Source organism: Scyliorhinus canicula, chromosome 10 (genome assembly GCF_902713615.1).
Source record: "Scyliorhinus canicula chromosome 10, sScyCan1.1, whole genome shotgun sequence".
Taxonomy (NCBI): Eukaryota; Metazoa; Chordata; class Chondrichthyes; order Carcharhiniformes; family Scyliorhinidae; genus Scyliorhinus; species Scyliorhinus canicula.
Genome location: NC_052155.1, coordinates 169,862,519 through 170,000,009, shown reverse-complemented (window position 1 = coordinate 170,000,009; position 137,491 = coordinate 169,862,519). Strand labels below are relative to the sequence as shown.

At 47.4% G+C, this 137,491-nt stretch overlaps 1 protein-coding gene and 1 long non-coding RNA gene across 3 annotated transcripts; one reads left to right on the top strand and one right to left on the bottom strand.

Annotated features, from left to right (window-relative positions):
- The first annotated feature begins 75,339 nt into the window (after positions 1 to 75,339).
- Positions 75,340 to 104,488, top strand: LOC119972767 (polyadenylate-binding protein 1). Of its 2 annotated transcripts, none has more exons than XM_038810107.1 (15): positions 75,340 to 75,988; positions 81,682 to 81,875; positions 84,278 to 84,393; positions 84,836 to 84,975; positions 86,820 to 86,914; positions 87,447 to 87,584; positions 91,877 to 91,972; positions 92,545 to 92,817; positions 92,989 to 93,079; positions 93,204 to 93,317; positions 95,212 to 95,354; positions 96,369 to 96,453; positions 99,851 to 99,981; positions 101,244 to 101,339; positions 104,066 to 104,488. In XM_038810107.1, the coding sequence occupies exons 1-14, from the start codon at positions 75,796 to 75,798 to the stop codon at positions 101,328 to 101,330; spliced, it is 1,896 nt and encodes a 631-aa protein (XP_038666035.1). In that variant the 5' UTR covers positions 75,340 to 75,795; the 3' UTR covers positions 101,331 to 101,339; positions 104,066 to 104,488. The 2 variants fall into 2 exon arrangements, with proteins under 2 accessions (XP_038666035.1, XP_038666036.1); XM_038810108.1 differs by having other exon boundaries at positions 75,796 to 75,988; positions 95,221 to 95,354.
- LOC119972769 lies at positions 80,351 to 137,240 on the bottom strand. The gene is made up of 2 exons (XR_005462151.1): positions 136,747 to 137,240; positions 80,351 to 80,584 (listed from the first exon to the last, which is right to left on the bottom strand). It is a non-coding gene; the product is annotated as an uncharacterized LOC119972769 (long non-coding RNA).
- Positions 137,241 to 137,491: the final 251 nt, after the last annotated feature.

The window sequence follows — 137,491 nt, the reverse complement described above, 5'->3', positions numbered from 1 at the left end:
AATATATTGCCGTTCCCTCTGGCACTGGGTCAAAATCCTGGAACTCCCTAACTGCACTGTGGGTGTACCTGTACCTTGGGGACTGCAGCGGTTCAAGAAGGCAGCTCACCACCACCTGAAGGGTAATGAGGGATGGGCAATGCTGGCCTAACCAGCAGCACGGTAGCATTGTGGATAGCACAATGGCTTCACAGCTCCAGGGTCCCAGGTTCGATTCCGGCTTGGGTCACTGTCTGTGCGGAGTCTGCACATCCTCCCCCTGTGTGCGTGGGTTTCCTCCGGGTGCTCCAGTTTCCTCCCACAGTCCAAAGATGTGCAGGTTAGGTGGATTGGCCATGATAAATTGCCTTTAGTGTCCAAAATTGCACTTAGTGTTGGGTGGGGTTACTGGGTTATGGGGATAGGGTGGAGGTGTTGACCTTGGGTAGGGTGCTCTTTCCAAGAGCCGGTGCAGACTGGATGGGCCGAATGGCCTCCTTCTGCACTGTAAATTCTATGATATCATAACACGCATCCCAGAAATGAATTTTTAAAAACATTGCCAATTTGCTTCTGTATTTTGTGGCTTTACACAAAAGCAATTAATCCTGTTGCCATTTTGATTGACTTACCTATTTGTGCAATCTTCTGCCCTCATTATACATGTGTGTTTGTATATATAATAGAATGTGCTACCTTATCGGCTGATACGGACTTGAAAAATTAAACTTTCTCTCTCCACAGATGCTACCAGGCCTCTCTCCACAGATGCTACCAGGCCTAAGTTTATCCAATGTATTCTGTTTTTATTTCAGATATCCAGCATCCTCCGTATTGTGATTTTATCCACCCATTCCTAATTTTTTGAAAGAGTAATGGTTTGGAGCAGTATGTGGTATCCTAGACAAACATCTGCCTATTGTAGCCGCGCTGCTTTGCCCTGTCTCAACACATTTCCGTTTTGGGATACTTTGGGCATTGGTGAAGCCTGTACAATTTGAATTCTTCCAGCTTTAGCTGAAACTAGTTGAAATGGATTTGAACCCTATGCTGTTGCAACAATCTGAGCATTTGCAAGATGTTTTAGATCTGACCAAGTTTAGGGCCTTTATGTTGGTAGAAGATCTGTCTGGGTATGAGTTACCACTCCATGGTTTGGCAAGCTAATGTTTGAAACTATGGATATTCTGTTTCGGATCTCTACATTTGCTCTTAAACCTATACTTTTTTTTTTAAAATTTAGATTACCCAATTATTTTTTCCAATTAAGGGGCAATTTAGCGTGGCCAATCCACCTACTCTGTACATTTTTGGGTTGTGGGGGCGAAACCCACGCAGACACGGGGAGAATGTGCAAACTCCACACAGACAGTGACCCAGAGCCGGGATCGAACCTGGGACCTCAGCGCCGTGAGGCGGTTGTGCTAACCACTTGGCCACCGTGCTGCCCTCTTAAACCTATACTTGAATGACTACAGAAAACGAGGGTAGCATGCTGCTAATGCAGAGGTCAGCATCATTGGGCTCTGCAACTTGGGACATAAGTTAGCCCATTACAATTATCCACATGTGTTCTTGTCCAGCGCATTCTCAGATGGGCTACTTTGGATATATTTTATCCTTTTTTTTGGGAGAGCAAGTGATTGCAATATCTCTAGAAAGAAATTAATTACACTGGTTGAATTACATCTTGTGTATTGATGACTATGGAATGGTATTTGTATGTTGTGGGCAGATAAGTGAGGAGTACAGGAAAATCCACATTGAGAATGGAATTCACTACCTAAACATACTGGCAAAGGCAGTACTTGCATTTTGGAAGCAATCTTTCTTCTAGGGACATTTGTTCAGGACCCTTTCCAAAGCCGCTTCCTCATGGCTTTTTTCATGACCTCTTTGGCTGCTTACCTCCTTTTGTTTCTGTCTCTATCTCTGTCTGTCTGTACTGAATGGGCACTTAAGGGGCAATTTAGCATAGCCAATCCACCTAACCTGCAAATCAGAGGAAATGGAGTACCTGAAGGAAACCCATGTAGACACTGGGAGAATGTAAAGCCTCTGCACAGGCAGCCCCCGAAGGCCAGAATTGACCCTTTGAAAGACCGTCCTAATCATGCAATGTTTTTCACCGTGGCAGTGCAACTGATGCCAGTGTGTTTCAATTGTAAATGTAAGTAAAGATCAGCTGAATTGGTGAACTGCTATCCCACAACTGCTGAAATCACCTGCTCGAAAACAACTTGCACTTGGGTAGAGCATCTTGTGCAGAAGAGGAGGCAAGACCCAGAAGGAAACCACGCCAACCAATGAGGAAGTTTGGACATGGGTGGGTTTAAATGAGATGGAGGTGTGAAAGGATGCAGTGCCGAGGCATTTGCGGTTGTGGCTGCCAATGTTTGGAATGGGGGGGGGGGGGGGGGAGAGAAAGAGTGGTGGTGTGGATAATTGATGGTTTTGTTGAATGGTCCAATTGGATCTAATGTGTGACAAAACCGGTGTGCATTAGATACACTCCTTGAACATGAGAGGGGGGGGGGGGGGGGGGGGAAGAGACCAAGGTGAGAGAAAAGTTGTCCTGGAACAGCAACGTAAAGGTGGAGATATGGTAGTGATTAAATTGATAGTTGCAAAAGTTTGTTTGAAGATTATGTTGAAAATGGCATGGAATTTTTCCAAGGATAGATGCAGAAGAATTAACTTGCAAAGGGTTAAGCCAGAAAGTGTAGAGACTGGGGATGAGCATGGTACCAGGGTCGGGCTGGCTAAAAGGAAGGGTAAACTGGGGGAGGTCAAACTCAGTGAGACTGGTGGTCTGGAGTGCATCTGCTTCAATGCACAGAGTATACCAGGTAAGACAGATGAACTTAAAAGCCTTGATTCACGTGCGGAACTTGGATGTGGTTGCTGTAACAGACTTGGTTAAAAAAGGGACAGGACTGGCGGCTAAATATTCCAGGATGTAGGTGTTTTAGGCGAGGAAGGTAAAAGAGGTGGGGTAGTTGCAATACTGGTTAGGGAACATATTTCAGCTGTACAGAGGGAGGACGCCATGGAAAAAACAAGTAACGAGGCACTATGGGTCGAGCTCAGAAACAGGAAGGGGGCAGTCACTGATGGGGGTGTACATCAGGCCTCCCAATAGCCCGCGGGAAGTTGAGGAGCAGATACGTAAGCAGATTCTGGATCGATATAGAAATAATAGGGTTGTTGTAGTAGGAGACTTTAATTTTCCTCATACTGACTGGAAATCCCTTGGCTAAGGGGCTTCAACTGCTTCACTGGGCAGGGAATTCAATAGATTCACAACCCTTTGGGTGAAGAAGTTCCTTCTAAACTCAGTCCTAAATCTACTTCCCCTTATTTTGAGGCTATGCCCCCTTGTTCTGCTTTCACCCACTAGTGGAAACTACCTCCCCACATCTATCCTATCGATTCCCTTCATAATTTAATGTGTTTCCAGAAGATCCCCCGCATCCTTCTAAATTCCAATGAGTACAGTCCTGGTCTACTCAACCTCTCCTCGTAATCCAACTTCCTCAACTCTGGGATTAACCTAGTGAACCTCTGCACACCCTCCAGTGCCAGTACGTCATTTCTCGGGTAAGGAGACCAAAACTGAACAGAATACTCCAGGTGTGGCCTCACTAACACCTTACATAGTCGCAGCATAACATCCCTAGCCTTAAACTCCATCTCTCTAGCAATGAAGGACAAAACTCCATTTGCCTTATTAATCACCTGTAAACCAACTTTTTGCGACTCATGCACGAGGACACCCATGTCCCTCTGCACAGCAGCATGTTTTAATATTTTATCATTTAAATGAAAATCTCTTGCTGTTATTCCCACCAAAATGGATAACCTCATATTTGTCAACATTCGATCTGCCAGACCCTAGCCCATTCACTAAAACTTTTCAACTACCTCTGCAGACTTCCAGTATCCTCTGCACTTTTTGCTTTACCACTCATCTTAGTGTTATCTGCAAATGGTCCCCAACTCCAAATTATGTAAATTGTGAACAATTGTGGGCCCAACACTGATCGCTGAAGGACATCACTAGCTACTGATTGCCAACCAGAGAAACACCCATTAATCCTCACTCTTTGCTTTCTATTAATTAACCATTCCTCTATCCATGCTACTACTTTACCCTTCACTGCATGCATCATTTATCTTGTGCAGCAACCTTTTGTGTGGCACCTTGTCAAAAGCTTTCTGGAAATCCCGATATACCACATCCATTGGCTCCCCGTTCCTACCGCACTGGTAATGTCCTCATGGGACAATTTCCATCCAGATGCCTCGCTATTTCTTCCTTGATAGATTCCAGCATCTTCCCTACTAACAAAGTTAAGCTCACTGGCCTATAATTACCCGCTTTCTGCCTACCTCCTTTTTTAAACAGTGGTGTCACGTTTGCTAATTTCCAATCTGCCGGGACCACCTAGTCTAGTGATTTTTTGTAAATTATCACTAGTGCATTTGCAATTTCCCTAGCCATCTCTTTTAGCACTCTGGGATGCATTCCATCAGTGCCAGGAGACTTGTCTACCTTTAGCCCCATTAGCTTGACCATCACTACCTCCTTCGTGATAACAATCGTCTCATAGCATCATTTCCATCAGTCACTGGCATGTTATTTGTGTCTTCCACTGTGAAGACCGACCCAAAAAACCTGTTCCTCAGCCATTTCCTCATCTCCCATTATTAAATCTCCCTTCTCATCCTCTGAAGGACCAATATTTACCGTTGCCACTTTTTTATTTTATTTTATATATTTGTAGAAAAAAACTTTTACTATCTTTTTGAGCAAGTTTACTCTTATCTAACTTGCTCTTCTTTATAGCTTTTTTAGTAGCTTTCTGGTGCCCCCTGAATATTACCCAATACTCTAGTCTCCCACTAACCTTTGCCACTTTGTGTGCTTTTTCCTTCAATTTGATACTCTCCCTTATTTCCTTGGATTTTTTTCTATAAATTTAGAGTACCCAATTAATTTTTTCCAATTAAGTAGCAATTTACCGTGGCCAATCCACCTACCCTGCACAGCTTTAGGGTGTAAGGGAAAAACCCATGCAAACACGGGGGGAATGTGCAAACTCCAGAGAAGGAGATTGGTAAAGAGAAATGGAGGGCCCCTACAGGCAGAAACAGGGAATGCATAATAAGGGGCAAAGACATGGCTGAGCAATTGAATACATACTTTGGTTCTGTCTTCACAAACGAGGACACAAAACAAATCCCAGAAATGTTGGAGAATTAAAGGTTTAGTGAGAGGGAAGAACTGAGGGGGATCAACGTTAGCAGAGAAATGGTGTTGGGAAAACTGATGGGATTGAAGACGGATAAATCCCGACGGATAAATGGCTAGCGAGAAAGCAGGGAATTATAGACCAGTACGCCTAACATCGGCAGTGGAGAAAATGCTTGAATCAATTATCAAGGACTATATAGTGGAACATTTAGAAGGCGGTGGTAGGATCAGTCAGTCAGCGTGGATTTATGAAGTGAAAAACATACTTGACAAATCTGTTGGAATTCTTTGAAGATGTAACCAGTACAGTTGACAAGGAGGAGCCAGTCGATGTGGTATATTCAGACTTTCAGAAGGCGTTTGACATAAGAGATTATTGTGCAAAATTAAAGTGCATGGGAATGAAAGAAATGTATTGAGGTGGATAGAAAACTGGTTGGCAGAGAGGAAACAAAGAGTAGGGATTAATGGGTCCTTTTCAAATTGGCAGCCAGTAACTAGTGGGGCACCACAGGGATGCCAGCTTCTCACAATAGATAATGATTTGGATGAGGGAACAAAACGTAACATCTTAAAGTTTGCAGATGATACCAAATTAGGTGGGAGGGTGAACTGTGACGAGGATGCAGGCATCCTACAGCATGATCTGGACATGTTGGGTGAGTGCGCTAATCAATGGCAGATGCAGTATAATTTGGATAAGTGTGAGGTTAATCACTTTGGAAGCAAAAACAGGAAGACATGTTACTACCTGAATTGTTGTAAATTGGGAGAGGGGAGTGTGCACCTGGACCTGGGTGCCCTTGTGCAAAAGTCATTGAAGGTAAGCATGCAGGTGCAGCAGGTGTTAAAGAAGGCTCATGGTATGTTGGCTTTCATTGCGAGAGGTTTTGAGTATAGAAGCAGGGATGTGTTGCTGCAATTGTACAGGGCCTTGGTGAGGCCACACCTGGAGTATTGTGTGCAGTTTTGGTCTCCTTCTCCGAGGAAGGATATTCTTGCACTCAAGGGAGTGCAACGAAGGTTTACCAGACTGATTCCAGGGATGGCGGGATTGTCATGAGGAGAGATTGAGTAGGTTTGGATTGTTCTCGCTGGAGTTCAAAAGAATGAAGGGGGATCTCATAGAGACTTATAAAAGTCTAACAGGACTAGACTGGGTAGATGCAGGGAAGATGTTACCAATGATGGGTGTGTCCAGAACCAGCAGTCACAGTCTGAGGATTCAGGGTAAACCATTTCGGACAGAGATAAGGAGACATTTCTTCACACAAGAATGGTGAGTCTGTGGAATTCATTACCATGGGAAGTAGTTGATGCTAAAACTTTGAATATATTCAAGAGGTGGCTGATATAGCACTTGGGGAGAATGGGGTCAAAGGATATGGGTAGAAAGCAGAATTAGACTAATGAGTTGGATGATCAGCCATGATCGTGATGAAGTGCGGAGCAGGCTCAAAGGGCCAGAAGGCGGACTCCTGCTCCTATCTTCTGTGTATATGTATGTATCCACATGGACAGTGACCCAGAGTTGAGATCGAACCTGGGATCTCAGTGCTGTGAGGCAGCAGAACTAACCACTGTGCCACCGTGCTGCCCTTTTTTTTTTAAAGAGTACCCAATTTCCTTAGATATCCAACATTTGATTTTACCACTTTCTACCATCCTTCCTTTTTAAATTGAGTGCCCAATTCAGTTTTTCCAATTGAGGGGCAATTTAGCATGGACAATCCACCTACCCTGCACATCTTTGGGTTGTGGGGGCAAACCCACGCAGACACTGGGAGAATGTGCAAACCCCACACGGACAGTGACCCAGAGCCGGGATTGAACCTGGGGCCTCAGCACCGTCAGACTGCAGTGCTAAGCCACTGTGCTGCTACCGTCCTTCCTTTTTGTTGGTATAAATGTTTGCTGAGCACTGTGAAAAACCATTTGGATGATTAAGGTATAGTCGCGACCATTCACGTGGAATAGATCAATGCCAACCTTGGACAACGGAGAGGTCTCTAGGTCATGTGGTTGGAGCGTCTCCTTGCTCTGCACTGGTTGGAACCTCTGACAGGTTTCACAGTTCAGGACCATGTCCGTGATGTCCTGGTAAATGCCGGGCCAGTAGACAGTTCGCTGGGCCCTGCGTCTGTACTTTTCTATGCCCAGGTGCAGCTGCAGCACCATGCTCTGGAGATGTAGCAGGATGGCTATCCTGTCCAGCTTGAGCAGGATGCCGTCGATCAGCATCAGGTCGTCCTTGATATTGTAGAATCGAGGGCATTGCCCTTTCTGCCAGCCATTACTGAGGTTGTGGATGACTCGCTGCAACAGGTGATCGTTGGCCGTCTCTTCTCGGATGAGAACGATCTTCTCATCTGTTGCCGGGAGAGTGCTTGCACACAGTTGTACCTGCGGTTCGATGAGCTGGATGATCTCCAGTGGGTCACTGGATGAGTTGACGGAGCGGGACAATGCATCGGCGATGATTAGGTCCTTGCCAGGTGTGTTCACCAAATTGAGGTCATATCTCCGGAGTTTGAGCAGAATTCTCTGCAAACGAGGTGTCATATCGTTCAAGTCCTTTTGGATGATGTGGACCAGAGGCCTATGATCCATCTCAACAATAAATGTTGGCAAGCCGTAGACATAATCATGAAATTTGAGTATGCTGGTGAGTAGACCTGGACACTCTTTCTCAATCTGCGCATATCTGCTCTCAGTGAGTGTCATTGCCCATGACGCGTATGCTACTGGTACCCAGGATGACGTGTCATCTCTTTGAAGAAACACTGCCCCAATGCCATCCTGGCACGCATCTGTGGATATCTTGGCCCCTCGGTCTGGGTCAAAGAATGCAAGGATGGGTGCAGTGGTGAGCTTGGCTTTCAGCTCCAGCCACTCTCTTCGGTGCTCCGCCTTTCACTCAAAGGCGGCTGATTTTCTTTCATCAGGATGCATTGGGCCGGGGTGTGTGTGGCCAAATTCGGGATGAACTTGCCAAGGAAATTGACCATTCCCAGGAAGCACAGTTTTGTCGCCTTGTCCTCAGGGACTTTCATTGCCTCGATGGCTTTAATTTTGTCTGTGTCTGGGCGTACACGTGTTGCGAAATCTGATCGACCAGGAACTTCATCGTGGGTGTCCCAGAACAGTACTTGGACCTGTTTAGCTTGAGGCCGTGTTCATGTGTGCGTCTGAATATTTTCTTGAGTCGAAACACACGTTCCTCTGGGGCTGTGGACCAGATTATGATATCGTCAACATAGACACAAACCCCTTCTGTTCCCTCCATCATCTGTTCCATGATGCAATGGAAAATCTCTGATGCCGAGATGATGCCAAATGGCATTCGGTTGTAGCAGAATCTGCCAAAAGGCGTGTTGAAGGTGCAGAGCCTTCTGCTGGATTGTTCAAGTTGGATTTGCCAAAATCCTTGGGATGCGTCCAATTTTGTGAAGAAGCGCGCGTGTGCCATCTCACTCGTGATTTTGTCCCCCTTCGGGATGGGGTAATGTTCCCGCATAATGTTTTTGTTTAGATCCTTGGGGTCAATGCAGATGCGTAGGTCCCCCGAAGGCTTCTTTACGCACATCATTGAGCTGACCCAGTCGGTTGGTTCAGTGACCTTTGGAAATGATGCCTTTTTGTTGTAGACTGGAGAGCTCTGCCTTCAGGCGCTCTCTCAGTGGAGCAGGGACTTGTCGTGGTGCGTGGACCACTGGCTTGGCATCAGGCCACAATAGAATCTTGTACTCGTACGGCAGCATGCCTATCCTGCTAAATATATCTGGGTACTGGGTTAGGATGTCGTCGACGCTGGCCTGAAGATCCGAATGGGACGGCGTTGTGGTGTAGACCCTTTGAATGAGGTTCAGTTGCTTGCAGGCGTGCGCACCTAGCAGGGACGCCCTGTCTAGTTTAACAATCTCTAAGCGTAAGCTTGCTTGTGTGTGTTGGCTGGACACTTGCAGAACCCCAGTGCCTTGATTGCATTTTCATTGTAGTCCAGGAGTTTGCAGGCAGCTGGAAGGATTATGGGAGCTTCTTGATTCTCTTGAAGTCCACCTGCGAAATCAGGTTGGCGGAGGCACCTGTGTCCAGTTTGAATTGGATGGGGCAGTGGTTGACCTTCATCACTGCATGCCATTCATCCTCGGAATCCACGGCCAGGATTGATTGGACTTGCGATGTGTCGGTGTGGCATATTAGTACTTCGTAATAATGTCCACTCAGTAAGTGTTGTCCCGGTATTCATCATCTGGATCCATCGCACTGCCTGGATCAGAGTCATGCATTCGGTGTTGCCACACTTCTGATGCTCTGCTGTCGGAATTGGGATGCTGGCTCCTGACTGGAGGTGCAGATCTGCACAGGGCTGCGTAGTGGTTTAGTTTCCCACAGTTTAAACAGCGTTTGCCTCTTGCAGGGCAGTTTTTTAAATAATGAGCGGTGCTGCAGTTCGCACACGTCATGACGCTCAGTGCCTCGTTGTGCATGCGCGGTGCGGTTCTCTGATGTCTGCACCTGCGCAGTGAGGTTTTCGGCCACTTCATGTTCCCGATCGCATTGCGCATGCGTCGAGCCCCGGGAAGAGCATGTGAAATGGCCGCTTTCGTCAATGTGGAGGCGCTGCATCTGGGAGATGGCCTGAACACTCTCAACCTCGTGGAGGCTTGTTTTTCACTTTCTGCCGTTTTGTACTGTGAATAACGATTTTTAAAGTGCTCATGCACAGTACACGTTTCAAACGCGACTGGCAGGGTCATGTGCTTGATTTTCAACAATTGCTCTCGGAGAGGATCAGAGTGGACTCCAAAAACGATTTGGTCCCTGATCATGGAGTCAGTGATATCACCGAAGTTGCAGGATTATGCTAGCAGTTTACGGTTAGTTAGATAGGAGTTGACGGCTTTGTCTTTACCTTGCATCCTCTGCTTGAAGACGTAGCGCTCTAAGGTTTTGTTGATGTCCACCTCGCAGTGGCTGTTGAATTTGTCCAGGATGGTTTGGTACTTTGTTTTGTCCTGTCTTTCGGAAAAGTGAAAGGAGTTGAAGATCTCTATCGCATGGTCACCCGCAGTGGTGAGTAGAAGAGCTATCTTCCGAGCATCGGTCGCACCATTGAGGTCGGATGCTGCAACGTATAGTTGCAATTTCTGCTTGAATGATCGCAAGTTGGCACTAAGATTGCCGGTGGTACTGAGCTGATGAGGAGCCTGAATCTTGTCCTTTGTGCCTGGTTGTCACGGATCTTGTTGAGTTGAACTAAATAGATTGAACAGTCACTCCTGGTATCATGTTGTGTTATGCTGCTTCAGATTACACAGGCTGCTACTTGATGCAGTCTTAACTAAAGGATGCTCCAGACTCTGAAATGAGTTCAACGTGTTGATTGAACTATTAACACAGTTCTCAAATGAGTTTGTCTCTCTGCCAATCTAACTGTAGTAACTCAGTCTAACTGTACCAGCTTGCTCTAAGCCACGTGCTGGGGTGTGATGCTGCTGATCAACCCTGTCTAACTCTCTCTAGATGTCTGGCTGTGGAAAGAGGCAGGGTGTGAGTGCCTCATCCCTTTTATAGTGTTTATTTTTTTTTTAAATTTAGAGTACCCAATTCATTTTTTCCAATTAAGGGGCAATTTAACGTGTTCAATCCACCTACCTTGCACATCTTTGGGTTGTGGGGGTGAAACCCACGCAAACACGGGGAGAATGTGCAAATTCCACACGGACAGTGACCCAGAGCCGGGATCGAACCTGGGACCTCGGCGCCGTGAGACTGCAGTGCTACCACTGAGCCACCGTGCTGCCCCTTTTATAGTGTTTATGTCATGCCCCCATGTGGTGATGCCACCTCTGAGTGTCCTGACTGCCCATTGGTTGTGTCCTATTCTGAGTGTTCATTGGTTGTATGTTTGCATATCATGACAGCATGCTTGCCCTCATAGGTTGGGGTATCAAGTATAAAAGCATGAACAGAACCATCAGGAGCATAAAGACACAGTGATCTGGACGTGCAGGTCCACAGATCCTTAAAAGTGGCAGCACAGGTGGAAATGGTGGTGAAGAAAGCATATAGCTTGTTGCCTTCATAGGATGGGGTAGTGAGTACAAAAGCACAGAAATTATGTTACAATTATATAGAACGTTGGTTAGGCCACATTTGGAATACAGTGTCCAATTCTGGTCACTGCACTACGAGAAGGACGTGGAGGCTTTGGAGAGAGTACAGAAAAGGTTTACCAGGATGTTGCCTGGTATGGAGGGTATTAGCTGTGAGGCGAGATTGAATAAACTGGGATTGTTCTCCCTAGAGAGATGGAGGCTGAGGGGGCGACCTGATAGAAGTTTATAAAATTATTAGCGGTATAGATAGGGTGAACAGTTGGAGGCTTTTTCCCAGGGCAGAAATGACAATTACAAGGGGGCACAGGTTCAAGGTGAGGGGGGGAAAAGGTTCAGTGGAGATGTGTGGGGGAAGTTTTTTCACACAGAGGGCGGTAGTGGCCTGGAATGCACTGCAAAGTGAGGTGGTTGAGGCAGATACATTAGCGACCTTTAAGACTCATCTAGATAGGCACGTGAACAGCCGGGGTATAGAAGGATACAGGCGGTTGATTCAGATAGGACACGTGATCAGCGCAGGCTTGGAGGGCCGAAGGGCCTGTTCCTGTGCTGTATTGTTCTTCGTTCTTTGACTGATAAAATGAAGGGATCTAAGGTGGCCTTATCATGCGGAGCAGATGTTAAGATGACCAATGCATATGTGTTTATGTGCAGGATGAGATTTGAGGAGAATGACCAATCCTGAAATAAGAAGCGCAGCTTGGATGGAGATAATGGAACGTGGGAGGAGGGTATCTATGGGGCGGAAGATCAGATTATGCTCTGATGTGACCCCCTTGCCTCCCCTCTATTATTTAAGCCAACATGGAAATAATATTCTTTCACAACAATTTCCCAATTATGTGAGCGGAACGATTATTTAGGTGAAGTACCAGAAGGATGCTGTTTCATAATATCAGCCTTCAGGAGAGGTGAAGAAAAGCATTTCCCCATAATTTTTAGCCTTTTGTTTCTGAAATCTATAAGGAAGCACCTTAACTTTTGAATGTAAATGCTAAAGATCAAATAAGGCAAGTTTTTTTAAACGTATAATTGGCCTTGGGTATAATTGTTGAAAGCTATTGTCTTTGGAAGGAATAGGGCTGCTCTAAGGAAAGCTTCTGTTTGAAGTTAGAATATCTTTTGACATCTTAGAATTTGTCATTTCTTTTTTTTAAATGTAAACTAATTTGCCTATATTTTAAAATCTGCAGTTGGGTGCCTACAGAAAACACAGGCAGCAAATGCTGCTTGCAACTATGTAGCATTTCTAATGTAGAATGTAATGTGCTTTCCTCTTTAAGTTTGCTGCATTTCTTAATATACTTTTTCAGAAGAAAGCACCAGCCTTACTTTACAATAATCTTATCCATCTGGCTCTTGAAAATTTCAACTGGTGCCACATTTTGGGGCGAGAGTCCCAGATGTCCTCTAGCCTAATGTGTCAGGGTTTAAGGACCATTGCATCCATCATTCTATTGACTTCACATTCCTTAAACAGTGCAATGAGCTAGTTAATTAGCAAAGAAGCGGAATATCTAAATGAGGGATTACTAACAGACTGGAATGAAAAATGTGTGCTAAATACGAATCTTTCACACATCCCAGCTGACGCCGCAGGACAAGTACAATTAGTTAATTGTGTACTGTCCTGGCTGAACTCAGCCCTTGGCTCAAATGGGGTGACATCCTTTCTCTCAACAGCCTGTGTTAGCCTTCAAGAGAAGGTCTGATGACAGCCTTCACTGAATACACAATGACATTCTACAGTGAGCTTCCTCTTAACAGCTCACAGAAGAAGGAAGCAATAACCGACTTGACAGTCGATTTATTTCTTGTTAAGTTTATTGATTTATTTCACCCTTCTATTTCAAACACTAAAAAAATTATGAATAACCTATTTTAAAAATGATTGGTACGTTGACAAAATTGGAGGGCTTGGTCATTCGCACATGGAGCGGATGGCTGCAAGTGGAAAATAATGGCTAATTTATTGAAAGAAATGATTCACTTGTACAAATTAAACAGCGATCAAGTCAGCTGAAATGTGTTTATTATATGATGTGGGCTGCCAGTGAGATTTAGTTGGCAGCTGATTTGAGCAGTGGGATAGTAATGTTGGGCTTGGCTGAGCTCTGGCCAGCAATTGGTGTTGACCCTCCCAGCATGGGCGCAATGATATTGCCACGCACTGCATTTCATTTTCCACAGTAAAATCCGGTCTCCGTTAGTATTTTGAAAGAGAAGTTCTCCAACATTTCTTCAGAGAAATTCAATGCATTCACACGGAATTTCTTGTCCCTTCAAGCGAGAAAGAATGGGAAACCGTATCATGCCGCCCGTGACCTCAGGATAATCCGTCCTACTTTACAGCCAATTAAGTACTTTTGAAGTGTAATTGTGATCCGGAGAGTATCTTCTCCTGCCCACATATCTACTTAAATTAATGCCATGACTCGGGGATCCTGAGAATGGAACCTTGTTCCGTAAACCAGTGACTAAACTATAACCCATTCCATCAGGTAAATTCTTTATGGAATGTTAACTGAATAAGCACTCTACTGAGATCAGGTACACGCTTTGAAATCAATAGCTGGCTTATTTACGTTATAAAATGTGAAATAGCAGTGTACAGTTTGACACAATGCAACCTCTGTTCATGAGATATAACTTGTTCTTTAAACATTGTGGAAGACAGAAGATCTCAATCCTTTCGAGGCTAAGCTGGTCCAGGCTACAAAGACGCAGGTAGTATTTACCTGAGTAACCACCAAATAGAAGCATTGTGGCTCTAAGCCTGGATTCAAGTCCCTCTCTAGGACTTATGGAAAAGAGCGTTCGTGGTTTGGTTCAACAGGATGACTTTCAAATACTTCTCCCCTCTTCCCCAACGGGGAAAATGTATGTGAAGGAACGGAGCAAACAATTTTCTCAAAATGCATAGGAAAGGTAAATGACTGCAGTGATTCAAGAAAACTGCTCACTACCGCCGACTCGAGGGCAATGAGGGATGGGAAATAAATGTTGGACTTGTCAGTGTTGCATATGTCCCATGAACAAGAAAAGGATAATAGAATTGTAGATACTATGGGCGCAATCCCCCCCCCCCCCCCCCCCCCCCCCCCGCCGGCCATGCCGGGTGGGAGAATCACGGGGGCGTCGGGCGATTCCCGCCACGCTGCCCCGGCACCTGCACGCAATTCTCCCACCCCCCCCCCCTCCAAACCGGCGCACAGATTTACGGCAGGCCACTCGGAGAATCTCTGCTCGCCGTTTGTAACTGGCGAGCGGCGATCCTCCAGCCCGGATGGGCCGAGCGGCCTGCCAAATACGACGGGTTCACGCCAGCGCCAACCACACCTGGTCGCTGCCGGCGTGAACAGCGCGCGAACGCTGTGGGGGCGGCCTGTGGGGGGGAGGGAGGATCGAGCACTGGGGGGGCACTCAGAAGGGGTCTGGCGCATGATTAGTGCCCACCGATCAGCAGGCCGGCGTCTCTGAAGGACGCACTCCTTTCCTCCGCCGCACCGCAACTCCTCCATTTCTTGCGGGGAGGACTGCAACAGCGCATGCATGGGTGACGTCATTTACGCGGCGCTGGCCGCGTAATGTACGCGTCGCCATGGCCCGGTGTGCGTAAATGACGCGGCACCGCTCCTAGCCCCCCGGGGGGGGAGAATAGGGGGCGAGGAGCGGCCTCCGACGCTGGAGTGAAACATTCCGGTTTTCACTCTGGCGTTATTCTCCCGTTGGGAGAATCCCGCCCCAGATCTCTCATAGAATCCCTACAGTGCAAAGGAGACCATTCGGCCCATCGAGTGCATCAACCCTCTGAAAGAGCACCCTACCCACTCCCCCACCCTATCCCTGTAACCCCACCTAACTTGCACTTCTTTGGACTCCAAAGAGTAATTTATCGTGGCCAATCCATCTAACATGAATGTCGTTCGACTGTGAGGGAAAACTGGAACACCCAGAGTAAACCCGCGCAGACAAGGGGAAAGCAGACACACTCTACACAGACAGTCACCCAAGGCTGGAATCGAACCTGAGTCCCTGGCGCTGTGAGACAGTAGTGCTCACCATTGCGCACCATGCCACCCTCTCCCATGGCATTTAAATTTTACACAATCGATGGGGCGGCACGATGGTACAGTGATTAGCACTACTGCCTCACAGCGCTGAGGACCCGGGTTCAGACCGGGCCCCGGGTCACAGTCCATGTGGCGTTTTCATGTTTTCCCCGTGTCTGCGCGGGTCTCATCCCCACAACCCAAAAGCTGTGCAGGGAATTGGGGAAAAAGGAATTGGGTACTCAAAATTTATTTTAAAGAAAAAAAAATCTTGCCCAATCGTTATACATTAGTACTGAGCAAATGCAATCCATTATATAATATAAAAACAGAAAATGTTGGAAATACTCAGCAGGCCTGGCAGTGTCGCTAATATGTTGTTTTTTTCATATTTCCAGCACCCGCCGTACTTTGCTCTTGTAAAAGCAAATTTGTTGGTGGCCTGAGATGCTGAGCAATGAATGTAACCAGTCCAGTGAATAGATTCATCATATTTTCATCATTCACCCCTTTTTAAGCCACAACAACACGGCTGTCCTGTGCAAAGTTCAAGTGTGGTGACCCCATCCCTTTGGGAGACATAAGTTTCACCCTCGCAAACTGACAAGGGCTGGATACGTTTGAAAAAAACAAACCCCTGCGTCGACAAAAATCCATGTCGAGGCATTTTTGCCACAGCCCTTAACACCTTCGCAAAATCTAGAAGTGGTGCCAATGGTACGTCTTTCGCTCCACTTTCAGTAACAACGTTCATTTGCTTGGATGGTAAATTTACGTTAGTCTTAATGTCATAAGGGCAAAGAAAATAGCTCCTGAGAGGCAAGGTACAATACTCAGCCAGTGCTGAAGCAACTAAACGCAACCAGGACAGCAGTATGGGAACTCTAACCGTTTTATTAGGGAGACACTGGGCTGGATTCTCCTCTTCCCAGCCGTGTGTTTCTCCGCAGCGCCGTTTGCTGGCAGCTTGATTCTATCTTCCCTCCGCTGGTCAAAAGTGTAATGATATGTATAATCTAAGGAGAGTAAAGAATTAACAAGATGATGTTCATGTATATCAACACTAGATGGCATCACTGAGTAGTCTTATAAAAGGCCGCATCTCTAAGCATCCTGGGAGAACTGTTGGAGAAGGATAGTATGAGGTTGAGTTACAGTGCAGTTGTATTAGTGAGAGATAATTAATTACTGTAACGTAGATTCAGTACTATTATTTTGTTAGCTGTTACTCAGTAGAATGTGCAAGCCATTTCAAGTAGTGTAAAAGAAACTAGCTTTGGTTTGAATATATAGCTCTATGTTCTTTGTAAACAATATGACTTTGGCTATCTTGGAGAACAGTACAAGGAACACGATAAATGGGATTTCCCATTGAAACCACCATCGTCAAGAAACCCACAGCGCAGCCAGTGGGAAAGGTGAATCCCGACGATGGAGAATTCCGGCCACTATGCCGCTTTCCCAATCCGGAAAAACAAACCTGTTTGGGAGGTGCCAGAGTGAACAATACCTGAGGAGGAGTCAGCTGTCTTCAGATCATGAGGCAGAAAAGTTAGACCAACAAAATGGACAAATGCGCAAGAAAATGTAAATACCGTAAGTTGGTCCGTTGAGCTTTTCGATCTTCCAGTGGTAACGCTATGGTGCAGTTTGCTGAAACAAGCATTGCTGCAGATTGGGAGAGCTGGAGGTGCAGATGGTGAGGAATTCATTTCAATTTGGGCAGCACGATGGCGCAATGGTTAGCACTGCTGCCTACGGCACTGAGGACCCGGGTTCAATCCCAGCCCCGGGTCACTGTCCGTGTGGAGTTTGCACATTCTTCCCTTGTCTGCGTGGGTTTCACCACCAGAACCCAAAGGTCTGCAGGTTAGGTGGATTGGCCAGACTAAATAGCCCCTTAATTGGAAAAAAATAATTGGGTACTCTAAATTTAAAAACAAAAGCTGTCTGTGTGTGTTTTGGTGGGCTGATGTGAATAAAAATGAATGTGATAATCAAATACTCGACATTATTTGAACTCTAACGTTTTTTGAGCAAGGAAATATGTAAAAGTCAGCCAGGACAGTTACTTATTCAAGATAAAATTTGCTTTCTGTCACATGCAGCTCTCTATTTAAACATGAGCTCCTACTTTATTTTGTTCTTGATAGTGACCTCCTGAGCTGATAGAATGTATGTAATGCTGACTTATGGTTTCCAAATGATCCTCAATTGCTTGCAGACATTAAAGTTCTTTGTTTTTCTGGCTTATTCCTCCAACCCCTATCCTTTCCTGGTATTCCTTAATTGGAAAAAAATAATTGGGTACTGTAATTTTTAAAGGAATTCATTTCAATTGTTGACTTCTGCTGAAACCTCATGCTCTAGATTGTAAAATTAAAGAAAGTGCAACTGTAATATCTATTATCGTAAAATAATAACCTAGTCAATGTCTAATCTCAGCATACTTGTGCTTTCCAAAGGAAAATAATTGAAATCTTCATTAAAGTTGTATTTTCTTTCTGTTGACTGTACCTTGGTTTAAGCCATTATTAGAATTGTAGTATCTGGGGGCAGCACGGTGGAGCAGTGGGTTAGCCCTGCTGCCTCATGGCGCCGAGGGCCCGGGTTCGATCCCGGCTCTGGGTCACTGTCCGTGTGGAGTTTGCACATTCTCCCCGTGTTTGCGTGGGTTTGACCCCCCACAACCCAAAAATATGCAGGCTAGGTGGATTGGCCGCACTAAATTGCCCCTTAATTGGAAAAAATGAATTGGGTACTCTAAATTAAAAAAAAAAAGAATTGTAGTACCTTATGGTACAATGGGAGGCCATTTGGCCCATTGAACTTTTGCCAGCTTTTTGCAAGAGCTATCCAGCTCTGATCACCAAATGTTCAGAAGGATGTGGGATTCCTTGAGAGCGTGCAAAGGAATGGTTTCAGGGATGAAGGATTTTAACTACAAGGTTAGGTAGGGAGGCTGGGATTCTCCTTGGAGCAAGGGAGATTGAGGGGAGAATTGATAGAGGTGTACAAGATTATGACAGGTCCAAGTCATTTGGGGGGGGGGGGGGGGGGGGGGGGGTTGGGAGAGTTAGGGGGAGGGGGACTGTATGTGTTAATGGTGACTATGGGAGATTCCTGATTCCTTTTGGTTATTTGTTTATGTTAACATGCAGTCTAATGTTTGGGGGTTTGGTGGGAGGATGGGATCATTGTTATTGATATGGGGATTGACATTGCATTCGTTACTGATTATTGTTTATTGTTGGGTGTAAATGTGCGTGAAAATGTGAAAAAGGAGAATAAAAATATTTTTTTGAAAAATATTAGGCGCATATACGTTGACTAACACCACCGGCATCCCCTCAAACACCCCACTCACTATCACATACCTCCCCCCCCCCCCCCCCCCCCGGGTCCCACATTTCCTTGGCCCCCACAGACCCCGTCTTTTTGTTCAACAAAATGGCCACCCCCTAGGGCAGCACGGTGGCGCAGTGGTTAGCATTGCTGCCTCACGGTGCTGAGGTCCTAGGTTCGATTCCGGCTCTGGGTCACTGTCCGTGTGAGTTTGCACATCCGCCCCCTGTCTGCGTGGGTTTCGCCCCCACAATCCAAAGATGTGCAGGGATTGGCCATGCTAAATTGCCCCTTAATTGGAAAAAAATGACCAATGGCCAATCCTCCACGACTTTGAATCAAATCCTGAGTGAAATAGTTGTCCCTCCCTCGACCTAACCTGATCCTTCACCCGAACGTGCAAACGGCCCCTTATCCGCCTGAATAGCCCTCAGCCGGCTACCCTACCCGGCAGGCCCCACCACCCACACCCATGACCTTAAAGGAAAAACACCGAAACTCACAAATCCCTCGCCCACCGTAGGATCTACTCCTTCGCCACGAACTTGTGCAACCGCACAATCACCGTCCGCAGTGGTCCCCCACTACTGGCTTCTGCCTTAAGGACCTGTGGGCCTGGTCCACCTCTGGGGCCTTGTCCAGCACCCTCTCCTCCACCAACCCGGCCAGTATCCTGGACACATATTTTGTGGCCCCCGTTCCTTCTACACGCTCTGGCAGACCCGCAATTTGTGGGTTCTGCCACCTGGACCTGTTCTCCTGCTCATCGACCTTCACTCTCAGTGAAACCCCCAGGACCCCCACCTCTGCCTCCAGACATGATCCGATCACTCTGGTCAGACACCACCTTCTCCATCTCATGTATCTTCGCCCTTTGTGTCTTAAGGCACTTCTCTACCTCGTCCATTGGTCTTCGCACATCATCCTAATTTGGGGCATAAACAGTAACCGGAACCACCGGCATCCCCTCAAACTTCCCGCTAACCACCACATACCTTCCTCCCCAAATCGACCACAATGTTCCACACCTCAAATGCTACCTTCTTATTGATCCTACCAACTGTTCTGGCTTGAGACAATTCACACCTCTTTAACCTGTGATTATCCCTCTCCCTGGATCTGTAATGATTTGATTACCTGCAAATGCTCGCATTCCAAGCATTGTCCAACATCTCTGACTTTGTCTATATAAATGTTTCTGGAACATACCTCTCCATTCACCTGAGGAAGGAGCTGCGCTCCGAAAGCTGGTGTTGGAAACAAACCTGTTGGACTGTAACCTGGTGTTGTAAGACTTCTTACTGTACCTTCTTATTGACCAACACCGCCACTCTCCTCGTCTTCATATGCAGCCCCGAGTGGAAAGCGTCCCTTCCTCAGCCTCATCTGATCCCCTAACTTCAAGTGCGTCTGCTGCAGAAACATCACGTCCGCCTTCAGACTCCACAGGCGCGTGAACACACGCTACCGTTTAACTGGCCCATTCAACCCTTGGACGTTCCATGTGACTCACCCTCCGGCGAGTCAAAATAAAACTCTTTCCTCGGATGAGTCACCCACAAGCAGGCAGGGTACAAAACCCAACCTTCACTCCCTTCTTGAAGAGGGCAGCCTTTACCTGGTTTAACCCGGCTCTCCTCGTCACCAACTCCGCACCCAGGCCCTGGTGGACTCGCAGCTCACTCCCTTCACAGGTGCACCTCCTGGTCTGCCTCGCCCACTCCAAAATCTTTTCCTTGTCCAAGAAACAATGCAGCCGCACCACCACCGGCCGATGTGCCCGATCCACCCTGAGGCCCCTCCCACATCAACTGCTCCAATATCCTCACCACATACTTCGTGGCGTCTGCCTCAATACCCTTGGGCATCCCAACTATCCTCAAATTCTGTCGCCTGGAGCAATTCTCCAGGTCCTCCAGCTTCTCTCACAGCCTCTTCTGGCTGTCCACCACCATCCCCAACTTCGCTGCCAGCGAGGCCATTCACTCCTCATGTTCCCCCACCGCCTCCTCCACCTTCTGAATCGCCAGGCCCTGAGTCTCCAGCCTCTGCCTCACTTTCTCAATCATCTCTCTGAGCGGCTCCACCACCTCAGCCGGGTCCTCTGAGGCCTCCTTCCTCTGCTGCTGTAACTTATTATTTTAAAACTCCACCAGTTGCTCCGTCGACCACTGGGCGGGCAGCGCTGCCCCCTTTGCCCTCCGCCATCTTAACCCCGTGGTGCACCACGAAATCTGCCCTGCTTCAGCTGTTCTCTCTTTCTCGCAGCACTTCTCGTTCTCTGATCCACACACCGATCTAACCAAAGGAGTATTAATTCCCTGGGCACTCACACACCTTTCATTCACAAAAAGACTCCCCAAATGGGGAAAGACCAACAAAATCCACCGTGAGCAGGAGCCACCAAATGTGCGACCACTCACTCCATGGCTGCCATCGGAAGTCAACTCCGAAGCTTCCAAATTCGACGCTAATTCTTTCTTTTTCTGCTGCCTGGTCCGATACCTGTTAGACATCCCCTTGACATGGGGCACTTAATCTATCGATAAAAACAAACTTGAGCCAGAATTTCCTCCACAAATCGGGTGAAAAAGGGCTTAAATAAAGTACATGCCGCCACCAGAAGTCATCAGGAATGGGAGATTTATGGTGGCTTCCGGTGATGGCCATGGAATGAGTGGTTGCACACAGGGCAGCTCCGGCTAGAAGGCTTTGGTTTGGGCATATTATACCCGTTAGTAGGGTAGCTCTGGCAGGAAAGTGGTGAGAAGGTGTGGGGGGAGAGGTTCTCCCCAAGATTGGCATGCCTACTGTGTACCAGACCTGGAAAAAACAGTTAGAGACCTGGCTAAGGAATTGGAGAGGATCTGTAGCGCAGCAACAGTGGCGAGAATGGCGGAGGGAGAAGGGTTGTCGCTAGTGGGAAAGGCCCAGGTAGAGCAGTTGATGGCCTTCATTAAAGAGGAATTTCGCCGGCATAGGTAGGAAATGCATGGCGACTGGTCAAAGGCCACTCAGGGATCAGTAGCTCCTCTGCGAGGACCAATGGACCAGGTAGAGAAGAGCCGTAAGACACAAAAGGCGACGATACGTGAGGTGGAGAAGGTAACTAGTCACCAAGTTCCGCACGCATGAGGACGGCGTCAACCGGGGTCTCGGGTACATGTAACCCCCACCATACTGCCCGGGTTTGCAGAATCCCACTAACTGTTCTGGCTTGACACAATTCACACCACGAATACCTGTGATTATCAATCACTCCACTCACACTGTTTGTACCTGTAAAAACTAGTTTACCTGTAAAGACTCACATTACAACCATTCTTCACATTCCAATCTGTAATTATCTTGCAATTATGTCTCTGCCTATATGTGTTGTGATGTGGAGATACCGCCGTTGGACTGGAGTGGGCACAGTAAGGAGTATTACGACACCAAGTTAAAGTCCAACAGGTTTATTTAGAATCACGAGCTTTTGGAAGGTAGCTCCTTCATCAGGTGGATACCAACATTACACGTGAGAACACCACCCACCAGGTACGTGGGACATATTTGTGCAACTTGCCCAACGTTGTCTACCTCATACGCTGCAGGAAAGGATGTCACAAGGCGTGGTACTTTGGCGAGACCATGCAGACGCCGCGACAACGGATGAATGGACATCGCGCAACCATCACCAGGCAGGAATGTTCACTTCCAGTCAGAGAACACTTCAGCAGTCAAGGGCATTCAGCCTCTGATCTTTGGGTAAGCGTTCTCCAAGGCGGCCTTCAGGACGCGCCACAACACAGAATCGCCGAGCAGAAACTGATAGCTGAGTTTCGCACGCATGAGTGCGGCCTCAACCAGGACCTTGGATTCCTGTCGCATTACATTCACCCCCCACCATCTGGCCTGGGCTTACAAAATCCTACCAACTGTCCTGGCTTGAGACAATTCACACCTCTTTAACCTGGGGCTACCCCTCTCTCCAGTCGCACCGTCTGGACCTGTAAAGACTTCATTCCCTGCAAAGACTCGCATTCAAAGTATCATCTTGCATAATTGGCTTTGTCTATATATATGCTGTGTTTGTGAACCTGCCTCCACTTCACTTAATAATGGAGCAGCGCTCCAAAAGCTTGTTATTTCAAATAAACCTGTTGGACTTTAACCTGATGTTGTGAGACCTCTTACTGCGCCCACCCCAGTCCAGCACCCACATCTCCACATCTTGAGGGTGGGATAGGAGGTACTCAGTGACGCTGGAGGAGGAGTTGTTGAAGGAGAGACAGAGGCTCCAAATGGAGTTTGGGTTACTATGGACAGGGAAGGAGGTGGAGTAGTTGAATTAGGTCAGAGGGGGCAGTTTATGAGCACAGGACTAAGGCAAGTAGGATGCTGGCCCATCAGTTGAGGAAGCAGGCAGCAGCAAGGGAGATATGTAGAGTGAGGGATGAAGGGGGTAAGGTGGTGATGGACCCTGAGAGGGTGACGTTCAGGCCTTCTATAGGAGGTTTTGAGTCGGACCTCCCGAGGGGGGATGAGGCGGTTCCTGGATGGGTTGGAGTTTCCCAAGGGGCGGGTGCATGCCCTGGAGGCCCTGATTGGGCTGTGGGAATTGATAGATGGCACGGGGGCGATGCAGGCTGGAAAGACTCTGGATACGGACAGGTTCCCAGTGGAGTTTTATAAGAAGTTTGGGGTGGAGCTGGGCCACTGCTGGTGAGGGTACATAATGAGGTGAGGGAAAGGAGGGAACTCCCCTTTACTTTGTCACAGGCTTTTATCTCCCTGATTCTTAAAAAGGATAAGGACCCATAGCAGTGTGGGACATACCGCCCGATATCGTTGTTGAACGTCGATGCCAGGCTGTTGGCGAAGGTGCTTGCGTCGCGGGTTGAGGATTGCATGCCGGGGTTGACTGGGGAGGATCAGACAGGTATTGTGAAAGGAAGGCAGTAGTCGGCGAATGTGCGGAGGTCACTCAACGTGATTATGATGCCCTCGAGGTAGGGCAAGAGGTAGTGGTGTCGATGGATACGGAGAAGTCCTTTGATCGGGTGGAGAGGGCTGTGTTCAAGGTGTTGGGGAGTTTGGGGTTCAGACAGGGGTTTGTGGATTAGGTCAGGTTGCTGTATCAGGCATGGTGGCGAATGTGTGGACAAACCGCAGGAAGTAATTGAGTCCAAAACATTGTATGGTTTCAAGAAGCAGTTAGATGTAACACTTAGAGCGAAGGAGATCAAAGGATACGGGGGAAAGTGGGATTAGGCTATTGAGTTGGATGATCATCCATGATCATAATGAATAGCGGAGCGGGCTTGAAGGGCCGAATGGCCTCCACCTGCTCCGATTTTTTCTCTGTTTCTATGTCCGACTGCAAAGGTGGACCTGGTTTTATTTTGCCACTGTTTTTGATACAGGTCTATTGGAGATAGTGTTTTGAAAGGGTTTCTTTTAATCCCATTAACAGAAAAAAGACATCTACTGCAACCCATAATAACAGTGACAAGGAGAATAGCCCCAAATTGTCATGCAGTGAATTGTGCCCCAGCTGTGCCAGTTAAGCATCATACCCATAGCTACAAAACAGAAGGAAGAAAACAGTATCCCAAGAACCCCAGAACTAAAGGGGAAATCGACTAATACGCAAAGCGCAAATTAAACTCTCCTCCAGGCCCAGGCTTGAACAGATAGCCGTAATATAACTACGGAATGAAAAGGAGAGGGCCGGGCACCACCCAGCATTAAGTCTGGTCAAATAAATCTCAGTCCTCAACAGGGTAACACGCAGTCCGCCTGGGCCTGAAAAAGGAAAGAGCACTAACCAAAAACAAAATTAGCTCTCACAGCGGCGGGACCTTCCTCAAACATAGCGAGGACAGGCCCAGCCCTATCAAGACAAACCCTCCACCCCTTCCTCTAGCTCTGCACTTCTTTCCCCCTGCGAGATACATTAGGTTAAAGATACTTCGCAAAATGATCAATTCAACATTCAGCTTAACATGATCTAAACTTATTAAATCAGGATAACAAGCGGTGTAGGGCATCACACCCGAATGATTCACTTCGCTGCAAGCAAATACATTGACAACATCAACAGACAACACCATGATTATCAGGGAGCGAAGCCCAGGATAACAACTGAGATGCGAGGCAGTTATCAGGATGAAGACTTCTCCACCGGCACACAAAGAAAGCAGGAACAAAGGCGGTGGGCATTTTTCAGGATCTTCCAAGGACACCAACGATCAAAACCTGATTGCTTACAACATGCCATCTCACCCCAACCCAGGTGACCAACAACCCAGGCTGCACCAGGAGGGGGGGATGACTCCGCGGGCTCAGCCATCCACAAACCCCTCGACCAAAATCAAGGCCAGGATAACATAGGACCAGGGGCCGGAAGGCCAACCCAACCCCAGGCCTCGAAGACAGTATTAAATGTGCTCCCTCAAACCATCAATGACAGTGCTCTCTCAGATACAAGAACCTCCTTTTAGGGGCTGGTTTAGCACAGTGGGCTAAAGAGCTGGTTTGTAATGTAGAACAAGGCCAGCAGCCCGGGTTCGATTCCGTACCGGCCTCCCCGAACAGGCGCCGGAATGTGGTGACTAGGGGCTTTTCACAGTAACTTCATTGAAGCCTACTTGTGACAATAAGTGATTATTATTATTGTGCCTCCAATGCCTCCATAAAACGCTTTGCGACTCTCAAAATTGGACTATGGTGACCTGCACCGCAGAGCCGAGATATTCAGACGGATCAAGATCATCGTTCGCAGGCTTCATAGGCTGAAACACACTGCACTATCAGGGAGAAAGCAGCTGAACCACTAATGAGAAGGCCCCAACCTAACTCCTTCCAGCCGCCGCAAATCAACGAGGATTTAAGCATTTTGTCTCCATTCGCTAGTGCTGAAATATTGACCAACAAGCCATGGGACATGGTGAAAACCATGTATACCAAGAAAATACATAAAAGAAATGTGAAACGGGTTAACAGGCGAGGACAGCCAGAGCTCACAAAAACGCAGTCTTTCCCACGCCCACATCACATGCATGTGTGAATATTAATGGCACCAGGAGCAGACTTTCTCCTGCAGAACAGATTCTTCTGGACAAAGGAGGGCATAGAACATAAATAGAACATTGAACAGTACAGCACAGTACAGGCCCTTCAGCCCACAAAATTGTGCCGACCATTTATCCTAATCTAAGATCAACCTAACCTACACCCCTTCAATTTACTGCTGTCCATGTGCCTGTCTAAGAGTCAGTTAATACACTGCCAACAAATCATATAAAGGGGTACTCGGGAAGTCTCCTGAGCTCCTGCATGGCTGGTCCAACCATTGATGCCGATTGCTGGCAGGCTAATCTAGGATTGCCTCATCTAATTGGATGTATTCCTGGAGATTTCATGACATGACCTCCAGTCTCTTTCCCGTTGGTCACGGGACATGTCCACCTTTGTGGTGCACCACATCCCAATACTCGGGGACAAGCACAGCACCAGGGAGAGGGATTGGAGTTGGTGGCTAGGGAACTGGGTTCGCGGCGGGGACAGAAGACAATGCATAATGGAACCGAACATTGTGTTCATCTGTTCTAATCTTGCTGCCTTTATTCAGACCGGGTACTCTCCTTGTTCTATTGTCACATCCCCTATCTGCCTGTCACTCCAAACTGATCCCTCTAATTGCTGATGCATTGTTCCCATTGTCTGTTTCTGAGTTCGCCTAAACATCTTCCCCAATTGAGAATTTAAAAAAATTGACACAGGGTATGAAGACTTAAATCAGAAGGTGAAGATTTTTTTTTTAAAAACAAACTAAGAATAATCATGAATTACAAATTACTGTTAATCCACCATTTCTTTCATCGTGGTTCAATTTACTTTTGCTACGTTTGGAATCATGCCACTTTCCCTTTAACCTAAGGCCACAGGAAAGACAATTGACAATCATTTGTTCGTCAACCCTCATGTGTAATGGAACAGACTCGCATCAATACAAAAAGCAAAATGCTGCAGATGCTGCAAGTCTGAAACACAAACAGAAAATGGTGGCAATGTTCAGCAAATCTGGCAGCATCTGTGCAGAGAGACAGAATATACATTTCGGGTCTATAACCTTTCATCAGAACTGGGGAAAGTTTGAAATGTGATAGGTTCTGAGACAGTGGGAAGAGAAACAAAAGAGAAGCAGCAAAATGAAGGAGCTGGTCATCGACTTCACAGAATCACAGAAAAATACAGTGTAGAAAAGTCCCTTCGGCCCATCGAATCGGCACCGCTGCATGAAAGGCACCTGATCTTGCAATCCTAATCCCATTTGCCAGCATTTGGCCCATATCCTTGAATGTTATGACGTGCCAACTACTCATCCGTGTACTTTTTAAAGGCTGTGAGGTAACCCGCCTCCACCACTCTCCCAGGCAGTGCATTCAAGACCGTCGCCACCCTCTGGGTAAAAACTTTTTTCCTCAAATCCCTCCAGAGTCTCCCACCCCTCACCTTAAACCTCTGTCTCCTCGTAACCGAGCATTCAACTAAGGGGAACAGCTGTTCCCTATCCACGGTAGCATTGTGGATAGCACAATCGCTTCACAGCTCCAGGGTCCCAGGTTTGATTCCGGCTTGGGTCACTGACTGTGCGGAGTCTGCACATCCTCCCCGTGTGTGCGTGGGTTTCCTCCGGGTGCTCCAGTTTCCTCCCACAGTCCAAAGATGTGCAGGTTAGGTGGATTGGCCATGATAAATTGCCCTTAGTGTCCAAAATTGCCCTTAGTGTTGGGTGGGGTTACTGGGTTATGGGGTTACTGGGTTATGGGGATAGGGTGGAGGTGTTAACCTTGGGTAGGGTGCTCATTCCAGGAGCCGGTGCAGACTTGATGGGCCGAATGGCCTCCTTCTGCACTGTAAATTCTATGTATAACCCTGTACCCCTCGATCAGGTCGTCCCTCAGTCTTCTCTGCTCCAGTGAAAACAACCCAAGCCTATCCAACCACTCTTCATAATTAAAATGTTCCATCCCAGGCAACATCCTGGTGAAACACCTCTGCGCCCCCTCCAGTTCAATCACATCCTTCCTATAATGTGGCGACCAGAACTGCACACAGTACTCCAGAGGTGGCCTCGCCAAGGTTCTATATCAGGAAGAGAAGTATCGTACACAGCCCTGTCTGCATCAATGATGCCGAGGTGGAGATGGCTGACAGCTTCAAATTCCTAGGTGTGCACATCACCAGCAATCCACCCACGTCAACAGTACAACCAAGAAACCACAACAGCGCCTATACTTCCTCAGGTAATTGAGGAAATTCGGCATGCCTACATTGAGTCGTACCAATTTTTACAGATGCACCATAGAAAGCATCCTATCTGGCTGTATCACAGCCTGGTATGGCAACTGCTCGGCCCAAGACCGTAAGAAACTACAGAGAGTTGTGAACACAGCCCCCCAGTCCATCACACAAACCCGCCTCCCATCCATTGACCTGTCTCCACCTCCCGCTGCCTTGGGAAAGCGGGCAGCACAATCAAAGACCCCTCCCACCCGGGTTAATCTCTCTTCCAACTTCTTCCATCGAGCAGGATATACAAAAGTCTGAGAACACACACTAACAGATTCAAAAACAGCTTCTTCTTCCCTGCTGTTACCAGACTCTTATGGACTGAACTGATCTCTTCACACATCTTCTCTACTGAGTAGTACTACACCCCCTTTACTTCACCCGATGCCTGTGCCTCTGTATTTGCTTTAAAAAAAAATTTAGAGTACCCAATTCCAATTAAGGGGCAATTTAGCATGTTCAATCCACCTACCTTGCACAGGAGCAGAAAAATGTCTCGAGGCTCACGTATCGCAGATCCGAGAGATTGAGAGGATGATGTTGGATCACAGTGATCGGGTGGTGGCACTGGAGGCGGAGGTGGGGCTCTTAGAAGACCTTTGCAAGGCGTTGAGAGCAAAGGTGGAGGAGCAGGAAAACAGGCCGCGAAGGGAGAACCTGCGAATAGTCAGCCTGCCTGAGGGAGTGGAAGGTGCCAGTGCCACGAGGTACGTTTCGAGTGTGCTGGCGTGGTTGGTAGTGGAGGGTGGCTGGACAAGGCCCCTGAGGTGGGCAGAGCACACAGTTCTCTGAGGCAGAAGCCAAGAGCTGGGTCGTTACTCTGATGAAGGGTTGTTCTTTTTTCTGTTGGGTCGACAAAGGTTAGCAGGGGTGAAAAGTTTGTAAGGGGACAGCTATCTCTCCAACCCCCCCCCCCCCCACCCTCTCCCCCCTCCCCAACCCCCCTCACCCCCCCCCCCACCCCCACCTTCTCTCCCTCCCCGCCCCCCCGCCCCCACCCCCCACCCCGGCAGCCTGTGGCTGTGTTTATTATTTTTGTTTGTCTTTGGGGAGGTGCCCTGTGGTCTTCGTTTGGGTGGGGGAGAGGGGACCGCGGGGTGCATTCTTCACAGAACAGGTGAAGGTGGAGGAGGGGTGGGTCAGTAGGAGGAGCCTTTGGGCAGGAGTTGCCACTGGCAGGTAATGCTGGTGAACGGAAGTGAGGTGGGGGGGTAAAATCTGAGAGAGATGGCGGTGGGGGGAGAGGGGGGGGTTGGCGGGGATGTGACATGGCGAGGTTGGAGAAAAAACATAGTCGGGGCGGAGAAAGGAGCCATCTTGGATGGGCCAGGTGCAGGGTGAAATTAGCTGGGGTACAACCAAAAGGGGAGGAAGGCGGATGGTAGAGGGGAATGGAGGCGTAAGCCCCCAGTAAGACTGATAACATGAACGCGCGAGGGCTCGATGGACCGGTGAAAATATCTCGGGTCTTGGCACACCTTAGGAGCTTAGGTGGTCTTTCTGCAAGAGACGCACCTCCACGTGAAGGACCAGGTTAGGCGAGGGGAGGGGTGGGTGGGTCAGGTTTTCCGCTCGGGATTTGAATCAAACGGGGTTTGTAAGTGAGAAGGAAGAGTCGGAGTCTTTGCTGGTGATATTTGGGATATTGGAGAAGCCGGAGCTGACGGAGGGGAGGAAGGCCGATGTTGGGGCCTTCGCCTCTCTGATTGCCTGGCGAAGAATGTTTTTGGAGTGACGGTCAGCAATGCCACCGGGGGTAGCAGCCTGGCTGGGTGACCTGTATGACTTTCTTCGGCTGGAAAAAAAACCTCAAATATGAATTAAGGGGTTCAGTGGAGGGCACTGAGGCGGGCTGGGCGATGTTCGTGGCCGTGTTTGAGGAGTTGAGAGGGGGTGGGGAAGAAAGGGGAGGGTGAAAAAGAGGAAAAATCGGTACAAACTGTACAGTTATGCGTTCGGAAGTTCGCTCCCTGGATTGTTTAAGTTTTGTAATCTTTTCTATAAGTTTGGAATAAAATACATTTTCTTAAAAATGTAGCTCGGAGTCAATTTTATCTGAGAGCTCCCCTGTGGAGGGCATCAGAGAAGCTGAAACACTGTACGTTATTTTTTCTGCAGCACACTTCACCCTGCTTCTTATCTGCCATATCCACGTGATATCTGAACACCACAGCACAGCAGAGATCAGTGGAATAAACCTTTTGGCCACTAGAGGCAGGCACGATCCACCAGAAGACAGCCAACAATTTGCCTTGCCACTTATCATAAAGTAAACAAAAGGATTCAGTCACGATGCCGTCCAGGGGTTTGCCTTGGGCACACTATCATGCGGCGCATTGTGCTACCAACTACCCAGCGATTAAAGACTCATTTACAGAACATGATTTTTAAAAATCATAGGAAAATTTGTTTTTTAATTTTTAAAGTTGAAAATACTTTTTCATTACTTTTGAATGTTCAAATCAGTTAAAGAGTCTACTTGCTTTTCAACTGGCTCCGGAATCCATTACTTAAACCACTTTGCCTGTCTACCTATCTCCTCTCTTTTAAGCCATAGCTTAAAACTTATCTCTTTGACCAAACTTTGAGCACCTGCCCTAATATCTCATCAAATGTGTAAAAAGTTGTCTTATTTGGACCACTGCTGGGAAGTGCCACAGGACGTCTTTACTGTTTTAAAGGTGCTATATCAGTACAAGTTACTAGTTTACATGCTGACACCCTGGTTAAGAACAAGAAATTCAGCACAGCACAGAAATTGAACTAAAGATCTTTTTAGTCTGTGGGACTCAAGTATCTGCTGGATAAACTCACTGAAAAAGGTCTGCGCAAATCAGTTTCATTTCAGATTTTCTTTTAAAAGCTGCTGTAAGATTTATTCAATTACAGTATTGTACTGTGTGCCTTAAAATGCAAAAGAGCAATGATTTTTATTTGCGTACGTGCAATCTATTATTAATTAGCATGTTCTAATTGATTGCCATTTTATGATCAGGAGATTCTTCTTTGATTAACGCGGATGCATTCTTTTTTGGCAACTGTTATGTATCAGAGAATATCTCGGCTGGTGAAGTGTCACGTGATCTGTAGCGACCTCAGCAGTGAGTGTTTGCGCGGGTTTCAGTTCTCCATCTTAGATTGTACGGGGAACATCCCTCACAAAACCTCTCATCGTGTTTGTAAGGATCCAGGAGTGTGTGGCACCTCCAAATCTTTCCTCTTTGTGGCAAACTCAAAGATATAACAGAAAGAGATAACTGGCGATGAGGATTGAGGCGAGGAAACAATTTGTTTTTTAAAAAATCGCCGACAAATTCAGTGCAAACAACGTCGTGCGAGCAAACCAAGAGTCTCAGGACCGGACTCTCACATACTTTGGGTGAAGCAAGCCACCGATTTTGAGGGTTTCAAACAAGAGAAATAACAGAGCACAACCGTGAGTAAGAAGGACTACAGTTTGCAAACATGCTTGCCGTTGAAGTGGGTAAAGTCTGGGCTGCAGAGACCGCGCACGTGGTGAAGTTAAACGGGCTGCGAGAAGGGGGATTCTGAAGTCTTCTGATTCTTTACAGGCCACAACTCGGGGAAGAAACCAAACCACAGTAAAGAAAAAAACTCTAAGCTGCATCGTGGATAAGGTGATCGCTTATGCCAAACATCCAAAAGAATCGGAAGGGAGGAAGTTGCTTGAAGTATAGACCATCCAGAGGAGCAAAGGAACAGAGTGGCTCGTTCAGCCCCTCAAGCCTGCTCCACCATTCAATGAGATCATGGCTGATCTGTGGTTAATTCCATAATGGGCATCCCTTAACACCTTTACTTAACAAACATTTATCTATCTCAGATTTTTAAAAAATAAATTTAGAGAACCAATTCATTTTTTACAATTAAGGGGCAATTTAGCGTGGCCAATCCACCTACCCTGCACATCTTTGTGCTGTGGGGGCGAAACCCACGCAGACACGGGGAGAATGTGCAAACTCTACGCGGACAGTGACACGGGATCGAACCTGGGACCTCGGCGCTGTGAGGCAGCAGGGCTAACCCACTGCACCACCGTGCTGCACCTCAGATTTAAAATTAACGACTGATCTGTCATCAATGGCCGTTTGTGGGAGGGAGTTCCAAACCTCTCCCACTCTTTGTGTGTAGAGGTACTTCCTAACATCTCTCCTGAATGGTCTGGACCTAATTTTTAGACGATGCCCCGGGTTCTAGAATCTCCAACCAGTGGAAACAGTTTGTCTTTATCTGCCCTGTTTTTTCCTGTTAATATCTTGAAGACCAATCACCCCTTAACTTTCTAAATTCTGGAGAAACCAGGCTTAATTTGTATACTCTCTCCTCAAATCGTAGCCCCTGAAGTCCAGGTATCATTCTTGTAAACCCATGTTGCACTCTCTCCAAGGCCAAAATATCCTTCCTAAGTTCCTGCTCACAATATTCCAAGTGGGGTCTAACAAGGGTTTTGTAAAGCTGCAGAATAACTTCTGTGTCCTTATACTCCAATCCTCTGGATATAAAAGCCAGCTTTCCATTAGCTTTTTAAAATTACTTCCTGCACTTGTTTGTGGCATTTTAAAGATCTACGCACCTTAACTCTCGGGTCTCTTTGGATATACACTTAGTTTAGCCTGCAAGGCTGGTTTAGCACAGTGAGCTAAACAGCTGGCTTGTAATGCAGATCAAGGCAGCAGCGTGGGTTCAATTCCCGTGATGGTCTCCCTGAACAGGCGGCGGAATGTAGCGACTAGGGGCTTTTCACAGTAACTTCATTGAAGCCTACTCGTGACAATAAGCGATTTTCATTTCTACTTCTCAAGATTTGCAACTTCTGATTGCATTCTATTATCTTGGCTATCTCCTGCCTAAGAGTAAATCAAATGTAGCTCTCAGCTTCCTCTTCAGTAGTAGTAAAGCTGGAGAACTCTGAGTAGTCGCATGTGTGGTATTGTGATGCTTAGAATCATCGAATCCCTAAAGTTCAGAAAGAGGCCATTCAGCCTAGCGAGTCAGCACTGACCCTCCGAAGGAGCAGCCCACTCAGGTCCAAGGCCCCGCCCTATCCTTGTGACCTCACCTAACCTTTTTGGACACTAAGGGGCAATTTAGCATGGCCAATCCATCTAATCTGCACATCAATGGACTGTTGGAGGAAACCGGAGCACCGGGAGGGAAACCACGCAGAAAGGGAGAAAGCACAAATTCCACCCGGGTCCCTGACGCAGTGAGGCAGCAGTGCTGACCAGTGTGCCACTGTGCTACCCAAGATACGCCGTAAAAAAATGATTTAGGTAGCACTGTAATTAACCTTTGGTCTTTGGAGGCGTTCAGTGTATGCTTCAAGGACTGGATAAACCTTTTGGCTAAACCATTTGTGGATGGGTGCTAAGGTGCTGATTTTATGTGTTGGCTATCACTCATCTTTGCATAATCCTCAAAATCCTGAGCAGTGAACTGTGGACCGTAGTCACTCACGATTTGTTCTGGTTTTCCCAATCTGGCCAAAATCTCATTGTGCTTTTTGATGGTTTGTTCCGCAGTTGTTGATTTCATTAGGACCACCTCAGACCACATGGAGTGTAGGTCTATGCCAACCATGAAGCATGTGCCTCTCGTATAGATCAGCAAAGTCAATGTGCAGACGCTGCCATGGCATTTTAGCCACTCCCATGGACGCAATGGGGACAGCGCAGTGCGTTCCTTACCCGTGCGTATGACTGGTACAGTGTTGCTTTGTCCTCTATCTGGGCATCGATTTCTCGTCACCAAATGTAGCTCCATGCAAGTTCTCGGACTATACCTGGGTGTCCTTCCTGTAACTGTTGCAATAATCATTGTTGCAAGTTTGGGGGAATTGTTATCCTCATCCCTCACAACAGTTATCCGTCCTGTACTGTTAACTCAGGTTTTCTGGAGACAAACGGCTTTAATTCAGGATGCGTTCCCGCCATCCTTCCTTTACCTTCACCATCACAGGTTCATTTCTGGTATGCCGTTGGACTTGAGCCGCAGTCATTGAACGTGTTCTATCTGCGCACAACAAAAGATATTTTCACTACCGAGAGGTATCTGACCAGCAGCCAAAGGCAAATGTGATAATGCACCAGAATTGGTCTGGCTCCCTGACTGATGGTATTTGATCTCAGAGGAATGTGCAGATAATATAAAAGACCATCGCTGAAGTCTGCTTGCTGCCTACATCGGAATACCTTTCCGTGGCCCAGAAATAGCTGTTAAGGGCCTCTGGTCCATCAGCAATGCAAAATGATGACCATAGAGGTATTGGTGACATTTTCTCAGACCAAAAATAATACTCAGTGCCTCCTTCTCCAACTGGGCGTACTTCAATTCAGCACTTGTTAAGGTATGCAATGCAAAACCTAGTGGCCTTTCTTCCCCTAAAGGTAGTATGTGAGACACCACCACTCCAACACCGTACGGTGAAGCATCACAGGCAAGTTGTAATGATATCTTCGAGTTGAAATGTACCAACACTTCTGATTTCTTCAGTGCTTGGTTAGCTGATTGATATGCTTTTTCGCACTCTGGTGTCCATTGCCATGCTTGTTTTACACATAACAAAGTATGTAACGGTTTATGTAGCATTGTTGGATTTGGGACAAATTTCCCATAGTAGTTAATTAACCCTATTAATGATCTTAACTGTTACATTTGGTGGTCATGTGGTCTCCATAATCGCCTCTATCTTCCTAGGTGCCTAGCTATCGGTCCCATGGCCTAAATATTGGATTGATGTTTAATAAAAGTCACACTTCTCTTTCCTTATACAAGGACCTGTGATACATCGATCTTGCTGAACTTCTGTCTTCCTGCTCGGCCAGCAAACAAATCCTCAATCAATGGTAGCAGTTATTGATCAATGCATAGAACCAGATCGCTTGTTGTTTTAAAATCTCCGCAGATGCGAATAGTTCCATCCTGCTTCATTACAGGCACAAAAGAGGTTTCCCTGTTGCTAGTATTGATGAGCTCTAAGACTCCTGTATCGACATGTCTCATGAGTTCAGATTCTACCTTTGGGTGTATAGCATAGAGTACTCCTCTAGCCTTGAGACTCTTAGGCTGGCTGCATTGCTTGATCTTTAACAACACCTGTAAACCTTTCATGGACCCCAGTGTGTCCTCAAATACACTGCTGTATTTCCCTAGGATGCTCTGTAAACCTGTTTTAGAATCAACTAAACTGTTCACAGCACTCCAGTTCAATCTTATTTTCTCAAGCCAAGGGCAGCCAAAGAGAGCTGGAAAATTTCCTCAGACTGCATAGAGGGCCAGCTCTGTAGTTTGCCCACTTAATAAATAATAATCACTTATTGTCACAAGTAGGCATCAATGAAGTTACTGTGAAAACCCCCTAGTCGCCACATTTCAGCGCCTGTTCGGGAAGGCCGGTACAGGAACTGAACCCCCGCTGCTGGCCTTGTTCTGCATTACAAGCCAGCTGTTTAGCCCACTGTGCTAAACCAGCCCACTTAACTCTACTTTGACTAAAGGGGCAGGACATGGCGCAGTGGTTAGCACTGGGGTTGCGGCGTTGAGGACCCGGGTTCGAATCCTGGCCCTGGGTCACTGTCCGTGTGGAGTTTGCACATTCGCCCCGTGTCTGCATAGGTTTCACCCCCACAACCCAAAGATGTGCAGGTTAGGTGGATTGGCCACGCTACATTGCCCCTTAATTGGGAAAAAAAATAATTGGGTACTCCAAACTTAATTTTTTAAAAACTCTACTTTGACTATGATGCATCCTCCTGGAGGCAGTATTTCCTTGGAGTAGGTCCTCAGGCCTCCTTAGCAACAAGCTCCATTGAAACAGCTATATCTTTTTTTAATATAAATTTAGAGTACCCAATTAATTTTTCCCAATTAAGGGCCAGGACCAGGATCGAACCTGGGACCTTGATGTCATGAGGTAGCAGTGCTACCCAGTGCGCCACTTTGCTGCCCTCTATTTGTATTCTTTGGCTAGTAACATTTCAAGGTAGTCATGCCAAGGTATTATCCCATCTCTCTCGCTCTCTTCAGGTACTATGCCCCAAGTAGATTATGGCACCGTGCTGCCCTGAAACAGCTATATCTAATGCTGTTTTCAGACTGAGAGTGTGCTACATCAATAATCTCCTCTGTCTAGCCTCATTTCTCAACCACACACCAAGTAGTCTATAATTGTACCATCTAGTGAGTCACCAAATGCACCGAACTCCAAGAGTTTAGGGTCACAACAAACTGCTTATATTTACCCCTTCCAGCTGATTTCTTCGGTGAAATCAAAACCTCTCCATGATAATTAATGGCTTTGGAGCATGAATATTTGAACCAACTCTTGTTAAGTTTTAATCACTGGGTTTCTCGGGCTCGACCAAACTTCTGAGTCAATGAAAAGGTTTTACTTCCTTTAGTATTTAGGAATGCAGTGACCTTAATATCTTCTGAAATCCCATTGGCTAGGATATAACAGTGGAATCCTTCTGCGTATGATTTCCAGCTTTCTGAGTCTTCTTCAAGTGAGCACGTCATGCCAAATTTTCCTGCCATTTTTTCAGCAATACCAGAATGCCCTCACAACGTTCCTTATATTAATGGTCTATTTAATAATGATGAATAAGCCAAATGTAGCAGCTTGCTATGTCAGAATATTTTATTTGCCTCACTAGGGGCTGTTTAGCACAGGGCTAAATCGCTGGCTTTGAAAGCAGACCAAGCAGGCCAGCAGCACGGTTCAATTCCTGTAACAGCCTCCTCGAACAGGCGCCGGAATGTGGCGACTAGGGGCTTTTCACAGTAACTTCATTGAAGCCTACTCGTGACAATAAGCGATTTTCATTTCATTTCATTTCTACCTCCGTGACTTACTCTGCTGCATGTGGCGAGCTCTGCAGTCTGAATTCTTTGGGGTGCCAATTTAAATTTAAGAAATGGACCTTTCCTTTGTAAATTTGTGCCCAACAACCTTACCAATCTGATGCGAGGTGCAACCGCTGACCTGTCTCAACGTCGACCGTCGAAAGTTTCAATTTTCTTTTTCACTTTGGAAAATAATTCCTTTCTGATCCGTTCCTCATCACCAGTTTTCTTTTTCTCCTTTCTGTGCATTGTATTTGGTGGATAAAAGAATGTAATGCTGAAGCACATGGGTTGAACGCAATAGTCAACAGAGGTTTATTAGGTGGTCGTGAACTGTACAAAGGCTTGGGCAAAAGCCTGCAAAGCAGATGATGACAACACAAACTATCACGTGACTAAACTCTTAAAGGGACCATGCAACAACATAACAACAACTCACATATATAACACTACCATTGGTGAATTGATTGGTGAATCCTGAAGGGAGATCAAATATCATGCATGGGAGGCAGTGGAGCGCAGGGGTGGGGAATAAGGTGTCCAGAAAGAGGAGAAGGACCAGAGCCCATCATTTCTCACCATGGCCCCTCCAGGAGGGGAAGTTGGATGATCAGCAATTTAATGTGAAAAGAAACAGGAAGTGCATCTCATGGACCAGGTGAGATCAGCGAAGGCATGAGGAGAGATAAGAGAGAAGCTGAAGAGAGATGTGAGTTCAGGGAATATGGCGTTAAATGAAGTTTGGCCAGGTGGGCCAGTGGACGGGAGGGACGTGGCAGAGGTAACTGATCAGATGGTCTCCATCTTGGTGATAAATAATTCTACAAGCTCAATGCACATGTTCGAAGTGAGGGTGGAGGAGAGCAGGCTAAGGAATTAACACGATGGTTTGCAGTAGAAAAAATAAGTCAGGGGTTATCCTTGCATTCCAGGATAATCTTGGAATTGTGAGCAGTTTTTCAGATGACAGTAGGATCTGATAGTGTTTTAAGTGGCGGTGAATGGCTAAACCAGTTTTCCACCATATCTTTCCAAATCTGCGAGTCTTGGATTTAAGGGAGCGGAGAAGAGGGTCATATCTGGGTGAATAGCCACGTAAGAAAGAATATTGGTTTGTTGAGGACTAGGAAATCAACGGTGGAGGTCAGGGCACGTTGAATAAATCAATAACTGCAGAAATGTTGAAGCGAACGGAAGGCCAAAGGCTGGCGATTTGGGATTTTGAAAGTGCACTTGCAAGTGAATTGGTAGATAGATTTTCCAGGGATGGATACAGCAGGAGGTAGTGTTGGACATGAAAGGGGGATGTGGGCGGTGAGTGAAAGAAGAAAGTGATCAGAGATGGCCTGATCCCTGATTGGAGCAGTGAGACCACAAGAGATAGCAAGGTCCTGGGCTGACCGTGAATGTGGGTTAGGGATTTACATGGAGGGACAGGTTTAGGGCGGATAAGAAGTCGCTGAACCCAGAGGAGAGAGAGAATTCTAGTCCAAATCTTCCAGTGCCTGAATGGTCGCCGACTGGAGATATATGTCAGGATTTTGTGGAACTCCTGATGAACGGAATGTGAGAAATGCCTGGGAAGTTTCAACTTCTGATGGCCAATTCTCGTCTTTTCGGGGACCCTCCATGAATGTCTCCGACTCTGACTTCGAGTCAGAAACTTCGGACCGTTCTGATGTACTTACCTGAATAAAGACAAAGGTAAAGTAACCACAGCCACAGGTTGTTTTCCCCTTTGAGGGGGAGAGCTGATGGTGGTGATTTACCTGAGGATCATCACAGGTTAGGTGGAGGATTGGCCATGCTAAATTGCCCCACAGTGCCCAAAAAGGTTTGGTGGGGTTCCTGGGTTACGGGGATAGGGTGGGCCCTGACCCGAGGTAGGGTGCTCTTTCAAGGTGTCGGGGTGCAGACTCAATGGGCTGAATGACCTCCTTCTGCACAGTAGGAATTCTATGATTCCATGACCTCAGGCGAGGGGCAAGGTTGAGAAGACAGGGCCTTCAGCCTCAACCACTACGGGAACTAAACCTACCCTGCCGGCCTCACTCTGCATCACAAACCAGCTGTCTAGCCAATTCAGCTAAACTGACTAATTACCCAGGAAATGTCAAACAGAAAACCTAGTCTATATCCTGGTCACCTCCAGAACTGCAATAAAAAACATTTATTAAAAAAAACTCCAGAACTGCCCCCCCCCCCCCCCCTCCCCCCTCCCAATACCTATACTGACACCTGACTGCCCTCGAAGCCCACCAACTACCCCCTTGGTCCTTGACCACACCCGCAACGTGACACAGCCTGACTATCCCCCCCACCACCAATGAACTAACCTCTGATCCCATTGGCTACACCTTGGCCCCCCTCGACCCGACCCAAATAACACTTTCGGCCACGCTACACCACTGACTACCTGACTACTCCGCCGATCAGACCTGACTAACTCCGCCACCCAACTACTAGCCCCTTGACTACCGCTCAACCATCTGATTATGAACCAAACCAACTGACTCCCCCAGATCCACCCACCACCTCACCCACCCCACCCGTTTTCCCACTTACCTCACCCACCCTACTCACTCGCCCACCCTATTAGGGGCTGGTTTAGCACACTGGGCTAAATAGCTGGCTTTTAAAGCAGACCAAGGCAGGCCAGCAGCACGGTTCAATTCCCGTACCAGTCTCCCTGAACAAGCACCAGAATGTGGCGACTAGGGGCTTTTCACAGTAACTACATTTGAAGCCTACTTGTGACAATAAGCGATTTTCAATTCAAGTCCCAAAGACGTGCTGTTAGGTGAATTGGACATTCTGAATTCGCCCTCTGTGTACCCGAACAGGCGCCAGAATGTGGTGACTAGGGGCTTTTCACAGTAATTTCATTTGAAGCCTACTTGTGACAATAAGCGATTTTCATTGCATTTCATTTAATTTCATTCACTCATTCATCCACTTGAACATTCACTAAAATTTAAAAGGGGTCTTTAAACGTATCATGGTGGCAGCTAGTTCCATATAAAGTGTTCAGTTTCCCCCCCCCCCCCTCCCCCGATCTCTGCTGCTTTTTGTCAGACATGTGTGCATGATAAGCAAATATGCACAGTAAGATTGCTGCCGTGGTGACACATTTGCAAACAGCACAGTCATTGCCTCACATAAGCTGATACACAGATGGAGTTTTAGTTCTACAAATCTGGAGCATGTCTCTTTCCACCAGTTCTTGATCACCTTGTGCACCTTTTCTTTACCTATATCAGCCTTCACAAAGGGAGCGCATTTATGCCAACTACTAAGAGTTTTTTGAGAGCCGGATACACATGTCAACATCTGCTGATAAAAGCACAGAGCTCCCTTAGATTTGCTTCTGCTCCTACCAGATCCTTACAGTTATAGAAGCAATTCTGGCCGCTGCATCAAGGCCTCGGCCCAACCATCCTCAGCTGCTTCATCAATGATCTTCCTTCCGTCATAAGGTCAGATGTGGGGATGTTTGCTGATGACTGCACAATGTTCAGCACCATCCATGACTCCGCAGATACTGAAACAGCCATGTCCAAATACAGCAAGACCTGGACAATAGCCAGGCTTGGGCTGAAAAGTGCCACACAATTGCCAGGCAGTGACCATCTCCAACAAGGGAAAACCTAACCATCGCCCCTTGACATTCAATGGAATTCTATCACTGAATCCAACTGAACTGGACTAGCCATATGAATACTTTTGAGTACAAGAGCAGGCCAGAGGTAAGGAATCCTGTGGCGAGTAACTAACCTCCTGATTCCTCAAAGTTTCTCCACCATCTACAAGGCACAAGTCAGGAGTGTGATGGAATACTCATCTTGCCTGGATGAGTGCAGCTCCAACAAATTGTGGCAGTGGTCACAATTTACCCATGTGAATTAAATTGGAGGTGGACAGTGTGCAAATCCGGCACTCCCACCTCATTACCACGATTGTAGAGTGGGCCAAAGCAGGCTCCACATTGCTGCCTTCCACTTTGTGGTTGTCGGGTGGTTCTACGCTCAGCAGGGGGCCGAACAGCATTGTGTTGGGAGCACATGTTGCAGCCCACCTGCTCTTCTTAAAGGCTGCCAATCACTCTTAAAGGAAAGCTGCAGCGAGTAAAGTTACTGAAATTTTAAACATGGAAAATAAAGTAAAAGGGGAGAGAGAGAGGGTTGCAGGCAATGGATGTGGTGCTGGAAGCATTAATGGTGGAGGTGGACAGGAGAGATGCCATGCTTCCACAGGTGACCAATGAGACCCTCAAGCATTACCTTCCAAAGAGAGTGGGAGCAGTGCCAAGGAAGGTCAAGGTCTACAGTAGGACACCGCCCCCCCCCCCTCCCCCATCAGTACCCAGGTGCCTCGGGGATGCTAAGAATCCTATCAGGAGACTGCATTCCAAATGAAAGTTAAAGGACCCTAAAAGAGTCCCCTTGCAGAATCCCAGCCGCCCCCCCACAACGTCAGATTAGCCCTCTGGCTTTATGGGAAAAGGGCATGCTCTCTGAGCTTGCAACTAAATATTGAGGGACTATCAGCTGACAAGCAGAGTTGCGTGTCTTGACACCCAACACTCCAGTGACATCATTTGCCTTCAAGAGACCCATATTGGAACCAAAGAAGCAAGTCGCTATTACATCAAAGACTTTGACCTGCTGTCCCCTCGTGCTAAACACGGCCGTGCCACCTATGTCCGATCTGACATTGCTGAGACAGCCACTCTGCCATCGGCCACATTCTGTAACTCAATTCAGGTCAGTGGTTTCCATATTGCGAACCAAGCCTCCAAGTGCCAGCTGGGAACAGCAAGTCCTGCCAATGCTGCCCCATCCAGCTACCTATGTGGAAGATTTCAACAGTTACCACCAGGGCTGGAGTTACTCAACACTGATTGTGAACGCAATTCGTGGCGGGGGATTCCAGAAGTGGCCACAACTTGATAAATGACCCTCAAGCAATGAGGAATATTCTATTCAGCCAGATGGGGTTGAAATTATTCCCATGACCTATACTGGGTGGGTTCTCTTGATGGTTGCCTAGTCCTGAACAACTTCCCACATACTCAACACAGGCCGTTGTTCATTCACATTGGCCTTTGCCTTCCAGTTATCAAAGGGGCAAAGAAGATGAAAAAGGAACTTCTGTAAAGCAGCTTGGCCAAAATACAGTGAGACCTTGGACCTCGTCATTGTAATTATATTCATAATATGCCTGTGGAATAATCATTTGAGCACTTTTGTGCTATCAACCCATCTACATCCCATGCTTTGATGCAGGAAGTGCAGCACTCCAAAGGAGAGATGTCCTGATCCCCCAAGAGGCCCAGAGGGTGAGCTACAGGGCAGCCAGAACCGCATGGGATGAAGTGGCACCAGCCATGGGCTCGGGAAGCGTGACCAGGATAGGCCTCCAGTGCCTCAGGTACGTCAATGACCAACACCAGGCCGCACGTGTGAGTTACCGACCCTCCCCCACCCCCGAACCCTTGTTTCAAACCCCAACCCTCCCTTCACACCCCCCACCCCCCCCCAAGACCATGAACCCACACACGAGGTTAATGATGCCCTCTCTGTGTCCCCGCAGGAGAAGCTCTCCCACACCATCGGGAGAGGGACCAGGTTGGCAACGGTGCGGCGGACATAAGAATCCTCACCCACTTCGAGGAATAGGCCCTGGGAATGAGGGGGATGGTTGAGGACAGAGCGGTCACCAACGCGGAGGGCGGTGGACGCCACAGGGTGAGGACCCACTGGGCCCCACCCGGAGGATCTGTCAAATGTGAGTTGTTTTTTTTTTTTTTAAATAATTTTTATTCAAGTTTTTCAATAACAAATTTTCTCCCCACAATTTAAAACAAACAAGGCGTGTTTCCACACCAACCTCCAGAAAAGAACTCACCCCCCCAAAATAAATAATAACAAAAAACCAACAGCAATACAAGAAAGAAGAAAATAACAACATAGCAAACCCACCGCCACAAAAACAAACCCCCGAACCATCCCCAAACCCCCCCCCGCCCCCCCGCCCCCAAGTTGCTGCTGAGACCGACCACGCTCTAACCCTTCGCCAGGAAGTCGAGTAAGGGCTGCCACCGCCGAAATAACCCCTGTACCGACCCCCTCAGGGCAAACTTCATCCTCTCCAACTTGATGAACCCAGCCATGTCGTTGACCCAGGCCTCCGAACAAATGTGAGTTGTTAATGCCATACAGACTGACCCATCTCATTGCGGGATGGGGGGGGGGGGGGGGGGGCACGGTAGCACAGTGGTTAGCACTGTTTCTTCACAGCTCCAGGATCAATTCCCCGCTGGGTAACTGTTTGTGTGGAGTCTGCACGTTCTCCCCGTGCCTGCGTGGGTTTCCTCCGGGTGCTCCGGTTTCCTCCCACAAGTCCCGAAAGACGTGCTTGTTAGGTAATTTGGACATTCTGAATTCTCCCTTTGTGTACCCGAACAGGCGCCAGATGTGGCGACTAGGGGATTTTCACAGAAACCGCATTGCAGTGTGACAATGAAGATTAGTATTATTATGATCTTACACTTGTCCAAGTCAAATTTTAAAAACCCTCACCACCAGCAGTATGACGCCTCTGGCGTTTTGTTCCGCGATGCGGCCCGACCACCAATCCAATGCCCCATTCCCCCAGACACATGCCCACATGCTCCATGGCCCGCCCACCCATGAAGATCCACTTGGGATCTGTGAAGTGCTCACATAACCATGATTGCCAATTCCCGATTAGCAATAGTCTTCAGCCACAAGGCTAGAGGCTTCTGCGGTCAGTGGGAGCTATGGGTGGTCCGTGGGGCAGACAGGCAGGGACTAGGGTTGCCCCTGGAATGGGTACACACGTTCCAGGGGTTGGCATGGAGGACTAGCTCATGGCTGACCACCACCCTCCCAGCAAAGCCTTCTCCCCATCCCTGATTGCCCCAGGCCCCTATGGCACTCCACCCCCAACCTGGGCTGCACACCCCAGTTGCCCCCAACCCCACTCTGAGCACATGGGCAGCAATCCTGTGAGCGAAGATGGCTACTCACCTCCTCGGGTCCCTGCAGCAGGCCTTCCACCAGGTTCACGTTTTTCAAAGCGAGTACTAATCGGCGCCAGCGTGACCACTTGCTGGGAAGGCCGATGGATCACGGGAGGCTGTTAAATATCGTGTGGCTCCCGTTAATTATGTAGAAATTGGGCTTATGTGGTGGTTATTGGTATCTCGCCAGCCTACGGCAGAACGTCGGCAGAACTTTGGTGTCAGCGTTTAGGAATGAGATGGGTCTGTATGACCCGCACTCCATCGGGTCTTTGTCCTTTTTAGGGATCAGTGATATTGAGGCCTGTGCCAGTGTGGGTGGCCGGGTCCCTCTCGATAGTGAGTCGTTGAACATTTCTCGTCGGTGCGGGGCCGGTGCTGTTACAATTTTTTATAGAAATCTGGAATCCGTACTGCCTTCCCTGACTGCATGGATTTGATACCTCCCCGAGTCCCAGTGATGCTTCCAGTCCCTGTAGTTTATCCTCCCCCACGACTGGTATCCCCAGCCCATCGAGGAACCGTTTCATCTTTGAGTTACACATTCATCTTGTGTGACGCTGCAACTAGCTTGCCTCTCCTATCCTTTATCTGTGATATTTCTTTTTTTAAAATAAATTTTGAGTACCCAATTCATTTTTTCCAATTAAGGGGCAATTTAGCGTGGCCGATCCACCTATCTGCACATCTTTGGGTTGTGGGGGGTGAAACCCACGCAAACACGGGGAGGGGAGAATGTGCAAACTCCACACAGTCGGTGACCCAGAGCCGGGATCGAACCTGGGACCTCGGCGCCATGAACAGCAGTGCTAACCACTGCGTCGCCGTGCTGGCCCCACCTGTGCTATTTCCCTCGTGGCAGCCTGCTTTCTCAGCCAGTGTGCCAGTAAGCGGCTGGCCTCATTCCCAGGCTCATAAAAGGTCCCTCATGTCTGATGGAGCTGGTACACTGCTTTCCCGGTGGACAGTATGTCAAACTCCATTTGTAATTTTTTCCTCTCCTCCAGTAGCTCCACGGTCAGGGTCATGGAATACTGTCGGTCCACCTCCAATATGGAGTCTGCCAGCTGCTGCCTAGCCGCCCTCTCCTTCCTGTCCCTGAATGCCTTAAGCGCAATTATTTCCCCCTTATCACTGTCTTTAGTGCCTTCAGAATGTGGAGGGTGAGACCTCACCATTCTGGTTGCAGTATACGTACCCGTCAATGGCTTGTGAAATTTTTTCAATGAATACCTTAGCGGCAGGGAGGGCTGTGTCCAGCCTCTATGGAGGGCACTGTCACCAACCTCACATCCACGTAGCGTGGAGCATGGTCAGAGATGACTATTGCGGAGTATACCGCCCCTACCACCCCTGGAAGCACCAATTTTCCCACAACAAAAAAATCATTTTGGGTGAAGACTTTATGGACCTGGGAGAAGGAGAACTCCCTCTCCCTCGGGTGTGTGAGCCTCTATGGGTCCACTTCCCCCATCTGTTCCGTAAAGGCGCTCAGTTCTCTCACTTTGGTTGATTTTTTCCCTGCTTTGGGGTTGGATTTGTTCGCACATGGGCCCTGACAACAGTTGAGGTCTCCCCCCCACGATGAGTCAGTGGGAGTCTAGGCCGGGGGTTTCTGTCATGGTCTTTTTGATAAAGTCTGTGTCATCCCAGTTAGGGGCATAATCACCAGCACCACTGGTGCCCCTTCCAGGACATCACTGACCATTACATACCGTCCCCCCGGGTCCATCACTGTCCTCATTGTGGTAAATGTGGTCCTCTTATTGAATAGAATGGTCACCCCACTAGCCCTCGTCCTGCAGCACACTTGGTACGTCTCTCCTATCCAACTCCCTCAGTCTGTCCTCTCCCTCAGGTATATCTCTTGGAGGAAGACAATGTTGGCCCTCAGGCTTTCCAGGTGGGCGGAGACTCTGGATCTTTTCACTGGGCCGTTAAGTCCCCTGATGTTCCAGCTTACTATCCTGGATGGGAGGTTTCTGCCCTGCCCCTCCTGCAGCGTCAACCATATTCACTATGTGGACGTGCCCGCACTCTGGGGTTTCCCTTTGTTTGGGGGCCATCCAAGATGGCCACCATTGAATTCTTTGTTCCAGCTGTCCCCATGTGTGACCTGTTGTAACCAGCATTCTACCCTCCCCCCCGCCCCCTCCACCCACCTAATCCCCGATCCCCCCTCTGAGCCCCTTTGCTCCCGCTGCTCCCCTTCCCCTGGCCCCTTTGGGTTTCTCACCCACTACCTTCCCCCCCTTACCTCCCCCCCCCCCTTTCCTGTCCTTCCCCACCCCCTTCCCTCAACCTAGTGTCATGCTCCCCCTTTCCGCCAGGCGCTCCCTCCCTTTCGGGAGCTGTGCCGCGACCCCCACTCTTACTTCCCCTTACCAGTGTGTTCGCCATCATGGTGGCTCCCACCCTGAGAGCGACTCTCCCACCCATTCTGTTCTATACCACCTCCCACCTCTCTCCTCGGAGCCTTTTGCCTTCTTCCTCCCCGCCGTCCAGGATGCGTCTTCGCTAGTAAATAAAGGAACATTCTCATTGTCAATGGTCCATGCATGTCCATTACTGTTGCTGTTTTCCCAACAGGGCCTTGCAGGTAAACCCATCTGCCTCGCCCGGCATGGTGCAATAGTGTTCCCTATTTAAGTAGGTCATCCAGAGTCTTGCTGGGTACAGCATCCCAAACCGTACCTTGCTCCTGAATTGAGCTGCCTTGGCTCCATTGAACTTGGCCCACGCTTGGCCAGGTTGGCTCCAATGTCTTCATGAACGTGGATCGTATGCCCTTCCCACTTGCAGAACCGCATGTTCCTTGCCCAGTTCAAGATCCATTCCTTGTCCTGGAATCAGTGGAACTTTGGCAATAATTGCCTGGGGTGGTTCCCCTGTCTTGGGCCTCTGCCGGGGTGACCTGTGGGGGTTGTCCACCTCCAGGGACTTGGATAAGTTTTCTCCCTGACCAGCTTTCCTAGCATTTGTACCACATAGTCCGTTGGGTTCACACCCCCCATGCCCTGCTGCAGCCCAACAATCCTAAGGTTCTGGCAGTGAAACCTGTTTTCCTGGTCTTCCACCTTCCCTTTGAGCGCTCCCTGGGCCACCACACCACCCACCTCGCCACCTCTGCTTTGGGTGAAATGATCCACTCACTCTGGTCTGAGGCCACCTTCTCTAGTTCCTGCACCGCCGCCTCCTGCGTCTCCAGTCCCCGTTCCGTCCTCCCCCGCGCCTCCTTGAAGGGGGCCAAGGCATCTGCTACCGTCTACTTCACCTGTCGCCATGAAGTCCTCCTTAATGAAGTCCCTAAGTTTTCGGAGTTCTCGTGTCAGGAGGTCCATCCACCTGTTGGTGGGAGGGCTGGAAGTTGCATCGGTGACTCCACTCAATCCACCATGTCCTGCTTTGCTTCGCCCCTCATGTCTGTGGCATCAACCTTCCTCTCCTAGCTCTTACTGTTTTTGTTGACCTTTCGGCCCCTTTGCTGGTTAGAGGTCATTTCTTCAGATGCTTCATGTTTCAGGGTGAAGGTGGGGTGGGGGGGGGGGGGGGGGGGGGGGGTTTGCTTAGTGATCGATTTTCGGGTCAAAAGTACCTAGGTTGGAGCCTCTAGGGGGACAGCCACTTTTCACGCGACTGCTCAGCACATCCCCCCACCTGAAGTGTAGATAGATTCTTGATAAGCAAAGGGGTGAAAGGTTATTGGAGGTAGGCAGTGGTGTTGATGTTGAAATCAGATCAGCCATGATCTTATTCAAAGGTGGTGCATGCTTGAAGGACCGAGTGGACTATTCCTGTTCCAAATTCATATGTTTGCCTGATGAGCATCTGCGACCAGTTTGAACTGGCCTTGGCAGTCAAAGGAAATCATGGCAAGAGCCAGGCTGATTTCTACGGAAACTGAGCCGACCAATCATTTGTCCTCATCGCCATCCGGACTGCCTTAAGGTGCTGGGACATGATTTGGAGAGGCCAGGGCGTGCACTAAAAAGTGGAATGAGAACATGGCTGTAGTAAAACAAAGACTGGGCATGTGGGAGCGTCACACCCTCTCCATTGCTGGCAGGTAACTTGTCATCGGCGGTGAGGTGCTCTCAGTGTTGCTCTATGTGGCACAGGGCTGACCCACACCCCACTGCTGCACTGAGGATGTCAACTGAGACATTTTCTGCTTTATCTGGAGAGGGAAAACGGACCCAGTCTGCGGCAAAAAGATGGACAAACCTCAAAAGGGGAAAGAAATGTGCCACATGTCGCCCTCATTCTGATGACCACCTTTGTGTGTGCTACTGGTTCAAGGTGTGCATAGACCCATGGTACTCAAACACCAAGAATCATTAGAGGCTGAGATTTTATCTGTCCCTGAATTCGCAAAGGACTGGGCTGGCCATATTGCCCAATCTGGCTCCATTACTTGCTTACAAACTATTCATCTCTAATGTCTTCCAGTTTCGATAGATCATTGACCTCAAACTGTTTCTCGGGGGATGACCCAACAGGCTAATTGTTTCCCAGCACTTTGTGTTTCTATTTCAGATTTCCAGCATTTAGTGTTTTGCTTTTGTATTACAGTGACAGGCCATTCAATAGAATCAGAAACAGGATTGTGTCCTTTTCCTTTAACCTGTTAATCCTGTTTGACTACTTATAGAGCATTCACTGTCAATTACAAGAGTTCTCATGGATTCACCGAGAGAGTTACAGATGATATTGATCTGCACAGATTAACCTAAAACAGAGTTTTCAGATCAAGGTAAACCATCCTGAGAATGGTAGACTCTCGTTGATCCCTTTGTTAGCTTGACTTGACCTGTAACATTAAATCGATTTCTCTCTTCACACCCAACCTGAGTATTTGCAGCACTCTCTGTTTATTGTCCATATTTCCAGCATCTGAAGTATTATACCTTTAACTGATGAGAATGCTCTCTTGGTGGGCCTCTCATCCTCCACTCTCTGCAACCTACAGCTCACTAGCCTGTATTCCATTTTTTTCCATGGATCTATTTTTCCCTCATTGCCCCCCCCCCCCCCCCCCCCTCCACCCACCCTTCCCCCCACCTGATCCCACTTAGGCCATCTGTTCCCTGTTCCCTTTTGACACACTGCCTTTTGCCTTTTGCCTTTTGACACTGCTTACCTTTGTTCAGCCATTAACACATTCTCATCTCTCTATGTGTCACTATCAGCACCCTTCTTAGCCTTAATCACCGTAAATGAAGAGGTAGGTTTCAGAAACACATATATAGACAAATCAAAGATACAAGACGATGCTTTGAATGCGAGCATTTGCAGGTAATTACGTCTTTACAGATCCAGAGAGAGGGGTAACCCCAGGTTAAAGAGGTGTGAATTGTCTCAAGCCAGGGACCAGGGCCGGCTCAAGGCACCGGCAACTCGGGCAGTCGCCCGGGGCGCCATGTGCTAGGGGGCGCCAGAGACTCGGGTCCCGCGCATGCGCAGTTGGGCCGGTGCCAACCAGCGCATGCGCGGTGGCCGCCCTCCCCCGCGGTGGCCGCCCTCCCCCAGGGCGGCCCCCCTCGGTCCGCTCCCCCCGCCCCCCCGGGTCCGCCCCCCCGCACCCCCCTTCTCGGGTCCGCCCCCCCCCTCGGGTCCGCCCCCCCTCGTGTCCACCCCCCTGGGGTCCGCCCCCCCGCCCCGCTCCTCGCCCCCCCCCCCCTCGCCCCCCCCCCCTCCCCCAAGGGCGCCGAAGTTCAGCTTGCCCGGGGCGCCAGCAACCCTAGGGCCGGCGCTGCCAGGGACCTATCTCTTCATTCACCTGAGGAAGGAGCAGTACTCTGAAAGCTAGTGTTTGCAACAAACATGTTGGACTTTAACCTGGTGTTGTAAGACTTCTTACTGAGCTCACCCCAGTCCAACGGCGGTATCTCCATATCATGGCTACCATCGACAGCCTTAATCACCACCATTTACATTCGCATTGTCCTTCTGTCCATGACATCTTTGTCAATCTCCACCTATCACTGGCCCTCTGTCCAGCCCCACTGCTCCACGCCCCCTCCCCACAACAGTATGAATCTGACCCTATTTCCAGTTCCCTCCAGCTTTAACAAAGAGTCACCAGACTCAAAATATTAGCTCCCTTCTCTCTCCACGGATGCTGTCTGACCTGCTGAGATTGTCCCGTATTTACTTTTTTTGTGCCTGTATTCCATCCTGGATGAAATCCTGCTCACTGGTGACTCCAATCCTGCTAAGTTACATCTGCTTCCAATTCTTCAATGTCTCCACGTTCAAATTCCAACCCTTATATCTAAGCAAGTTTATAGATTGGCCTCTGTGTAAAGCTGCTCCAGCTTTATAACTGCACCAAACTCTCTGGGAGAGAAATTAATTTGTGTAGCGCCAGTTCCAGCATCATTACCCTGGAGCCTCCTGCAGGTCTACCCTTGCCCCACTCTTACTTCTTATCCACATGCTGTCCCTCAGCTAAAGCATCCAAAAGCACAAATAGATTCCTTTTGATACCAGCGACCTCAACCTCGCCACCATCTCTCTTGAACCTTCCACTACCCGCAAAATTGTCACATTGATGGCCAGTACTAGATGACCTGAATTTACAAATTTGTAAATTTAATTCAGGTTAGCACAGTTGCTTCACAACTCCAGGATCCCAGGTTTGATTCCCGGCTTGGGTCACTGTCTGTGTGGAGTCTGCACGTTCTCCCCGTGTCTGCGTGGGATTCCTCCGGGTGCTCCGGTTTCCTCCCACAGTCCAAAGATGTGCAGGTTAGGTGGATTGGCCATGATAAACTGCCCTTAGTTACAAAAAGGTTAGGTGGGGTTACTGGGTTACAGGGAATAGGGTGGAGGCATGGGCAGTCGGGTGCTCTTTCCACGAGCCAGTGCAGGCTCAATGGCTTCCTTCTGCACTGTAAATTCTATGATACTATGAATTCTATGACAGAAATTTCCTCCAGCTGACCGAAGCTGCTGACTTCGGCCCCCACCACAAACTCTTCACTCCTGGCCACTGACACTGACCCTCTCCCTGGCAAGTGTCTGAAGCTGAACCAGACAATTCGCAACCCAGGGTCGTATTTGAGCCGCAGATGAGCTGTTCACCACATAGCCGCTCCGTCGCCTAAACCACCTAATTCCACCTCCGGTAACATCGCCCAACTCAACCCTGTCTCGAGTCTTCAGCTGTTGAAACTCACATCCATCATTCCTTTGTTACCTCTAGACTTTTAAAAAATATATTCCATTTTTACAAACACTACAACGCACCCTCAAAACTGATACAGTACTGGTACAATGCCAGGTGGAAAGCAACACGGTTGGTTCAGTGAACCCCAGGCCAGCATTTATTGCCCATACCTTTCCTTTTTTGTCATATTCATTTTTTTTTATAAATTTAGATTACCCAATTATTTTTTCCAATTAAGGGGCAATTTAGCGTGGCCAATCCACCTACTCTGCACATTTTTGGGTTGTGGGGGCGAAACTCACGCAGACACGGGGAGAATGTGCAAACTCCACACGGACAGTGACCCAGAGCCGGGATCGAACCTGGGACCTCAGCGCCGTGAGGCGGTTGTGCTAACCACTAGGCCACCGTGCTGCCCCTTTTGTCATATTCATAAACAATTACAAAAAATGCTGAGTTTGAAGTTACAAGTGATCAGCAGAAGAAAAAACTACCCCTATATCTACCGACCAACCCCCTCCCCACTCCAAGAAATCTTTTCCCAATGATACAAACAAAACAAAGAAAAAGCAAATAACTTAAATTCTATATCCCAAATCCTAACAGTGTCGGGATCTTTGAAAAAGGAGACAAACGGTTGCCATCTCAGGTAGGATCTCTCAACAGAACACCTAATAGTTAATTTAATTTTCTCCAAATGCAAAAAGGACATTAAATCCCCTAACCAGAGGCAGGAGGCAGATCGGGAGACCTCCAACCAAGCAGTATCTGCCTCCGGGCTGTCAATGAGGCAAAGGCGATAACGTCCGCCTCTACTCCAGAGTGAATAGCCGGAGAGACTGAAACGCCAAATATGGACATCAGCGGGCATGGCTGTAAATCTAATCAGAGAATAATAGACCTAGTGTTAAAAAAGGAAGCCCAGGAGACTTCTGGTGGCGGCATGTAGGGAATAGTCACAAAGGAGGTCGCTCCCACCAGGGTACTTTATTTTTGGCCCGTTACACCCAATATTTGAGGGTTATTTGGCAACGAGGAAAAGTTCCAAACAAGAGAAATACCCAGAAAGTCAAAGGCAAGGAAGCCAGCAAATAAAGATTTGTCGACGATTCAGAAGCTTCTTGAGGCTCTTCTGCTGAGAAAATGGCGGAGGCTGCTACCACGACTATGGCCACTCCACTGATAGTCCAGATGCTTACAGGCATCTTGGCAACTGAATTTTAAAAACACCGGTGGGTAGACTGCCGCCGCCGACCTCCACAAATCAATAGAGGAGGCCCTGGCTCCCATTTGGTCGGCATTGGCGAACACTGATGAGACGGTAACGCGCATTGGGTGGCGACACAGGGTGTGGAGGTGACTCTTTTGAGGCAGAGCGATCAGATTATGTCCATGGAAGACGCGATGTCAATAATGACCGATGTTAATAAAGCACAGAGGGCCAAGGTGGATTATCTGGAGAATCGCCCATGAGACAGAACCTTTGAATTGTGGGATTGCCAGAGGGAATGGAAGGCCCAAATTTGACGGACTACATCTTGACGATGTTTGGGAAGATGGTGGGTGAAGATGGATTGATATTCCCTCCCGAGCTGGATCGAGCTTGTTGTTATCCCTCATGGATTTGGTAGAGCACCAAGCTCTGGAGACTGAGTGGAATGACAATCCGGTCCAGCTTGAGGAGGATACCATCAATCACCGTCAGGTCATCCTTTACATTGTAAAATTGAGGGCACTGCCCTTTCTGCCAGCCATTGGTGAGGTGGTGCATGACACGCTGCAAGAGGGGGTCTTTGGCTGTCTCCTCGCGGATACGAACCACCTTCTCATCAGACGCCGGGAGGGTGCTAGCACACAGCTGCACCTGTGATTCAATCTGCCGGATGATTTCCAGCAGTTCACTGGGCAATGTGATGGAGCGGGACAATGCATCAGCGATGATGAGCTCCTTGCCAGGCGTGTACACTAAGTCAAAGTCGTACCTTCTGAGTTTGAGGAGGATGCGCTGCAACCGAGGCATCATGTCGTTCAGGTCCTTGTGGATAATGTGGACCAGAGGCCTATGATCCGTCTCGACAGTGAATGTCAGCAGGCCATAGACATAGTCATGAAACCTGAGAATGCCAGTGAGAAGACCCAGACATTCCTTCTCTATTTGCGCATATCTTGTTTCGGTGGGTGTCATGGCCCTCGATGTGTAGCCTACCGGTGCCCAGGATGAAGTGTCATCACGTTGAAGCAGCACCGCACCGATGCCATCCTGGCTCGCATCTGTCGAGATCTTCGTCTCCCTGGCTGGGTCGAAAAATGCCAAGAAAGGTGCAGTGGATGCATGCCCGGGAAGCGCAGCACCGCCTTCATGTCCTCAGGGACCTTCATGGCTTCGATGGCCTTGACCTTGTCTGTGTCCGGGCGCATGCTTTCCTGAGAGATCTGGAACTTGAGTGTTGACATGCCAAAGCAACATTTGGACTTGTTCAGCTTCAGGCCATTGGAATGGACACGCCGGAATACCTGCTGAAGACGGGAAACATGCTCTTCAGGGGTCGTGGTCCATATGATGATGTCGTCCACGCACACACGAACCCCTTCAATGCCCTCCATCATCTGCTCCATGATGCGATGGAAGATCTCCGATGCTGAGACAATGCCAAACGGCATGCGATTATAGCAGTATCTGCCAAACGGTGTGTTGAAGGTGCAGAGCCTTCTGCTGGACCCATCCAGCTGGATTTGCCAAAATCCATGTGACGCATCTAACTTGGTGAAAAAATTTCCTTTAGCCAACTCACTGGTGAGTTCCTTCCGCTTTGGGGTAGTGTTCATGCATTATATTCTTATTGAGATCCTTGGGATCAATGCAGACATATGTAACACATACCATCGAGCTGACCCAGTCAGTCGGTTTGGTTACCTTGGAAATGATGCCCTGTTGCTGAAGATCCTTGAGCTGTGCCTTCAGGCGCTCCTTCAGCGGAGCCGGGACCCGGCGTGGTGCGTGGACCACTGGCTTGGCATCAGGTCGTAGCAGAATCTTGTACCGATATGGCAGCGTGCCCATCCCGTCGAACACATCCGGATACTGAGCGAGAATGTCGTCAATGCCGGCCTGAAGATCCACATTGGAGGATGTCGTTGTGTGAACTCGCTGCACGAGGTTCATTTGCTTGCAGGCCTGCCCGCCAAGTAGGGATGCCCTGTCTGGCTTGACAATTTCAAAACGTAACCGTGCATGGGTGCTCCGGTTGGAGACGAGTAGATGGCAGGATCCCAGTGCTGTGATGGCATTTCCGTTGTAGTCCAGGAGCCTGCAGGCTGCTGGAAGGACCTTGGGGGGCTTCTTGATGCGTTTGAAATCTGCCTGTGAGAGGAGGTTGGCAGAAGCACCTGGGTCCAGCTGAAACTGGATGGAGCAGTGGTTGACCTGCATCACCGCACGCCATTCGTCCTCCGAATCCACAGTTAGGATGGATTGAATTTGTGATGAGTTGGATGTGACATATTCACATTTGGTCATGATGCCCACACAGTAGGCGGAGTCCAGGCATTCTCCCTCTGGATCCGTTGTGCTGCCAGAATGAGAACCCTGTCATCATTGTTGCACACTCTGAACGCGCCATCATCGGAATTGGGAGCGCTGGCCCCTGACTGGTGGTGCAGACCTGCACAAAGCTGCATAGTGTCCAGGCTTCCCGCAGTTTAAACATCGCCTGCCTCTTGCAGGGCAGTGTCCCTTTAAGTGGGCGTTGCCGCAGTTCGACCATGTCATGACATCGGCGTCCTGATGCTCCGCGCGTCGTCGCACATGCGCAGTGAGGATGTCGGCCGCCTCGTTATCCCGTTCGCATTGCGCATGCGTGGGGCCCCGGGAAAAGCGCGCAAAATGGCCGCTTTCATCAATGCTGAGGCACTGCATCCGGAAATGGCCTGCACACTCTCTGCCTCGTGGGAGGCAAGTTTCTCATTTTCAGCCGATTTGTACTGGGCATAGCGATTTTTGGCGTGCTCATGCACTGTGCATGTTTCAATCGCGACTGGCAGGGTCATATGCTTGATTTTCAGTAGCTGCTCTCTCAGAAGATCAGAGTGAACTCCAAAAACGATTTGGTCTCTGATCATGGAGTCAGCAATACTGTATCACCAAAGTTGCAGGACAGCGCTAGCAGGCGGAGGTTAGTTCAGAAGGAGTTGAAAGATTCATTTTTACCTTGTAGACGCTGTTTGAATATGTAATGCTCGAAGATTTCATTGGTGTCCACTTCACAGTGACTGTCAAACTTGTCCAGTATAGACTGAAACTTTGTCTTGTCCTGGCCTTCGGTGAAGTGAAAAGAGTTGAAGAGTTGGATGGCTTGATCACCCGCTGTTGAGAGGAGAAGCGCGATCTTCATTGCATCAGACGCACCCTCGAGGTCTGAAGCTTCGATGTACAGCAGAAACTTTTGCTTGAATGTCCACCAGTTGGCATTGAGATTGCCGGAGGTCCTGAGCTGGTGAGGAGCCTGAATCTCCTCCAAGGTGCTGGGATACATTCGTTGGTCGTCACGGAACGGACTGAGGTAAACCACCTAGATTAAGCAGTCTCCTGGTAGCATGTTGTGTTATGTACTCTGGGATAACACAGGCTGCAACTGGATGCAGCTTTAACCAAAAGATACTCCAGACCTTGAAGTTAGTTCAATCTGATTTATTGAACCAGCAGCACAGTTAGCACAGTTCTCTATGAGTTCGACTTCTGCTAACCTAAATGTGGTTACTCTGTCTGACTGAACCAGACTAGCTCTTAGCCACGTGCTGGAGGTGTGATACTGTACATACACCCTGACACTCTGTAGATGTTCATCAGTGGAAAGAGGCGGAGTGTGCGTGCCTCATGCCTTTTATAGTGAGATACCACCCCTGAGTGTCCTGCCTGCTCATTGGTCATGTCCTGTTCTCTGTGTTCATTCGCTGCCTGTCTGTGCCTGTCTGTATATCATTATCTGCATGTCTGCAAATCATATCAGAGCTCACCGGTCACTAGGGCAGAAGCCACATTCCGGCAAACCGCCATGGGCAATCATCGTGAGATTCCATAGTTTCAGGAGAAGGAACGAGTCGTGAGATAGGCAAAGGATCATTGGGTCTACAATTGGGGGGATCATGCCATCAGGGTCTATCTAGATGTGGGCACGAAACTGGGTACGATCCTGCAGGACCTCTACAATGGACACCCAGGGGTGTTAAAAATGAAAATGCTAGCACACAGCTACGTCTGGGGGCCAGGCCTGGATGCTGACATTGAACGATTGGCCCAAAAATGTTCCGTCTGTCAGGAGCACCAAAAGATCCTGCCGGCCATAACCCTTAACCCTTGGGAATGGCCAGGGCGGCCATGTCTGTATATCATACAGACATGCCGATTTTACTCCTCCTAAGTGACTCCCCTTCCAAATGGCTGGAGGTCCACAAGATGGGGGCAGCTACTTCCAGGGCTACGGTCAAAAAGCTGCGTTTGTCTTTTTGTGCCCATTGTATACCCGAGGTGTTAGTGATGGACAATGGCACATCTTTTACAAGCAAAACATTCTCAGAGTTTCTTTCTTTTTAAAAATAAATTTAGAGTAGCCAATTAGAACATAGAACATAGAACAGTACAGCACAGAACAGGCCCTTCGGCCCTCGATGTTGTGCCGAACAATGATCACCCTACTTAAACCCACGTAACCCGTATACCCATAACCCAACAATCCCCCCATTAACCTTACACTACGGGCAATTTAGCATGGCCAATCCACCTAACCCGCACATCTTTGGACTGTGGGAGGAAACCGGAGCACCCGGAGGAAACCCACGCACACACGGGGAGGACGTGCAGACTCCACACAGACAGTGACCCAGCCGGGAATCGAACCTGGGACCCTGGAGCTGTGTAGCATTGATGCTAACCACCATGCTACCGTGAGGCCCCAAATTATTTTTCTTTTGCCAATTAAGGGGCAATTTAGCGTGTCCAATCCACCTACCCTGCACATGTTTGGGTTGTGGGGTTGAAACCCACGCAGACATGGGGAGAATGTGCAAACTCCATACGGACAGTGACCCAGGGCCGGGATTCGAAGCCGGGTCCTCAGCGCCGCAGTCCCAGTGCTAGCCACTGCGCCACATGCCGCCCTGATTCTCGGAGTTTCTAAAGGCCAATGGGGTACAACACATTCGGACAGCCCGTACCACGCAGCTTCGAATGGGCTGGCACAGAGAGGGGTCCAGATGTTTAAACATGGATTACGAAAACAATCTTCGGGATTGATGGGCACGAGGCTGAACTGAGGTTCCTGTTTTGTTCTTGCAGCACCCCGCAACCCATGACTGGGGTGGCACCAGCTGAGATGCTGATGGGATGGAGACTTCGGATCTGCCTTAGCATGGTCTTCCTGATGTGACCATCAATTCACTCGGAACACGATTGGAAGTAAACTGTGGTTTTAATAGTCTTACAACTGAGCCTGCCTGTGACCAGAAGAACTGAGGGCAGGCTCACACAGCTGCAGCACTTTATACTTCCGGTAGTGGGAGGGGCCATGGGTGGAGCCATGGGCGGAGCCAATGGTGGAGTCCTGTACAAGCTCCTCATCTCCCCCTATGGGCAGAGCCGCGCACAGACAGAGCTCACAAGGACATAATACTATACAATAAAATAGTGTGAATTACAATACAGTATGAATTCACCACATTCACCCCCTGTAAAAAAAATCAAGTCCGGCGGGGGTGACGGGTCTACAGGTTGAGCCGGTCCGGTGGCCGAGTCGTCCTTTGGGATCGGCGGAGCACCGGGGTTGCAGCCTCTTCGGGTGGCTGGGTGGTGACGGTCAGTGTGGGTATGAGGGTGGACTCCGGGGGTGTTTCGGTCCGAGCTTCATTCCTGAACGGTGCATCGGGCGAAGGGGGGGGGGGGGCGCAGGAAACCTATAGGCGCGGGGGCGCAGAGCGTGGGCTGGGAACCTATAGGAGCGGGGGCGCAGGGTGTGGGGGGTCAGGTGGGGTGTAGTGTGAGGGGTACCTCGGCGGTGGTGGTGGTAGTGGTGGATCCTGCAGGCGCCAGGTCCCGGAGGGAAACGGTGTCCTGATGGCCGTCGGGGTATTCAATAAAGGCGTAGTGGGGGTTCGAGTGAAGCAATAGCACCCTCTTTACTAGCAGGTCCGTTTAGTGTGTCCGGACGTGTCTCCGGAGGAGAACCGGGCCCGGTGTCCTCAACCAGGATGGGAGCGAAGCCCCCGTGGTAGTATTATAGAACATAGAACATAGAACAGTACAGCACAGAACAGGCCCTTCGGCCCTCGATGTTGTGCCGAGCAATGATCACCCTACTTAAACCCACGTAACCCGTACACCCGTAACCCAACAATCCCCCCATTAACCTTACACTACGGGCAATTTAGCATGGCCAATCCACCTAACCCGCACATCTTTGGACTGTGGGAGGAAACCGGAGCACCCGGAGGAAACCCACGCACACACGGGGAGGACGTGCAGACTCCACACAGACAGTGACCCAGCCGGGAATCGAACCTGGGACCCTGGAGCTGTGAAGCATTGATGCTAGCCACCATGCTACCGTGAGGCCCCTAGGGAAAACAAATAATCATTCGTGAGGGTTCTGGGGGCCTGTGAGTTGGGGGGGCGAGTTCTCTGGACTGTGGGGGAGTTAGAAAGTTTCGACTTCGCCAGGCATACTCTGGCATAATGTCCTTTGCAACCGCAGCTGCTGCAGGTCGCGTTGCGGGCCAGGCAGTGCTGCCGTGGGTGTTGGAGCTGGCCACAAAAATGTGGATGTGCTTGATTCAGCCAGGTAGGCCTTGAAACACCGAAGCCAGTGTAGGAAGATTTCCTTCACCTCTGCAGCCTGCGGGTCGAGTTCTAGTCGATCAGGTTTGTGGGCTGATTCCATAGTAGTTTTCTTCAAGTTTTCTAAGACTATTAAATTGATGTGACCATCAATTCACTCGGAACATGATTGGAAGTAAACTGTGGTTTTAATAGTCTGACAACTGAGCCTGTCTGCGACCAGAAGAACTGAGGGCGGCTGCAGCATTTTATACTTCCGGTAGTGGGAGGGACCATGGGCGGAGCCATGGGCAGAGGCAAGGGTGGAGCCCTGTACAAGCTCCTCATTTCCCCCTATGGGCAGAGCCGCGCAACGGCTCACAGACAGAGCCCACAAGGACATAATACTATACAATACAATAGTGTGAATTACAATACAGTATGAATTCACCACACTTCCAGACATCGGTGGGAAGGTACACCACAACCAGGATCTGCAAGGGCATTGCCCCATTTGCATCGGTCGTCCAGCTCTTTGTACCAGGTGATGCAGTATATGTCCAAAATTTTGCAGGCGTTGCCCAATGGATCTCCGGGACCATAATCCACCAGACAGGGCCAGTTTCCGACCAAAAAGATGTCCAGGGTCCTGTAATGCGGCAGAGTGGCACAGTGGTTAGCACTGCTGCCTCACAGTGCCAGGGACCCGGGTTCAATTCCGGCAACGGGTGACTGTGTGGAATTTACACTTTCTCCCTGTGTCTGTGTGGGTTTGCTCCGGGTGCTCCTGTTTCCTCCCACAGTCCAAAGATGTGCAGGTTAGGTGAATTGGCCTTGCTAAATTTCCCCTTAGTGTACAAAAAGGTTAGGTGGGGTTACTGGGTTACAGGAATAGTGTTGGGGTGTGGGCGTGGAGGGGTACTCTTTCCGAGGGTCGGTGCAGACTTGATGGGCCGAATGGCCTCCTTTGCAGTGTCGAGGTTCTATGATTCTATGGTTCGAATGTATAAGCACGTTGATTACATCAGGTCGAGGCAACCAATTCTTCGTAAAATTTCTGGTCAACAAAAAGTTCTTGCCCAGCCAAACCTGATGCCTGAGCGGACCAGGTGAGAACTCCAAGGGGGTCAATATGCCGACACGAGAGAGGTCGTCAGCACAGATTCAGAGCTGGAGACCCAACTGTCGGTGGTCTTTGACGGAGAGTCCACAGTGCAGCAGCTTCTGGCAAAGATTCCGATTCGGCATTCTGGTCGGAAGCGACATTGGCCTTCCCAGTACACACTGCCCGATCCTGTGCATGATGCACAGCCGGAGATGAAGCGAGTCTGGCGTCCTTCCCACCGGAATTGAACCCGGGTCCCTGGCACTGTGAGGCAGCAGTGCTAATCTCTGTGCCGCATTACTGGACTCCATTCTTATACAGGGAAGATTTCACTTTGTTAAAGGTGGCCCTCTTCTTGGCTAGATCTACTCATGTCCTGGTATAATCTGATAGGTTGGTCTTTCCACGTAAAATCCCAGTGTTCTTGCCATTGAAGCACCAACTCCTTGAGGCTGTGAAACCTTATGATTACTTCCCAAGGAGGATCTCCAGGGCAAGGCTGAGGTCGAAGCAAATGGTGGGCCCGGTCTAATTCTGCGGGGGATGGAAGAACGTTCTCACCCTCCATTTTGTGGAACAGGTCTGGGAAATATTGAGTAGGGATGTGGCCTTCGATCCCCTCCAGTAACCCCCCCAACACAAACATTTTGTCTTCTGGATCTGTCCTCCAGGTGGTTCAGCTCGGCTTTTAATGGCCCATTAGCATTGATCACAGCAGCAATGTCGGACTCCAAGGAGGTGATCCTATCGCTATGAACAGACAATGCAATCTCCATGCCCTTGATTCTGGCTCCTTGTGCTCTGACAGTCTGGCTGGTGATCTCGAGAGATGAATGAATGTGGGCCAAGACCTCCTCGATTGATCTTTTAAGATCCAAAGTCAAGCACTGTCGATATTCAGGGGCTGTTTAGCATGCTGGGCTAAATCGCTGGCTTTGAAAGCAGACCAAGCAGGCCAGCAGCACGGTTCGATTCCTGTACCAGCCTCCCCGAACAGGCGCCGGAATGTGGTGACTAGGGGCTTTTCACAGTAACTTCATTTGAAGCCTACTCGTGACAATAAACAATTTTCATTCATTTTCATTATTTCTTGAGCTCAACCGCCAACATTTGTCTGAGTGCTTCGGCCATTAGTGGACGGGCTGGAGAAGAAGCAGCTGTCGCCATCTGACCTCCAGTTGACCTGTGCGAGGTTTCAGAGTCTGCATTCAGAATTTGGGGTGTTTTTTTCTGGCTTTGCCTCCCCTTGGCATCGCAGAGATGAGGAAATTCTACCCAGTTAATTTCCAGTTTTGTGCCAGTAAGTTAAAGACCCGTGGTGCCAGGAAAAAGGGTAAAAGGTTCAGGTTTCCAGCAGGAGCCACCGCGTGCGCATGTTCCCCTCAGAACGCGCCACCGGACGTCTTTACCTCTAGACTTGAATACTCTAATGCTCTCCTGGACAGACTTCCACACTCCATAAGATTGAGCTCATTCCAAACTATGCTGCCGTATACTAACTCGCACCATGTCCCCTGTGCTGGCTGACTTACATTGTCTCCCAACCCAACAACACCTCACGTTTGAAATTTTCATCCTTGTTTTCAAACCCCACATCCTTCTTTAACTCTGTAACCTCCTTCAGCCTTACACCAGTCTGATATTTGCGCTTCTCTAATGCTGACCTCTTGTGCGTCCCAGATTTTAATTATTCTATCATGCTGGCCAGCTCCAAGCTCTGGGAATCTCACCCTAAACCTCTCTTCTCCTTTAAGACTCGCTTTAAAAAGAAACATCTGTCCTATGTGGCTCAATGTCAAATTCTGTTTAACATTCTCTTTTTAAAATAAATTTAGAGTACCCAATTCATTTTTTACAATTAAGGGGCAATTTAGCATGGCCAATCCACCTAGCCTGCACAGTTTTTGGGTTGTGGGGGCAAAACCCATGCAGACACGGGGAGAATGTGCAAACTCCACTCGGACAGTGACCCAGAGCCAGGATCGAACCTGGGACCTCAGTGCCGTGAGGCAACAGGGCTAACACACTGTGCCACCATGCTGCCCCTGTTTAACATTCTTGAACGAAGACCACTGACCTGAAACATTGAAACTCTTTCTCCACTGATGTTGCCTAACCTGAGTATTCCTGGCATTTTCTGTTCCTATTCAGACTTCCAGCATCCAAAGTAGTTTGCTTTCGTGTTACTTTCCACTGCCTGCTTGCTACATTTCTGGAACTCAACATTGTGACATTACAAATGGAAACTCCTAAAGATCTCAGATTCAAACTGATTTATTTCAGACAGGGCCTAAGGTTTGTACCCTATTCCGAACTAATTTTCCATGTTGTGAATAAATGGTAAATTGCTAATTTACTGTTGAACATATCTCTCTGTGTTCTGAGACGCATGGCTGTGGTTAAGACTGGCCTGTGAATTACTTCAACTCAGTTCTCTCTTAATTGTACTTTCATCTTCTTTCAAAGAGACTTTCAAGAACGTAGGCCCTAGGATACAAGTTACAAAAAGACTTCAGCGCCACTCTCCACATTGCTGATGGGTAATTCTCCAGCAGTACTTGTTTGAAGGGGTGATGGAGAGTGGTGGCTCAGTTGCTGAGAAATTGCTGTTAGACCAAGCATATGATTTTATAAAAATTTAAAGCACCCAATTCTTTTCTTTTCCAATTAAGGGGCAATTTAGCATGGTCAATCCACCTACACTGCACAACTTTGGTTTGTGGGGGTGAGACCCACGCAGACACGGGGAGAATGTGCAAACTCCACACGGACAGTGACCCGGAGTCGGGATTGAGGCAGCGGTTCTAACCACTGCGTCACCGTGCTGCCCCCTGACCAATCACATGAATAACCGAGAAAGGAGTTTGGCTTATCTAGTTCTGAAGGATATTTCGGAACAAAATCGGCAAACAATCTGTACACCTGAGAGTTAGCTTTCTCACGTTATCTGTGTGTTCAGATCAGGTGCTGGTACTAAAATACATAGTAAAGTCCTTAATCAATAACTGATTACAATGAGCAATGTAACACTGTAGCTGACTCGTTAAGTCCCAGTGCCGTACAACCCACTATATTCGGAGTTCACCGATTCCCTATCCCAATCACAGTTATTGGGAAATGAACTAAATTTACAACATACTCCAACCGGACGTGAACCGGAAATTCTCTCACAGGAGTAGAGATTGTAGAGGTCCATTTCAATGACCTCTCCTCATGAAGTAATCCTGAACATTCTCTCCAGTTCATTTCCAACAGGGTTTTCAGAACGTATGGGTGGGAGCTCTTAAATTATGTCCGGGGCCCTGGACACGTAAGAGGGCATAGGGCTAAATATTCCAAACCCTTCGGACGAGGTTCTCCGGTCCCCCAGCCGCGTGTTTCTTGCCGGTGTGACGTTGGCTGGTGGCAGAATTTTATATTCCCACCACTTGACAATGAGACTTTCCATTGTAACAGAATCCACTGGCGGGGATGCACTGTCAGCGGGAAAAGTGAATCGGAGAATTCCGGCCTTTACTACAATGCTAGATGTCAATGTGGGAGCCAAATCTGGCACCTTGTCCAATAGTTGAGGCATTTGCCGCTTAATTTCATTAGCTCTTTTTCAAATTTATTTTCTTCTTTTGTTGAATCACAAAACTGAGAAGGTGTTCACAGAAAACTCTGAGAACTAAAAAAATCTCTATTTTGTTTACTGGCACTGACAGAGAGACAAGGCTGTTAATTACTTTTGGATCTTTGAGAGTTAGATTTTCAAGTATCTAATAAAAGGCGGCGGCTTCTTTCTTATTTTCTAATAGGACTGAGTATGCCCCGTGTTTTGTGTCTGACAATTTACTGAGAGCCAGCACTGAGAGCATGTCAATGCAATTGGTCTATAAGTGCCAATGTCCTCTTGGCAGATGTCTGTTTGCAGCATGTTCCGTTTTTGATTCAGGGTTTAATCTTTTCCACAGTTTGCTTTTCATTTGTGGTTTCTGATTAGCTGGGGCCTCGTCAAAGGTCCATCTGATCTGAGCAAGTCACTGCTCAAATTTCCCACCTGGCCCCCACGTGTGCTGAGATTTTAGATCCGACATGTCGAGCACCGGCATCTCATAAATTAAGAGACAAACTTTTAAAAATCAAGAGATCTGGCATAAAAATCATGAGTTGGTATATTTTTCAAATGTAAACCAATATTGGTTGACAGATGGCTTTCAACCTTATTGGTGACTTATTCGATCTGTAACAGGTTGGAGCACTTTACAAAAAGTATATGACTGCGTCTGAAAATATTTCACAAAAAGCTTTTAATATATTCCTGAGCTTCCCTTTGCTTGTCATTTTAATTCTCCAACTGACCTTTCTGTCCTTGGGCTTCCACAGGATTCCAATGAAGCTCAATGCAAGAGTCATAGAGGTTTACAGCATAGCAACAGGCCCTTCGGCCCAGCTTGTCTTTGCCGCCCAGTTTCTATCACTAAACTAGTCCCACTTGCCCACATTTCGCCCATATCCCTCTCCCAACCCTGCCCATGTAACTGTCTAACTGCTTTTTAAAAGACAAAATTGTACCCAATACAGTATTGAGTTCAACAGCTCATAACCTTTGCCTGCATCTTGTTCTGTGCTTCATTTGTTACTTTTGCTGGCTTATTTCTTTTTTAAATCCCTTCATGCTGCATTCAAATGGCCGCTGTGCAGCCATTCACACCTCATCTGGACACAAGCTTTGCCCCTTTGCTATACCCACCACCACTCTCTTTGGCTTTTACATCACAAAATTCTTCCTCAGTTAATCTCCACCCTGATGTGTTGGGCAAGCTGGGTCTATGTGGACTGCGTTTGATGCAGTGTAGAGAGAGACAGACTTCCAACACTTGATGAGATGCAACACGATTTTATTGAACAGCTAACTATATTACATGCTTAACTGTGGGTTGACACTATGCTGACTTGACTGGAGACCTGAGGCTAGCCTGACCAGACTAACTAGCTACCACATGGTGTTTGTTCTCGTTGCTGCTCACGAGCTCTGACTGTCTCAGAGGCTGGATCCCGAGAGAGCGGGAAAACTGGTGCCCTCTGCCTTTATAGTGGTCGTGTCCTGTCTGGTGATTGGCTGCTGTGTTCTGTGTGCTCACTGGTCATCCTGTGTGTCAATCACTGCCTGTCTGCACTCCATCATATACATGGATGTATATTATGACACACCCTATCTCAGCACTTATTGTCTTTTGTCCTTCCTGCCCCCTAACCCGTTCTACTGGCTGAAAAAGCTCTTACATTTCCATCTTCCTCCTGTTCTGGTGAAATGTCATCAATTTGAAATGTTAATTTTGTTTCTCTCCACAGATGCTGCCTGAGCTGCTGAGTATTTGCAGCACTTTTGTTTATATGTTAAAATATCCTGTTGCTAACCCTGCAAGAATTAAAGAAAGACCCACCCTCTCACCACAGTAGATTGATACCGCACAGGAGGCCTTTCAGTCCATTGCGTTTGTCCTGGCTCTTTGGCAGAGCTATGCAATGAGTCGCACTCCCCTGCCATTTCTCATAAATTGTTTTTCTTCAAGTATTTATCTGATTCCATTTTGATTGTTACCACTGCATCCACTTCCACCACCCTTTAGAGAGTGCTTTCCAGATTATGATCATAGTTCATGTTGGATAAATGAACAGTAGGACATGCTGATAGGGTTAAAGGAGAAGGTTCAATATGGGCTGGTCGGGCCAAACGGTCACTTTCTAAGCTGTAAATTCTGTGTAAATCCTACAATATATCTAAACTTTCCACATGCAGTCCAACTTGCTGTCCAAACACCTTAATTTTGCAAAGGAGTCTCAAAAATGACAAAAAGCTCCAGTTTGTTAGTGGATCTGTGTCATCACAAATTTATTCTTCTATTAAAATCTCCATGACTTGGGATTTAAGAGCAACAATTTTGTGCCTCACCGTATCACTGTATTAACAAGGAAAGAAAATCTGAGGGTGAGTAAGCCTCGAGATCTTGTGGTTTTACATAAGGTCTGATTCAGCTTCCCGGACTGATTCAAATTCAGAGACACACAGAAAGTGCTGGAAATACGCAGCAGGTTCGACAGCATCTGTAGAAAGAGGAACAGAGTTAGCAAGCTGAATTTTAACTGCCCATTGGAGACAGGTTGTGAGGTGGAAGAAGTGGGCAGCACGGTAGCATAGTGGTTAGCATCAATGCTTCACAGCTCCAGGGTCCCAGGTTCGGTTCCCGGCTGGGTCACTGTCTGTGCGGAGTCTGCACGTCCTCCCCGTGTGTGCGTGGGTTTCCTCCGGGTGCTCCGGTTTCCTCCCACAGTCCAAAGATGTGCGGGTTAGGTGGATTGGCCATGCTAAATTGCCCGTGGTGTCCTAAAAAGTAAGGTTAAGGGGGAGTTGTTGGGTTACGGGTATAGGGTGGATACGTGAGTTTGAGTAGGGTGATCATTGCTCGGCACAACATCGAGGGCCGAAGGGCCTGTTCTGTGCTGTACTGTTCTAAATTCTAAAAGTGATAAAAATGACTGAGAAAGGTGTCGGGAGGCAAGTCCTCACATTGTGACTGGATATTCATTGGGGGGGGGGGGGGGGGGGGGGATTATGCTGGAATGCAGCAGGAAAGTCATTAACCCTGTTAACCAGGCAATTAACCATCATTTTACCAGGTTCTACAATTTTCTGACCCGTGCGCGACAGCAATAGAGCTTTAGAGCTTTGCCACCTCTAACAAGGCAAAGTCCGAGCATTGCTTGCAGTTGGCAGCCATTCCAATCAGTAGCATGGTATGGAGGAACTGCAGCAGAAATAACAACAGGAGCAGGGGCTAATGTGCAAACTGCTTGAAGGCCCTATCACCCTTGTATCTGCAAAGCAAGGGGAGTGGGAGACCCAAAGAACTGAGTGCAGCTATTTGCCAGTGGCCTCATTCACTCAGGCTTCTAGGCCTCCAGTGAGGAGCAGCATGAGAGAGGGAGAGCGGTGTGGCCAAAGGGGGTATGGCACAGCAAGCGAGGAACACCAGAGATCATGAGAATGGAAGTGGGCAGGGAAGAGGACGGCGCAGAGGGGAAGGCAACCAATCTCTTGCGTGGAACAGTTCATACCCGTTAAAGTGGTTTTACCACTTGAGATTCAACTTCCTACAAATGTTGGAGGGGCAGTGTCGTTGAAGACTGTGCCTCTCTAGCAAGGCCGTTACTGTGCTGTGTGCCACGATGTTAGATGAGCTGAGCCCCATAGGAAGGGGCGGAAACCTAATGTCGGTCATTCCTTAGGGTAATTCCAAGGAACCACAGGCAATATCAATGGGATCTACCAGCCTGCAGCTTATTGTTGCATCAAGATGGTCATGTTCAAGAGGGTCAGCCAGTATGTGTGCTTTTGCACCAATCCATCAGTCAAACTGGGAGGGCTGTAGGAATTGGGGCCTTTGCTAGATTCCCCCCGTTGCATGGTGTTGTTGAGTGCACTCATGTCACTATCAAGCTTCCCACATATGAGATTGCAGCATCCAACAGGGAGGACTTCCACATGCTTGATATACAAGTGATCTGCAACCACCATAAGAGGATCTTTCAGATAAGTGTAGGATTCCCAAGAGGCTGCCAGGACACCTGGATACAAAGGCAATTCCAGGTGCCTGAACTTTTACGCCTGTGAGAAACCCAAGAACAGATGCAGAAAACAGATCCAACAGCAGAAACTCGTGTAACCGCAGGCTTTCTTAAGATGCCCCAGCAAGGGTATCATGTATCTTGATGGTTGCTGTGCTCTGCACAATCTGGCGCTACAGAGGGGATTAGCTGTGAAAAATGAGGTCATCCTGGATTGCGATACCTTCGCCGACAACAAGGATATGGAGGGGAATGGTGATCGGGTGCAACAGGATGAAGACCCCGAGAGGTAGCAATTAAGGTGCAATGCAAAGCGTGCAAGGAGGCTCACACTGCACGTTTCACATGAGCCTTACTTACACCCCCAGTCAACCCAATAAATGATCCATCTTTTACAGACCTGTTGTTTGTGGCTTTGAATGCTACCATTTTCTTGGAGTTGTTATCACGTGAGGCAACAGCACAGGAAAGGCTTTGACCTCATCCGGTGTGGCCCTTCCCAACTCACCCTTTGCAGGTGGCTACCGGCCCAGTAGTGTGTCAGAACGTATTATTTTCGTGATGCACAATTTCACATCTCAATTAAGACATTTTCACAGCAGGGTGGCATCTAACATCAGGATCAAAGCCCATGAAACCCAAGGTAGACTATTTCCTCACACTTCTGGGTGCTTCTGTATGCTCCCCTCTGTGCTGTCAGCGGAGATGGAGGCTGGCTGCTGGCATTTCCGCTCCATGGCTTTCAATCCTGGTGCCTGCGGACTGGAGAATCCTGGCATATAGAGGACCTCTCCCCCAGGCGCAGGAGCCCCCTGTGTCCCTATGACTTACGAAATGCTGGTGTCACCATCAGAAGGGCCGAAGAACCACTTTCCATGGGAGGAGTGCCCGAAAAGGAGCCCCCAGACGCTGCCAATGTCTACTCCTCTACCTTTTCAGGATACACTTGGCCCTCCCTGCTCACCAAAGAAGTTAGAGCACCTAGTAATGGCTACAGCCGATGGCCCACACCTTTGCCCATTTCATCTAACCCCCTTGCCCAACCTTTGCTCCACAGAGCTCACGGAAGTGACAGTGACATGCTGGATCTCTAGCATCCACTGGATGGTCTGTTGGATATGGCTCTCCATGAAGATTATCAGCCTCTCAGTGAAAGAAGCCATTCTGCTTCATTCACAGTCATTGAATCATAGAACGCCTACAGTACAGGAGGCCATTCAACCCATTGAGTCTGCACTGACCCTCTGAAAGAGCACCTACCTAGGCCCACTCCCCCACACTGTCCCTGTAACCCCACCTAACCTGCACATCTTTGAACACAAAAAGAGGTAATTTTATCATGGCCAATCCACCCAAACTGCACATCTTTGGACTGTGGGAGCACACAAAGGAAACTCAGGCATTTTCTCTGGCTCCACAAATAGATTCCCTCCCCTGTCCTTCAGTGGGCAACCTTTTCCCTGGCTACCCTCTTGTTTTTTATGTACGTGTACAAAGCCTTGGGATTTTCCTTAACCCTATTTGCCAATGACTTTTTGTGACCCCTTTTAGCCCTCCTGACTCCTTGCTTAAGTTCCTTCCTACTTTCCTTATATTCCACACAGCTTCATCTGTTCCCAGCCTTCTAGCCCTGACAAATGACTCCTTTTTCTTTTTGATGAGGCCTCCAATATCTCTCGTTATCCAAGGTCCCGAAATTTGCCGTATTTACTTCCTCACAGGAACATGCCGGTCCTGAATTCCTTTCAACTGACATTTGAAAGCCTCCCACATGTCAGATGTTGATTTACCCTCAAACATCCGCCCCCAATCTAGGTTCTTCAGTTCCCGCCTAATATTGTTATAATGAGCCTTCCCCCAATTTAGCACATTCACCCTAGAACCACTCTTACCCTTGTCCACCAGCACTTTAAAACTTACTGAATTGTGGTCACTGTTCCCGAAATGTCCGCCTACTGAAACTTCTGGCCGGGCTCATTCCCCAATACCAGGTCCAGTACAGCCCCTTCCTTAGTTGGACTATCTACTTATTGTTTTAAGAAGCCTTCCTGGATGCTCCTTACAAACTCTGCCCCGTCCAAACCCCTAGCACTAAGTGAGTCCCAGTCAATATTGGGGAAGTTAAAGTCTCCCATCACAACAACCCTGTTGCTTTTACTCCTTTCCAAAATCTGTCTACCTATCTGTTCCTCTATCTCCCGCTGGCTGTTGGGAGGCCTGTAGTAAACCCCCAACATTGTGACTGCACCCTTCTTATTCCTGATCTCTGCCCATATAGCCTTGTTGCCCTCTGATGTGTCCTCCCGTAGTACAGCTGTGATATTCTCCCTAACCAGTAGCGCAACTCCTCCACCCCTTTTACATCCCCCTCTATCCCGCCTGAAACATCTAAATCCTGGAACATTTAGCTGCCACTCCAGTCCTTCCCTCAACCAGGTCTCTGAAATGGCAACAACATCATAGTTCCAAGTACTAATCCAAGCTCGAAGTTCATCTGCCTTACCTGTTATACTTCTTGCATTAAAAGATATGCACTTCAGGCCACCAGTCCCGCTGTTTTCAGCAACATTTCCCTATCTGCTCTTCCTCAGAGCCATACTGGCCCTACTCCCTAGTTCTCCCTCAATCTTTTCACCTTCTGACCTACTACTCCAGTACCCACCCCCCTGCGATACTAGTTTAAACCCTCCTGTGTGACACTAGTGATGGACACCTTCTACTGGATACTTTTTCAGGACCTAACCTCCACGGGATCCTTCTGAGTAACTGGCCTCTCAGCCTTCCCCTCGCCATTAACGACAGGCCCTTGCTACTCCTTGGAAGGCGGGCAGGGTCTGTCGGGAGGAGCTCTCAACTTTTCCCAAAACTTTGCCCAAACTTTGCTGAGGTGTCAGAAGTTGGCATCAAGAACTGAGAGTCTGGGTTCAAGATTGCCCACAATCAGTCCTGGGTAAAGCTGCTCTCCTGCTCCCGCTTTGTTGCAGGGCTGTGTTGGTTTGTTAGATACCCGGATGAGTTTCCATTTCTCACACCAAAAGGGTTCAATGGCAGTCTCGCAATGTGATTCCAGCCCTACCAGGAACCGAAGCTCCAAGAGCCCAAGGCCATTCTGTCTACATTGGATTATAGCCCAGGTTCCAATGGTCAGCAGTCAACAGCTGACCCATTGCAGAACACGACTCTCCACCTTCTGCACTTCAAAAACTCTGCTGACTGAATAGATTTAAGTCCCCAAAATTGCATTTTTAAAAAGTGAAGGTGAAAATCAATTCTCACTCTTCCAGTGTTGATAAATTCCACTCTTTAAATAACATCTTCACTATTTAACTGGGCCTCACTCTCATTAACCAGAACTCTCGCAAGCTTGAAGGCCTCCCACCTCCCCCCCCCTCCCACCCCCCCCCACCCCAAAAAGACCTCTCCCTCTCAAAATCTCTCCACCAAAACCAGCAGCTGAACTTGGGACAAGTCACTATTCCTAGACACGACATGGACACTGGCTTGAAGCTCTCCCCACTGACTTCAAGAGCTACCTCCAGTGCCGGGCGTCTCTCACACCATTGGTAGTGGTCGTCACCCCACCCTCACCTTCTTCTTTGGGTTTCCAACTTATTACTTCTCTGGCTCTCATTCAAAGCCATCTTCCTGTTCCTGCCGCCAACTCACCCCTGACCTAGGGCAGCACGGTGGCCTAGTGGTTAGCACAACCGCCTCACGGCGCTGAGGTCCCAGGTTCGATCCCGGCTCTGGGTCACTGTCCGTGTGGAGTTTGCACGTTCTCCCCGTGTCTGCGTGGGTTTCGCCCCCACAACCCAAAAATGTGCAAGAGTAGGTGGATTGGCCACGCTAAATTGCCCCTTAATTGGAAAAAATAATTGGCTAATCTAAATTTAAAAAAAAAAAACTCACCCCTGACCTTCTAGTACTGGGTCATGGAAGTTGCCACCTGGGCAATGGCATTCAGCAGAAGACAAATCACTGTGAGAGCTGGCAAAACGTTCAAAAGATTATGTTCGCTTGCCTTACCCGAAGAAAAAAAGGTGTTTTTGAATGTGAAAAATCCTGAGATTTCAAAACTCTATCTTGAATGAGGCCTCATTTTATTTATAAATTACACCTCTTGAGGTAAGTTCACAAGAGTTGGCATGTCTGGTGAGTGGCTCATCTCCTCAGGCACTGTGCGGGCCCTGTGACGCTGGTACGGGAATCGAACCGTGCTGCTGGCCTGCTTGAAAAGCCAGCGATTTAGCTGAGTGAGCTAAACCAGCCCCCAAGTAAACTTACATTAACACTGCAATGAAGTTACTGTGAAAAGCCACTAGTCACCACATTCTGGCGCCTATTCGGGCACACAAAGAGAGAATTCAGAATGTCCAAATTACCTAACAGCAAGTCTTTCTGGACTTGTCGGAAGAAAGCCGAACAACCCGGAGGAAATCCACATAGACAGAGGGAGGAACTGCAGACTCCGTACAGACAGTGACCCAAGCGGTACATATGGGTGGCACGATAGTGGTTAGCACTGTTGCTTCACAGCGCCAGGGTCCCGGGTTCGATTCCCGCTTGGGTCACTGTCTGTGCAGAGTCTGCACGCTCTCCCCCTGTCTGCGTGGGTTTCCTCCGGGTACTCCAGTTTCCTCCCACAAATCCCAAAAGACGTGCTTGTTAGGTGAATTGAACATTCTGAATTCTCCCTCTGTGTACCCGAACAGGCGCCGGAATGTGGCGTCTAGGGGCTTTTCACAGTAACTTCATTGCAGTGTTAATGTAAGCCTACTTGTGACAATAATAAAGATTATTATTATTAAGCTGGGACCCTGGTGGTGTGAAGCGACAGTGCTAACCACTGTGCTCCCGTCCTCACATCCACAGTAATATATGAACATCCGTTTTGCATTTTGTAGTCTGTGCATCCAGCCATCAAAATATAAGTTGCTAAAAGTTCTCCCTGCTACATTATCGTTTCAATTCTGGCACCTCTGCTCTGCTCCCACCCCTGGTGTCCCTGGATTTGGTTTAGAAAATATGGTTACCCTACTTACGAGGCCAGGAAGAGTGGAAGAGTCAAAATATCCTGTTTATTTTCCTGCAGTAGGTGAGTTTTTAACTGACATTGAAAGCACGGCAGCCGAGAAAAGTCACCTGTTAAATTCAGAGGAAAGCCACATTTCTCCACTTAAAACATTGGGAAATAAAGCCAAATTCTTTGGTCCACACTTCAAACTCCATATTTTCCCAACAACAAGAACTTGCATTTAAATAGTGCCTTTAACATAATTAAACATCCTAAGGTGCTTTACTATGTGTTGCAGGGCAGATTTGAACCAAGTTACCCCAGGTGAAATAAGGCCACATGATCAAAGGCTTATTCAAAGAGGTAGGTCTTAAGTAGCAACTTAATAAAGAAAACGCATCAACACAATGGGGCAAACGGCCTCCTTCTGCGCCAGAAATGTTTCTATTTTCTTCTTTGAAAGAGCAGAGAGATATCGGGAGGGAATTCCAGTGCAACGGGTTTAATCAGCTGAACAACTATAAATGGAGGAGTGATTGATAGGGTACAGAGATCTAGGTGAGGGTGGTGACTTAGGGCTGAAGGAGATTACATGGATGGGGAGGCCATCAATCAATTTGAAAACATGGATGAATTTCTTTTAATTGAGTCGTCGCTGTCTGAGAGTTGATGTAAATCACTGAGCACAGGGGAGATGGTTAATTGGGACCTGATAGGTGGTGCAGTGGTTAGCACTGCTGTCTCACAGCACCGAGGTCCCAGGCTCTGGGTCCCTGTCCCGTGTGGAGTTTGCACATTCTCCCCGTGTTTGCGTAGGTTTCACCCCCACAACCCAAAGATGTGCAGGTTAGGTGGATTGGCCAGGCTAAATTGCCCTTTCATTGGAAAAAATGAATTGGGTACTCCAAATTTTTTTTTTTTAAATTGGGTCCTGATGTGCATTATGACATGGGCACCAGATCTTTGAACGATCTCAAGTCTGCAGAGGGTGGAACATAGGAGGCCAGCCAAAGGTGTATCCAATAATCATGTTCAGATATAACAAAGGAATGGACAAGTGTTTCAGCAGCAGGTAAGCTGAGCCAAGGTCAAATGTGGGTGATGCAACAGAGATGGAAATAGGCAGACCTAGTGATGATGCTGATGTGCGATAGAGAGCTCCCCTCGGAGTCAAATATAGCATCAAGGCTGCGAATAGCCTGATTCAGGATCAGACCATTTCCAGGGGGAAGAATGGAGTCAATAGCAAGGAAAGAGTTTGTGACAGGGAACTGAACACAATGGCTTAATTAATAATTAAGTTCATAAGTCAATTCTTTCTTAAACCCCTTTGCCTGGCTCCTACTTCAAGACCCTGCTTAAAACCTACCTCTTTGACCAAGCTTTTGGTCACCCTCATAGAATCCCTACAGTGCAGAAGGCCATTTGGCCCATTGAGGCTGCACTGACCCTCCGAAAGAGCACATTACCTAGTCCCACTCCTCCACCCTATCCCCATAACCCCACCGAACCTGCCCATTTTTGGACGCTACGGGCCAATTTAGCATGGCCATCTTTGAACCGTGGGAGGAAACCGGAGTAAGCTACTCAAGTTCCATAACCAGAGCTACCCGGAGGAAAGCCACGCAGACACGGGGGAGAACGTGCACACTCCACACAGACCGTCTCCCAAGAGCGGAATCAAACCCGGGTCCCTGGGGCCACGAGGCAGCAGTGCTAAGCACCCCGCCTCCTCGTTTAGACAGCACCCAATATGCCGATGCTCCGCACGGCTCCTCGGGGCGTGATTCTCCGCTAGAGGGGCTACATAGTGTGAACAGAAAATGCTGACATTGCTGGCGTGACAGTGTTTCAGCACCCTGTGGCCATTTATCTGTCCTTCAAATACTAAATGTAAGATTTATTGGTGATGGAAGAGGGTCATATGAACTGATAGCTGAACCCTTTTCTTTCCTCTCTGAGTAAAATAAATCTTGAGCTAAATCATACAGGTGAGCACTTCCAAGTTGTCTGCACCTGGCGCGGGTGAACGCCTCCTCACCTGTCCAGAGCCGGTGGGGGGGGGATGGGCGGAATCTCACGAGCGTTCAAAAGGACGGGATTACTTTCGTGAGAGGGGGGCGGACTATTTTTTCTCCCAGCGCGGAGGAGGTGTGATTGTGACGTCACCGGCGGCGCAGGCGCCATTCGGAGGTGGAAACTGAGATGGTAGGGAGGGGAAGAGAAAAAAGGCGGGGCCTGGCGAAGCGCCGCTTGCCCCCCCCCCCCCCCCCCCCCGGAGGGAATGGCGGCGAGGCGGCGTGAGCCGCCGGAAGTGACGGCGCGGGCCAGAGCTTATAAAGAGCGGCGAGCCGAGCGGGCTGACCCTCCGATCCCCGGCTGTGTGTGTGTGTGTGTCCCGTGTGCACCAAGGCTCCATCCGAGCTCTCCCGTCAGCACACTTTTCTGTTCTATCTCTATCCATAAATGATTTAAAAAAAAGAAAAAAAATTTAAAAAACCGGAAAAAATCTTACCCAAAAAAATTTCAAAAGGAAAAAAAATCCCCTTAAAAAAAAAGAAGCCGGGCGTGTGTGTGTGTGTGTGTGTTGCTGTGTGTGTGTTTGAGTGAGAGAGTGGTTAGTGGGGGGGGGCGGGAGGGAAAAGAGAGAAAATAAGAAAAAAAAAAACCAACCGAAATCATCAAATCTTTTAAAGAAGAAGAAGAAAAAAAAAAGGAAGCGCCGAGAAGATTTAACGTCTGGAGGACCGAGAGAGGAGAGGAAAAAAAAAGGCAAATTAAAAATAAACCGACAGGAGGAGGAGGAGGAGAAGCCTCGAGCCGGAGGGATCGTCACAAGGAGACGGCGAGAGCGAGAGGAAAGTACCTTACAGGCCGGATTTCCACTCCAGCCGGGCCCGGCCTCTCCCCGCCCTCTCTCTCTCTCTTCACCCCTTTTTAAAACGCCTGGGGGGAGGGTTTTCAAACCACCTCCTCCCTTCATTATTTTTTATATTCTTTTCGCCCTCGTCCCGGGTTCTCTCTTTTTATTTTTGAGTGAGTGAAGTTTCCCCCCCCCCCCCCCCCCCTCCTCTGTCTCCGCCGCCATGAACCCCAGCGCCCCCAGCTACCCCATGGCCTCGCTCTACGTGGGCGACCTGCACCCCGACGTGACCGAGGCGATGCTGTACGAGAAGTTCTCGCCGGCCGGGCCCATCCTCTCCATCCGCGTGTGCCGGGACATGATCACCCGCCGCTCGCTGGGCTACGCCTATGTCAACTTCCAGCAGCCGGCCGACGGTGAGTGTAAAGCTTTTTGGGGGGGGGGGGGTTGTGTTTTTTTTGGGGCGGGAGGGGGTGTTGGGTAAGGGTCTTCCCCCCCCCCCCCCCCCATCTCCAATACTGAGAGATTTTAGGGGGGCGGGGGGGAGGAGAGATGTCGGCACCACGTGAAACGGCCTCCAGGCCCCAGTCACACTCTGCTTGAATTCGGTTTTAAATCACCCCCCCCCCCCCCCCCCCGCCGCCGCCGCCGCCGCCGCCGCCGCCGCCGCGTAGGTCTCGGGCTCATGTCGAAGCCCCCCCCTCGCCTCTTTCCCTCCTACATAATATATATTAAACGGCTGGAGGCCCGAGCACACATTCCACTCCCTCCCCAAATTGCCTACTTTTACAGCCACCATGTGGTGCGTCTCGTAAAGCGCGGCCTCCCGACACGAGTTATAATTCTGTCTCTCTTCCCTCCCCACACACACACACAGTTGTAAGTGGGGCGTGGAAGGAGGGACCCATCGGTCCATATTTAAAAAAAAAAACGAATATTATATTCTCCACTCTTCGTGGCTGAGTTTGATTAGGGGGTTCCATGTGTTCGCGTGAGAGTTGCCTCGCTCATTCCTAAACTTTTCAGTGTGGTCTGCTGCAATTTGTCAAGATGTGCCACCCAGGTTCTCCTCTCGCTCCACCCCCCCCCCCCCCCCCCCCCAAAGTCCTGGTTGAGGTCAGCTGAGCTTGCATGTCATGCCGCTGATTTGGTGTCGACTAGTAGTAATCGGATCGGGAATCAGAATTATTCAGCCACTTGCTGAATAATAAACCTGCTGAACCATCAGCGGGAATGCCATGTTACAGGGTTATTCGTGAAATGTATAGTGCTGCATCAGGTAGCTTAGTGGTAGCAATTGTACCTTTGTCCAGAGGCTGTAGGTTCAAATTCCACTTCAGCCATGTGCGTAGATAATCTACACTGATATTTCAACACAGTACTTGCTGAAGGAGGCTTCACTGATTGTTGCAGGTGCCATCTTTTGGAGGAGCTGTTAGACTGAGACCCCCATCATTCCACTCAAGGAAATGAGACCCCATGAATCTGTATAACAGCAACTAAGTTCTGCCATTGTTCTGGTTAACATACTTGAGCAATGTTGCCAAATTGGATTATTTGACCATTTAACTCGTTACTATTTAAGGATCTTTGTGCAATTAGTGCCATGATTTGTTACATTACAACTGCAACTACACATCAAAAGTTTTAAGTGTTTTGCGATGTCCTGAGGTCATCCTATATAAATGCCACTATACAATGCAAGTTCAATTGTTTGCACTTAGTTCCTCGAGTAGTATGCGTCAACTAAATCTATTTTGGCATTATAACACATTTTTATAGTGGTCCAGGTAAGCCAGTGCAGCATATCTAAATCAGCAGGGTGGAAATTGAGAAAATTAATCCACTGACTTGTAAATGTTCAAGGGGCCCTAGTGTGTACATTTGGTGCCATAATGTGTTGCCCTTGTTGGCGAATGAGCAAGCTGTAAGCAAACACTTTGTGTTGGGTGAAGCTAAATGTCATATCAGATGAGTTGCACACTAGCTGCCTCTGTGAATCAATTGCACAGTTGAGTAACTCTTGCACTGCCCAGGAAGGCCAGGACACTGCTGCATTAGTTGATCTGAGGAATGTACCTTGAGGAATAATTGTCCCATTATGGGGAAGGTGATGAAACACATGGCAATATGTATGTTGTTTGGGTTGAACTTCATGGTGGTTCCCATAATTAGCATGCAGACATTAGCTGGGGCATGAAGAAGCTGGTGCTGCAGCTAATGTGGATCACTGCCTTCAAGGAAAGGAAAAGCTGTGCAATGTTCTGAATGAAAGAACTTTAATCTAGGAACGTATCAGCTGACTTCAGATCCGATGTGTCCTCTTGTGTCTTTATATAGATCATAAGTCTTGTATTGAAATGCCTTGTCAGTTGTAGGTGTTTTCTAAAATTTGTTTTGGCACTGTAGAAGACATACCCTTTAGCTGTGAGTTCAGGTGATTTGAGTGTTGGCTAAATTCACAATAATACAGAGTAAGCCATGACAGGGCAGGGTCAGGCTGCTTTTGTCTGATGTTGAGTGCCCATTCTTGGGATTGAGGAGTCTCTTCTTTTTTTAAAAATTTGAGTACCCAATTTTTTCCAAATAAGGGACAATTTAGCGGGGCCAGTTCACCTACTCTGCACAAGACGTTGGATTGTGGGGTGAGCCCCACTCAAACAAGGGGAGAATGTCTAAACACCACACGGACAGTGACCCGGGGCCGGGATCGAAGGGATTGAGGAGTATGCGTGTTTAATGACGCTGGCCTAAGGGCAAAGAAGCAACACTGCTAAGAAAGACACTTTCCAAATCTGCGGAATTAGAAAATTCAAAAAAAGGTTGAAACAGATAAGAATGGGATCAAAAATGAAGGCCTGCATCATTATTTTTGAAACCGATATTTAGTATAGTTTGAAAATCCTGTCACCTAACTCACACTGTTCTAATATTGTCTTTTCCTTCAATTGAGGATTCCCCTTGCCTATGATTGATGGGGCCCTCGATTGTCTTGCATTTCCTGCACACTCTCCCCTCCCTTCTCCACATTAGGATTCCCAATGTCCTTATCTTGCACTCCACCACCTTTCACATTCGCAGACCGCCATTGCTGCCACCTCTGACATGATGTCACCACTAAACAAACATTTCCCTTTCTACCTCATTCAATCTTACAAAGCAACCATTTCTTCCTGAACTCTGGTGTCTTGGACCACCACCACTGATTCCTCCCTTTCCTCTGCAAACAGAGGAGATACAACATCTGTCCTTCTACCTCCTTTCCCGCCATAATCCAGAGCATCAAATACTAAGCTTGTGCTGCTTTATGTTAATAGACTGTAGTCAGTGTTTAACTTGAACTCCTTTATATTTCTCATTCTGGAATCAAGCCCTAAAAGGATGTTGGTGACCATGGGCTTCCATTGGATTGGTCCATGATTATGCTGAACAAAGTACTGCAGTGGTTTGCCATTGCCTTCTGCAGTACAGTGGACCATACTGCCTGTCATCAAGCATATTGGAAGGATTTAAGCTGATTATGCCATGTTTGGTCACATTCTGTGGCCATCAAGTCCTGAAGTTGGATTTTAACCCAGAATTTCTGGCCCAGAGATAGGGACCACTGTGTTAGGGCCTCCTAATTTCCCCTACATTCAGGACACCAAACCAAGATTGGATGGCCGCTTGTGCATTGTCCATTAAGCTTGCAAACATGATCCTGGGCTTCTAGTCGGCTGTCATTTTAATTCTTTGCTGCACCTCCTCGGTTAGCCTTCTAATGAAACTCAGCCAAAGCTTGAGGTAGAAACCTACTCTTTCAAGCCCTAGACTCAACACGGAGTTGAACAATTCGAGATCCTAGTCACTGCTCCTGTTGTTTTGGACAGCAGATGTTCCTAATTATTGCCATTTACACCTTCTCCAGATCCAGCTGTTGATTTTGCATGTCCCTTTCACCTTGCACCATTAAACCTTCTGCTATTTAATCACTCGTGTCTTCTACTTTATCACTGGCATTCCCTTTTGTTCTTTCCTGTCTCCCCCTTTTTGCTGCGAATGTACCTGCTTGAAACTTACAATATTTTGTTAACTTTCCAGTTCTTAAGAAAGGTCAGTGGCCTGAAACATTAACTCTAATTCCATCTCCATAGATGCTGCCCCACCTGCATCGTCTGATTTTATTATTGTCGGGTCACTTTCAGCATTGTGACACATGAGCTTGTTTTTTGTTATCACTAGGGTGCTCACATCATAGAATTTCCAACATTCTGAATGTTAACAGTGGATTCCTGTACTTGTGAATAGTGAAGTTTATACAAAATTGGTGAACCTTTTAAGTATGAAGATGGCTATGAAATCACTAAATAAAATATTTAACTTCAGTAAAAGAATATGTTACTGAATTGAATCTAAAGAGGAATGGAGTGCAAATTCGAAATCATTGTACATATTTCCATAAGCTGTGTCGATGAGTTGTAGCTACTAGCATTTAAATTTTATGTTAGGCCCTTATAAGGAATGGGAAAATTAACATGATCCGATTGGCAGAGCAGTCTCCTCTCCAAAGAATAAAGTAAAATACAGATAACATATGGTGTACTGAAACCAATTACTGATAAACAGTTTCACTGTCCCTGGAAAAGTAATTTTATTTGTGGATTGGTAAATTTCTTATAATAAATTGACATTTTTAAAATGAATGCTATTTTGGTGTGTACCTTATTCCACAGTGTATATCCCCCAATCATTTCGTTTTCTCCCTGTAAAATGAGATTTCAAAAACGATGGATACAAAATACATTTTGCTTCCTGGTTTACTGAGAACACGTGTGATTGGCTGATTACCGTGCTTGATGACATCACGTGCTAGATGCCTGGAGATCCCCATGACTTGGCACTAGATGCATACTGATGGAAAAGCAGAAACGCACATTGCAGATCATTGTGGCCAGCCTTCTTGGAGAGATCACTGGCACGTGTTGTCGCATCACCCTTGATGACAAAATCCAATCAATTATATTCTTCCATGCCTGTGGAAGCAAAAAATTTAAGGCTTGCATGACATAACTAGTTCAGCTAATATATATTTCGGGGGCTAGAGGTTGAACAGAAAGGAAGAACCCTGCACAATAACAACATTCTAGGTCAACCTATTGGATGTGGATTGAATTAGCTGTGTGTGAGATGTTGGCGATATTAATTTGTGGATACTCCATTGGCTTGCTTATGATTGCATCATATTTCTGTGCATGATGCAAAGTCCTTCCCTGGCGGCACAGTGGCATAGTGGTTAGCTGCTTCACAGTGCCAGAGACCTGTGTTTGATTCCGACCTTGGGTGACTGCTGTGAATTTTGCACGTTCTTCCTGTGTTCACGTGGGTTTCCTCTGGGTGCTCCATTTTCCTCCCACAGTGCAAAGATGTGTAGGTTAGGTGGGTTGGTCAGCTAAATTGCCCTTTAGTCTCCACACAATTAGGTTGTGTTTGGGGATAAGGTGGGGTGTGGTCCTTGGTAGGGTGCTCCTTTGGATGGTTGGTGCAGACTCATAGAACATAGAACAGTACAGCACAGAACAGGCCCTTCGGCCCCCAATGTTGTGCCGAGCCATGATCACCCTACTCAAACCCACGTATCCACCCTATACCCGTAACCCAACAACCCCCCCCCCCTTAACCTTACTTTTATTAGGACACTACGGGCAATTTAGCATGGCCAATCCACCTAACCCGCACATCTTTGGACTGTGGGAGGAAACCGGAGCACCCGGAGGAAACCCACGCACACAGGGGGAGGACGTGCAGACTCCACACAGACAGTGACCCAGCCGGGAATCGAACCTGCGACCCTGGAGCTGTGAAGCATTTATGCTAACCACCATGCTACCCTGCTGCCCTCACTGGGCTGAATGGCCTCCTGCACTGTAGTGATTTACCCTTTTAGCCGAAGAGGTATTTTTTTTATTGTCCAGACCGTCAAGCATCCGTAGCAAGGCACAAATGGGGCCAGTTCATTATTCGATGAAGCTGAAATGTAAAGTCCTTCAGATGCTGGCTGCAATCCATTTTTGACAAATTGTTGATCTAAGGAAGTGTTCCATACTAAAAAAAAATTCTCTCCTCCCCTCAGCCGAGCGTGCTTTGGATACAATGAACTTCGATGTTATCAAAGGCAAGCCTGTTCGTATCATGTGGTCTCAACGTGACCCATCTTTACGGAAATCTGGAGTTGGCAACATCTTCATTAAGAACTTGGACAAATCCATTGATAACAAAGCCTTATATGACACATTTTCAGCTTTTGGAAACATACTTTCTTGCAAGGTGAGAATTAATGAGCGCTCAATTGACTAGAACCCATTTTCCTAGTTGGCAAACAAACATTTTGGTGATTAATTTACCTGTTTCCTTAATCATGATTAATATTTCCCCAGTTTTCTATTAAGAGTAAACAATTCCCAGTTTTTCAACCTCCGATGCCTGAAGCTGGATCTCTTCTTTTCATACTACCTCCAGTGCTTGGATGTTGAAGAGAGTATTCTACATGTGGATGTTTCAATGCCATATACAGTCTCTGACATACATAAATTTGATACATCTCCCAATTCAGTTAGATTTCCTTTATAGGGCTGTACACTATTCCAGGACCTGCAGCCTCGCGCGCCGTGAGGTCCCAGGTTCGATCCCAGCTCTGGGTCACTGTCCGTGTGGAGTTTGCACCTTCTCCCCGTGTTTGCGTGGGTTTTGCCCCCACAACCCAAAGATGTGCGGGGTAGGTGGATTGGCCATGCTAAATTGCCATTTAATTGGAAAAAATTAATTGGGTACACCAAATTTATTTTTTTAAAAGAAAATAGGAGCAGGAGTAGACTATTTGACCCTTCGAGCCTGCCCCACCATTCGTTATGATCATGACTGATCATCCAACTCCTGTTCCCGCTTTCCCCCCATATCCATTGATCCCTTTCTCTCCTAGAGCTTTATCTAACTTCTTCTTGAAAGCATGCAGTGATTTTGGCCTCAACTGCATTCTGTGGTACAGAATACCACAGGCTCACCACTCTCTCGGTGAAGAAATTTCTCATCTCAGTCCTAAATGGTTTGCCCCGTATCCTTGGATTGTGACTCCTGTTTCTGGACTTCCTGCCATCGGGAATATTCATCCTGCACCTACCCTGTCTAGCCCTGTTACTATTTTAAAGGTTTCTATGAGATCCTCCAACAAAGATAATCCTAACTGGCTCAGTCTCCTCATCAATCCTGCCATCCCAGGAATCAGTCTGGTCAACCTTTGCTGTACCCTTCCTTCGATGAAGAGACCAAAACTGCACACACTATTCCAGTTGTGACAAAGGCCCTGTATAGCCAGGCTTCCCTGCTCCTAGCCCCCTCACTATGAAGGCCAACATACCATTTGCTGCCTTCACCACCTGCATGCATGCTTTCAGTGACTGGTGAACAAAGACACCGAGGTCTTATTGCACTTTCCTCTTTGAATGTATAGCCATTCGGATAATCTGCCTTACTGTTTTTGCTACAAAAGTGGATGACCTCACCTTATACAGTACTTCATATACGTTGAAAAAAACTGTTTTGCTTAAGGAATGACATTCAGAACTTGAAACGCAAATGTTCACAGTTGTTAGCCCAAGTTGAGTTAAATTAAGCTCTTCCGGGGCGGCACGGTGGCACAGTGGTTAGCATTGCTGCCTACGGCGCTGAGGACCCGGGTTCGAATCCCGGCCCTGGGTCACTGTCTGTGAGGAGTTTGCACATTCTCCCCGTGTCTGCGTGGGTTTCACCCCCACAACCCAAAGATGTGCAGGGTAGGTGGATTGGCCACGTTAAATTGCCCCTTAATTGGAAAAAATGAATTGGATATTCTAAATTTATAAAAAAAATTTAAGCTCTTCCATCCATTGTCTCAAAATAATCATGAAATAAATGTTTCATAAAGTGACAAACTCACAATCGTGTCTTTGTCATATCTAGGCTGGAACTAATTAATTGCTCTTGTGCAGCAAAAGCAAAATACTGTGAATGGTGGAGATTGGAAGTAAAAACAATGTCCTGGAAACACTTAGCTGGTCTGGCAGCAACACATTGGACTCAAAAAGTTAACACTTTCGCTTTTCATGGATGCTGCCTGACTGCTGAGTTTTTCCAGCACTTTGTTTTTGTGGCTGGCCTGCTATTCTTCACACTGTAAAAACCAGCTTATCCAAAGCTATGTTGCCCATATCCCGCCTCACTCCTATCTTTACAAATTTGCACTGTCTCCAACACCTTCAATTTAAAATTCTAATCCCAGTCTTCAAGACCCTTCATGGACTTGAGTCTATCTCCCTGTTTCTCAATCACATAAAGCACTACCCTGGAATACTATGTCTACTCAGCTCTCTGAAGTATCCGTCCCTTCTTTCATCTCACCATTGGCAACTTTCTTCACCTATTATGGCCCAACGCTCTAGAAAATCTACCTCTGGCAAAATTTTGATCAGCTCCTAACATGCTGCTTAGGATCAACAGCTTTTTGGGCTGATTTACACATCTGTGACATGATTTTGGATGTTTTTATATGCTGAAGGCATTGTGCAAACAAAAATTATTGCATTGTCAAAAATGAAAGTTAATATAGAAAATACAAATTTGACTAGATCAGAAAATATTTAAGCCATGCTAAATAAACGCTGTGCAGTGTTAACCAAGGATTTTGTTCTCCCCAGGTGGTCTGCGATGAAAATGGGTCTAAGGGCTATGGATTTGTTCATTTTGAAACCCATGAAGCAGCAGAACGAGCCATCGAAAAAATGAACGGCATGCTTCTTAACGATCGTAAAGTGTATGTATATGTATTTTAAATAATCCACATTTTTCATTGGATTTTAGACTTAAAAGTAAGGCTACTGCAGAAAATAGAAATGATTACCATTAAAGAACAATGTACTGCCCATAAAATGCTGATTTAAACTTAATATTGCTTCTAGTTTCTAATTTATGGTAATGGGCGCAACATACTATGGATGCTAAAAAATGAAATATATACAGAAAATGCTGGGAAAATACAGCAGGTCTGGCAGCATTTGTGGACAGAAACAGTTAAATGTTTTGGATCTAAATGATCCTTCTACAGAACCACCCAAGATGGTAATGGGGTGTGGCAATTGGCGTCAACATTTCTGGACTGTAAAGGGCATTGGCAGGGGCTCATTCTGTTGGTAGCCTGGAGGAATAGGAATTAAAAGTAGTGTGTATAATTACTTTTAACATCATGCTTTCTATAGTTTTGTTGGTCGTTTTAAATCCCGCAAAGAGCGTGAAGCTGAGCTTGGAGCCAAAGCAAAGGAATTTACCAACGTATACATCAAGAACTTTGGGGAAGATATGGATGATGAGAGGTTGAAAGAAATTTTCAACAAATTTGGTGAGTTTCATTTCACTTTTGTGCCTATTTGTTACAGTCAATCCAGGTATCAGATTTTGGATCACGGAAGAGAGCGTGATTTTCCCTTGTTCTACTTGATCTGTGTGAAAACTTGTATTGTAGTTCTTGCTGATTTATTGTGATTAGTCATTGTGTGTGCTTTAAATATTTGGTATATTAATTTTTGTCTTGAATTTTACATTTTCTGAAATGTGCGTAAACAACATTGGTTATGATTGTACGCCTGGGATAGAATAGAACAGTACAGCACAGAACAGGCCCTTCGGCCCTCGATGTTGTGCCGAGCAATGATCACCCTACTCAAACCTACGTATCCACCCTATACCCGTAACCCAAACCCCCCCCCAACCTTACTTTTTAGGACACTACGGGCAATTTAGCATGGCCAATCCACCTAACCCGCACATCTTTGGACTGTGGGAGGAAACCGGAGCACCCGGAGGAAACCCATGCACACACGGGGAGGACGTGCAGACTCCACGCAGACAGTGACCCAGCCGGGAATTGAACCTGGGACCCTGGAGCTGTGAAGCATTTATGCTAACCACCATGCTACCGTGCTGCCCCTATGGCTGTTCTTCTTTGCCTTAGGTGGCATACATTGGATAATAATAATCGCTTATTGTCACAAGTAGGCTTCAATGAAGTTACTGTGAAAAGCCCCTAGTCGCCACATTCCGGCGCCTGTTCGAGGAGGCAGGTATGGGAATTGAACCCGCGCTGTTGACATTGTTCTGCATTACAAGCCAGCTGTTTAGCCCACTGTGCTAAACCAGCCCCAACATTGGATGTTGCAGAGCTGTGATAGCTATATACAAGAATAAGTTTGTGTCCTATTTAATTGGCATGAGTTTCGGGTTGCTAATCCTGATATCTTCTATAGGAATTAGCTTACCTATGAAGCCACAGCATCAAATCTCAGTCTGGACAAAGCCTTTTGGACTATATTGCCTGGCTTTAAGATTGGTGAGGTGCAGTACATGCTATTAACAATGGCATGTAAACAGATTTTTATTTTTGTTTCACTAGTGGTATTGTGTAAGCTCGTTCTGTATGGGCGGCACAGTGGTTAGCACTGTTGCCTCACAGCTCCAGGGTAGCGGGTTAAATTCCGGCCTCCGATGATCGTCTGTGTAGAGTTTGCACTTTCTCCCCATGTCTGCGTGTGTTTACTCCAGGTGCTCCGGTTTCCACCCACAGTCCAAAAATGTGCAGGTTAGGTGGATTGGCCCCTTAGTGTCCAAAAGGCTAGGTGGGGTTACTAGGTTACAGGGATAAGGTGGAGGCATTGGCTCTATCCAAGGGCTGGTGCAGACTCTATGCACTGTAGATTCTATGATTCTCAATTGTTAATCGTCTATAGGAAGATATTGGTCCTCAGCTAATTATGACCTGAGGAGCAGTGCTCCAAAAGGTAGTGATTTGAAGTAAACCTGTTGGACTTTAACCTGGTGTTGTAAGACTTCTTACTGTGTACAGCTACTTAAGCATAGTATATTAGGCATTCTAAAATAAAACAATGGTAGTGTTTTATGTGATTAAGAAACAGGGAGATAGACGATGTCCATGAAGTGTCTTGAAGACAGGGATTAGAATTTTAAATTGAAGGTGTATAACTGCTTCCATTAACTGAGATTCTGGCTTCATCAGTTAACCATTTGCCAGTGTGACTTGTCTCTTCCCCATCCCTTTGACCCTCTTCTGAGATGAAATTTCCTAAGAAACGCGCTGCGAGGTAATTTACAGATTTAGCAATTTCTAGGTTTTGTACTGAATCAAATAACCAGCAAAATTCATAAAGCATTTTGTGCAATCTTTTGTAGGAGCATTCCTGAGTGTCAAGGTCATGACTGATGACAGTGGAAGATCAAAGGGCTTTGGTTTTGTCAGTTTTGAAAAGCATGAAGACGCACAAAAAGTAAGCAATTGCAATTAAGACCTGTAATCCGATCAAGGGAATAGTCTAGAGAGATAATTTTCTGGATTGTGTTTTGTACATAGTTTTCAATTGATTTTATAGACATAATCTAGTATTAAGCCTTTTGCGGGTTTCTAGTCTTTGCAGTAGATCATTTGAAAAGCTCCAAGTTTCAGTTGTGCTGTTGGTATTTCTTGGGGTGGAAAAGAAGGGAGGGAATTGCATTGTGGCCTAATTTTCTGATGACTCTGAATGCTCTAATAGAGCCCAAGCATATATATGGCTCCTTGGATTTTCTCCTCCGTGTTTGTTTTGCACTGATTAGAGGTGTGTGCCAAGCAACTATGTCTTGGAATCATCTGTGTATGAATGATTTATGCAATCCTTTAAACGGCATTTCAACCTCTAATGACCATTAGCAGAAACAGTGGGGTGTGGCTACAACAGATTATTTTGGCCTTTAGTTTATGCTTTGACTGAAATTACACTCTGGACATTCCTGTTTTTTTAAACTCATGTATGCATTAATTAGGCTGTCGATGAGATGAATGGCAAAGAAATCAACGGAAGACAGGTTTATGTTGGCCGTGCCCAGAAAAAGGTTGAGCGACAGACAGAGCTGAAGCGCAAATTTGAACAGATGAAACAGGACAGGATCACAAGGTACCAGGTGAGCAGCATTTGCTGATGTTGGTAATCACGCTGACCTCGAGCAAGCAAAATTTTACCATTTTAAAATGGGCACCAGTAGGGCAGCACGGTGGCAGTTGCTAGCACTGCTGCCTCATAGCGCTGAGGTTCGATCCCGGCCCTGGGTCACTGTCTGTGTGGAGTTTACACATTCACCGTGTTTGCGTGGGTCTCACTCCCACAACCCAAAGATGTGCTGGCTAGGTGGATTGACCACACTAAATTGCCCCCTAATTTGGGTGGGGGGGAATTGTGTACTCTAAATGTATATTTTAAAAGTGTGCCAGAGATGTATGTATGGCTTTGTGTTCAGCTGGTTGAAAGTCACTTCTGGTAGTTGACTTTACTATTCTTAACAAAATGGCTACGGGGCTAGATTTTCATTGTTATTTTTGTTGAGCTGCAAACAGGTTACTCAACTGTTGGCTCACCTTAAAGGAAATGTTTGACCTAGCCTAGTTTTAAAATTTTTTTAGAGTACCCAATTATTTTTTCAATTAGGGGGCAATTTAGCATGGCCAATCCACCTATCCTGCACATCTTTTGGGTTGTGGGGGTGAAACCCACGCAGACACGGGGAGAATGTGCAAACTCCTCACAGACAGTGACCGAGGGCCGGGATTAGAACCTGGGTCCTCAGCGCCGTAGGCAACAATGCTAACCACTGCACCACTGTGCTGCCCTCGACCTAGCCTAGTTAAAGGTAAATATCGCCACAATCCCAGAAGACCATACGTCGCTCTCCCCTTTGAGAGCTGACTGGTGGTAATTTAATCTTTCATGGGGTCATCACATCTCAGGCAGGGGGCAAAGTTGAGAAGGTGGGGCCTTCATGAATAACCTCCGCCAGTACAGGAATTGAACAGCAGTGCTGGTGTTGGTCCACATCACAAACCAGCTGTCCAGCCAATTGAATTAACCAATCCCCCAGGCCACCCCCCCCCCCCCCCCCCCCTTTAGTTAAATGTAGATTCACCTCGAGAGTCAATGCATGCAGTTTGTCAATTTGTGGGTTAATACTAAGGCCATCAGTGATTTTTTTTTTTTTTTTGTTTCCCCCATGTGCAATCTTTGCTGAGTGCTGCTAGCAAAGATAGTTTTAAGTGATGTGATTGTTGTCAACCTGAATATTTGGGCATTCAGTTGCTGTTTCTGATATACTTGCCCCTCTGTGCACTACAAGGGCACACTTAACAGGTACCAAGTAGGGCAGCACGGTAGCACAGTGGTTAACGCTGTTGCCTCATGGCGCTGAGGACCCAGATTCGATCCCGACCCCGGGTCACTGTCCGTGTCGAGTTTTCTCCTAGTATCTGCGTGGGTCTCACCCCCACAACCCAAAAAGATGTGCAGGGTAGGTGAATTGACCACTCTATTGCCCCTTAATTGGAAAAAAAAGAATTGGATACTCGAAATTTATATATTAAAAGGCAGGTTCCACGTGTGCACCGGTGATACTCCTAGTTGTTTTAAGTATAATCTTTGGAGCTGATGGTAGCCCAATTCTTGTGCAAATTGCTTCTATTTCAAAGGAAAGAAAAATGTTTATTTTACCTGTAATGGGTTGATAATTCTGTATTGCAATAAAGGTTAATCCTGTCCTCAGAATGGCTTTATTGAATGGCCTCACGGTAGCATGGTGGTTAGCATCAATGCTTCACAGCTCCAGGGTCCCAGGTTCGATTCCCGGCTGGGTCACTGTCTGTGTGGAGTCTGCACGTCCTCCCCGTGTGTGCGTGGGTTTCCTCCGGGTGCTCCGGTTTCCTCCCACAGTCCAAAGATGTGTGGGTTAGGTGGATTGGCCATGCTAAATTGCCCGTAGTGTAAGGTTAATGGGGGGATTGTTGGGTTACGGGTTACGTGGGTTTAAGTAGGGTGATCATTGCTCGGCACAACATCGAGGGCCGAAGGGCCTGTTCTGTGCTGTACTGTTCTATGTTCTATGTTTAAATGTTTCTGTTGCTGAACAAAAGCTGATCCCAAAAATACATGTGATTTGGGCATCCCTGTAAGACCTATAATTTATTATACACCTCTGCTTGCCCATGAGAAGGCAGAAGTGAGCTACCTTCTTGAACCACTCTATATACTGCAGATAGTCCCACTGTGCTATCTGCTTGAGTTTCAGGATTTAAAACCAGAAGTCATGAAGGTGCAGTTAGGATGTTGTGTGACTTGAAGGTGGTAGTATTTCCATGTGCCTGCTGATCATGTTGTTCAAGGTGGTAGATGCGGATTTGGAAGGTGCAGTCAAAGGATTTGGTGCATTGCGTTTTATGATGCTTACTTACAGCCATGTTTCATCAGTGGTGGGTGGGGTGTTAAGCAGATAGGCTGCTTTGCCATGGATGGTGTTGTGCTTTTTTTGCAGTATTCATCCATGCAAGTGGAAAGTATTCTATTACACTAGCGACTTGCCCTTTGTGGTCAATGGTAAAGTGTTGGGGATTAAGGAGGTGAAGTGCTTTTTACAGAATACCTAGCCTACATGTAGTCACGCTGTTTATGTGGCTAGTCCAGTTAATCATCTGGTCAGTAGTGAGCCAAGGCTGTTGGAGATTTAGTGGTAATATTGCCTTGGGATACTGGTCAGACTGGTTGTTGGTCATTGTCTGGCACATGAGACTAATGTTACTTCCCACTTAGCCACAACTTGGATGTTTAGGTTTTGCTACATGCTGTCACGGACTGCTTTGTTATCTGGAATTGCAAACACAGCTGAGTGCCACAATTGTCATTGAACATTCCCACTTCTGGCCTTGAATAGGAAGGTCATTGAAGCAGCTGAAGATGGTAGGGCTTAGGACACTGCCCTGAGGAACTCCTCGATTGATGTCGTGGGGCTGAGATATAGAATGCATCATAGAATTTACAGTGCAGAAGGCGGCCATTCGGCCCACCGAGTCTGCACCGGCTCTTGGAAAGAGCACCCTACCCAAGGTCAACACCTCCACCCTATCCCCATAACCCAGTAACCCCACCCAACACCTAAGGGCAATTTTGGACACTAAGGGCAATTTATCATGGCCAATCCATTGGCATCCCAACACAACCATCTTCCCTTGTGCTCGGGATGACTGCAGACGTTGGAGATATATTCTCTTGCTTTTAATTTTACAAGGTGGCCACATTCTGTCAAACGTTAGTTTGATGTCATGGTAGTCACTCTCCATCACCTTTTCAGCTCGTTAGTCTATATTTGGGCCAAGGCTGTAAAGAGGTCTGAAGATTTGGAACACAAACTGAGAATTAATGAACAGTTTATTGATGAGCAAGTGCCTCTTGGTAACACAGTCAACAGTACCTTGCAGTACTTTGATTGGGGTGATGGGGCAGCTATAGGATTGTGTGATTTTTATGGACAAGATAACTGACAAGTAGAGGTGACGGTGTTTTAGCTGGACTGGGTGTGACTGTGTGACAGTGTTTTAGCTGGACTGGCTGTGACAGTGTTTTAGCTGGACTGGCTGTGACAGTGTTTTAGCTGGACTGGCTGTGACAGTGTTTTAGCTGGACTGGCTGTGACAGTGTTTTAGCTGGACCGGCTGTGACAGTGTTTTAGCTGGACTGGCTGTGACAGTGTTTTAGCTGGACCGGGTGTGAGTGTGTGTGACAGTGTGAGACAGTGTTTTAGCTGGACCGGCTGTGACAGTGTTTTAGCTGGACCGGCTGTGACAGTGTTTTAGCTTGACCGGCTGTGACAGTGTTTTAGCTGGACCGGCTGTGACAGTGTTTTAGCTGGACCGGCTGTGACAGTGTTTTAGCTGGACCGGCTGTGACAGTGTTTTAGCTGGACCGGCTGTGACAGTGTTTTAGCTGGACCGGCTGTGACAGTGTTTTAGCTGGACCGGGTGTGACAGTGTTTTAGCTGGACCGGCTGTGACAGTGTTTTAGCTGGACCGGCTGTGACAGTGTTTTAGCTGGACCGGCTGTGACAGTGTTTTAGCTGGACCGGCTGTGACAGTGTTTTAGCTGGACCGGCTGTGACAGTGTTTTAGCTGGACCGGGTGTGACAGTGTTTTAGCTGGACCGGCTGTGACAGTGTTTTAGCTGGACCGGCTGTGACAGTGTTTTAGCTGGACCGGGTGAGTGTGTGTGTGACAGTGTTTTAGCTATACTGGAGAAACTTGGATAAAGGTGTGGTTAATTCTGGAGTCTGGATCTTCCTGGTGCTTGTTGGGTCACCAGAAGCCTTTGCTAAATCCAGTGCTTTCAGTGGTTATTTCAAACGTACTATTTAATTTCAACTTTATGGATGTTTTTCCATGACAGGGAGTCAACCTCTATGTCAAAAATCTGGATGATGGTATTGATGACGAGCGTCTACGCAAAGAATTTTCACCATTTGGCACAATTACCAGCGCTAAGGTATTAGTTTGTTTTATTTTCATTTCCATGCATGCTTGCATTTAGTGTAATACCTGTTGAAAGAGGTAACTATTTAGTGCCATTGTGTTGTGGAGGTAAATTAGTGGTAGATGGCATTTTTAAAAATTCAGTTTTAAATGCATCAAGTATTTTGCTTTATGTACAGGGCAGCGCGGCACAATGGTTAGCACTGTTGCCTCACTGCACTGAGGACCCGGGTTCAATCCCATCCCCGGGTCTCGGTCCATGTGGATTTTGCGCATTCTGTGTGTGTGTGTGTGTGTGTGTGTGTGTGTGTCACCTACCCCCCCACCCCCACCCCCCCCACAACCCACATGTGCAGGTAGGTAGATTGGCCAGGCTAAAATTGTACATTAACTGGGGGGAGGGATATAATTGGGTACTTTATTTTAAAAAAAATTAAAATTGCTTTTAAACCCTGGTGAGTTTATGGCTGGTGTAGTCTGTCCAATAGACATTGTGTAGACAACTGTTTTTGAAATGTTCAGATAATCTGATCAATGAATGAGTCAGTGATTTAGCAGGGTGAAATAATCATGTTATCTGTACAGGTGATGATGGAGCACGGACGCAGCAAAGGCTTTGGATTTGTCTGTTTCTCCTCTCCAGAAGAGGCCACCAAGGCTGTAACGGAAATGAATGGCAGGATTGTTAGCACCAAGCCCTTGTACGTAGCTCTGGCTCAGCGCAAAGAGGAGCGGCAAGCTCATTTAACAAACCAGTACATGCAGAGAATGGCGAGTGTCAGGGCTGTACCAAACCCTGTTATCAATCCTTATCAGCCTGCTCCACCCTCTGGATACTTCATGGCAGCTATTCCTCAGGTACATGTCTGTTGTATACTGGAAGGAACATTGGCAAGGAATATGCATATTTTATATTGTTAGAGTACATAGTGTTTATCTAGTGCACAAAAGAATGAGCCTTCTGGTACAAGTAGCATCTGTTTTATTTTAACTGCTTGATAAATTTAACAAAACTGTTTGTTCTCACAGGCTCAGAACCGTGCTGCATATTACCCAGCAAGCCAGCTTGCACAGCTTCGACCAAGCCCTCGATGGGCTGCTCAAAATGTCAGACCCCAACGTAAGTATATGAACCAGTTGGTAGTTTTACTGATTGTTTTAATCAGATAGTCATTTGTATGGTGTGAATCGTCATTGGGCCAATTCAGATTTCTCAATTTCTGTGAAATTGTTTTCTTTACCAGCATTCCAGAACATGCCTGGTGGCATGCGTCCAACAGGTCCTCGGCCACCAACTCTCAGTTCCATGAGACCCACTTCGGCTCAGGTGCCACGTGTCATGAGCACTCAACGTGTTGGTGAGTTGACTGTTAGTGAAGTGCTTTTTATAAACGATATCATGAAAAGTTCATATTTGTTTTCAAGTGCAGTTCCACTACATGCATCCAATCATTTATTTTGTAACTTCAAAGTATCCTGGAAATAATAGGTGGAATTTATTGCTCTCTTCATTGGCACTCCCAATCAATGAAGAGCTGTTGGCTCTTGATTAGTTTGCAACCCTTAATGGGCAGGACTGCTGCCCTGCGGTCCTTGATCTCTGGGGAGGCCTGCTGCTGCCCAATTAAATGCTTGATTGGCACTTAATGTGCCAGACCGTCTCAAAAATAACTGACAGGGCTCTCAGTGGCTCCTGTTTCCTCCCATTAAATGTCCAACCAGTTATTATGTGGAGATGCCGGCGTTGGACTGGGGTGAGCACAGTAAGAAGTCTTACAACACCAGGTTAAAGTCCAACAGGTTTGTTTCAAACACGAGCTTTCGGAGCACGGCATTCACCTGAAGAAGGAGCCGTGCTCCGAAAGCTCGTGTTTGAAACAAACCTGTTGGACTTTAACCTGGTGTTGTAAGACTTCTTACTGTGCGCAACCAGTTATTGTAATGGCCTAGTTCAGTATAATGGGTGAGAGAATGGTTAGGAGGATTGAAAATGAGGTAGCAGTGCATCTATCTGGCACTTTAAAAGAAGCAGGAAAATTATTGCATCCCTGTTTTTAATTTGTGCAATTGAAGAGACTTAAAGCTTTGCAGTGTCTGCTTGCCCTTTCATAAGTAGTAGTAAGTGGATGGAGGTAAAAGGAACAAATGTGGCACAAGCAGACACTGGGAGAATGTGCAAACTCCACACGGACAGTGACCTGGGGTGGGATCAAATCTGGGTCCTTGATGCTGTGAGGTGACAGTGATCACTACTGCGCTACCGTGCTGCCCAGGATGGTAATGTTTTATCTGCCACATTTCCATTAAAGGGGAATAGCACTTGATTGTGCAAGAAATTTATCATCTTCATTTGACCACCTCAACTTGGTTCAGTGCCTCATGCCTTAGACTAAGAAGCTCCCGTAGACTCTTAGCTTGGCTCCAAACACAAAGCATTGCCGAGGGGGTTCTGCGCTGTCTGGGGTGCTGTCTTTAAATGAAAAGGTTTAGCCCATGGCTGTTACTTTAATTGCTTGCAGTGCCTCATTTCCTTGCATTGCAACAGCGACTGCTTGAAGTATTTAATTTATTGTGAAGTGCTTTTGGGCATCTTGGGTCAAAAAACTTAAAAGCCAAAACATTTTTTACGGGCTTTCTCTTCAGCTCATGGGATGAATCAGGAATGTCCAACCTTAAAGCCTAGGGGCCATATTTCAAAATTACTCACTGAGCCACGGAACAAATTTAAATTGAGTGTTACACAATTTATTTGAAAAAGAGATGAAAATAACTTGCTGAATCAAAAAATAAATAATTAAAGATGAGTGTTAGAGTCTAATCGGGTGAGTACTTCAGGAGCTGCAGAGAGATGACTCATGGGCCAGGATGAGGAAGACTTTTCATTCAGTGGGCTGTGAAGTAACGGTCTTCAAAAATTGGCATCAACTAATTTTTGATGCTATTGTGTCCTGTCCATTTGCTTTGCCACAGTATCTGTGCCCGGCTTAATGAAGTGCCCATTATTCTCCCCTGGGTTGACTTGTCTTCAATTCTTTTGTGTGAAACTGAACAGATGATTTATAGGAAATGTTCTCTAATTACATTACTCAATGAATTCCAGGCCGTCTAACCACTAATAGGACAAGGAAGAATAAGAATACTGATCAATGCTTGCCTTTGTATAACTTTGTGGTAGTTCAGACAGTTGCAGCCTAAATGCTCTTTGAAGATGTTTGGAATTCTGGGAGTGTTTTATCTTTATTTTTTTGTAAGCCAATACAGCAACACAGACAATGGGACCTCGCCCTGGTGCTACTGCTCCTGGTGTCCGTTCGTTTACACAGTACAAATATGCTGCAGGAGTACGCAATCCTCAACAACATCTAAATGCTCAGCCTCCAGTTGCTATGCAACAGGTATATATGTTATGCAAATGTTCCTACTCCCAAGTATTTATGCTGCAGTGTCTTGTAAATGAAACTTGAAGTTTATGCAGAATATTACTACCACATGAGCCAGTCTAATAGGAAAGCCAATTGTGCCCTTACTGCTGTCCTGACAGCCATTAGTTTGTTTCTCATACGCCAGTCAGCAAACCTGACCCCAGTATATATGCAGTAAGTGTCAACCTTGGCTCAATTGAGTTTTGGGCTCATTATCTACTCCAAAGACTTGAGTACTAACCTAGAATGCATCTCAAGTGCATTGCTGAGTGAGTCTACACTGTCGTCTTTGGAATAAAACATTAAACCAATTCTTCCTTAACCAACATCAACATAACAGATTTTCTGTGTATTTATCTCATTGTTAGCTGTTGACCCTTGCTGTATGTAAATTGTCTGACACAATTCACTACATCACAGTACTACTACATTGAAAGTATTGAGAAATGCTTTCTGTCGTGTTTCTTGCTCTGTAAATTCACCGTTATTATAAACTTTCATCAGTAGTGCATGTTGAATACAGTTTGCCATAATTTCAACGATGGAAGTGGTTTTCTAATTACTTTTGAATATGTAATATGAGTAAAATATGCTGACATTTTAACACTGTTAAATGTGCCTGTTTAAATAGAATTAAGATGCAGTTGGCTCAGTGTTGGCATGGGACTTGTTAAATGATTGCACACATCATTGGTTTTAGATACAGCTGTTATTTACACTGGTTCTTGAGCTATTCTCCCAGTTTAGGTTTATTCTAGTAACAGCAATAGCCGCATCAACATAGGGTTTACTGATTGCTATCAGCAAACCCTTTCCATGCAGAGATCACTGGGTTACATCGACGCATGGAAGTAATGTATCTGGTGCTGTGTTATGGATGGTAATCAAGGGCAATTTTGATTCTGAGTTTGATTTTTCTAAAATATTGTAATCATCTGATGAAAATAACCTAACTTTGAAATGTCATTGAACGCTTTTCCTTTTCAGCCTGCAGTTCATGTACAAGGCCAAGAACCCCTGACTGCTTCCATGCTGGCTGCTGCCCCTCCCCAAGAACAGAAGCAGATGCTGGGTAAGAATTCCATTAAAGTTAATAAAGATGGATAGTAAATTGTTCTGTATGATGGTGAATTTGGTTTTGTGGTTGGTCATGGCATCTTTTTAAAATAAAATGTAGAGTACCCAATTATTTATTTTCCAATTAAGGGGCAATTTAGTGTGGCCAATCCACCTAACCTGCGCATCTTTGGGTTGTGGGGGTGAAACCTACGCAGACGCGGGGAGAATGTGCAAACTCCACACGGACAGTGACCCAGAGCTGGGATCGAACCTGGGTCCTCAGCGCCGTAGGCACGTGCCGCTCCCGGTCATGGCATCTTGATCATTGTATTTATGGTTAGCAGAGAGTAAGTTATAGTTAAAACCAGTGGCACTTAAAACATAAGAAATAGGAAATGGAAACTCCACATGCTCTGCCTTTTAATATCATCGTCGATCTTCAATTTTAGTCCACTTTCCCATTCCCTGCATCCCTTGATTCCCTGAGACCAAACATCTGTCTATTAAATATATTATATATTCCATGATCCTTAAATATATTCCATAACCCTCTGGAATTCCAAAGATTGACAACCTTTTGAGTAAAGAAATTTCCCCAATCTCAGTCCTAAATGATTGATGACCACTGCACTGTGTTCTAGGTTCCCAATCCATGGAGAACAAGCTCTCAGTGCCCAACTTGTTATTCCCCTTCAGAATTTTGAATGTTTCAACGAGATCACCCCTCGTTCTTTTCTTGACTCCAGAGAACACAGACCTAGTTTAATCAGCCTCTCATAAAACGCTCATCCCAAGGGCCAATGTAGAGAACCTTTGCACTGTCTCCAATGCAAGTATATTCTTCCTTAAATAAGGAGACCAAAATTGCACACCATATTCCAGGTTTCACCAAAGCCCTGTACAATTGTAACAATACTTTATTCTTGTACTCCAAACCCCTTTCAGTAAAGGCCAACATGTTATTTGCTTTCCTAATTGTTTACTGTATCTGCATGCTAACTTTTTATATTCTTTGTACAAATACACCCAAATCTGAGCATCTAACATATTGGATGCATTTTTTAAAAATTCTGCTTTTCCATTGCAACCAAAGTGAGTAGCTTCATACTCCCCCACAATATATACTCCAGCTTCCATCTTGTTGTCCATTCATTTAACCTGCCTATATCCTTTTGCAGTCTCTTTGTGACTACCTGACAGCTTACACTCTCATCTAGCTTAGTGCTGGCAGAAAACTTAGATTACTCTGTCTCTTCATTTAAGTCGTTAATATATATTGTAAACAGCTAAGACCTCCGGATTGATCCTTGTGACACTCCACCAGTCACAGCCAACCAATTTGAAAATGCCCCATTTATCCCTGCTGTCTACTTCCTTCCTGTCCAATAACCAATCTGCTATCTGTGCTAATGTATCATCCCCAAAACCATGAGCCCTTATCCTGTGTTTAACCTTTCATGTGGCACCTTATTTTTAAAAAAATAAATGAGTACCCAATTTTTTTTCCAATTAAGGGCAATTTAGCGTGGCCAATCCACCTAACCTGCACATCTTTGGGTTGTGGGGGGGATCCCACGCAGACACGGAGAATGCAAACTCCACACAGACAGTGACCTAGGGCTGATCGAACCTGGGTCCTCAGCGCTTTAAGCAGCAGTGCTAACCACTGCACCGTCCTATGTGGCACCTTATTGAATACCTCTTGGAAATCCAAGTATTCAACGCCTACCTATTGATTCCCCTTTATCTATACTTCTAGTTACATCCTCAAAAAATTTGTGTTTATAAAGCAGGATTTCCCATTCATCAAACACGTTGACTTGTTCTAATCATACTGTTCTTTTTGAAATGCATTGTTTTGTTTTTTTATCTGATTTTTATTGTAAAGTAGGGAGAAGGAAGAGGAAACAATGAGATGGCATCCCCTTTCAGGGAACCCCAACCCACTCCCCATCTCAAAAATGTTACTTTTTAGGAAAATATTGCCCACAACAGACGGAAGTCGAAATGCATTCTTAAGACTTCCTTATTAATAGATTCCAGCATGTTCCTTATGACTGTTAGACTAACTGGCCCTGGCCTGTGGTTCCCTGTTTTCTCGCTATCCTTTCTTAAAAAGTAGTGTGGCATTTGTTAATTTCCATGGTTCCAGAATCTAGGGAACTTTGGGGGGAACTTGATGGTCCATCGGGTCAAATACAACTTGTACCATTTCGCTGGTGCGTTTGCATGTTCCACATCCCTTCCATTATTAAATGGTGTGTAGGCCAATTAATGTGAATGACCCCTTTTATTATCTTTACCTACATGGGTTCAGTTTTTCTTACTGAGTGTCAATTTTCTATCATTGTTACGTGTGTTAATACTTCAATAGTGTTCTGTGGAGCCTTGCTCTCGCTCAAGGGCCTGATGATTTTGAGGTTTGAATTCACAAGTTTGTACGGGTCATATTTTAAATGAAATGAAAATCGCTTATTGTCACAAGTAGGCTTCAGATGAATTTACCGTGAAAAGCCCCTAGTCGCCACATTGCGGCACCTGTTCGGGGAGGCTGCTACGGGAATTGAACCGTGCTGCTGGCCTGCCTTGGTCTGCTTTCAAAGCCAGCAATTTAGCCCTGTGCTGAACCAGCCCCGTGAATGTTAGGTCATCTGAATTCACTTCTGATTCAGCCGTAATTGGTACTGATCTGGGCATGTTACCATAGAGATTTATTAGGGTGAGAAATATTGAATTGATTAAGGAAGCGTTGCACTTTTTCATCAAAGACACAACAAAAGATGACCAAAAATAATAAATACAATACCAATTCCCCAACCAACATCCCCTTCAACACACAAACCCAAACATCATCCCTGCATTCGAAATGCAACATACAAACCCAAACATCACGCCAACATTCCAAATTCAACATACAAACCCAAACATCAGCCCTACATTCCAAATGCAGCAAAAACAAAAAAGACCAAAAGAGAATCCACGGTCACCCAATACATAGCAAACAATATACTCAACTCCCCCCCCCCCCCCCCCCCCCAATGTTCGATGGCATCCAATTCTTGAAAGTGCAAGATAAACGATGCCCATGAATTGAAGAACCCTTCCATCCTCCCCCTCAACTTAAATTCACTGTCTCGAGCGTCAAAGATTCCAGCAGGACCCGCCTTCGGGCAATCATGATGGTGAAGGCTAGGACATCTGCCCCTGCATCCGCCTGCAGCTAGGGCTGGTCCGACACCCCGAAAATGGCTTCTAGGGGACTAATGTTTGTTTGCAAGAAGTTCCAGATGTTTGGGATCTCCATGTGATTTCAAGGGGTCTGTTTTTTGTACGGCGAGTTGTATAAAAATGGTTAATGATCAACTAATGTTGTATGATACTCAGTTATTCAATGAAATGTTTCCTTGCAGGTGAGCGCCTTTTCCCCCTGATTCAGAACATGCACCCAAGTTTGGCGGGTAAAATCACTGGGATGCTTCTCGAGATAGATAACTCTGAATTACTTCATATGCTGGAGTCCCCCGAGTCCCTGCGCTCCAAGGTAACCCATTGATTTTTGGTTCAAATTTGAGATGCCTTTATTTTGGCTAAACTGTATTAATTACATTTATGTAGAAAGTAATAAACACAACATAGTTGTGATGTATTGTCATCTGTATTTACAACTACTGCAGAAATATCAACTGTACAAGGTGAGGAATCTGTATTTGGAGGAAGGGTTTGCCAGTCTGGAGGAACTGAGGGAGAGGGTAGAGTTGCCGAGGGGGAGTGAGTTCAGGTATCTGCAGGTTAGGGACATTGCACAAAAGGTCTGGAGGGGTTCCCTATGTTGCCGGGATATACCCTACTGGAGCGACTGCTGCTTCCGGATGTGGAAGGGGAGGGAAGAATTGGGGATATATACAAGTGGCTGGAGGAGCAGGGAAGCGAGCGGATGGTGAAGATCAAGGTGAAATGGGAAGCGGAGTTGGAGGGGAGATCAATTGGGGAGTATGGAGTGAGGCACTGCATAGGGTAAACAGGACCTCTTGTGTCTGATACAGTTTAAGGTGGTGCACAGGGTGCATATGACTCGGGTGGGAATGTGGGTTCTTTCAGGTGGTAGCAGATGAATCTGAGGTGTAGGCGGGGGCCAGTGAATCACGTGCACATGTTTTGGGGTTGCAGAAAATTGGGAAGATTCTGGACAGGAGTGTTCGCTGTCTTAGCCAGGATAGTGGAGGAGGAGGTGGACCCAGACATTTTGGTGGCAATATTTGGGTTTCGGAGAAGCCGAAGCTCATGGAGAGGAGGAAGTCCGATGTCATGGCCTTCGCCTCTCTTCTTGCACAGTGGCGAATTATGCTGCAGTGGCGGTCGGCATCGCCACTGGGGGTAGTGGCTTGGTTGGGTGACTTGTACGACTGCGATTAGAGAAGATAAAGTATGAGTTAAGCGGCTCTTCGGGGGGGTTTGAGGAAAAGTGGGGGATGTTTGTGACTGTGTTTGAGGAGCTGTTCGTTGCCAGGAAGCGGGGGAGGGGGGGAGAAAGAGAGGAAGAGAGAGAGAGAATCTGTGTAGACTGTATAGTTGATGGGAAGTATGTTTCCTGGGGTGTTTATTCGCTGTAACCCGTTTTGCTACATGTTTGTAATAAAATACATTTATATATAAAAAAAAAATATCAACAGTACCTTCAAATGCTGTGCATCTTTTGCAGCTCACTCTTCCAATTTATTTGCCATTTCTACAGTTGTGTGCCAAGATATCCTACAATGCAATCATTTTGTTTCAGATTTGACATGTTTTTCTTTTCTAATTCAGGTTGACGAAGCTGTAGCTGTACTGCAGGCCCATCAGGCAAAAGAGGCTGCTCAGAAAGTAGTTGTGCCAAATGCTGCAGGTGTTTAAATTTTTCAGGTGAGTACTAATGGTGGGGATGGGGAAAGAGCACCTTTTCACCAAAACTGTTTTCATCGTGGCAGCAATTCCATAAGGTCTGGTAGCTGTATTCCTGTTCACTCTTGCTGAGTGAAGTTGGGAGACCAGGTGGAACCTCATCCCAAGTGTTTATCCATGTAGTTGCTGCTTCATTGTGTTCAATTCACCCTAGCTACAATGTGGACAATGGCCATGCACTCTGCTGCTAGGATGGTGACAATTCGAGTCATTTTTAAAATTTTTGTTTTTATAAATTGAGTACCCAATTTATTTTTTCCAATTAAGGGGCACTTTGGCGTGGCCAATCCACCTACCCTGCACATCTTTGGGTTGTGGGGGTAAAACCCACACAAACATGGGGAGAATGTGCAAACTCCACATGGACAATGACCCAGGACCGGGATTGAACATGGGACCTCGGCACCATGAGGCAGCAGTGCTAACCACTGTGCCACCGTGCTGCCCAATTTGAGTCATTTTTAATTACAATAATGAAGATGTATATTTCCACTTTTACTGTAGCTTGTAGTTGTGACTGCTTAAATTTCCTTTTGTGTGAAATGACCACAGTGTGCTTATTTCAAAGAACAAAGAAAATTACAGCACAGTAACAGGCCCTTCGGCCCTCCCAGCCTGCGCCGATCCAGATCCTTTATCTAAACCTGTTGCCTATTTTCCATGGATCTACTTCCCCCTGTCCCCGCCGGTTCATATATCTGTCCAGATGCATCTTAAATGATGCTATTGTGCCCACCTACCACCTCCGCTGGCAAAGCACTCCAGGCACCCACCATCCTCTGCGTAAAAAAACCTTTCCACGCACATCTCCCTTAAACTTTCTCCCCCTCACCTTGAAATCGTGTCCCCTTGTAATTGACACCTCCACTCTTGGAAAAAGCTTGTTGCTATCCACCCTGTCCATACCCCTCATAATTTTGTAGACCTCAATCAGGTCCCCCCTCAACCTCCGTCTTTCCAACGAAAACAATCCTAATCAACTCAACCTTTCTTCATAGCTAGCACCCTCCATACCAGGCAACATCCTGGTGAACCTCCTCGGCACCCTCTCTAAAGCATCCACGGCCTTCTGGTAATGTGGCGACCAGAACTGCACGCAGTATTCCAAATGTGGCCTAACCAATGTCATATAACAACTGTAACATGACCTGCCGACTCTTGTACTCAGTACCCCGTCCGATGAAGGCAAGCACGCTGTATGCCTTCTTGACCACTCTATCGACCTGTGTTGCCACCTCCGGGGTACAATGGACCTGAACTCCCAGATCTCTCTGTACATCAATTTTCCCCAGGACTCTTCCATTGACCCTATAGTCCGCTCTTGAATTAGATCTTCCAAAATGCATCACTTCGCATTTGCCTGGATTGAACTCGATCTGCAATTTCTCTGCCCAACTCTCCAATCTATCTATATTTTGCTGTATTCCCTGACAGTCTTCCTCGCTATCTGCAACTCCACCAATCTTAGTATCATCTGCAAACTTGCTCATCAGACCACCTATACCTTCGTCCAGGTATCATAGAATTTGCAGTGCAGAAGGAGGCCATTCGACCCATCGAGTCTGCACCAGCTCTTGGAAAGAGCACCCTACCCAAGGTCAACACCTCCACCTTATCCCCATAACCCAGTAACCCCACCCAACACTAAGGGCAATTCTGGACACTAAGGGCAATTTATCATGGCCAATCCACCTAACCTGCACATCTTTGGACTGTGGGAGGAAACCAGAGCACCCGGCGGAAACCCACGCACACACAGGGAGGATGTGCAGACTCTGCACAGACAGTGACCCAAGCTAGAATCGAACCTGGGACCCTGGAGCTGTGAAGCAATTGTGCTATCCACAAGGAGATCATTTATGTATATCACAAACAACAGTGGCCCGAGCACGGATCCCTGTGGAACACCACTAGTCACCTTTCTCCATTTTGAGACACTCCCTTCCACCACTACTGTCTCCGGTTGCCCAGCCAGTTCTTTATCCATCTAGCTAGTACACCCTGAACCCCATATGACTTTACTTTTTCCATCAACTTGCCATGGGAAACTTTATCAAACGCCTTACTGAAGTCCATGTATATGACATCTACAGCCCTTCCCTCATCAATTAACTTTGTCACTTCCTCAAAGAATTCTATTAGGCTTGTAAGACATGACCTTCCCTGCACAAAACCATGCTGCCTATCACTGAGAAGTCTATTTTCTTCCAAATGTGAATAGATCCTATCCCTCAGTATCTTCTCCAACAGTTTGCCTACCACTGACGTCAAGCTCACAGGTCTATAATTCCCTGCTACCCTTCTTAAACATAGGGACATGTTAGCAATTCTCCAGTCCTCCGGGACCTCGTCCGTGCTCAAGGATGCTGCAAAGATATTTGTTAAGGCCCCAGCTATTTTGTCCCTCGCTTTCCTCAGTAACCTGGGATAGATCCCATCCGGACATGGAGACCTGTCCACCTTAATGCCTTTTAGCAAACCCAAAACTTCCCCTTAATACCGACTTGACCTAAAGTATTTAAACATCCATCCCCAGCCATCAACATCAACATTGGAATGCTGTGCAGATTTACTGAATTCAGATTTTGCAAACCCTAATACCCATTAAATTAAATTGAAGTGTTTGAATAAAATGCAATTGAAACATTGACCATGAAAATACTTCCATATTTGTATTTTCCTTTTAGGAGAGGAGGACCACGAAGCTTGCATTTACTGAAGAAAAAAAAATTCTAAACATTGGAAAAAGCTAAAAAATTTTAAAACATCGCAAAATAAAAAATGTATACAAAAAAAGAAAGGAACCCTCTAAGCTTATGAAACAAAGTCACTGCCAGGTCTGGCATAAGTGATGCTAGTCCTAGACTTAATGGGAAAATAACCAAAAAAAAATTGAAAAATGAAAAGTTTTCTAGGCCGGGGTAGGTGTTTTATGCACAGAATGTTGTTTGCATTCCTTTCTTTAAAGTTTTGTAATCCATTACTGTGGAAATGCTCAGCAGATCCACACTGTTTTTAGTTGGCAGTGTGTTTGATGGTTGAGCATTAGAAACTGAAACTGAACGTTTGGATTATAGAATGCTTGCTTTAATAAAAATGCTGAATAATGACTGTGTGGATTTGTGTTTAATGTCCATTACTTGTGTTGCGCTTACAACTGAAAGTGGTAACTTCTCAACTCTTGGGTTTTACTTGTGGGGAAGAAAAAGTTAATTTTGCCTACTTACAAACATCTCCATTTTCTGAAGATTTAGGACATTCTATCTCCTATAATCATATGAGCTAATAGTTGATACTTTTATTAAGATTTTATTTTCATCTGTGAGGCTACAGAACTTCAGTCATCAAAGGTACAAATGCAGTAGCGTGAATTACCAATGAATAATGACTAACGCTGGAGGGAATTCAGTCTTGGACAATAGCTGTATCTTTTGGCTTAGTGGATGTTATAGGTGTGTGTGTATATATATATATATATACTTGGCCAGTAAAGGCATGTACTGCCCAATTTTGTTGATGCAGTAATGAAAAAAACTGCTTGAACTAGCCCACAATTGAAAGACTGGCACCATCAGGGCTAACCAGTTGCTAAAGATGGACTTAACACTTCAACTAGCAGGGGTGACTGCGATGAGGATTTCCTTTGATTTCTATATTAGGCTTGCAACCTGCCACATGTACCTCGGCAAACACTACATCGACTTCATGATGCCGAATGCTCACAGCTAGATCTAGATGACCAAATGAACTCTATAGGTGGGGCATGGATATCTCCAAATATAAATGCAATTACCGTAAGTTGCATGTTTTAATATAACAAGATGGTGGTGCAGTGGTTAGCACTGCTGCCACATGGCGCCAAAGACCCAGGTTAGAATCCGGGTCACTGTGTGGAGTTTGCACATTCTCCGTGTCTGTGGGTCTCACCCCCACAACCCAAAAAGATGTGTACGCTAGGTGGACTGGCCATGCTAAATTGCCCCTTAATTGTAAAAAAAATAATTAGGTACTCTTTTTAAAATAAAAATTTAAACGACAAAGGCATTGCATATTTTAGGAGTGACATATTTTGATGGGTGAACATTTAATGTAGCTATTATCCATTTCCCCCGAACAACGAATACTGTTGTATCTATCCAATTCAGATACTTCAACCAGCTCCTTAATTAAAGTTTATCCAGATGTCTTTGAGTAGAACAAAGTACGGACACGGATATAATACAACATGCTTTATTAAATAGTTAACATGTAAATTACCCACTATACATGCAAGAAACAACCAGGATTCGACTATACTGCCCGCAAAGGTGGTTTGGTAAGTTGTAGATCAGACCCGTGAGTCCCTCTGGTTCCTCTTTGCAAAGATGATTCTCGCTGGCTGTTTCTTGCTTGCTTCCTTCTGGTCATGGTCACCTCGCACACCGAGTCTTTGCTTTGAGTCTGTTTCTGCTCTGAGATGCCTACTTTTATCCCCCTCCACTCGCTTTTCCACAAACTTCCGTGGCCTCCAGCCAATGAGGTCTTGGGAGGGGGGTCCCAGCAACCAATGGTCCGGTTGATGACTGACGGGCCACCTGAGCCCGCCCCAAAGTGTCCCGTCTCTGATGGTGTGGGCCGCACATGACTTGTTTCCATATAAGGCAACAGTAGATACTCTCGGTGGTGGAAAGATTTTAAAATGACCACAATACTGACTTCACCAGTGCACCTAAAAATTCTTCTTCATCCTTGGTGTGTCCCCAGGAAGCACATCAGAGGTGGAGGCAGCCTACTGCTTTTCACACCTCCCAGGCAGCATTAGTCACTGTGCTGCTGGGTCTCCTAACCCCTTGGGGTTACAGGGTGCCCTGCTTCTCCTCCATGATGGCCAGGTCTGCATCCACAAATTGAGGAGCAGGTACTTCATCCTCTTGGCTTGAGTGAGTCCTGAGCGACCATTCAAATGTTGCTCCCTGTGTTAGCAATGAACAGCTGAGCCCAAGTCGAGTGAGTCAGACGCCTGGGGACTCAGGCTCGGCAGGTTTCACATGAGGGATAATTTCTTGCACTATGTGTGGGTGAATTGCAATCTGGATCGTGCCCATACACCCAGCGGAAGTCACCCCACGATTCCCCCCCACAATGACACTCATTTTTCAGGAGAATCGTGCCCATAGTCTACCTTTAAACAAACAGTATTTGTTTATACCACTTAATTTATACAGCTCAATTAGGTAATCTTTACCTCAAACATAACCTGCTTTCCACAGTATTAACTTCTAATTATTCCTTTTATTTTACCATCCATTTTACCTTTGGGCTTCAGTCTTTGCTCTACATTGTTGTCTCCATATTTTCCAGCATTTTACTCAATTGAATTGTCATTTCGCTTTCTTTGAGCAAACACCTGTTCTAATTTGTCTAAGTTTGAATCTGTATAGTTTCTCACTCTCACACAGACAATGGATAGTTCCTATTCCCTCTCCTAACCACTCGCATGAAAAGGCTTTTCCTCGCGTCACTATTGCTGCTTCTGCCAATTACCGTAAATCACTTCACTCTTGTTTTCGATCCTTTGACCAATGAGAACAGTTTCTCCCCCTCCAGAACCCCTCATGGTTTTGAATATTCTTTCAACATTCTCCAAGGAAAACAGTCCCAACTTCTCCAATCGATCTACACAAGTTCCTCATCCTTGGACTAATTATTGTGAATCTTTTCTGTACTCCAAAGCCTTAATATCTTCCTAAAGTGGGACACCCAAAGCTGGATGAAACATTGGTTGAGGTGCAACCAGTGTTCTATACCTGTTTAAAATACTTGCTCTTGTACTCTATGCCCCTGTTAACAAAGCGCAAGATACTGAATGCTTTATTAGCCGCTCCCTCAACCAGTACTGACACCTTCAATGATGTATACAAATACATGCTTCTGCATTATCCTGTACGTCCTCCTTATCAACTCATTTTGAGCAGTAAACAATACTTTCATAGTTAGATTTGTTTTATGAATTTATGTAATTAGTATTCTTTTGCAAATCTTTTGCTGCATCTTTATCAATATAACCATTTACAGAAAATGTGCCTCTTCCAAGAGAACGATCATTCTAAATGATCATAATCTGTGCAAGTGTGTGTATTTGTGAATGTCTATTGCTCTCCCAGTCTCACGATCCTCGCTCACATGACCTCACCAACTTGAGTGGATGAGAGTATGGTCTGTGGGGGGGCTAAGGGTGAATGAGTAAGAGAGTGAGACAGACAGACGCACACACCAATGTGAGAACAAATGACTTTAAAATTATCAAATTATTTGTTTATTTTTGCTCAATAAACTGTTTTCTTCATTCTCTTGAACCATAGAATCCCTACAGCACGGAAGGAGACAATTCAGCCCATCAAGTCTGCACCCTGCCTCCGAAAGAGCATCCCTACCTAGTCCCACTCCCCTGTCTATCCCTTAAACCTACCTTACCCACACATCCCTGGACTCTTAAGAGGCTATTTTATCATGGCCAGTCCACCTAACCCACACATCTTTGGACTGAAAACTAAAATCGCTTATTGTCACAAGTAGGCTTCAAAGGAAGTTACTGTGAAAAGACCCTAGTCACCACATTTCGGTACCTGTTTGGGGAGGCTGGTACGGAATTGAACCGTGCTGCTGGCCTGCCTTGGTCTGCTTTCAAAGCCAGTGAGTCAGCCCTGTGCTAAACTGCTCCTGTGGGAAGAAACCGGAGCACCCAGAGGAAACCCGCGCATATAGGGGGAGAATGTGTAAACGGTACACAGTCGCCCAAGGCCGGAATTGAACCTGGGTCCCTGGTGCTGAGGCAGCAGTGCTATCACTGTGCCGCCATACCTCCATTAAAAAAAAATATGTTTAATATGCCAAACATTATCTTTCTAAAATTTGCACATCTGACCCTTAAGTGAGTGAAAAATGGAACACGCACTAATAGCAGCAGCACAGGTTAATAAGGCCATTTTTAAAAAAACAGCATACATTGGGGTTCATTCCCAAAGGGATAGAATTGAAAAGCAGAGATGTTAAACGTTAAACTTGTATTGAACCTTGGTTAGACTACCTAGAAAAGGTGCGCCGTACTGATTTGCAGATTAAATAAAGTATATAGTGGCATTGCAGAAACAATTCACAAGGAAAGCAAAGGCTGAACAATTGAGAACAACGGTTTGCTCAGCATCAATTCCTGTGAACATCATTTCCCACCTTTTACCAGTCTGTGTAGGTCCCTTTAACCCCAACTCTTTATCGTACTGTGACAAGCTCACCACCCATTCTCTAAAAGCACCTGATAAGACAACAAAAGATTTGATAGGATAGATTTGAAACAGTTTCCACCTGTGGTGTTTAAAACTATAATAACAATAAATATAAGATAGTCATTAATAATAATAGGGAATGCAATAAACCTCTTTATCCATAATGTGGGGTTAAACTGTAGGACTTACTATCACAAGGTTTAGTTGAAGCAAATAGTAGATTTAAGTGGAAGCTAGGCAAAGAGGGATAGAGGAATGTGCTAGCAGGGGTAGGTGAAGAGCCTCAAGTGAAGCATAAACATTGCAAAGACCAGAGGGTTGAATAGTCTGTATTTTTGTGCTGTACGCTCCGTGCAATACTTAAAATGGGAAAACCTTTGGCAGCTGGAATTCAATGTGGGAAAGTATGATGCCATTCACTTTGCACCTCAAAAAAGATAGATCAGTGTATGTCCTAAATGACTGGAAGCCGGGAACTGTGAAGGAGATTTAGGGATCCAAGGGCAGAAGTTACAAAACGAGTGGAACGCTACAAAAAAAATCTCAAGAATGTTGGCCCTTATAAAGGGGACTGCAATATAAAAGGGGGCAAGTTGGCTAGACCCCCGTCTCGAGTATTGTAGTCAGTCTGGGCAGGAACGTTTTATTAACCCTGGAGGGATGCAGTGCAGAGTCACCAGAATGTTACCAGGATTAATAGTGTTAAAATATGAGGACAGATTGCATAGACTAGGCTTGATTCCCTTGAATATAGAGGATTAAGAGGGGTTTATGATTAGAGGATTTGATAGGGTAGCTTGAGCGAAACCACTTCATATGTTGGTGGGACAGACCAGACAGAGTACAAGGGCACAATGTTAAAATTAGAGCTAGGTTTTGGGAGGTCATGTCAGAAAACAAAGGGTAGTGGAAATCTGGGACACCCTCTCCCAAAAAGATGTCGAGGGGTGGGATTCTCCAACTCCGCGCCGGGTTGGAGATCCCCCGCGTCCCGCCGCCAACTTCCCGATTCTACCCCGCCAATTCTCAGGTGCCCGCGGGATTCCCGTCGCACCGGTCGTGGGTGGTTGAAAGTGCCCCCTCCCCCCCCCCCCCCCCCGGCGATTCTCCGAGCCCCGACGGGCCAAGTGGCCACCGAGTTCGGCTGAGTCCCACTGGCGTGGATTACTCAGGTCCCACACAACGAGACCTGTAAGGCGTCTCTGTGGGGGTTGTCCTGGGGGGGGGGGGGGGGGGAGAGAAGGATCCGACCCCGGAGGGACCCCCACGGTGGCCTGGGCCGCGATTGGGGGCTACCGATCGGCAGACGGGCCGGTTCCGTGGGGGCCTATGTTCGTCCACGCCGGGCCCCTGTCGGGCTCTGCCATATTACCTGGGGGCTGGCGTGGAGAAGGGAACCCCGCATATGCACGGAATCACGCATGTACGGAAATACACTGGCCGTAGCGCGCATGCGTGAACTCACGCGGACGTTCCGTGCCGGCTGGAGCTGCGGGGACCACCCTGGCGCCGACCTAGCCCCTTAGGAAGGGGAGCAATCCCCATTATCGGGAACCATTGACGCAGGAGTGGTTGGCGCCGCTTTTCACGCTGGCGTGGGCACATAGCCCCATTAATGAAGAATCCCGCCCGAGGTTGAGTCAACTGAGCATTGCAAGGCTGAGGTTGATAGATTTATGGGTAATAAGGTTTACAGAAACAAGAAGGGTCCATGTACTTAGGATACTGATCAACCAGGATCGAATATGATAAGGTACCACACATAGTAGACTAATGAAATGAAAATCGCTTATTGTCACAAGTGGGCTTCAAATGAAGTTACTGTGTAAAGCCCCTAGTCGCCACATTCCGGCGCCTGTTCGGGGAGGCTGGAGGGTGAGGCAAATAGCTTTCAAAAAGGAAACTAGATGAGGTACATGTCGGGAAAGGGAATAGAAAAATAGACTGAAATGAGGTAGGTAGAAGGGGAGTAAATTTGTGTGGAGGTTAAACATTCGGACGGAATAGATGGACCAAGTAAACTTTTCCTGCACTATTGTAAAATTTAATTGTATGGTGGGACAGGCTCTCAGGGTTGGATGTTGAATGCTTAACTCCAGTTCTTATGTCAAATGCCGTTTCTCAAATTTTCCTGGGCTGTCATGTTTGACAATTGCAGAGTCAGGGAACACATTACTGAGTGGATTATACATTGACAAAACAATTAGAATGTAGAGAACAGGGGCTGAGGTTGTTGTTTATCTTCCCACACCCGGTGGTACACAAGGCAGACGCTCATCTGTTCCCATAGCGAGGTTTTTCCTGCAACAGGTCACTAGGCTGTCACCAGAGGCTCATAGCTGGAGGGGACACCACTCGGCATCAAGCGTGGTTGATCAGGAGTCTCTCCCACTCTTACTGCCTCCCATTGACGTGTTGGAAGGATTTGCAGGGTGACGCACTCAACCTGTTAGGTTAAGTTCTTGGCCATCATGTCCTGGAGTGGGACCTGAATACGGAGCTTCTGGCTTAGAGGCAGGGTCTCTTCCCACTGCACCACAGGAACTCCTCGAGAACAGGGGTAAGGAATAGTTATTTAGATTGGAACAGGTTTCCCCAAACGGGATCCAGGGATCATCAAGGGGTTCCGTGGTAGATTAGGTCATTTTAAATACTTCTTTCCGGCTGGACCAATCAAAGGCAACGTTTTCACTTTGTCGGCTACTGATAGGTGCACTAGACCACCTATCAGCAAACAATGCACCGAGAAGCTGGCCTCTGATTAGATGACCAGGAAATATCGGCCAAATCAATTTAAATTCATAGGCAAGGCGAAAACCAAAGGCAACGGGACGACGGAACAAAGTAGGTTGCATCTATGGGGTGGAAGATGCCAGGGCCACGAGGGCCGAGAGAGACTGGGACATGGGGGCCCAAGAAAGACTGTGTCCACAGGGAGATGTGTGAGTATGCAAGTGTGTGTGAGAGAGGTGAGTGTTTGCATTTGTTTATTGTCACGCGCACCGAGGAACAGTGAAAAGTATTTTTCCGCGTGCAGCACAAACAGATCATTTAGTACATGAAAAGAAAATACATAATAGGGCAACACAAGGTACACAATGCAAATACCTAGACACCGGCATCGGGTGGCGCACACAGGAGTGTTGTATTAATCGGGTCAGTCCATAAGAGGGTCGTTTAGGAGTGGGTGAGCGTGTGTGTGAGAGATGAGTGTGTGAGAGTGAGAGGTGAGTATGAGCGTGTGCGTGACATGAGTGTGCGTGAGAGAGAGAGGTGAATGTGCGTGAGAGAGGTGAATGTGAGGTGAGCGTGTGTGTGAGACATGAGTGTGCGAGAGGTGAGTATGTGTGTGAGATGAACACGTGCGTGAGAAGTGATTGTGCATGAGAGAGGTGAGTGCATGAGAGGTGAGCGAGTGTGGGTCTATGTGGGTGTGTGTGTGCGCATGCGTGTCTGAAATAAGAATTCAGCCCTCCAGCAGCACTCCCAGTTTGAATTTAATTTCGAGCAAAAGATCAGAATCACTCCTCCTATTAAGAATGACAAAATGAAGGTGAGACTTGGAAGTATTTGTTGTGGAGAACTTTTAAAAATTATAACAAATGTACACATTTAAGAAATAGAAACTTTTAGAAAATTTTTGTTGTTGTTCCTATTACGCAATAATCATTTTTCTTTGTGATCTAACTCTTCAACACAATAAGAAGGTTTCTCTGGGGTTCCATCAGTATTCTTGGGAAGGCAAAACGGTTCCGTGGCTGGAAAAGTTTGGGAAACCTTGGATTGGAGGAAGGTATAAAAGTGTTCCACATGGATCAGTGAGCATCAGGACAACTGTTAGTTATAACTTACATTCATTATTTGGTCTTAGAAATAAATAACTCAATCAAAATCTGTGGTTAAATACTAAACTGGGGGGAGTTACACAGAGGAATAATGCAGTGTAATACAAAAAAACTTTAGAGAACGTGGGGAATGAGCAGTTCAGACACAAATAAACTTTAACAGGTAAATGTTTTGGGAAATAAATTTAGAGTACCCAATTATTTTTTCCAATTAAGGGGCAATTTAGGGTGGCCAATCCACCTAGCCTGCACATCTTTGGGTTGTGGAGGTGAGACACACGCAGACACGGGGAGAATGTGCAAACTCCACACGGACAGTGGCCCAGGGCCGGGATCGAACCCGGGTTCTCGGCGCCGTGAGGCAGCAGTGCTAATCACTGCGTCACCGTGCTGCTGCCCTTTAACAGATGAATGTGAGGTGACACACTTTAGTAGAAGAAACAGAAACATCATCGACACCTTAGGAAATAAGAAGCCGGACACAATAAAAGAGCACTGGGTTCTAGGGGTACAGGTGAACATGCAAACCAACATTACAGATCAGTTCAAGATCAATTCAAAATGTTGAGCGAGCCCCCGGAGGAGTTGGGGATAGAACTTGGGAGAGAGGGTGGCGCCTGGAGTGAGATTATGCACTGGGTAAACTCAACATCATCCTGAGCCACTTTAAGGTGGTGGATAGGGTACATATTATGTGGGCTCGTTTGAGCAGGTTTTTCCCCGAGGTAGAGAATAAATGTGAGAGCTGCGCAGGGGGGGGGGGGGGGGGGGGGGGGTGTCCTGCGAATCATGTCCATATATTTTGGTCTTGCCCGGTTGTGGGGGATTCTGGGCTTCGATCTGTCTGCACTGTCGGAGAGGGCAGGGTTGAAAATGGCGTCATCCCACTAGTGCCGATTCCGGGGGTCTCAGAGCTGCCGGAGGGGCCAATGTTGTGGTCCCCGCCACTTTGATATCCGGCGGCGAATCCTATTGGGGTGGAGGTCGGCAGCGCCGCTAATGGCGTCGGGGTGGCTGGAAGATATGGTGGAGTTCCTACAGCTGGAAAAGATTAAGCTCACTTTTCAGGGGTCAGAGGAGCAGTTTTATGTAAAATGGAGGCTGTTTCATTCTCCATTCAAGGATCTGTTTGTGGCCAGCGTGTGTGTTTGTGGGGGGGGGGGGGGGGGGGGGGGGGGGGGGGGGAGCGCGATGGGCAGGAGTTTGAGTTAGTTAAGGGGGAAAAAATGGGGAAAATGACAAACTGTTGTGGCGCTAACAATTGCACTGAAAGACGAGAGACAAGTTCGATCGAGGCTTTATTGCTGTGGGATGCTATTCCTCTGGCTGCAACTGTAGACTAGGGTCTGAGTGACTCACACGCATATTTATACACAAGCTCCCTGTGGGCGGAGCTAGCCGGCAGGGGCTTACCGGAGGAACCTGTATTACAGGTACAGCCATATATCCCCCTACTGCAAGCATGCATATCTACAGTGGTTGTCACCACATTCACCCCCTGTAAAAATGAGTCCGGCGGGGGTGATGTGTAACTATAATACAAAGGATGATGTATTTACAAAAGGGTTCAAACAAAGAAAACCAAGAGTCCATCCGGTTGGCAGGTTACAGGTTGAGCCGAACCGGCGGTCGAACGTTCCGCTGTGATCGGCGTAGCTGTGGTGGCGACATCGGTGCTGGCTGCTGGCGGGATGACTCCGAGAGCGAGCCGAAATCTTCCGTGTCCTCCAGTGTGGGCAGGGGGACAAGGGATGGACCTTGTGGGGGCGTATAGGGGGGCGCCGGTGAAAAGGAGGGTAGCGCGGGGGGAAAAAGGGGTGTGGGCATGGATCGGCACCTGAGGGAGCCAGGTCCCAGAGAGAGACTGTCCTGGCGGCCGTCGGGGAGCTCCACGTAGGCATACTGAGGGTTGGCGTGGAGAAGGCGTACTTTGTCCACCAGGGGGTCCGCTTGTGGTGCCGGACATGCCGACGGAGAAGGACTGGGCCCGGAGTCGTGAGCCACGTCGGGAGCAACACCCTGGATGTAGACTTCCTAGGGAAGGCAAAAACACGTTCATGGGGTGTACTGTTAGTTGCGGTGCACAGTAGTGACCGAATGGAATGGAGCGCGTCAGGGAGGACCTGCTGCCAGCGAGCGGCTGGGAGGTTCCTGGACCGTAGGGCCCTCCATACCGTCCCGTTCTCCCTCTCTACCTGCCCGTTTCCCCGGGGGTTGTAGCTGGTCGTCCTGCTGGAGGCGATACCCCTGCTGAGCAGGAACTGACGCAGCTCATCACTCATGAACGAGGATCCCCTGTCACTGTGGATGTAGTCGGGGATACCGAACAGGGCGAAAATGGAATCCAGGGCCTTGATGACGGTGGCAGACGTCATATCCGGGCATGGGATGGCGAAGGGGAACCTAGAGAATTCATCGACCACACTAAGGATGTAGGTGTTGCGGTCGGTGGAGGGAAGGGGCCCTTTGAAGTCCACGCTGAGGTGTTCAAAGGGGCGGGATGCTTTCACCAGGCGCGCGCGATCTGGCTGGTAGAAGTGCGGCTTGCACTCGGCACAGACCTGGCAGTCTCTGGTGACTGTCCGTACTTCCTCGATGGAGTAGGGCAGATTGCGGGCTTTGATTAGATGGTACAAGCGAGTGACCCCCGGATGGCAAAGGCTCTCGTGCAAGGCACAGAGCTGGTTCACTTGTGCGCTGGCACATGTACCTCGGGAGAGAGCGTCTGGGGGCTCGTTGAGCTTGCGGTACAAGATCTCGTAGTTAAAGGTGGAGAGCTCGATTCTCCACCGCAAGATTTTGTCATTCTTGATCTTGCCCCGCTGCGCGTTGTTGAACGTGAAGGCTACCGACCGTTGGTCAGTGAGGAGAGTGAATCTCCTGCCAGCCAGGTAATGCCTCCAGTGCCGCACCGCTTCAACGATTCCCTGGGCCTCCTTTTCAACAGAGGAATGTCGAATTTCGGAGGCGTGGAGGGTGCGTGAAAAGAATGCCACGGGTCTGCCTGCCTGATTCAGTGTGGCGGCAAGTGCGACATCCGAAGTGTCGCTTTCTACTTGGAAAGGCAGTGTCTCGTCTACTGCGTGCATCCCGGCCTTGGCTATGTCAGATCGAATGCGGGCGAAGGCCTGTTGTGCCTCGGCCGAGAGGGGAAAATTTGTGGACTGGATAAGTGGACGGGCCTTGTCCGCATATTGTGGGACCCACTGGGCGTAATAAGAAAAGAACCCCAGGCATCGTTTGAGAGCCTTGGGGCAGTGGGGGAGGGGAAGCTCCATGAGGGGGCGCATGCGGTCGGGATCGGGCCCCAGTAGTCCGTTTTGGACTACGTAGCCGAGGATGGCTAAGCGGTCTGTGCGGAACACGCACTTCTCCTTGTTGTATGTGAGATTAAGGAGAGATGCGGTGTGGAGGAATTTAGAAAGGTTGGCGTCATGGTCCTGCTGGTCATGGCCGCAGATGGTGACATTGTCGAGGTACGGGAAGGTGGCCTGCAGTCCGTACCGTCAACTATTTGGTCCATTTCTTGTTGAAATACCGAGACTCCATTCGTGACGCCGAAGGGAACCCTAAGAAATTGGTACAGACGACCGTCTGCCTTGAAGGCAGTGTAGGGACGGTCCGATTTATGGATGTGGAGCTGGTGGTAGGCGGATTTCAGATCAATAGTAGAGAAGACCCGGTACTGTGCAATCTGATTGACCATATCAGAAATGCGGGGGAGGGGGTACGCGTCAAGCTGCGTGTACCGGTTGATGGTCTGGCTGTAGTCCACGACCATCCTGTGCTTCTCCCCGGTCTTAACCACTACCACCTGGGCTCTCCAAGGGCTGTTGCTGGCCTCGATGATACCCTCCAGAAGCAGCCGCTGGACTTCGGACCTGATGAAGGCCTTGTCCTGGGTGCTGTACCGTCTGCTCCTGGTGGCGATGGGCTTGCAATCTGCGGTCAGATTGGCAAAGAGTGAGGGAGGCTCGACCTTGAGGGTCGCAAGGCCGCAAACGGTGAGGGGAGGTAGGGGTCCGCCGAATTTGAGGGTGAGGCTCTGGAGATTGCACTGGAAATCCAGGCCTAGTAAGAGTGAAGCGCAGAGGTTGGGGAGAATGTACAGACGGAAACAGTCGAATTCCACGCCCTGTACAGTAAGTTTAATCAGGCAGAAACCCCGGATCGGGACAGAGTGGGAACCGGAGGCGAGAGAGATCTGCCGTTTGGCGGGATGGACCGCAAGGGAATAGCGCCTTACCGTGTCCGGGTGGACGAAGCTCTCGGTGGTCCCGGAGTCGATGAGGCAGGAGGTCACGTGGCCGTTGACCAGCACCGATGTGGAAGAGGGTGCCAGGTTGCGAGGACGCGACTGGTCGAGCGTAACAGAGGCGAGTAGCGGCCGATCGGCAGTCGAGTCAGATGAGTCCGACGAGGAGCGGTAGCGACCCGTGTCCCGTGGCCCCGTCCCGGGGAGGACAAAATGGCGGCATCTGGAGTACCTGTGTGGGAGTAGATGGCGTCAGCCAAAATGGCGGCGCCCATTGTGGGATCGGGACAAAATGGCGGCGCCCATGGAACGCACATGGCGGTGGGGGATGAAGATGGCGGCGCCCATGGAGCGCACGTGGCGGGGGCGGCGAAAGATTGCGGCGCCCACTGATCGCACGTGGGGTCGGGGGAAGCGGACGGCAGGGCCCATTGTGCGATCGGCTGAGGCGAGGGGAATGGGGGCGCGATAGCGGCAACCGTCCGGGACTGACACACCGCTGCAAAGTGGCCTTTAGAACATAGAACATAGAACAGTACAGCACAGAACAGGCCCTTCGGCCCTCGATGTTGTGCCGAGCAATGATCACCCTACTTAAACCCACGTAACCCGTATACCCGTAACCCAACAATCCCCCCATTAACCTTACACTACGGGCAATTTAGCATGGCCAATCCACCTAACCCGCACATCTTTGGACTGTGGGAGGAAACCGGAGCACCCGGAGGAAACCCACGCACACACGGGGAGGATGTGCACACAAGCTTTCTTGTCACAAGCTTTGCAGGTGGCGGTGCGGGCCGGGTGGGGTCCGATGCAATGCCTGTAACAAAGGCATCGCGCATGAGTAAGTCAGAGTGTTCCGTGGCTGTGAGGGCCCGGCAGTCGCAGTCTCGTACCAGAGGTAAAAGGGCCCTCCAGAAGTCCTCAATCGACTCACCCGGCTGCTGGACGCGAGTAGAGAGTTGATGCCTCGCAAACAGAGTGTTCGTCGACTGTGCATAGTTCTCCTTGAGCAGTTCCATAGCTGCGGTGTAGTCGGTCGCATCTCGAATTAGCGGAAAGACACTGGAGCTAAGTCTGGAGTAGAGGAGTGGCTTTTTCTGAGCATCCGTCTGGGGAGGGTCCGCTGAAGAGATGTAGGCCTCGAAGACTGCAAGCCAGTGAACAAAGTCTTTCCTGGTGCGAGGCGACTGCGGATCCAGCTGCAGACGGTCAGGCTTGATTCTGATGTCCATGGTGTACGGAAAATCACACAGCAATAAATTGTGGCGCTAACAATTGCACTCAAAGACGAGAGACAAGTTCAATCGAGGCTTTATTGCTGTGCGATGCTATTCCTCCGGCTGCAACTGTAGACTAGGGTCTGAGTGACTCACACGCATATTTATACACAAGCTCCCTGTGGGCGGAGCTAGCCAGCAGGGGCTTACCGGAGGAACCTGTATTACAGGTACAGCCATACATCCCCCTACTGCAAGTATGCATATCTACAGTGGTTATCACCACAACTGTATGTAATTTGACTATGTTTTTTGGATGATTATGTGATTGTTGAGTGTGTTTGGAATCAAATATATATTTTAATAGCTGTCGTATCAATAACTGTACTGTCAAAAAAAAGGTTACTGTCACGCTCAAAGTCTTTGCAACAGGCTCAATCCAGGCAGCGTGTGGAAAGCCAATGGCATCACATAACCTGGTTGGTGCAGACTGGATGGGCCAAATGGCCTCCTTCTGTACTGTAGGAATTGGTGCAGACTGGATGGGCCAAATGGCCTCCTTCTGTACTGTAGGAATTTAATGGATTATAAGCACACCAATCCACTCACCTTGGAAAACTACAAACTGCTCAATTAAACTTCTCTCAAAAACCTTTCACTCGCTCCTGCATCTGCTGGGACTCTGATACTGTCCCGTGCTGGAGAGTTCTTTAAAGCACTAGCCGTGACCTTGTCCCAGGTCACAGGTTATGACCTCGGAACCTCACGCCATGTAGCATTTATTGGTGGGATGAATCATAGAATCCCGACAGTGAAGGAGGCCATTTGGCCCATTGATCCACACCTACCCTCTGAAAGAGCACCCTACCTAGGCCCACTCCCCTGCCCTATCCCTGTAACCCCATAATCCCACCTAACCATTGGACACTAAGGGGAAATTTAGCATGGCTAATCCACCTACCATTTGTGGGCTGGGTGAGGAAGCCGGTGCACCCGGAGGAAACCCACGCAGACACGTGGAGAATTTGCAAACTCCACACAGTCACCCAAGGTCAGAATCGAACCCGGATACCTGGTGCTGGGAGGCTGCGATGCTTACCACTGTGCCACCGTACCGCCCTGAAGGCCTCAAACCCACCCTACAGCTTGATGAGCTCCAAGCAATATATTATCGGACGCCTTCCAAAGGTGGGATCGGGAGTTGAAAGGTCACCAGCATCCAGGTGTGGAACCCACGCTCGGCGCCCCAGCGTTTTATTCAGTCCCTTATCCCTGGAGAGTGACACAATGTTGATGGGCTCGATTTTAACCCATTCAAAACCTGTCCACTTGCAGAGAGTTAAAATGGAGTCCAACATTTCTGATCAATGACCTTTAATCAGGACTCAGTTCCCTATAGATGTAGAAACAATACGGAAGCACTAGAAAGAATCATACTGGACTCTAAATGTTAATTCTTGTGGTGATTGTGTATCAGTGTAGATGCAATACAACTGAGCAAGCACTAGAGGGAGCATGGGAGAGCTATAAATACACAGAGACAGGAAGTGAGGACACACTTCATGGAAGAGAGAACTGGTAGCAAGACACAGACAGGCAGCATTTGAGGTAGCCGTAATTTAAGCTCTGAAGCCACCCCTGGTACCATGTGGCGCTGCAAAAATGCTGCCGGACCTCTTGAGCTTTTCGATCCCTTGGTTTGAATTTCAGATTTCCAGCTGCTGCAGGATTTTACTTTTATAGGAGCACTCGAGTACTGCAATAAAAGATTTACAAGGATGATAACAGAACTGAGAGATTATAGCTATGGGGTTAGACACTAAAGGTTGGGTCAATTCTGGTTCAACGGGCAATGGTGAAAGGTCATCGACCTGAAACATTAGTTCTGCTTTTCTCTCCATGTTTTTACAGGCAGCCAACACTCAGTGTTTTTGTTAATGTGTGATTCGTATCAGAGGAAGTCAATCAACTCTGGGAGTATACCTGGGAAGAGTAGAGGGGCAATTAGTGTCCCAATCCTTCTTGAGTTCTCCGCAGGTCCGACTCACAGCCTTCACCGTGGATGCGGCGAGGAAGCAGATCCCGAGTTCACCCCAGCCAGAATGGGGATCGAGCCCCATGCTGCTGGCACCAATCTGATCCAGACCAGCGTCCAGTCTACTGTCCAGCAGGATATGAAAAGGCGCATTTTTCAGACCGAGGCTTGAGGAACCAAGAGGCTTCTTTCTGTACCATAATGACTCGACAAGGATTAAATGTGAGGGCATTAACACTCAAGCTGAAATACATAGCTCTGGTCCTTGAGCTCTCATTGATTCTAGAGGTCACAGCCGTACAAGAAATTAAGCGCCAGGTCATCCGAAGCTCGGGGCCACACTTCCTGTCGAGTGGCACGGTGGTACAGTGGTTAGCACTGCTGCCTCGCTGCGCCGAGGACCCGGGTTCGATCCCGGCCCTGTGTCACTGTCCGTGTGGAGTTTGCACATTCTCCCCGTGTCTGCGTGGGTTTCATCCCCACAACACAAAGATGTGCAGAGTAGGTGGATTGACCATGCTAAATTGCCCCTTAATTGGAAAAAAATTTGAATTGGGTACTCTAAATTTAAAAAAAAAGAAGTGTGCTAAAAGGAGGGATGAGAGCTGAGATTTAGTGAGAAAAATCCAGAGTTTAAGGCTTAGTCAACTAAAGACACAGTCACCAATGGTGCAGTGATTAAAATCAGGGGTATTTAATAGGCGTGCAGATATTTCAGAGGGTTGTGGGGGCAGGAGAAGATTACAGAGATATGCAGGGTGAGGCAATTGAGGAATTTGAAAACAAGGAAGAGTTTTAAACCAAAGTATTGCTTAAGCGGGAGCCAATTTAGGTCAGTGAGCACAAGGTGAACTGGAGCTGGTGTCAGACACAGACAGCAGAGTTTTGGAAGAGCTCAAGTCTACAGAGAGTAAGTAGGGGAAGCTGGCAGGAATATATTGAAATAGCCAAGTCTAGGGGCAACGAAGGTGTGGATGCAGGAGACGTGAAGTAGAAATTGGTGAACAAGGGCAGCACGGTGGTGCAGTAGTTAGCACAGCTGCCTCACGGCACCGAGGTCCCAGGTTCAATCTCGACTCTGGGTCACTGTCCATGTGGAGTTTGCACATTCTGCCCGTGTCTGCATGGGTTTCGTCCCCACAACCCAAAGGTGTGCAGGGTAGGTGGATTGGCTGCGCTAAATTGAAAAAAATTAATTGGGTACTCTTAAATTTTTAAAAAAGTGATTGGTGCGCGGTATTGGTCTCCTTATTTAAGGAAATATGTAAATGCATTAGAAGCAGTTCAGATAAGGGCGGGATTCTTCCGTACCTGGTGGGGCGGGGGGTCCCGGCAAGACGGAGTGGCGTGAACCATTCTGGCGTCGGGCCGCCCCAAAGGTGCGGAATCCTCCGGCGCCGGAGTGGGTTTGCGCCCGCCAGCCAGCGTGGAAGGCCTTTGGCGCCGTGCCAGCCGGTCCGAAGGGACTCTACCAGCCGGCGCGGGTCCGCGCATGCGCAGGGGTGTTCACCTTCGCGCCGGCAATCGCAGAGGCCGACACGGCTGGCACGTAGGAAAAGAGTGCCTCCCACGGCACAGGCCTGCCTGCGGGCCAGACCACCGTGGGGGTCAGATGGCCCCGAGGCCCCCCCCCCCCCAGGACCCCGGAGCCTGCCTGTGCCGCAAGGTCCCGCAGGTAAGGGACCTAGCCCAATTTACGCCGGTGGGACCTGCATAGAACGGCGGGACTTCGGCCTATCGCGGGTCGGAGAATCGCCAGGGTGAGCCCGCCGACTGGCACGGCGCAACTCCCTCCCCGCCAAATCTCCGGCGCCGGAGAATTGCAGCTGGCGGGGGCGGGGTTCATGCCGCCACCCGGCAATTCTCCGACTCGGTGGGGGGTCGGAGAATCCCACCCAAGGTTTACAAGACTAACAGCAGAAATAGGCAGGCTGTCTTATGTGGAAAGGTTGGAGAGGTTAGGTTTGTATCCACTAGCGTTTACAAGAGTCAGAGGCGACTTGATCAAAACTTTTAAGATCCTGAGGGGTAGTGACAGGGTGGATATGGAGAGGATGTTTCCTCTTGTGGGAGAATCTTGAACTAGGGGTCACTTTTAATAAATAAGGAATCACTCATTTATGACAGAGATGAGGTGAAATTTTTTCTCTCAGAGGGTCGAGAGTCTTTGGAACTCTTTTCCTGAAAGGGCAGTGCAAGCAAAGTCTATGAATATTTTTAAAATATAAATTTAGAGTACCCAATTATTTTTGCTTTTAATTTAGGGGCAATTTAGCCTGGCTAATCAACCTAACCTGCACATCTTTGGGTTGTGGGGGTGAAACTCATGCAGACGCAGAGGGAATGTGCAAAATCCACACGGACAGTGACCCAGAGCCGGGATTGAACCCGAGTCCTCAGCGCCACAGGCAGCAGTGCTAACAACTGCGCCATGTGCCGCCCCGAGTCTTTGAATATTTTTAGGGCAGAGCTAGATTGGGTGAGGGCAGCAGGGTGGCGCAATGCTTAGCACTGCTGCCTCACGGCGCCAAGGTCCCAAGTTCGATCCCGGCTCTGAGTCACTGTCCGTTGTGGAGTTTGCACATTCTCCCCGTGTCTGCGTGGGTTTCACCCCCACAACCCAAAGATGTGCAGGTTAGGTGGATTGGCCATGCTAAATTGCCCCTTAATTGGAAAAAATTAACTGGACACTCTAAATTTATTTTTAAAAAACAGTGGGTGAAAGGTTAGCAGGTAGACAGGAATGTGGGACTGAGATCAGCAATGATTTTATTGAATTATGGAGCAGGCTTGAGGGGCCGAGTGGCCTACTCCTGCTCCTAATTTGTATGCTCATATGTTGCAGACTTATTCCCCTCCAAATATCCATCAATATCCACAAGGGAAGATGAGAAAGGGGGATGTGACCGTCAGCTAACGAAAGATAAGGATGTGGGGACCAATCTCCGACCAGAGGGGATACACACCTTTTTGGTGAGGTATTTTAGATATTCACTTCAGAAAACATACTACTGCTTTCTTTTTGGAAATGCAAGTGGTCAAGTTTGATTGAAATTGTATAATTCCAGGCAGCACGGTGGTGCAGTGGGTTAGCACTGCGGCCTCACGGCGCTGAGGTCCCAGGTTCGATCCCGGCTCTGGGTCACTGTCCGTGTGGAGTTTGCACATTCTACCCGTGTTTGCGTGTGTTTCGTCCCCACAACCCAAAGATGTGCAGGGTAGGTGGATCGGCCGCGCTAAATTGAAAAAAAATAATTGGGTACTCTTAATTTTTTTTAAAAGTGATTGGTGAACAGTCTCTTACAAGGCGTGGAGATAAAAATCAAGCAAGAGGGTTCAGAGGTGAGCCTTGCGAACGTGTAAAGGAGAGGTAGAAGTTATATAAGTAAAGCTTTCTTGTTTGTTTGCAATTCAAATATATTTGGTGCCCTCTAGTGGCGCAGCAAAAGGCTCTCTTTAACGTTTTAAAAAATTTAGAGTAGCCAATTATTTTTTCTAATTAAGGGGCAATTTAGCGTGGCCAATCCACCTAACTTGCACATTTTTGGGTTGTGGGGGCGAAACCCACGCAAACATGGGGAGAATGTGCAAACTCCACACGGACAGTGACCGAGGGCCGGGATTCGAACCCGGGTCCTCAGCGCCATAGGCAGCAACGCTAACCACTGTGCCACTGTGCTGCCCTAAAAGGCTTTCTTTAACCAATGAAATTTAAAGATTGTGCAATTAACAGTGCATTCGTGTAGCATTCTTCAGACCCACTGGACATCTCAAAGCACTTTACAACCAACGTTGTAACGGAGGAAACACAGCAGCTAATTTGCACAGAGCAATGCGAGACCGACTAGATAATATATATATTTTTATTTTTAAATTAAGGGGCAATTCAGAATGGCCAATCCACCTGCCCTGCACACCTTTGAGTTTGTGGGGGGTGAGATCCATGCAGACACAGGGAGAATGTGCAAACTCCACATGGACAGTGACCCAGAGCCGGGGTCGAACCCGGTTCATTGGTGCCTTGAGACAGCAGTGCTAGCCACTGCGCCATCGGTCGCCCCCTTAGATAATCTCTTTTTTGTGATGTTGATTGTTGGATAAGCATTGGCCTGGACACCAGGAGTCAAACTCTCCTTCAAAAAGTGTCAGGGGACCTTCCGCAAACTCCCAAGCAGGCGTAAGTGGCCTCAGTTGAATATCTCGTCCAAAAGACAACGGACCCGGGGATAAAGATTTTTTTTCCCCATGTCCATCAGGTTTACTCACGGATTGGCTTTTTTTGCGGTGGGTAGGTCTCTCCTCCCCTGGTGAAGAAGGTGGGGCATTCGGTGATTGTGATTTTGGACCATGTTCCACATTTTGTGGATTTGGCTCTAGAGCAGGGGTTCTCAACCTTTTTTAACCCATGGACCCCTTTTCCTCTTAATTTTTTTTTGTGGACCCCCATAGCCTTTCCACAGAAAAAAAAGCTTCTTATATGCGTGGTAAACTAATCCTAAAGTCTATCTACCTTACCGTGAGGGTTGGAAACGGATTAGCGGTATTTTCGTACGTTGCCAAACTTATTCTAACATGAAAAGCAATGAAAAAAACTTTTTACTGACTAAATTGAATTAAATTACTCTAAAAATAACCAATTCATATCAAATATACACAGTTTCTAGTGATTACTGTGTTAAATTATTCATTAAACTTGTCAAGGAGAAACGTGGCATAAGCGTCAGGTCAACCGTGGGTATTTAATAAGCTGCTTCTGTCATTAAAGGTCCTCCGGGCTGTTCCTAGGGGACAGCAGCCCGGGCAATCTTCAACAACAACTGTCATTAAAGCACAATAAACCCATTTGTCATCAACCGGTATGGATTTTTTTTTCTCAGAATACAGTACCACAAAAATAAACACAGCAAATGCACCTTTTTGGTTCTGAGCCCCTTCAGCCCTCAAGGTAAATTAGATAGATTATAATCTCTCTTTGACCTTTGTCAGTGCGAGAGAGAGAGAGAGAGAGAGAAAGGTGAATATTCATCATGAAAACAAACATTTTTTTCTTCTACTTGATTCTCAGTAATAACAATTGTTCTGAAGTAGAATTGCTCTATAGACCACTAAAATATCACCGTGGACCCCCAATTCGGTATTTTTTTTGTGTGGACCCCCAGTAATGTTACATGGACCCCCCGGGAACCACTGCTCTAGAGTCAGGTCCCTCCCAACGCCCGCCATGGAGATTGGATACGGCGGTGTTGGCGGACAAAAGGTTTTGCGAACGGATGTCCTCTGCTATTCGTGAGTTTATCAAATTCAATAAAAGTGAGGTGATCACACCTTCTACGCTGTGGGAAGGCCTTAAGGTAGTCATTGGGGGGGGGAATCATTTCCTACAAAGCACACATGGAATGGACTGCGAGGGTGGAGCAGCAGAGACTGGAGCACTCCATTCTTGAGGTGAACCATCAGTACTCACTTCCCCCCACCCCTGCGTTGCTTGCAAGTAGGAAAAAGCTGCAGACACAATTTGAATTACTATCAACAGGTAAGGCGGTGAACCCACTGCGATGCTCATGGGGGGCATTTTATGAACATGGGGAGAAGGTCAGTCACCTTTTAGCTCATCAGCTGAGGCGAAAGGTTGCTCCCAGGAAATTGTACAGATAAGGGACTTGGGTCTGAAGGCAATGCGGTTTTCAAAAGATTCCATCGGGATCTCTATAGATCGGAGATCCCGGAGGGTTCTGCCACAGCGGAGTATTTGGATGGATTTTCCTTTCCATTGGTGGGAGAACGGCGGGAGGAGTTGAAATTCCAGTTGGGCCCCGAGGAAATTACGAAATGCATTGGGTTAATGCAGACAGGTAAAACTCCCGGCCCCGATGTATTCCCCAGTGAGTTTTACAAGAGGTTTGCAGGTCTGTTGATCCCATTAATATTGGACATGTTCAATGAATCCTTGTCGGGTTCACTGCCCGTTACTCTGGCGCAGGTCTCTATTTCCCTGATCCTGAAGGAAAAGGACCCGACAGAATGCGGGTCATTTCAACCCATTTCACTTTTGAATGCAGATGCTAAATTGCTCACAAAGGCGCTGCCGCTACATTTGGAGCCCCGCCTCCCAGAGGTGATCATGGACGACCATGTTAAAGATTGACAATTGTCGGCCAATATACATCAGCTATTAAATATTGTCCTTGCCCCCTCTCCTGTGCCCGAACCAGAGGTGATTGTGTGTATAGACGCTGAAAAGGGTTTGATAGGGTGGAATGGGGACATCACTTTGAGATCTTTGGGAGGTTTGGTTTTAGGCAGAAGTTCATATCTTGGACTCATCTATGGTATAGCCCATTGTTAGTGTCCCACTAATGCCTTGAGTTCAGAGTATTTTCCACTGAAATAGGTACAAGGCAGGGATGTCCACTGTCTCCGCTTCTATTTGCTTTAGCAATTGAATCACTGGCCGTAGCATTAAAATCTTCCAGTAAGTGGAAGGGAATAAATCGCAGAGGGAGGGATCATAGTGTCCTTGTACACAAATTATCTACTTCTTTATATTATGAAGCCACTCTCCCCTATAGATGAAATAATAAAGCTACTTGGGAGTTTTGGCTCCTTCTCTGCGTATAAGTTGAATTTGGACAAGAGCAAATTCTTTCAGGATTAACCCTGTGGAGACCGGAATCTATCTGGGGATGTTGCCTTTTCAACTTGACAGATCCGTCTATCTGGGAATCCAGGTGGCCCATGATTGGGCCTTGCTCCATAAATTAAATGTTAGTCTGGTGAATGGGGTCAAATCTGACTTGCAGAAGTGGGATAACCTCCCCCTGTCCTTGATGGGAGGGCAAGGTTCAGACTATTAAAATGAATGTTCTCCCGGGATTTTTATATCTTTATCTGTGTCTCCACACTTTTCTCCCTAAATCCTTTTTTGCTAGAGTTAACAACTTAGTGTCCTCTTTTAGACTCCAAGGACCTGTAGCGCATTCCTCCAGAATGATAAACAGGCAGGTGGTTTAGTTTTACCAAATGTGTTATTTTATTATTGAGCTGCCAATATTGAGAAGGGGCCAGGGTGATTGAGTGATCCGAGTTCCTTATGGGGGAAAATGAAGGTGAGTTTTTGAAGTGGCTCTAGTTTGGGTTCTTTAGTAATTGCCTCACTTCCGTTCTCTCCTGTGAGATTTTCATCAAAGTGTCCACCCAGAGATTCTGGAAGCAGTTCAGACAGCATTTTAATTTTCGCGCTATGTTGTTGTTGGCCTCTATCTGTAGTAATCATCTCTTTGTGCCAGCGGGCTTAGACTTGACGTTTAGGACATGGAAGGGGGAAGGGTCTGGAGAGGTTTAGGGACTTGTTCGTGGAGGTCATGTTTGCCAGTTTTGTCGGGCTGTCGGAAAATGTCAACTCCCTGCGACCAATTTGCTTAAATACTTCCAGATTCGTGATTTTTTGAGGGAGACTTTGCCTTCATTTCCCTTAGCACCACTGTCTTCCCTGACCTCCTTCTTTGGCCAGGTCTGGTTGGGTGGGTGTGGGGGGGGGGGGGGGGGGGGGAGGGGTGTATTTTGGGTATTTATGCTCAGATCTTATCAGCGGAGCCAGCCCCATTGGATGAGGTGAAGAGGTGAAAATAAAATGGGAGGGAGAATTGGGTCCTATTCTGGATGAGGAGGTGTAAAGCGAGGCTCTTCGCAGAGTCAACTCCACGTCTTCCTATGCTTGGCTAAGTTTGATCCAATTCAAGGTGGCTTACGGGGCTCATGCGACCAAGGCAAGGGTCAGTGTTTTTTTTTTCGGGGGGGGGAAGACAGATCTGAGTGGTGTTCTCGGTGGCTAGCTAATCATACTCATATGTTCTGGTCCCAGGTTGTTAATCTTTTGGGTTTCCTTCTTCAACACAATGTCAGAGATTTTTAATGTCGAACTGGAGTCTTGTCCGCTGGTGGCCATTTTTGGGGATTCCGCTTCGCAGGTGCTGCAGTCGGGGGTGAAGGCAGACGTCCTCATCTTCGTCTTTGCCTCATTAATAGCCCGGAGGCGAGTTCTGTTTGGGTGGAGGTCTCTTGGTTGGTGACCTCATGGACTTTCTATATTTGGAGAAGGTCAAGTTCACCATTAGAAGGTCGGTAGAAGAGTTCTACCTAAGATGGCAGCTATTCATTTCCTTTTTTGAAGAGTTAGTCATTGTCTTTTCTTTGGTCTTTAACGTTTAAGAGGTATCTGGATGGATAAGGAGGAAATAGAGGATTACGGACCGAGTAAGGTTTTTTTCAGTTAGGGCATCATGATCAGCACAGGCCTGGAGGGCCGAAGGGCCTGTTCCTGTCTTATACTTTTCTTTGTTCTTTGTTCTTCTTTGTCAGTTGTTCAGGGCTTTTTTAGTTGAAGGCTGGGGGGTGGGGGGGGGGGGGGGGGGGGGGTGTTAGGATTGGATGTGCTCTTCATTGTTGATTGTGTTCTTTTTACATAGTAAATTGCAGCATCTGTTTTATATTCCACCAGTGTACTGTTGCGTTCACATGAAAGTTTTCAATAAAATATATTTTTTAAAGGTAGGCCATTGCTACCAATACTGACTGTGAAGGACATATAAGTTACAAATACAGAGTGCCAGAAATAAAGATTGGATTAAGAAGCAAAGGAAAAGTAAAATTTATTGATTTTTAAACATAAACATTAAATAATAATTCAGACCCTGAAGGAATGACATTCCAGACTTATAAAAATTAAGTCTCCATAGGGCAGCACGGTAGCATGGTGGTTAGCATAAATGCTTCACAGCTCCAGGGTCCCAGGTTCGATTCCCGGCTGGGTCACTGTCTGTGCGGAGTCTGCACATCCTCCCCGTGTGTGCGTGGGTTTCCTCCGGGTGCTCCGGTTTCCTCACACAGTCCAAAGATGTGCGGGTTAGGTGGATTGGCCAGGCTAAATTGCCTTTAGTGTCCTAAAAAATAAGGTTAATGGGGGTTGTTGGGTGACTGGGATAGGTATAAGTGGGCTTGAGTAGGGTGATCATTGCTCGGCACAACATCGAGGGCCGAAGGGCCTGTTCTGTGCTGTGCTGTTCTAATTCTGATTCTAATAGGGAGATGTTACTTGGCAGTAATTAACACTTGGCATGTTATTCAACGGGTACTTTTCCTGAAATGGATAATACTGAAACAATTGTGTTGAATTGTTGAATTGAATTGTGTTGTCTCTATATACAAGTAAAGCAACGTCCCGCATTTCGATGGTGAGGTAGACAGCAAGGTGCTGTTTTCACAACGCTAATGGCACGTTGAGTGGTGCAACATGGACAACAACATATTGATATTTGTGTGTAGGCACACCTGCCACTCAGCCGAAAATGCAGTATCGTTTGTGCGTGTAGTCTCACCTTTATATTGACAGGAAACCTGGGTCATTGTTGCTGGTCATGAGTTGGAGGCCATTGATGTTGTGATGAGGTGTGCAATGTTTGGCAACAGAAACGGCACAGCCTCAACGAAGTTATTGCGGACAGTTGGTCTTTATTTCCCTGAAATTGTGAATGGAATTACACAATTTCAAGCAAACTTGACCACTTGCATTTCCAAAAAGAAAGCAGTAGTATGTTTTCTGAATATCTAAAATACCTCACCAAAAAGGCGTGTATCTCCTCTGGTCGGAGATTGGTCCCCACATCCTTATCTTTCGTTAGCTGACGGTCACATCCCCCTTTCTCATCTTCCCTTGTGGATATTGATGGATATTTGGAGGGGAATAAGTCTGCAACATACGAGCATACAAATTAGGAGCAGGAGTAGGCCACTCGGCCCCTCAAGCCAGCTCCACAATTCAATAAGATCATTGCTGATCTAAGTCCCACATTCCTGTCTACCTGCTAACCTTTCACCCACTGTTTTTTTTTTTAAGATAAATTTAGAGTATCCGATTCATTTTTTCCAATTAAGGGGCATTTTAGCGTGGCCAATCCACCTAACCTGCATATCTTTGGGTTGTGGGGGTGAAACTCATGCAGACACAGAGGGAATGTGCAAACTCCACACGGACAGTGACCCAGAGCCGGGATCGAACCTGGGACCTCGGCGCCGTGAGGCAGCAGTGCTAAGCATTGCGCCACCCTGCTGCCCTCACCCACTGTTAATCAATGTAGCACTGCCCTAAAAATATTCAAAGACTCGGGGCAGCACGGTGGCGCAGTTGTTAGCACTGCTGCCTATGGCGCTGAGGACTCGGGTTCGATCCCGGCTCTGGGTCACTATGCGTGTGGAGTTTGCACATTCCCTCTGTGTCTGTGTGGGTCTCACCCCCACAACCCAAAGATGTGCAGGTTAGGTGGATTGGCCGGGCTAAATTGTCCCTAAATTAAAACAAAAATAATTGGGTACTCTAAATTTATATTAAAAAAATATTCATAGACTCTGCTTCCACTGCCCTTTCATAAAGAGTTCCAAAGACTCACGACCCTCTGAGAGAAAAAAATTCACCTCATCTCTGTCTTAAATGACTGATTCCTTATTTATTAAAAGTGACCCCTAGTTCAAGATTCTCCCACAAGAGGAAACATCCTCTCCATATCCACCCTGTCAATACCCCTCAGGATCTTAAAAGTTTTGATCAAGTCGCCTCTGACTCTTGTAAACGCTAGTGGATACAAACCTAACCTCTCCAACCTTTCCGCATAAGACAGCCTGCCTATTTCTGCTGTTAGTCTTGTAAACCGTGGGTGGGATTCTCCGACCCCCCCCCTCCACCCCGGGCCGGGTCGGAGATTCGCCGGGAGGCGGCGTGAATCCCGCCCCCGCCGGCTGCCGCATTCTCCGGCGCCGGAGATTTGGCGGGGCCGGGAGTCGCGATGCGCCAGTCGGCGGTCCCCCCGGCAATTCTCTGACCCGCGATGGGCTGAAGTCCCGCTCGTTTTATGCAGGTCACACCGGGGTAAATTGGACTAGGTCCCGCGGCGCAGGCGGGCTCTGAGGTCCTGGGGGGCCGTGGAGCGATCTGGCGTGGGGGGGGTGGCACAGTGGCCTGGCCTGTGATCGGGGCCCACCGATCCACAGGCGGGCCTGTGCCGTGGGAGCACTCTTTTCCTACGCGCCGGTCGTGTCGGCCTCTGCGATTGCCGGCGCGAAGGTGAACCCTCCTGCGCATGCACGGGGATGACATCAGCAGCCGCTGACGCTCCCGCAGATGCGCCGGCCGGCGGAGTCCCTTCGGCCCAGCTGGCACGGCGCCAAAGGCCTTCCACACCGGCCGGCGGGGTGCAAATCACTCTGCCGCCAGCCTAGCCCCTGAAGGTGCGGAAGAATCCTGACGCCGGAATGGTTCACGCCACTCCGTCCTGCCAGGCCCCCCCGCCCTGCCAGATACGGAAAAATCCCGCCCCTTATCTGAACTGCTTCTAATGCACTTACATATTTCCTTAAATAAGGGGACCAATATCGTGCACAATAATCCAGATGCGATTTCACCAATGCCCTGTATAACTGAAGCATAACCTCCCTACTTTTGTAATCAATTCCCTTCAAAATAAATGATAACATTCTATTAGCTTTCCTAATTACTTTCTGTACCTGCACACTACCCTTTTGTGATTCATGCACTAGGCCACCCAGATCCCTCTGTATCTCAGAGCTCTGCAATCAGTCACATTTAGTGTCATTGCTGGAATTGTGGTGGTGGGAGATGGAGGATTTGCACACAGGATGGCCCTTCTGAGCCTGGATGGAGTTAGCCATCAATATGGTTCATTTTGATTCTGATACACCAACAGGGTTGTTTTTTTCTCCCATTGATTACGGTGGAAAAGCATTTTTCTTTGTTCTAACATTTCCAGCTGATCGTGGAAAAGCATTTTTGACATTCCATCGGAATCTTTCTGGATTTCTTTTGGATGGGGACTATGCTATTTAGATACCTTTCAGCTCTGGGCTAATCCTTTAATGTTGCGGAATTTCAAGAACACCTTTGAATGAGAAGGTTGCTCTGGGCTGTCATTTCTGTGGCAGTGCCACATGGGTCTTGTACTTTCAGAGATGCCATCTTTCAGATGAGACGTTAATGAAAAAGGCTCCCCAAAGCACTTTTTGAAGAAGAGCATGGGAGTTTCTCTTTGTGTCCTGGCCAATATCTATGCCTCAGCATACAGTGTCACAAAATGGTAGGATGCTATTAGAATTAATGTTTTTCTTTTGCACAAATGAAAACAAACTCGCAAGCATTTTGTGAACCATGTTTGGGCAGCAACTAAGAGAAAGGAAGGAACAGGAGAGAATAGGGAAGGTGTTATTTGCATTTGATACATTTAGTAGCCAGAGTGCTGTGAGTCAGGAAGCAGGCTAGTCACAGATGAGGTGTAAAGAAGCAACAGCAAGAGAGAGGCAGTCAACCTCAGGAAACAGCTCAGCTCGAGATGAAGTGCTGAAGGCAAAAGCTAGTTTGTGCAAAAGATTATTTCCTTCGCTGAATTGAAGATCAGTCCCAAGACCTGGTCACTTAGGCTGTACAGAGCCTAAGCTCAGAGCCTAGCCAGTGATAGTCACTGGCTAGATTTGACCAATAGATGTGTTGTTGTTGTTTGGGAAACTGAGTGGGTCTCAGTAGAGTTTAGGAAATGAAATGAAATGAAATGAAAAATGAAATGAAAATCGCTTATTGTCACGAGTAGACTTCAATGAAGTTACTGTGAAAAGCCCCTAGTCGCCACATTCCGGCGCCTGTCCGGGGAGGCTGGTACGGGAATCGAACCGTGCTGCTGGCCTGCTTGGTCTGCTTTAAAAGCCAGCGATTTAGCCGAGTGAGCTAAACCAGCCCCTATAAAGTTACTGTGAAAAGCCCCTAGTCGCCACATTCCGGCGCCTGTTCGGGGAGGCTGGTACAGGAATTGAACTGTGCTGCTGGCCTGCCTTGGTCTGCTTTAAAAACCAGCGATTTAGCCCAGTGTGCTAAACCAGGATTACAGTGGGGAAACAGATGCTTTTGGGTTTTCAGTCTTTGCGGGACTAAGTGCTTACAGTTAATGTGCCAAAGTACAAGATTGTTCTCTGTAGTGTTTCATTATCTTTCTTCTACATTAATAAATATTTTTATTATTGTTTAATGACAGAGAGGTTTGAGTTCTCACTGTCTCCACAGATGTTTCTCACGAATATCTAAAAGAAACTACGCTATGCAAAACCAGTGTTTCAGGTTGGAACACTCTTGCACATAACATGAGCAAGGTTTCGTAACAACACCGAAAACGGATGATCTGGTCAATTATTTAATTAGGATTTGTGGGAGTGTGCTGTGTGCAAATTGGCTGCAGTGTTCACTTTACTGCACATTGACTACTTTTCAAAAAATCATGCATTGACTATCTAACATCTTGGAGCAACACGAGGTCATGAAAGGCTACATGCAAATGCAAGATTTTCATTTGATTCAGCTGCTCTTTTCAACCATTCAGAAAGGCCCTCCCATTGTATCTCAACCAATCATGGAAGTTTCATTTACAGAATTCGATCTGCAGGTCTTTCCTTGAGCTGATTAAAAATCCAATATGTGGGGCCAGCACGGTGGCGCAGTGGATAGCTCTGCTGCCTCACGGCGCCGAGGTCTCAGGTTCGATCCCGACTCTGGGTCACTGTCTGTGTGAAGTTTTCATATTCTCCCCATGTCTGCGTGGGTTTCACCCCCACAACCCAAAGATGTGCAGAGTAGATGGATTGGTCACGTTAAATTGTCCCTTAATTGGGAAAAAATTAATTGGGTACTTTTCAAAGTCCAAAATGTACCTTTCACAAGTCTAACCCACTGTCCCCTTGTTCCATTTTTGTGATTAAGTTGAAAGTTATTTTTTCAGATTTCTTCTTCATCGCAGAAATTATCTCGAGGAAGACGGTAATGTAGTGGTAATGTCACTGGACTGGTGATCCAGAGACCCAGGCTAATTCTCTGGGGTATAAAGGTTTGAATCCCACCACTACAGGTGGTGGAATGTTAATTCAATGAATAAGTCTGGAATTGAAAGCGAGCCTCAGTAATGGTGACTAGGAAACCATCATCAATTGTTGTAAAAATCCATCAGGTTCACTAATGTCATTTGAGGAGGGAAGTTTGCTACACTTACCTGGTCTGGTCTACATGTGACTCCAAACCCAGAACAATGTGGTTGACTCTTAACTGCACTCTGAAATGACCCAACAAGCCAACCCTTGAAGTGAAGGGATGGGTTACCAAGGGGTTAGCAGTTTAGTAGTTAAAAAAACATAACATTGAAAATACTGTGCTGTTACTTAGTGACAGGGGTCCAGAAACACTTAGAGAGACAGGGAAACACAAAAGGATAGTCTATAATGATCGCTGGGATAAAGGGTGAGTTTGAGGCGTTTTCTGGTATTTGTATTGAAGTATTTCCAATCTTTTTTCTAGTGTAAGATTATAGAGGCATGGATACAGTGGATGGGCAGACATGCTTTGCCAGCGTGGACGGGCCAGTCACTAGGGGGCAAAATTTAGAGGAGATGTGCAAGGCAGGTTTTTACACAGAGGATGGTGAGTACCTGGAAGGCGCTGCCAGGAAGGTTGTGGAAGCAAATACATTAACAGCGTTCAAAAGACATCTCGACAAATAAATGAATACAATGGGCATAGCGGGATATGGCACTAGGAAGTGCTGAGGGTTTTGCCAAAGGTGGTATCATGACCGGTACAGGCTTGGAGGGCCGAAGGGTCTGTTCCTGTGCTGTATTGTTCTTTGTTCTTTGTAATGTAATTCATTTTTTCTTGTTTAATAAACATGTTTTTATTTGTGTTGACAGCACACAGGCAGATTCCTCTGAATATGTTCAGTAACTGAGTTACAAAGTTAGGGGGCTCAATTCTCCAAAAATGGGGCTATGTCCTTTACTCCCCACTTTCCTGCAAAAAATAAAAGGCGATTCACTTACCTTCAGGGGGCTGGCAGGGACCCGGAGTGCTTCACGCAGCTTTAGCAGTGGATATGGACCCCCATACAATAGGTTCCGAGTCCACGCATGTTGACGGCGGCGGCCTCCAGCGGCCACGCTGAGTGCCATGACGGACTTGGACCAACACGGACAATGTAGGCCCCCCCCCCCCGATCGGCAGCGTGCCGCTGCATCGGACCGGCCCAATCGCTGCCCCGATGCTCGATTCCTCCCCGTCCCCCACCAGGGCAGCCTCCAACTGAGACTGCAGCCACCGTGCGAGAGTCCTGACCGGCCATACGTGGTTAGGACCACACCGTCGGGAACTCGGTCTACTGGGAGCGGAGTATCTCTGGGATGACCTCTGGCAATGGTCCCCCAGCTGCGCGCCGTAAATCACGGACGAGTGATTCTCCAGGGCCCGGAGAATCGCCGGAGCGGCACTGGGCCTGATTCGCCAAACGCTATTTGAGCGGGGGAGCTGTGGAGAATCCAGCCCAGGATCTATCAAGCCAGGTTTCACTCTGGGATCTGACTTGTCCAGTGTTAACATCTGCTGGAATCATAAATATGTATAGAGACACACTATCTTAGGTAATAGATTACTATCTCGTATAATACATAATATCCTTTCATGGGTGGCAAGAACTGGATTAAGTGTTTAAGATGTAGTTGACAACAATGTAGTTGCACTGTAAAGTCTGATCAGGAGCACTGCAGGAAGCTGTTCTGTGCTTTGATTGCTTAAGTTAGTTACTGCAATCACAATGCTATCACTAATCTGTCACAGACTGGTAGGACATGGCTCCATGCTTACAATCCCCTTCATTAGGAATTTTTGAGTTTCAACAATACAGACAAGGTGGGTCCCAAGTGAGGAAGTTGGACAGTGTGGGGGCAATGCCAACCAGAGGGGAAAGTCATCCTGGGCCAGTCCCGTCTATCCCCAAAGCAGTCAGCATGAATGGCTTTGAAAGATTGTTTTTTCTTCCTGATTCTTAGTCTCTGATAATTGAAAGGGTGCCTAATCACTTTCATAGAATCATTGAATTCCTACAGTGCAGAAGGAGGCCATTCGGCCTATCAAGTCTGCACCAGCCTTTGGAAAGAGCACCCTACTTAAGTCCACACCTCCACCCTATCCCCGTAAACCAGTAACCCCACCTAACCTTTTAGAAACTAAGGGGCAATTTACCATGTCCTATCCACACATCTTTGGACTGTGGGAGTAAACCCACGCAGACACGGGGAGAAAGTGCAAACTCCACATAGACAATCACCCGAGGCGGGAATTGAACCCAGTCCCTGGAGTTGTGAGGCAGCAGTGCTAACCATTGTGCCACCATGCTACTTTGTGTGGTTGGTACAAGCAAATGCCACCCCCTCCCAACCCCCCAAATGCAGTCTTTGGCATTGAGCTTTGTTGTCCTTTGAGGACGGCTCAAGGTTATTTTTGAATCATACAAACGATGTACAAGTTACCTCGCCAGGGTGCAAGTTACCTCGCCCGGGTACAAGTTACATCGCCAGGATGCAAGTTACCTCACCCGGGTATAAGTTACCTCGCCCGGGTGCAAGTTACCCCGACCCATGCAGTGACCTGGGCCCTATAATCAAAATCTACTCGGGCAGATTGGGATAGCCTGGGCTGCTCGGCCACCTTTATAGTTATCCAGTCATATGGAGCGATGTGCTTGGTGACTGGACGAGCCATCCAGGATCAGCAGGTATTGAGGAAAGTCCTCTGGCTGGATCCTCAGGCTGACACTCCGAAGGGGCACATGACTACATGTTCCCAAGATTGCATGGGTCTGTCACTGAAATACGTTTGTGCTTACCTTTCCGCCGGCCAGGGGAGTCACATCAATGCACAGCTCTCTCTCTCTCAGGGCCACCTTGTCCTGCTCTCTCACTGTGTCAGTGACGCATTGTGCCACTGCGGAGGGGCAGGATTGAGAAATAGGGGCGGGTCATTGGCACAGAGACATCTTGGTGCTTGTTCTGCATCCAGATGCTCTATAAAGCCCGCTGACGCACTATCGTGGCACAAGCCACGTAATGCAATTTGTTTTAAAAGGAGGTCACACACAGCAGGAAGTGGCGGTCCCTGGTCACAGGCTGACTGCTGTGCAGAAGGCGGGAGCGGCGACACTCCCCAGGGAGTGCCCGCCGCCAGTGCGTCAGCGGCGGGGGCCAGTGTCATCAGCCAGTGCTTTCAGAGAATTGTGAGGCAATTCTGCCAAAGTTGCTCCAAGTGTTACCACATCACTGCCGGGGAAACACTTGCTCCGTGTCTGACGTCTCTTCGAGTGACATGACCGAGTGGAACCGAGGAAGATCTCTCTGATTACCTTCCAAACCTCCTTTACCGATTAAAACAAAAAAGTCTGGTGTATTGCGAATGGTTCTCTTGTGCAATATGCAGCGGGCCGGGATATTTATTTTAACCTGCCTCCAGATGAAGCAATGGGGTGTTATGAATTAGATACGATAAATGGGAGGGATTTATCAGTCTGTCAAAGGACACAAATCGAGGTGGAAAGTTTGTACAGTGCTTCTGAAACTGGGGTTTGTGGACCACAT

Excerpts from the sequence above, each read along its gene's own strand:
- LOC119972767 (XM_038810107.1), top strand. The coding sequence starts at position 75,796 with ATGAACCCCAGCGCCCCCAGCTACCCCATGGCCTCGCTCTACGTGGGC. Across the intron at positions 87,585-91,876 it reads ACAGGATCACAAGGTACCAG|GGAGTCAACCTCTATGTCAA; the intron begins GTGAGCAGCATT and ends TTTCCATGACAG. Across the intron at positions 92,818-92,988 it reads TCATGGCAGCTATTCCTCAG|GCTCAGAACCGTGCTGCATA; the intron begins GTACATGTCTGT and ends TTGTTCTCACAG.